Here is a 144,179-nt window from a genome sequence, read left to right as displayed (position 1 = left end):
CATTTGTTTAAGAACTTGCTATAAACTTGACAGCTGCCCTACGCACAGCCGACAACCTGGAAACAAGCTAAATGATCCCAGCTGAGCGGATGAAGTTATGGTGACACCTACACGATGGGACATTAGTCCGCAATAAAAGGGAATAAAAGACTCTATCAGCTCACTTATACATCCGCAAGAGAACAGTCAGTGGCCAGCACCAGCTGAGGGGCTGCTAAAATTAGAGGTACGCAGAGGGGGACTAAAGGGTCAAGGGTGACATGGTGGTTTTAAAGACAGACTGTTATGTATCCTGTTACAAATGTATAGATTTACACACCAAAAATGTCAACTTGACTATAGGATAAAAACAGAAACCAGACAGTAGCAGTCTGACATATTTACTATACAGTTCAGGGGACAAATACACATACACATCACCCATACATATTCACAAGCGCTCTGCTGCGAGGGATGAGCGGCTCACAGGGTAAGGCAAGACATCCCCACCACCAGGAAAATACTATAGTCACCTAAACCACCAGTGGCATCATAGCCACAGAAGCATGCCCCAGCCACTGCCTGACTTAGGCGCTTTATGCAAATCTAGTCCTTACTGCAACTCTACAAGCTACGAGGGAGCTTTTGCCCTTTTTACAGATGAAGAGAGGACACAGGAGAACCCAGCTCCATGGTGGAGATGGCACTCGATCATGCAGCAGAGCTCTGCGGACTGCACCATTTACCACCGCACTCCAGCTCGGACCACCCAAGAAGGGGATGGCGGAGCAAACCACGAAAAACTAAGACCCCACCTGCCCTCCCTGCTCCTCGCCTTCCCAGGGGCAGTGCCAGATTCCCAGTTCCAATTCAAAAGCTGAGTTAGGTTTGATTTCCAATTCTTGCAATATATAAGTTTCAACTTCTCTGGATTCTGACTGAAAATTTCTTACACTTTTCTCTACTTCACTGATCAGTGTATGGTAGTCTAATCCACATCATATCTTACCTCGACTACCTCACCATGGCCTTCCTACCCAACCCAGCACCTAAGGGCAACGCTGCCAGATTTATCTAGCCTTGCCATTTCCTAACTGCCCAGTGTGTGTGGATCAGTTTATAATCACCTTCCTTGCCCCACCTCTAATCTCTCTTCTTTTTCTTCCATCAGTTCTTAACATAAAGTGGGAGGAAACAAAATAGGACACAAAGAGCCCTCGCTAAATCACTACACGCCACCCGGTCCACACCCCTGCCCTGTCTGAGGTCATCCCTCTAGAAAAAGGTGGGAGTCAGAGGAATCCTGCTGCTTGCTGGCTTGAGCCATTTGTTATGAGGGACTAATGTCAAGGCCCGGCTTAACTAATGTGCCTTTTACGAAGCCTTCTCTGATTCTCCCAGGGATGTCCGATCTCTTCACCCTTTGAGACATAGCACATCTGACTTGTTCTTTTATTTGGGTTTAGGTTTACCTGAATAATCTTGAATAATGCACATTAACTTTTTTTTTCCCCTCGTTTTTCAAGACAGGGTTTCTCTGTGTAGCCCTGGCTGTCCCGGAATTCGCTCTGTAGACCAGGCTGGCCTTAAACTCACGGAGCCACCTGCCTCTGCCTCCAGAGTGCAGGGATTAAAGGTGTGCGCCACCACTGCCTGGTACATATTAACATTCTTAAAGACAATGTGGTATATTTTTTTCAGGGGTAGAGGTGAGGATTCAATCCAAGGTCTCATGCTTGCATATACTTACTATGCTATATACTAAGCCCCAAAAGATTATATTTTAACAACATTTATGCTGGGTCATGAATGATTAACTAACATTGACTTTTGTGGGCTGGGTTACCACATAAAATCTCGGCCAACTCTTAAACTCATAAAATGATTAGATCAGCAATTCTTCTTTCATTGGTACTTTTATCATAGATAAATGATAAATAGATAGAAAGGATGGTACAGTTGATGGACATAGATATACAGATGACAGATATAGGTGGATAATAAAGATATATAGATACAGATAGATATCAACTGCAGAGAGATAGATATAGATATTGCTTAGACTCTGAATATTAGGATAGCAGGATCACCACCCCATCTTTATGTTTAAATTCATGCACTGCCCCCTCTAGTCTTCTAAAAATTATTTTTAAATTTGAAGTTAGATTTGGGCCAGACCCAAGAGCTCAAACATGTCTATATAAGAGTGGAGAAGCATGCCAATCTGTAAACTGCTTGCCATACAAGAGGAGCAAGCTTAATCTCCATATAAAAAAAAAAATCAGCTCTGCCACCAGTCAACTCAAATCGGCAAGCTCCAGATTCAAGGTGAGACAGTTCCAGAAGAAAATAAGGTGGACCACAATTGAGGAAGACAACATTGACTTCTGGCTTCCACACACAGGGGCACATGTGTATACAACACCCACACCCACACAGCTGATTCTGATGGTGCAGATGTGTAGTCGCAGTGCTGGGAGCAAAGATGTGGATCCCTGGAGCTTACTGGCCAGCCAATCTGGCCTATGGGTGAGCATAGGCACCAGTGACCGACCCCATGTCAGATAGATGAGGAAGACTCCCATGGAAGGACTTTTGGCTTCCATGTACACATACACATGTAATTCACTCTCCCCATAAACATGGACACACGCATGTAATTCACTCTTCCCATAAACATGGACACACACATGTAATTCACTCTCCCCATAAACATGGACACACACATGTAATTCACTCTTCCCATAAACATGGACACACACATGTAATTCACTCTTCCCATAAACATGGACACATACACATGTAATTCACTCTCCCCTAAACATGTCTAACAGTCAATTAAGGCATCCAATCACCTCCCCACAACATTTTCATTTGTATGAAAACAAACTTCAGGAGGGGTTGCATACAGTAAGAACCTACAACACCAACACTGACTTTAACCATATTCAGTTGGGCTTTAACAATGCCCCATCTCTGTCCTGCTCTCTAGGAAAAAATGGGTCTCTTGGTTTGTCTCAGGAAGGCAAAGGTAGGAAAATAACATTCCCTTAAATACATTTGAATCTGCCTAAAGAATTCAATGCGATACAGAACTTATAAAGACTGTGTACTAAGGGCTGGGGAGATAGCCCAGTAGGAAAGTGCCTGACCATGAGGCCCTAAGCTGGATCCCCAACACCCACATAAAAGCTGGAAATGAGATAAAGCAGGAAGAAGTAAACCCTGAGGCTGGCTTCTGGATGGCCAACCTAGCTGAGTCCCTAGCTCCAGGGCTTAGTAAGAAATTCTGTCTTAAATAAACAAGGTGGGCATTTCCTGAGCATCAGCACCTGAGGTAGACCTGTCCTGAACAAGCACACATGTGTACATATACATGCGTCTGCACACACTGACACCTGTGCAACACACAGGATTGTGTGTTCATATTCAGTAACAATGCAATTAAACCCACGCTCCAAAACTTAGAGACAGCGGGACTTTTTTTCAACCACATCTAAGATTCTTGTCCCATAAGGAGTGAGATTAGAACAACTCCTGCTTCTCAGAGTACACTGAGCTGATTTAAAAGGAAAAAGCAGCAGCAGAAGCAGCAGCAGAAGCAGCAGCAGCAAGAAAAAGTTGGAATGACCCTGTGAGTGTATCCCAAGACACCCTGAAACACTAAGATAAGGAAAGATGACTGGAGCCTCCACTCCCCTATATGCCAATATCAACCAACAAAACATGCAGGCTGAACAAAAAGTACTCCCCAGAGGCCACAGGTTCCAACGACTTGATGTAGACTGTGTAACAAACTGATGGGGTTTGTTTTTTTAAATAATTTCTTATTTTTTGTGCATTTGTGTGAAGGCATAAAATCCCCTGTCACTGGAGTTACAGACAGCTCTGAGCTGTCTGTCCTGTGGGTGCTGGGAATTGAACTCAGGTCCCCTGGAAGAACAACCAGTGCTCTTAACCACTGAGCCATCTCTCCAGCCCCCCAAACTGATGTTTTTAACATGCAAATAAAATGTATAAAGAAGTATAGAAAACAAGACCAACAACAAGGCAGAGATCACAATGCTAGAACAATCTAGCTTGTTCTAATTCCCTTTACTGTCTCCTTCCAGCATGTGACATCACAAGCGGCACTTTGTGACATAGTGTGATGTACTAACTACTAAGGCATGTGACATCACATGTGTGCTTACATAGCGTGATATACTATCTTCTAAGGCACGTGACATTGCATGTGTGCTTACATAGTGTGACGCACTAACTACTAAGGCGTGTGACATCACATGCCGCACTTACATAGCATGATGTACTAACCGCTAATGCATGTGACACTGCACGTGTGCTTACATATGATGTATACTACTAATGTGCGTGACATCACATGCGACTCTTACATAACATGTTGTACTAACTACTAAAGCATGTGACATAGCGTGATGTATATTACTAAGGAGTGTGACATCACATGCATGCTTACATAGCATGATGTACTAACTACCATGGCATGCGACATCACATATGTGCTTACATAATATGATGTATATTACTAATGTGTATGACATCACATGTGGCTCTTACATAGCATGATGTACTAATCACTAAGGTGTGTGAAATCCCATGTAGCACTTACATAGTGTGATGACTAAGGTGTGTGACATCGCATGCGGCTCTTACATAGTGTGATGACTAACTACTAAGGCATGTGACAGTGTGATGTATACTTCTAAGACATGTGTCATTGCATGCGGCTCTCACATAGTGTGATGACTAACTACTAAGGCATGTGACAGTGTGTATACTTCTAAGACATGTGACATCGCATGTGGCTCTCACATACTGTGATGTACTAAGTACTAAGGCATGTACAATCCCTCCTCCTTTTCTTTCATAAGACTCTCGGAGCTCAGCGCGGTGCTTGTCTGTGGATCTCTGTCTCTGCTTCCATCAGTTACTGGATAGAGTATCTCTGATGGCAAGTAGGAAAGTCACCAATCTGCTTACAGTAGATGGCCACCCTCTCCACTATTGCTAGGAGTCTGAGTTGGGATTCCTGGGGGTTTCCCTGGCACCAGTTTTCTCCCTAAGCCCTAAAAGGGCTCCCCACCAAGACGTCTCTTTTGTTACTATCCCCCCCCCATCCTAGCTCCAACCTGCCTCCATCCCCGATTCCATTTTACCCCTTCCTAGGGAAACCCATGCATCCCTCTGTGGGCCCTCCTTGTTATCTAGCCTCTCTGGGGCTGCTGACTGCAGGTGGTGTAATCTTACTTCATTACATTCATCATAAAGTAGGTCATGTTATACACAGCTTTTTTGGCCACATTTACATATCCGCAGTAACTGGATGAGATGCTTCTCTAGGAGCTGTGGCAATCACCTGCCGTAACAACATAAGCAGAAAAGGGTTATGTATCCTGGCTCACAGTTCAGAGGCTGCAGCCTATGGTTTGTTGGCTCCATGAACTTCTACAGAACAGCACAGGATTAGGATATATATTGGATACTATTATCATCTTAATAATAATGATATTACTACAGTAATAAATGGTTATATGATAGTTCTATTCAGGGGACTAGTTTATTAAGAAGGCTTTCAAAGCATTTCATTGCTTGAACCGGATCACTGGAACATTGCAGTCCTGATGCTCTGAAAGTCTAGTACACAGAACCAACAGGACATGCATTTTACCTAAACATGTGCATTGCATGTGTGAACTATGTTTTTCAGAGGAAACCTACATTGCTCATTGCTTTTTTTTTTTTTTTCGAGACAGGGTTTCCCTATAGTTTCTAGAGCCTGTCCTGGATCTAGCTCTTGTAGACCAGGCTGGCCTCGAACTCAGAGATCCGCCTGCCTCTGCCTCCCGAGTGCTGGGATTAAAGGCGTGTGCCACCACCGCCCGGCTGCTCATTGCTTTTGAGAATGCCATAAAGTTGGGAGGATAGCAAATGATCATTATTTGAACACAAAGCCAAGCAAAAATAAATGTATCATCATTTGTGGCCAAGTATCAAAGAATAAGCTGATCATGTAAAAGAAAGAAAAAACAAAACAAAACCCCAAACTGCATTGGTTTAAAATCAATCCTCATGAACTGCCATTTAGAGTAAGCAGGCTTAAGCTAGTGACTGAAGCTTGGATCTTGAAGGCGTGTTCCTTCCCTCAGGAGGCACTGTTGGGAAGTGGTGGCAACTTTAAGGGGTGGGAATGAATAGGAAGTCTTAGAACAGTGGTTCTCAACCTTCCTAAAGCTGTGACCTTTTAATACAGTTCCTCATGTAGTGGTGATCCCACAACCATAAAATTATTTTTGTTGCTATTTCATAACTATAATTTTGCTATTGATATGAATTATAATATAAATATCTTGTTTTCCTATGGCTTTAGGGGACCCTTGTGAAAGGGTTATTCAACCCCAGAGGGATTGTGACCCACAGGTTGAGAACCTCTGTTTAAAGTACCAGAGACAATGCTCTCAGAGAGGCTGTGCCATGTTGGGCTTCCTCCAGGACACACACCCCCTGAAATGGTCTTTGGTCTTACCACAGGCCCAAAGCAATGAGTCATGAAATTAATCATGAACTAGAACCTCCAAAATTGTGAGCCTAAATTAGTCTTTTCTTTCTATAAACTGTAATTCTGTTACAGTGGTAGAAAGCTGAGTTACATGTGGCCAACAAAGAATCAGGATTTTCCTAGGAGTTTGAAAGTGTTCTAATTTTTACAGTGTGAACATACAAGCCAAATTTAGTGTGAACATACACACACACAAAACATATGGTGCTCGACAGTAGTCATACAGGTTTATAACCACACACTTCATGGCTGAAGTCGTCAAAGGCTCCGCTGAAGATTCTGAGGGGGCAAGAACGGATACAGAAGGCAGAGTCTGCAGCTGGTCAGACACAGTGATGAAGCTGAAAAAATGGAGCCTCAACAAATCCACAAAGCATAGCAACACTTGAAAGAGCAGTTTCCCTTTTCCTGAGTCATCGATTATAAACTTTATTCCCTTTTCATTTCATTTTCAGTCTTTTGTGAAAATACTGTCCCATAAACTAGTCTTTGACCACAAAAAGTTTGAGAAGTGGTGATCCGTGGTGTGCCAGAAAGGAAGACGCCCATGACAGACACTGTTCTGCTTTACCACTCAGACATGCCCAGAGCAGCATCTGCCAATCATCCAATCCCACAAGCAAATCACTCGATGACAAAGTTCACTTAGGAACGTCTGCGCCACTGAGTCTCTAGTCTAGACAGACTCAGAAGTTCCAATACACAGGAAAACAAATCTCTCTCTCTCTCTCTCTCTCTCTCTCTCTCTCTCTCTCTCTCTCTCTCTCTCTCTCTCTCACACACACACACACACACACACACCTGCTTCAGAAGAATCATACCCCAAAGTCAGGCATAGTAGCATGTATTCTATATTATATTCAGGCTTATATTCTAGCACTTGGGAGGCTACAATAGGAGAATCACCAGTTCAAGGTCAGCCTTTGCTATACAGAAAATTCCAGATTTGGGCTACACAGAGAGACCCTGACTCAACAAAGAAAGTCAGATTCTAATTGTGAGGAAAAATTTCAACTATCTTAACCATATTCAACTACCTTATCTCATATTTTCCTTTTAAAAAATGTATGCACAAGTCAGGCATGGTAGCACATGCCTTTAATCTCAACATTCAGGAATCAGAGGCAGGCGTATGTCTGTGAGTTCGAGGACACCTGGTCTACAAAGATAATTCCAGGACTACCAGAGCTGTTACACAGAGACGCCTTGCTTCAAAATCACCCCCCAAAATGTACAAAAAAGTAATCTTACTTAAAAACTAAAAAAAGCCCCCAAATGGTAATAACCCTGCTATTGCGAACCTTGATCATCCAGAGAGGGGCACAGGCAGACAGCAGCCAGAACTATGTGGTCACGGCAAAGACAGGGACATACAGGCTGGCACAAGAGCAGCAGCTGTAGCCTGGATAGCAAGTAAGGCTGCCGACTGTGCCCTCTCAGCCCACGGGTCCTCAGAGCTCCCATTCTACCCAGGCACAGCCAAGCTTTGACGTCCAACCTCCTACATTCTCCTCTGTTGGTCTCGCTGGCTAACGCCCATCAGATATCCCTAACAAAGGCTCCCCTCACACATCCACCCTCCTTACTACTATCACCTCCTACGCCGAATCCAACCGCACCAAGTCACTGCTTAAGAACCTGCAAGCAAACTATACACGCTCTACTTGTGGCTGCTTTATACATTTGTTCTTCTGGGCTCACGTAATGAACTGATTCCAAAAGCTGTTTACTACAGAGAACTCTGTAGGGGAACTTCAAACCGGGCCAAAGATCTTTAGGCATGGGTCACACAATCAATCTTCCCAAAGCACTTCAAATTAATTTTAAGGAAGAATGACCTAATATTATTATTCCAGCTGGGATTTTAAATGGCTTATGATACCCTGTTATATTTCCTTGTCATACCTTATCAATCCTGTGTAGAAGGTGATCACCTTCTAAGAAGCGTGATGGAACAGTAAACCCGACGGCGGTGAGACATTCCCCTGGGATGTTACGTCCTCTCATGGGTCATTCATTTACAAAGGGAACAGGACTGGTCTAGCTCGGGAGCCAGCAATCCTTAGGGTGTAACAGCTAGACAGGAAACTACCCTCCGTGGGCAATGCAGCCTCTGTGAAAACCATTCACCGTGGACAATCCAGACACGAGGGAGCACATGTGTCTAAGACATCCACGGTCACAGAAGCAGGCAGTGAGCGGGCTTTGGTCTACAGCCAACGGTTTGACCCTGGGTTGGTCAGTTTGCTTCGAGTTCTAAACTACTGCAGCATAACAGAAAGCTGCTGCCTTGTGTCCTTTGGAGAAATACGTCAGCCATGTCTAACACAGGCATATAAAGAAGTGGCTCCTAGCAGAGACTGGGGCGTCAGACAGTCTGGGATTCTCAGACTGTGGAGGACTGGGTGAATCACACAAATTACTCTGAACTTTGGCTTTCCCTTAAGGTGATTATGAAATTCAAATGAAGAAATATGATAGAAAGCACTTGGCTCTGAATCTAGTATACAGTAGGCATCTAATAAATGAATGTTTTTACCTTGATAAGGTATTGACCCAGAAGTTTTTGTCTAGGAACATAATTCCCCAATTAATGGTTTTTTACAGCAAAGAAGTGTGCTTTATAATGACTGACATTAGGTTGGAAATGCTGAGAATTCTCATTAGCAAAGACCTAGATCACCAGTGTCCTTTTCTTACACACACACATACACACACACAAACACACACACACACGTGTGTGTGTGCATGCACATACTTAAGATGACTTAAAAATTTTATATGTATTCGTCTCAATCCCACCCAAAGACGGACTGCTTTTAACTGTAATGGAGAGGGGCTCAGAGACGGTGAGAACCCACCCAACTTCATGCAGGTATAAAGCAGGGCACCGAGGAGTCAACACTGGTGAGCCCAAGCTTCACCATCAGTCCAAACACGGCCTTGGTCCTAGGGCTCTCTGTGTGTGGTGTCTGAGTGAGCACTAAAATAATCTTCTCTCCACACACGTTATTTTCCACCTTTTTAGAGTTCTAAAGTAGACTACCATAAAAATCACTGATTTTAGAAAGGCAGTATTCCCATCCATGTGTTGGTTTTTTAAAAAAATGATTATCGTTTGCTTTTTATTCAGTTAACACAAACTCTCACAGCTGAAGTAAATATGGAGCATTATCTAGAACACAAGACTCTCCCCACAAACACCAGCAGCATCCTCCCATGTGACTTTTGTGCTGGGATGACTGTTACACAAGCAACTGTGGACAGCCACAGTTCTGTTCCTTATTCCACAAATCCCCAAGTATTTAAGAGATTATAAACTTTTAACTTTGTAAAGACTCCGCATTTCAAACGAAATTTCTGCCCAGTATCAAAGGGAAAGGATGTTGCTCAGCGGAGGGTTTGTCTAGCACCGAGGATCCCCTCATCCACTCCCTCCACAATGCTGAGGCACTGTGGGCGCTGCCAGGAACGAGAAACAGGAGCTGGCATCACACTGGAAAGCCTTCTGAAGCCCAGCAGTCTGTCGCTGCACAGGGAAAATGGTGTGTTGACATGCAGGTGCTTCCAAATTCCATTATAAGAGTGAATTCAAACTTAGAAATAGACTCGATGTTGAACTCCTCAAGATTAATTTAAAACCATAAATTACTATCTAGTAATAGATCTACGTAAGACAGTTAAAATTTTCTGTAAAATATACCTAATACATTCCTTCTAAACAAACAATACTGACTGCCAAAATAATCACCAATTAGGATTTAACTTTAATTTTCTATATACAAAAATATATAATTACAAGTATAAATATCTACTTTGAAAGGTAAAATAATTTTTCTTATCATTTGGTATTCTACTGGGAATAAGAATGTCTAAATTTCAGAATAAGTCAGGTTATCACTTAGCATTTAAAATAATATTCAAACACGCTGGTCTGTAACAGGACTGGGTCACCAACTCTAACTCCCATCCAAGCTGCAGGCCAGGTGGGAACAGACAGTGTCTACTAGTGACAACAGTCAGCGGTGGCCTTGCCTCCAGAAGAAGGCAGGCAGTGCTAGAAACATCACCTCCACTTCTGGAGCAATAGTGAGGGCTCTGTCCTACCACCCTCTCCCATTTCAAAAAATCTGCAAGTTTTCTAGAAAACTTGGAGACAGTTGAAGCCAGTGGTTCTTGGAATCGTGTGTGTGTGTGTGTGTGTGTGTGTGTGTGTGTAGCTTGGCAGTAGAAGCCTTGCCTATGATTTGAAAACCCTCAAATTCAACATTCAATGTCCTCCCCCAGTCCCGTCTGAGGTGTGGTTGTGAATACCTGTAACACCAGGGACTTGGGAAATTGAGACAGGAGGATATGAAGTTCAGAGTCCCTCCAAGCTGCATGGCAAAATGTTGTCTTAAAAATAAAGAAAATAAACAAAGAAAAAAGAAAAGGAAAGAAAAGAATGGTTGAGTTCAGGAAAAGTGCCCTGAACCCCTTTGAGTATGTTAAATCTGGTCTACGGTCCAGAAAACACACACACACGGAATTCTTACCCTCCTGGAAGACTATCTGTAGCATGCCACAGAGTCTAAGAATCACAGAGACAGGAATAAAGTTTCCAAGATGTCTCCAATCCTTCGTAATTCTATCTCTGATTTACAGGAACCAACAAAACAAATCACAAATAACAAAACAGAGAAGCAATCGAATAATAACACTCGTATAAGCAACCCTTCAAAGACGAAACAAAGGTGACTGTTTCCAATGCTCTGGTCAGCAGAGAGCAAGCCGTGCTGGCAGCATTTTAAAACACAGCATGTGACTGGAACTATGAGTGAAGATTATGGAGTATAAAATGCCCTGCATATAAAACCCACTAATCCTTACGATTCCAGGAAGACTGCAAAGGCAGCCAGTATTTTTATCCCTCTTCCACAGCGAAGGAAACGGAGGTTCAGATAACAACTTGCCAAGATGAAACAGCCAATGGGGAGAGAGAGCAGGGATTTTAACCCAGAACTAATTGCAGAAGTGAGCTCAGCCCATGATTATATCCTCCTCAGAACAGAGAAAACAGACCGGCTGACCGCACGGAAAATGTCGGCGGGGAAGCAGTAAACAATAATTAGTGTATTTTAAATATTCAAGTGCTGAGTTTGATCTCCAGCACTGCAAAAAAATCAAAAAATTTAAATACCAATTTCCTCTTGCTTCATTACTTAAAACTTTTTTTTCAGAAAAAGAAATGGCTAACACCAAAGACCCTACAGCTGAAAACCATGGCATTTTGCTGTTTTATGAAACATCTGTTCTTGCTCTTGTCTTTAGTTCTTCATATACAAAAATAAACTCTTTGTTGAGGATTCAAATATAAGGAATGGAAAACTTATTTAATTTTGGTTTTTTTGTTTAGATTTTGTTGCTGTTGTTTTGAGACTGGGTCTCATGGCCCAGGCAGCAAACTCAGTGTAGCCGAGGATGACCTTGAACTGCTGGCTCTCCCAAGTGCTGTCATAGGTGGAGGCTCGCACCAGCAAGCCCAGTTTGTGCAGTCCATCAACTGAGTTATTGCCTCAACTCCTAACGCCATCTGACCCCTAAGGAAAGGACGAATTTTTGAGTGAAAGGGGAATGTCCCTGTAGGTTCTGATCCTGCATGGGATCTGACAGCAGGGAGGCTGAATTTCTGTAGGGACAGGAAAACGACACGCTCTGCTTAATTGTTCACCGTGATTTTAAGTTAGGATTTGGAATTATTACGGAAGACAGGACGTTACAAATCATTAACACTGACGACATTAAATGCTGAAATAGCAGCTTTAAGGGTAAAAATGCAGACTGGAACGTACTCAGTGGTAGCGAGCTTGCGAGCATACACAAGGTCCAGAGGGCGCACGGGGTGGGGGTGAGGGGGAGACCCTAGAAGAATAAATACGAAACCAAGTGCATACAGCTCAATACAGCATCTTGTGATTTCTTTTCTATATCTGTGTTTCCACTGGTTGGTATTTTAAAGGCAACATGGGCTAAAGTTTTAAGTAGGTCAGTCAGTTTGACTGACGAAGGTGCCAGGAGGAAGCCGACAGAAAAGCAACTGCGAATGGCAAAGCTACCTGCATGCATTTACAGGCTCGGGCACCATCAGCAGAAGGTGTCTGCTTAGCCAAGAGTATACCACCCGCCCCTTAGGCCGGCCAGGGCTCTCCGGACATGCAGAAACAGGAGTGAAAACAATTAACTTATGTAAGAGAAAAACCAGTATTTAAAAAAAAAAAAAAAACCTCTCACGTGCACCTAGGAGGTTAATTACTTGTGGCAACCCGGGCTCTAAGTGAGACCTTTTCCCCCAAGTATCCGCCCACGCTAACAATTGCTTAAGGAGCAGCAAAATAAATCAAGGTAGGCAATCGCAGCAGGTTAACAGGACTATTCAAAACTGCGAAGATTTCCACGAAAGAGCATGAGAGTCAACACTGCCAACAGGAAAAGGAATGTGACAAGCTTCCCACCGTGAACCTCATCGTCAGGACCGTGCAAACCCGAGAGCCGGCTAGGAACCCCAAAGTGAGTCCGCACATCGAGCGCCCTCCCTGGAACAAGCTGCGAGCTCAGCCCGGAGCGCTTGCCGGCTCGGCGGGTGCGGTGACAGCCGGAGCCCCGGGAGCCCCGCCGCGGGGACGCCCCGCAGGCCGCCCGCCTGCCCGCCCGGGACCCCGAGCACCTGGGACAGCGCGGCCCGCGAGGCCCGCCAGGGTCCTCTCGCTGCCGTGGGGGACGGCGCCGCGAGGCCGCCCTTCGCCGACGCGAGCGCGGGTGGGATGACGACGCGGGGATTACCTCGGTGTCCGCGCTCGCCGCGCAGGCCGAGCCGCCACACCCGCTCCGCGCCGGCGCCGCGCCAGCCCCGCTCGCTCGGACACCCAGCGGATGGGCGCGCTCGCCTGCTCGTGCCCGGCCCGCCGGAACGCGCCGGAGAGCCGCGAGGGCGGCGGGACGCGGCACTCTGGGAAATGTAGTTTTCGAGCTCCTCCTAGAGGAGCGCGCCCGCGGGCACGCGCTCCGGCCCTGCTCTGCTTCACTTGAGCAGTGCCCATCCATAAGCTGGATTGTCTATCTATTCTTAATCAGTTTCGCCGCATGCTCTGTCTGCAAAATGTGCACAAAACAGCTTGTGTCTGCAAACTAAAGAAGTAATTGACCAAGTACCGAGTGCCACATAAACATCAGTACTAGTAAAAAATGGTGAGATAAGTCAAATTCTCAATAAAGGCGTGGAAACGTAGAAAAAGAGAACAAGGGAACATTTTAGGATATTCCTCTGAGCTCTTTTTAATCCGGTGCATCCCAAAGTTCAGAATCTTCAAAACTTAGAAGAAATGGAGTCATAGACTGGGTGGCAGTCTTCTTGCAGAAAGGTAACCTCAGCTGTTAGCGTGGCGGAGCACGGAGGTACAAATTGGATCCAGCCCAGGTGAGCTGGAGAGACTCAGGCTGAACCTGAAAGGGAGACAGGTGTAGTCAAGGGCCCGCTCAACCATCACCCCCAGATGGGAACCACTGCCTTGGAGCCTCTTCCACAGGCCTCTGCCATGAGGAACTCAAGACCCCAGAAAGAAGAAAGTCCTACAACTCTGGGCATAGAGAGGAATTCCAGTTGGCATAGCAGGGTCAGGCAAATATATATGTAAAATATTTATACCAATTGTCAGTAAAGAGGGGAAGGCTTAGCCTGGAAGAGGCTGTCCCCTAAAAAAGTGATATATCCAAAACAATGACTTCACCTAATTATTTTAAACGTCTAGGTTTTATAAAACAAGATAAACTGAAATGAAATGAATTGTGTAGTTTTCTAAATCTAGAGTATTTTCTTAGCTTCTTTTCCACTCACTTCATTCACCTCCCTCCCTCCCTCCCTCCCTTCCTCTCTCCACTCCACAGTTGGTCCATGAAAAGGATCTCAGGCTCCCCTTCCTCAGCTCCATACACTAAAACTCGGAAGGATGGCATAATGCCTTCTGGGTCATTTCTGACTGTGCTTAGTGGGAATAAATGGTTTATCATCAGTTAAACCCCAGCCAGCATTCGCACATCATGTTTAAGTCTTTACCTCTGATCCTGGAATAAATGGCTTTTAACCCTCCACAGGCATTTCTGATGAAGTCTGCAAATGGATTTGAGAAGCTTAATCAGAAGGCAATTTTATCTTCATGTGCAATGGAGATAAAGCTTGTAGGCAGCAGGTGAGTTCTGACCACGAAGATCATCACCTCCCTACCGTGCCATGGCCATGGCTCATGTCCCTTTCTGCCACCCACCAACTCCTACCATCACCCTTCTCCGTGCCAGTCCTTAACCAGCATGCTTAAGCTTCCCTGAATAATTGCTTCCGTAACCAGGAGTTATGGAATCCCAGCATTCAGGAGGCAGAGCAAGAGTTCCAGACCAGCTTGGGCTACACAATGATAGCCTTAGGCTAACCTGGGCTACAGTAGGAAAGCTTGTCTCAAAAAGCCAAAACTGGAAACAAAGCAATTACTTCCTATGCTCTACATCCAAGAAATGCTGGTGACTCCCTTCCTGGCCATGGCTCAGTGGCTCGTTTTATACTAATAAGTTAATGGTAGGTTTTGTGTCCAGTACCCATGAAACAAATCTAATAAAGATATCTTTAAACCTCTGGGGATCAAACTGGAGAGATGGCTCAATGCTTAAGGGCACTGGGTGCTCTTCCCGAGGACCCAGGTTCTATTCCTAGCACCACCATGGTGGCTAACGAAGCTGTTTGGAACTCCAGTTCTGCAGGATCCAACACCCTCTTCTGGCCTCTGTATTCACACAGTGCCCAGAGGGAAATACAGATAAAACACCCATACGTGTAGAATAAAAATAAAATCCCTAAATCAATAAATCTCTGGTAATCTTTCACTTTATCTCTGAAATATTTGAAGTTCCCTCATTTCTGGTTGAGCTTTTATAATTTCTTCTTTGTTACAAGATATTTGATTATACTGTGTAGAGATATGTCACTGCAGTTGGTTTAATGAAAAGCTAAATGGCCAATAGCTAGGCAGGAGGTAAAGGCGGGTCTTCTGAACAGAGAGCCCAGAAAAGAAGAAAGGCAGAGACGCCAGCCAGAAGAGACAGGATGAGCAGCACAGAGTAACCGAGCCACAGCAAAGAATGTAGGTTTAAAAACAACGGTTAATGTAAGTTATAAAATCTAGTTAGGAACAAGTCTAATAAGCTAAGGCTGAGCTTTCATAATTAATAATATGTCTCCACATCATTATCTGTGAGCTGGTGGCCCAAAGAAAGAGCCTGCTAAACTTCCTCTTCTACCGCTTTGCTGCATAACTCTGACAACTATCCAACATCACTTAGAGTCTTAGATTTTTTTGTTTTTGTTTTTGTTTTTCGAGACAGGATTTCTCTGTAGCTTTGGGGCCTGTCTGGGAACTATAGACTGGGCTGGCCTCTAACTCACAGAGATCCGCCTTCCTCTGCCTCCCGAGTGCTGGGATTAAAGGCGCACACCACCACCATCCGGCTCACTTAGACTTTTTAATCAGGAAGACTTCTCCCACCCCACAGTCCCTCTACACACAGACTTATTTTTATCCTTACAGTAGCACTAACTACTAACATGCAAGTCTTTTAATTGGTTATCTGTCTTTTTCATTTGTTTGAAAATTTTCTAATACAGAAAAGCATATAGTACTTGATATAGAGTATGTTTTTAATAAATAATAAGGGATGAATGCCTACTTTATGTAGTAAATGGTTTTGTACATACGTATCCCCAGGCAAGGACCAGATAGTAACTCTAGTAAAGTTTTGTTCCTGTAAACTCTGTCACAGCTCCTCAACCCTGCTTTCTAAATGACCATGGGTAGCTCTCACCATGGCTCCAAATATCTGTGTAAGACAAAAGTTTGAATGAAAGGTGGAAGGGTGCAGCTCTGAATGAGGCGACTACATTCACCCCAGAGGCTCCCTGTTCTGACTTCCACTAAAGATGTATTTGGGGATGGGTTTGTTGATGGCGCTCCAACAGAAGGCATCCTGAGATGGCCACCGGGACTTGCATTGCCTTCCTTGTTATTCCCACTGTTGGGAAGGCTGTTGAGCTTGTTACTAATGTGCCGCTGCTTTCATCTTTGTCTTCTATTATTTTGTTTCAATTTTAGAGTTTCAGTTTTGCTACTCTGCCATGCCCAGGTCAACTGACCTTCCACTTGCCTTGACCCTGCCTAACATCTGACTTCTCAGGTTCCACGTACAGGGAAATCTTTTTGGAGCAATATCTGAAATGTGAGGGTAAGAGAAATTTGCCCCCATTCAAAACAGCAACATCAAAAATGAACAACTGGGACTTGAACAAGGGGTGTAATTCAGTGGTAGAACATTTTCTTAGTATGTGCAAAGCCCCAGGTTTGTTTACCAGCATACACACACACACACACACACACATACACACACACACACACACGAATACAGGAACACACAAAGAAAAACTTATTTTTGAAATGTCTGTAACATGCTTCAAAGCAAAATTTCGTTCATACTTTTTTTGAGACAAGGTCTCATTATTTAGCTTTGGCTGTCCTGGAACTCACTACATAGGCCAGGCTGGCCTTGAACTCAGAGATCCGCCTGCCTCTGCCTTCCAGGTACTAGCATTAGAGGCAGGCACCACCACACCCAGCTTATTCATACTTTTGGTTGAAACTGGCAATATGTTTTCATAGCAATATGTATCAAGTCCATGTGTTCCAAAGTATGAAAAGTACTTTTCTGAGATGGGGTTTTGCTCTGTAGCCCAGGCTGGCCTCAAACCCCCAGCAACCTTCCTATACCAGCCTCCTAAGTGCTGGGACTACAGGCATGACCACCATGCCTAGCTTGGAACACCCTCCTTTTTATTAAGATATAGTTCCATGTTACATTAGCTCTCAGACATCACATTTACATCTTCATAATACACTTTATCTTTGAAAAGTTTTTTACAATCGAAACAAATGGACGCTCTCCTTCGCTCCACCCCACGCCTCCATCCTTTGCCAGAGAGCGCCAGTGTCTTACAGGGTTGATTACAAAGGTGTATTACTTCCTTCTCACAGTGACCTTTCGGCTCCAACCTGGCTATGAGAAGACACAAGTCCGGGTGTTTCGTGAGACACAATACTTCTGTGCTATACTTCTGCAATGGAGAATCTGTTGGGTATTAGGTTATAATAACTTATGTAACTTCCTTCTCTCATGTGATATTAGCCTGACCTCCTGACCTACAGGGACTGCAATCACGTGGCCCTTGGCTTAGACATGTCTACTTAAGAAACCTAAATTAATAATGGATCTGGACTCCAGATCTCAGTGATGCTTCACGGTTTGAGACTGCACTGATGTGCCGGGAGAGAGAGAGAGTGTAGTCTTTCCATGAGGAAAGACTACAGAAGTTCCGTGTTTGGTCCTCCCCAGACCTCACCCTATATTGTCTCTTCATTGGACCTATATTCATTTATGCTCTTTATTTAAAAATATAACTATAAATATAGTGCAATCCTGATTAGTATGAGATTCTAATTACTGAACCCAAGGAGTCATGAGATTCTCTGAACTAGTTGCAGGCGTGTCAGAAGTGCAGGGGTCTGGGGCTCCCTGTCCCTGCGCACAGCATCTCCCTGGGGACCGTGTGGCCCTTAATCAATGAATTCTATACTTAAATGCTGTGTAGTTTGTACCCGATGGCACTTCAAGGTTGTATCTGAAGTGGCGACCTTCACTAAGACAGTTTCATTAAATAAAGGCTCTGGGGCCTTGTAAATGGGATAATATTTGCATGTGTACAATATGTCAGCTTCCAAATTACCATGTGGCCCCCTCTAAATTTTCACGTTTTCTTTTGTTTGTAATAAGCATATAAGATCACCCTTTGCTGTCAGGGAAGAAAGAAGTAGTCGAGAGTCCTGTGGAGGTTGGCAGAGAGAAACCACAGACAGAGATAACAGGACTGTGTGTGAATTTCCTTCACTAGACCTCAGTCGTTCTGCACATGAACACTCCAGGGTTGTCATGTTGTCATCTTCGTAGATAAGGCCATTGTTTCCCTTTAATCAAGTTGGGAGTGGTTTGAAGACACATCTAGAAGTCACACAGCCATAATCCTTGCACATAGGGATAGAGAGAAAGTACTTCACATCCTCTGAGGAATTCCCTTTGGGGACTTAGACACCAATATTGAAGAAAGAAAAAAGGCTGTAATTTTATATATTTTTTTTTCAAGGAAGCAGAGCCAGAAGGAAACATTTCAGCTCATTTCCTCAGAGGCAAAGGCAGCCTCGTAGAAAACAGCCTGTTGTCCAGCCTGTTTGGAAGGGTTCAGTTGCTCCCTTAGCCACCGGCAGAGGCTGGAGTTATACAAGCACAGAGGGTGATTGGATGTGTGCCCAGCTGGAGGAGCCCCACACAACTGTCAGACCAGGAAGGAATAAGGTCAGAGGGAGCTCAGGGGGAAGATATGTAATCACCCTTGCTGCAAATCTTCCGCAAGCAGCCATTTACACACCGAGGAAATTAGGACTGTGTAGTGTAGGTGTGTGTGTGTGTGTGTGTGTGTGTGTGTGTGTGTGTGTGTGTGGTGATGGTGGGGATAGAACGCAGGGTCCTATACTTGGTAGGTAAATGTTCTACCGAGCTATGATCCTCAGTCCACTCCAGTAATGACATTTGAAAACTTTACCCAGAACAGTTTCCTCTAATGTGAATGTACTATTTTTCTTCTTTCTTTTTTCTGTTTCTTTTAAAAACAGTCCAGGCTGGCCTCAAACCTCGAGCTCCTGATCCCAGGATTTCATGTAGCCCAGACTGGCCTCAAACCTCAGGCTCCTGATCCCAGGGTCTCACGTAGCCCAGGCTGGCCTCAAATCTCAAGCTCCTGGTCCTCCTACATCAACTACCTAAAGTCTGGGATTACAGGTTTACACCTCTATGCCCAGCTCAAAATGTTGTTTTTCATTAGGAAAAAAACCCTGGATTGTAAATAAGTGTCCATTTGACACACCCCTCCCCCAAACACACACATCCGCCCTCTTTTGCAACCTGATCCTTTCCCCAGGGAGCTGCAGCTACCTCGGATTGGGTTCTCTCACTGTCTGTGCTCACGCCACCTGGGAGTTGCTAGGAAGCTGATTGCACACTCAGGTGATATCAGACATATTTGTAAAGATGCAGGTGGAGCCTAGGGGAAGTTGGAAAAGAGAGAGCTGATGTGGCAAGAGCGCACCAGAACCCGAGGGTGAGAAAACACTGCGCAGAAAGCCTCCTGACTCCCGCGAGCACATCCTCAGGAGACACCCCGCCCTCAAGGAGCGCTCCCAGAACAGAGGAGGTGTGGGAAATCTTCCGACACTGAACAGGCTGGAGAAAGGTTTGCAACGGTCTGCCTGGAAGAATGTAGCTCGGCAGCTGTTTTACATTTTTCTCAAAGGTCGGATGATCATTTAGAGCACCTTCATTTCCAGCTGTCACATAATCCTCTGGGCTGGCCCAGGAGCCAGCCGATGACCTACTTTAAAACAAGGACCAGCGGCTCCTCCGTTAGCACTTCCGTTAGAGTCTTCTGTCTCACTTTCCCTGATGCTGTACCACATGGGCACCCAGCCTGGCTGCACAGGGTTTGTTCCTAAAAGATCTCGGATACCAATGCCCAAGACTCAGGGTGAAATGCTACAAATTTACATAAACCCAAGTATGCACTTGTCCACTCCCAATTGTTCCGACATTTCTCTAACATCTAATACAGTCTAGATGACGTGGGAACAGTAGTCTCGGTGTTGTTGCCTGGCTTCCGTGATAAAGATCAGGAGAGTCCTGTTCAGCGGCCCTGATAATGTGTGACAGGCTGGAAGCTACGGCCGATTGTATCTACACACCACTTCATTCTTCTGGTGGTTTCAGTGTGGTGTCTGGCCCAGTGAGCGTAGGTTTGGGTCTTCAGAACTTCTCGGAAGTTTTTCTGAGGGTATGCATGCAGGGGTGAGGAAGGGAGTTCTGGATGGAGGTCAGAAGTCAGAAATTGGCATTGGGTGGCCTCCCTTACTGCTTCTTCCACCTTCATCTTTGAGAATGATCGTGGAGCTCCCTGATTTGGGTCCGCAACAACAGGAGGGTTCTGGGGTTCCTGCCAGTGAACCCCAGGATCCTCCTGATGTTGCAGAATATTTGCTCAACTATGCAAAGATGTGTTCCATTTGTTTAATTACGTAAAATGTGCTGCTGTTTTACCTCGCCTGTCTAAGACACCTGATTGATCTATTGAGATGTTGATGGCCAATAGTGAGGGAGGAGGTATGGGTGGGCCTTCTGGCCAGGGAGATTAAGTAGGAGGAGGAATTCAGACTCAGAAAAGACAGAAAACGAGACAACAGGGAGATGCCAGGGGCCAGACAGAAGACGTGGAGGAGGTAGGACATGTGGAATGAAAGGAAGGTAAAAGCCCCAAGACAAAACGTAGAGGAATAGAAACAGGTTACGTTAAAAGAGCTATGAGACAAGCCTAAGATAAGCATTCATAATTAATAATAATAACACGCTCCGTGCCCAAAGAGCATTCCTACTACACCCTGTCCCGGCCTCCCAGCTCTGAGGTTACAGGCCTCGTCAACCGCACCCAGCTTTTTAACGTGGGTGTTGGGGTAGACCTGAGGCCCTCATGCTCGGGTGCCACACTCTTTACCGTCTAAACCATCTTTCCAGCCCATTTTTCTGAATTGTTTTGATTTGCAGTTGAATCTAGATGTGGGATCCTCAATTACACAGACTATGTCTTTACTGCTACTTAAATGTTTCTGTATACACACGTCATTAGGAATTCATCTCTTGCTGAGATGTCCTAACTGTCACCATGAAGGACCAGGAATGTGTGGAGCAGGTAATTAGCAGCAAGCTACAGGCTGGGGGCAGGGCGGGGAGAGAACACAACTAAGAATTGTTCTTTAATGTATGTTAACCCCTAATTAAAATCCTATCTGATCTTATACATGCCACCACACAGCTTGCAGCCCCAATCTAAAGGTGGCAACTGTCTCCTTGTGCCAGCTCTCCTCCCTCCAGAGGGGTGGCCAGCCCACAGTTGCTTTATAAAACATCTACTTTTGAGGTCTTAAGAGTTTTCCAGCTGACCCTCCTCTCACCACTGGGCTCTGGGCCCTGCTACGGGACCAGTCCTTTTCTTTCTGGTCACCGTCTCTAATGCCTCAATAAACCCATTTATTTAAGAGATCTCTTGTTCTCTAGAATTTCAGTTGGGCAAAGTAGTCCACTAATGTTTAATATCCAGGACCCACAATTTCAGAGTTGGGCATATTTTCTACCTCCACACACTAACTTGGGTCAAACATGTTAAACTCAACTGTCATCGTTTAGATTCCCACCCTGCCCTCTTTATCCCCACTCCCTACCTGTTCTGAATAGAGGTTTGGAATATTATGGGGAAATCATCTTCTGTCGGTACTGGAAAGAACAAGCAGGTGGGATAGGATTTGTCTGTAGCTCTACAGGTATGCCTGCAGCGTGGGGTGGGGCAGAACACTCCAGCAGAAACTAAACGCCCACCCAGCAGGCATGGCAACTCTACCCAAGGCTTTTCCCATCTGCAAACTGGCCTAACAGCAAGGGGGTGAGGAATGCTGGGACATCTCTGCTCTCCAGAAGACACTTTCAACCAGTGGGCAGAGGGCGCTGGTGACTTGAGTCACTGTGCCCTCACTTACTGGGCGGTGTGTGTGTGTGTGACACCAAAGTAGTTTCTAGACTCTTTTCCAGAGTTTGTCAGGGGGCTGAACACAGTCCTGAACAGACCTTGAATGACCAAGCAATCATTATTCACGCTTAGTTCCTTGCTTGGCTCCTTTCCTTCACCAGTGCTTCTTAACTGGAAAAAGAGAAAAGAAAATGAAATGTGTGTGTGTTTATATGCTTGTATTAATCAGGGTTCTATAAAGGACAGATAGAATATGAGAGATAGATGATAGATAGATAGATAGATAGATAGATAGATAGATAGATAGATAGATAGATGGAAGATAGATTGATTAGATAGTGGCAGATATATTAGAGAGATAGATGATAGATAATTGAGAGATAGATGATAGATTCATTAGATAGATGATAGAGAGATAAATGATAATTAGATTAGAGAGATAGATGATAGGTAGGTAGATAGATGATAGATTAGAGAGATAGATGATAGATAATAGATAGATAATAGGTAGATAGATATGGTAGATATGGGCTTTGATAGAGTGGCTTACAGGCTGTGGTCTGAGTAGTCTCAGATGTCTCAGCAGCCCTAATCCGGTGCTGAGGTCCTGCGGAAATCCTAGAGAGCTGCCTGTTTTCAATCCATATTGGAATCCTGAAGCGGTGGATTCCTACACCAGTGAAGGAATGCCCGAGAGGTAGAGTAGGTGGACTCGCAGCAAGTGAGGGCAAGCAGGCAAAGAGTAGGCTCCCTTCTGCCATGTCCCTTTATAAAGGCTGCCACCCGACCGTGTGGCCCAGATTCAGGGTGGGTCTTCCCATCTCATCTGATCCAGTTAAGAACATCTCTCACAGGTGTGCCTGGTTGTTGGGTTTTAGTTGATTTCAGATGACAACCAAGATTAGCCATCACATTATGCATGTTCTAAAATGTTGGGTCTGTTTATTTATTTATTATCTGTGATCATCTAGCTTCAACTAGAAGGAGAATTCTGGCATGTCTAATGTGGCTGTGTGACAGCAATCAGCGCCTCATGTCACATAATTATGCAATTCAGTCTTAAAGTTAGCACACAGTGATGGATTTCTTATGACATTTTCTTTTTTCTCTTTTTTGGTTCTTCAAGTAAGGGTTTCTCTTTGTAGCTTTGAAGCCTGTCCTGCAACTCACTCTGTAGACCAGGCTGGCCCTGAACTCACAGAGATCTGTCTGCCTCTGCCTCCCAAAGGCTGGGATTAAAGGCATGCACCGTTATACCTGGTTTGGATTCAGCTTTCTTAACCTGCCTTATTCTTCATAGCACGATGCCCACTTTTTTTCCCTACAAAGGCCGTGCAGAAGCAGGGAGGACGTTCTCATCCCAGGTCTCGCTTGATTTCCCCATGTCCTGCAGTTGGAGCACACAGTGTCTTCAGCAATATGGTTTCACCACACAGCTCTGGGGGGCAGCCACATTGGTGGTAGCCTGTTAAAAGTTATCTTGAACAATCCTGCTTTCTAATGGTGTTTTTTGAATGGGCAGTAATGGAACCGATCCATCTTTACTTAGTAGGCTGAGCTTTTTCTATCTTCTTTAAGAGGTTCTAAGTGGGTGTGGGGATGGGCGGGGTGGCAGAGACCTTTAATGCCAACACTTGGGAGGCAAAAGCAGCAGATCTCTGTGAGTTCAAGACCACTTTTGTTTACACAGTGCATGTTCCAGGCCAACCAGAGCTGCATAGTAAGACCCTGTCTCAAAAGGAAAGAAAAACAAAACAAAACAACCCTAACCTATCAGGTGGTATGTGCTTGTAATCAACTACTTGGTTGGCAAATCTGAACTCGGTAGGTTGAGGTCAACTTGGGCACCACAGTGAGATCTTTTGTCCCAATAAAAGGAGGAACAGAATCCTGTCTGTGGGACATGCAAATATTTTCTTTTAAAGTTTCTACTTTTACATATCTTATATTTAAGTGTATTTTTTCTAAAATAGACCTTAATATATAAAATTTTATTGTGTTATCATTTATGCCTTCGTCTTAGGAGAAAGTCAACATTTTTCAACTTCTTTTCTTCCTTTTGTGGTGCCAGGGGACCTGAACTAAGGCCTTGCACCTGCTCGGCAGGGAACTCCACTACTAAACCACATTCCCGTCCCTTTTTGTTTCAGTTATTACTTTTTAAGATTTATTTATATATGTGTTTCTAAGAGTTTGCATGCTTATCATATGCATACAGTACCCGAAGAGACCAGAAGAGGGCATTAGACCTGTGGAATTAGCTACGGGTGTTAGGAACTCAACCCAAGTTTCTGCAAGAGTAGCAAGGGCTTTTCCCTGCTGAACAAGCTCGCCAGCCCCAATTTATTACTGTTTTTAGTTTAAATTTTAAAATTGCATTTATCTGTGTGGCAAGAGGTAGGGTACACGCATGTGACCATCTGTGTGTGGTCGGAGGACAACTTGTGTGGTCTGTTCTCTTTCTGTCTCATGTGGGTTCCTGAGCTAGAACCAGCTCGTCAGTCTTGTTGGAAAGTGCCTTTACCCTCTGAGCTGTCTTGCTGACCATTGTTTATTTATTATTTTAAATGAACATTTTAAATATGATTTCATGATAATTGCTTCTTTTCAAGGGTCCCCATCATTTCTTTAGATGTCTCATAAGCTGCAAAACCCCAGGCAACCCAGCTACTCGCCACAGTCAGCACTCCATCTCTGTCTTGAGGGTCTGCACTATAGATATAGAAACACTGTGATGTATTTAGACTGCCAGATAAAGGTATAAAAATATCCTGGGCTATCATTTGCGATGAACTGGAAAAGCTACATTTGGGAGACTCATCATTATCAAAAGATTATCACCCAGTGTGGGCTCGATAGCAAACCAAGCGTGATAATCACCCTGAATGCCTGGGATATGGTGACGGGAGGGAGGGAGAAAGTGTGGGTGGAGAAGAAGGGGGAATGAGAGGCAATATTTCATAATGTATATTTAAATATGACCTACTTACACAAAGACAGACACTGGAAAGTGAACTCTGCTCAAGTTGCTCAGAGCCTCCCAGCTCCTAATGTATTCTTGGGGGAAACAGAACCACCTGAATAACCACCCCAAGAAGAACTGGGCCAAAACTTACCTTTGGAAGGAATTAGGTAGTGGACAAAAGATGAGGGGCCGCAGAAATAATTGTAAGACGCTTGGAGCGCCCTCTGCTGGAATATGTTGGTAAGGGAGCCATACCGAACGAAGCAAGTCTGACTCTGGCTCAGAGGGAAAGTTTAAAACAGCAGTAAGTAGGCTTTAAGGCCGTACATAATTTCTGTTATTTCCCCTCCAGCTTTACTGGAATATTTGACTCGTAGTAGGAAAAGACAATATTTTGATTTCTGAGCCGGCACATTAACAGGGGCAGCTTCGGTGAAGGCCATAACCTCACCTCAGAATGCTGACTGCTGAACAATGTATTTACATCCCGGAGTTTATTGTGTAGCTTTTACAGTGTTGTTTACCTTCTCTGTATGGTGCTTTGTTTTAAATAAAACCAACAACAACAATGTCAGGAAGATGGCTAAATCAAAGTGCTTGCCACACTGGCGTGAGAACCTGAGCTTGAGCCCCAGCCAGTCACGTGGTGCGCTCTTGCACCCCCCCCCCCAGACAGGCAGATGTGGGTGGCTCCCCTGACTAACTAGCAAGCCCCAGGTCTCAGTGAGATCCTGTCTCCAGAAATGTGGCAAGGACTGGAGAGATGGCTCAGGGATTAAGAGCATTTGTGTTCTTTTAGAGGACCCAGCTAAGTCCCCAGCAACCATTTGGCAATTCACAACCATCTATGACTCGAGTTCCAGGGATCAGTGTCCTCTAGCCTCTACTGACACCAGCTACTCACACCGTGCACAAACATATGTGGAGATAAAACACTCACACACATAAAAACAATCTTAAATGAACAAACAATCAAAGCCACAAGGTAGACAGTACCTGAGGAGTAGCATTCAAGGTTGATCTCTGGCCCACACACCCACCGCCACTTCCGCCACCACCATCACTGCCACCGCTGCCGCCACCACCAGCAGCAGCAGCAGCAGCAGCAGCAACAACAGCAATCTTAAGCTCTTTGGTAAGTAGGAACGTAAGTGAGAAGATATGACATGAAACAACTATCCTTCTTCCTAAACATCCCAGAATCCCATGTTCCCAGGTGAGCCCAGGTCTGAGTCACAGTCACCATGAGGCCCCAGTGACGGTGGTGTCAGTAGTAGGATGTTTGCTTAGGATGTGTGAGGCTTCTGTGTCTCCCCAGCACAAACATAAACAAGATGTAAGACGACTGAAATCACCCCCATTCTTGCCCTGCTGTGTGGGGGTGGGTGGGTAGGGGGATGGAGGGGTTGGTGTGGTGTGCTTGTGTGTGTGTGGTGTGCATGTGTGTGTGTGGTGTGTGTGTTAGTGTGTGTGGTGTGTGTGTCTGGATGTGTGTGTGGTGTGCATGTGTGTGTGTGTGCATGTGTGTGTGTGGTGTGTGTGTATGGTGTGTGTGTATGGTGTGTGCATGTGTGTATGGTGTGTGTGTTTGTGTGGTGTGTGTGTGTGGTGTGTGCGTGTGTGTGGTGTGTGTGTTTGTGTGGTGTGTGTGTGTGTGTGGTGTGTGTGATTTGCGCGTGTGTGTGGTGTGTGTTAGTGTGTGTGTCTGGATGTATGTGTGGTGTGCGTGCGTGTGTGTGGTGTGCATGCGTGTGTGTGTGTAAGTGTGTGTAGTGTGCGTGTGTCTGGGTGTGTGTAAGGCTCTTGTGCTTCCCTTTCATGCTTACTTTCCACTTTCAGAGATTTCTTATGAAGCAACTCTTTTTAATGTTTTATTCCAATCACAAAATGCCCTTTGTGGGAAGCGATGCTGGGGTATATCCCCATGTGCCCTACTACTGCACACCAACTACTGAACCCCAACCTCAAGAGCAGACCTAATCCATCCTGTGAGAAGTTCTTTAGCCACATACTATTTTTAAAAATTAAATTAAATTAATTTTGCGTGTATGAGTGTTTTGCCTGCATGCATGTCTGTGCACCACCTTCATCAATGCCACAGAGACCAGAAGAGAGCATCAGATCCCTGGGACTGGAGTGACAGGTGGTTGTGAGACCCATGTGGGTGCTGGGAATGGAACCCTGGTCCTCTGGAAGAGCAGCAAGTGCCCTTGACTGCTGAGCCACCTCTCCAGGCCAAACCCTCCCCCTCCCCCGCAAACATACCATTTGAAAGGTTGTTTCTGTTTCATTTTCTTTATTTACAGTGCTGTGATTGAACCCCAGAATTTGTATGTGCTGGGCAAGAGCTCTCCTGGTGAACTCCAGTCCCCAGCCCTTGATGTTCACTGTAATTCCATCTTCTATTTATACCAAGAATCCTATAATATTTAGGTATATTTGTCTTCTATGTCCCATGATGAAGCTAGAAGGATCTTTCTTACACACAGATTTGACTTTTCCCCTGTTTAAAATATTTAAGAATTTCCAGTCACTCATAGGATGTGATCCAAATTATTTGATTTGATTATGATTTGCCTTTTATCCATTCATCCTGTCGTCCACCCTTGTTCCATGAGTGCTGAGATTAGAACCCATGGACTTGTGCCTGTTAGGCAGATGCTACCACTGAGCAACACTGCCAGTTCTGTTTTGAAAATCAGGCTGACCTCAAATTGGTGAGTTCGAGCTGTCCTCCTGCCTCAGCTTCTTGGGCCACAGGGCCCCACACACCATGACACCCTAGTATCCCTGTGATTCCACTGGCATAGAGTGGAAACTGCCAGCCGTGACTGGGCCTGGCACATTGACCACTGGCCTTAACCTTGCGCTGCTCAGACAAGACTTCAGGGCACCATTTTTCAGGCTGAAGAGGATCCATCTCCGCAGTGGGAGCTCATGCTTGCTGCCAAGCGGCTCTCTGCCGGGTGAACAAATGGCCTTCCTTTCTTTCAGAAGTCCAGAGAGGGACATGAGCAAGCCTCTGGCAGACTGATCTCAGCACGGCAGAGGCCCCTGGTCTCAAGTGCCCCCCTCTGAGAGGAGACAAAGTCGACTCCGGCCTGGCTGGCAGGCAGTGCGAACTGAACCCCACTGTGTACAGCACAAGCCTCGCTGGGCTTGCTTGGGTTGGCAGCACGGAGAGGAAGTCGGCAGAGCCAAGTTCCCCATCCCGTGTTTCCAGCTTCCATTTCAAAATAAAGTGGAAATTTCTGATACTACCGAGCACTGAAAATAGGGACACAAAGATTTAATAAGACACACTTTTCCAAGGGAAATAGTATGGGAGATCTGAGGTTTCATAAATGAAAAAGCCAGCAAGGGACCTCCCTTAAACAGAGGTAGTTAGCAATAGTAAATTGTTTCTGTTCTGTTTAAGAAGATGGGCATTTTAGTACAATAACTTACGCTGTCCTGGATACTTCCAGAAAGGTTATTTTCTGTTTGCCTTTCTACTGGCCTTCATTGCAATCACAATAACAAGCAAAACACTATAGTGATTGACAGGCTTCCTCGTCAGACCCTTTGTGTTAGTGCCTACTCTTCCCTCTTCTTATTTCTGCAACTTTGAATTCATCTTCTAAACACTAGGGGTAGGATTATAGCTATGTCCTGGGCTTGTCCCAAAACCTAGATGACTGAAAATCTGACATTGCTTTTTGGCAGCAGACAAATGTGACTGAAGTTGCTACTTCATGGCAGCCAGGAGCACAGACAGAGAGGAGGAAGGGAACAAGACAGAACTCTCCAGGGCGTGCCCCAGGGCCCTCCTCCCTCCACTGAGCCCCGCCTTCACTCTCTACCTATAATGCCATCGTATTATGACTCCATCCAGGGATCATTTAACAGGTCAGAGCCCCTAGGACGAGGTCACTTCCAAAAGCTCCCTTTGGCAGCCAAGCCAACAGTGCATGAGTGTGGCAGTTAAAATCAAACCATAGCAGGGAATATTTACAGAGGCTGCGGCTATTCACCGCTATTTTAATCCACAACGGTGTCAGCACCGTTTAAACAGAAAAGCCATGCGCACATCGGTGGCCACTCCCAGCTGTTCTCTTTAGTCTTTGGCAAGAGTGCGTCTTCACACAGATTCTTTGGGTCTATCGGTTCTGGACATCACAGCAACTCAAATGGAATAATGGAAATTTGGGCACTTCGTTTCTGGCTTCTTCCGCTAAGACTAATGTGGTGGTTTGGATGTAATTGGCCCCCATAATCTCACAGGGAGTGGCACTACCAGGACACGCATGGCCCTGCTGGAGGAAGTAGATAACGTGTGGAGAAGCAGGTGGCAGTTTTTGCTAGAAGAGAAGCTACAGAGAGACCATCAGCTGTATAAAGGGGGTCGGGTCCCCCTGGGGACTCAGACCATCTTCAGGGGTTTGTGTTTGTTGTGCAATGGGAAGCCATGCTATAGTGTCCTCTCTATTACCCGACCTCCTTCTCCTTCACAGTATGTTCAAAACAGATCCTGGTGAAGCAAGAACACAAACAGGTGGGCAGGTGGAGTCGAGGTCACCGCTACCATCCCGGAACTTCCTTAAAATTTATGCCCTTCAGGTAAACTTCATAGGGTGCTTTTCCTGTCTTCGACACAAATCAGTAATGCATGAGCAGATGATAACGGAGGTGCATGGGAGTGCTTAACCCTCTAATGTGTGGACAGAAGCAAAAAGAAATAAAAAATAAGTAACTAGGGCATCTCACCTCATTAGCTTTTAGCCCAGCTGAGCCTTCTTTTCAAGTTAGTTATTTCTACAAGTCTCATGAATAGCTCCAAATAGTACAGTTCTAGAGTTTCTTAGGCCAGTCGTGGTTGAGATATGTTTCCTGTCCTTGGCTCTGAGCACTAGATCCAAGCCCTCAGTTGTATTTTGTGTTTTCAAGACATTCGTTTTCTTTGCCAATGTTGGTTGAAAACCTAGTAAAGTAGTGAAATCATGAGAATTAGCTGCAAGTCTGAAGGTAAAATAAACTGTCCACAGCTTTATAGGACAAAGACAATGAAGTCTCTAGGAGTAATGCAGAGTCAGAACATGCTAATGGTAGGTTATGACGATTAATTGACTCAGTAATAATATTTATTTCAGCTAACACAAGCAAATCATAGATTTAAACACTTGGAAGTTCACTGGATATACCCACGTATACATACCATACTCACAAAACACAAATAAAGGTAATAAGTAAATGTTTAAAAATAGAAAGATTGGAAAATACATAAATGGATTGCTTCAAACATGAAATTGTGGTTGTTTGAAGGGGAAAGTCCCCCACAGGTTGAGATGTTTGAATTCTTGGCCTCTGTTGGCGTCACTGCTTGAGGAGGATTAGGAGGCGTGGCCTTGTTGAAGAGCTATGCCAGTGGAGGAGATGGACTATGAGAGTTCAGAAGCCTCCTGCGATTCAGGCTCTCCCTCCCCCCTCTCTCCCTCCCTCCCTCCCTCCTTCCCTCTCTTTCCCCCCCCCCTCCCTCCCTCCCTCTCTCCCTCCTTCCTTCCCTCCCTCCCTCCCTCCCTCTCTCTCTCTCCATCTTTCCCTCCCCCCTCTCTCCCTCCTTCCTTCCCTCCCTCCCTCTCTCCCCCCCTCTCTCCCTCCCTCCCTCCTTCCCCCCCTCTCTCCTTGTTACTCTAGGTGCCATGGCCACCTGGTGCCACACTTCCAAGACAGTGAAGGACCCTTATCCCTCTGGAACCATAAGCCCAAATAAAGCCATTCTTTCTATAAGCTGTCTTGGTCATGGTGTTTTATTACAGCCATAGAAAGCAAACTGAGCCCGATTGTTTTTGGATCTCATCCCTATTCGCTGTTCAAGTGGAGAATCTTGGTTTTGTAAGTTTTCCCCCTAAATAAATAACGGTCTGTCCTCACTTCTGAGCCAGTGTGAGATTTCTTTTAAGCTCCGGATTTCTCCATCCATCAAGGAATCAAAGATGTACACCACACCTGGCCCTGCCTTCTAACACCTTAAAAAGCATAGCCTTTGAAGTCAGACTTCTAACATTCTAACCTTGTAGGCCCATATTTTTATATGGTATGGCAGCCAGGCTCTAAAGCCATAGGCCACACCTGAAGTGGTCATGTACCCTTCCAGAAAGGCTGTTGCTACCTAACAAAGGGTCAGGATGTTGTTTTGCTCCTTCTCTGTAATTTGGAGGATGCCTGAATAGAGATGCTAATTCAAGCCTACTTGACTAAGCTAGCATACTGACCAGGAAGATGTGACAGAGGAGATATAGGTAGATATGGATGTGACTAAAGCCATTCACCTGGTTACCTAGGAAACAGAATGCTGATGTATTTCCCCCCTCAATTTATGTTTTGATATATAAGGCTGTTTGGAGAATAAAGCAAGAAGAATTCTTCAGGATGTGAACTCAGGATTTCATGAGGGATCATGGAGAATCTATCTCCAGATAAAGCCATATGAGTTGTGTCTTTATTCCTGTGCCTCCACACTGGTCCAGAGAGGGAAAAATAATTCATGTTGGGGCTAGCACTGGACCCCGACATAATCTCTTCTTGGACAGATTCTCTGAGTTTTCTCTTTTGGAAAACTAGGAATTATAAAAGCTAATATTCAAAGGTGTCAGTAAGGGAAGCTTTGTTTATTAATGCCCTACAATATCAACCACACAGCATGCTTAATACATAGTGTATTTCACTGTTTATCTAGAAACATGATAAAATGTATGTTATATATGTACAATGGAATATTACTAAACTCTCATAAGGAGGAAAAATCTGTCATCTGCAGAAATGTGAATGAAATTGGAGGATGTTATGTCAAATAATATAAGCCAGGCCTAGAAAGGTTAAAAAAATTATTGCCCTTTGTGGAGCAAAAAAAAATTTAATTACACAGAAGTAATTAGTAAAGTAGGTCACTAGAATGGTTCACTAGAGGTGGCACAGAGAAAAGATCAAGATAGTTGGAGAAGGGAAATAGTTTTAATATTTAATATTTAAGTGCACAGCAGGCTGACAATAGTCTAAGAACAATCAATTAGACATTTCAAACAACTTGGGAAGGGATTGAAAGCTCTCAACACATAGAAAGGATGACTGATGAGCTAGAAATGCTACCTGCCCCAACCTGATAATTATGCATGTGTGCACAGATCCCATTATAACATCAGAGCCTCAAAAGGAGCACAGACAGAATGTGTCCATTAGAAATTAAAAAGAAACCCACAAAGCTTTACCTGCAAAGAAATAAGTTATGCATCTGGTGAATGATAATAAAAACCAATGATTCCTGTCCCCAGTCTTCCAGTGTTCGTTCTTTCTTTCTTTCTTTCTTTCTTTCTTTCTTTCTTTCTTTCTAACTTCTTATATCTCTGAATCTTTTCTGGTAGACTATAAAGCACACGGCAAACATTTTTAAAATGTTGTTTACTAGGACTTGAGAGACAGGTTAGTGGTCAGGAGTGCTTGCTCTCTTGCAGAGACCCCGAGTCCAGCTCCCAGCTCCCATATCAGGCATTTAACAACTGCTTGCAACTCCAGCTCCAGAGGATCTGATGCCCCCTTCTGGCCTCTGCTGGTACCTGCATTCACTTGCTGCCTCCTCCACATGAGAAAAGTCTTTTAAAAAATGTTGCTTATTAAACCTAAACCAGCAAAAGATATCTGACCTCAGGGTTTATTCATCAAGGTCTAATGCTGAAGGCCTGTGGATGGATTCATTTCGTGGAGTGCTTGCCCAAAGTCCTGGGCTCAGTCTTCAGCACTGTATAAACTGGTTATGGCTGGCGCACACTTGTAATCCTAGCACTCAGGAGGTAGAGGCAGGAAGATCAGAAGTTCAAGGTCATCCTTGATTCTGTAGAGAGTGGAGGGAGAGGCTTCGATACAGGAGACCTTGCCCCCACTCCTCCAACCTAACGTGGAGCTAGGTATGGTGGTATATATCAACCTGGGTGACTTAACACCAACATAAATAACTAACATGGGCTCTCTAACATTCACAACAGCAGTGACAGACCAATGAGTCTGTGGTGTTTTGTTTTGTGGAGCTGGGGCTCTAATCCAGTGTCTCATTCTTACAAGACAAGTCCCGTACCTCTGAACAGCATCCCAGCCTGTGGGTGGTAGCTTTTGACCAGTATCATTAAACAATATTTATCAAGTACCTAGTATGTGACAAACCCTGCCGTAGGCATTGAGAACAGTGATAGCTGGGACAGAGAGCATGCTAACGCTACGACATGCTGGCTCTGGTTTTCTCTGGTCTTTTTGTTGGTGTAAGCAGTGGCAAGCACCCTCGTTTGCTCCGGTTCTGTCATGCTTTATGCTGAGACTCATATACTTGATGTTGTATGTGCTTGGCATGAGAAACAGAACAAAGTTTCTGTTTTCCAAAGGGGCATCGTCAACTGTTGGTCTCTGTGCCAAAGCACTTTTGTTCCCTTCCTTTAGCCACCCAAGGAGACCATTGGTCACAGTCTCAGCAGATGCTGGCTTCAGGGAGTGGGCAGCAAGCCGTGGGCAGCCCGCGCCATTAATTTTCAGCAAGATCTCACTCTGTGCTTTTTATTATATGAATTAGCGTCTTGGCAAAGCGGCCCAGGACTTTTAAACAAGCAGGGGGTTCACTGTTTCCTCAATTTGCAGCTTGTGACTGCTCTTTTGTTTCTGTTTAATTTTTGTCACTCATGAAACACTTGAACCTGGCATGAGCTGGAGCCCTCAGTAACGCTGCGTGTTTAGAGGGTGACGCAGAAGACAGACGGTGGCTGTGCAGATGAGGGCAAACGTACTTTGGTTTTGTTTACTGCTGGCCTGTGGCGGGCTGCGACAATTGTTTTATGGAACAGACAAACATCCTGCTCTAGGAATGAGCTGAGAGGACAGGGCTGGCGATTCAAGCTGCCACGCAAGATGAAGGTTAGCATTGGTTGGAGGGTGTGTGAGCAACGTGACGGCGGTGTCTGAGGTGTGGCATGAGACTGCCTGCGGAGCACCGAGGAAGGTCCTACCCGAGCAATCAGCAAGATTTTCTCCTGTTCCTTGAATTAACTTTGAACTTCGCAACTCTACCAGGGACAAAGATGGCCCCTTTGATCTCTTGTCTAATCAGTAGTATCTCAGTTCATAAAATCCAGCCTGTTCCAACCTAATGCTTCTTCCCCAAGCTCATACTCGCTCTTTCTCCCTGTGTCTCTCTGGGCCCCTGTCTCTCTCTGTGTGTGTCTCTGTCTCCATCTCTCTGTGTCTCTCTTTCTCTCTCTTCTTACTGTGCTAGAGACAGAACATGGGCTTCCCAAATGCCAGCCCCTCACTCCACCACTGAACTATACCCCAGCACCCAGTATAAACCTCTCTGCTTTCTACTTCCAGGGCAGCAAGACCATGGTCTTGAAGAAATTTGTGTGAGCAGCTCCTTTATTTCTCAGCCCAATGCCTACAAAAGTAAAGGTATGCTCCGGAACTTTAAAAAACCTATTTCTTAGCATTAAAAAATAATCACAAGCACAGGGCCTGGAAAGGTGCTGAGGAAAAATAGAGAATTAAGGAGACTTGAGAAGAATGGATGATTAAAAGCTTTAGGGTTAGCGTCATGGTACGGTCAAACCACCCACTGGAAAACAGGTTCCTAGCATTTTCTTTAGCAAAGGGACCGGCAAGATAACTTAGTGGGAAAGGGCGGTGCTGCTTTGGTAGAGGACTCAAGTTTGGTTCCCAGCACTCGGGTCACGGGGTTCACAATTGCTGTGACTCTTGCTCTGGAAACCAACACGCTCTTGTCAGCGCCAGGGCGCCTGGCTCAGTCGCCCATACCACCCCCTGCCCAAGCACATGGACACATAACTAAAAATAAAAAGTAAGCTCTTAAAAATGTTTCGTTATGGCTTCAGAGATGGCTCAGTGGTTAAGAGCGTTCTACCCCTCCAGTGAACCCAAGTTCAATTCTCAGCACTGGCATGGCAGCTTACTGTCTGTAACTCTAGTCTCAGGGGATCTGATGGCCTCTTCTAACCTCTGTGGGTACCAGACACATATGCAGACCAAACACATATGCACGTAAAATAAATAAAAACATTTCAATGTGTTGACCTCTTTTTAAATCATTGCTGCCTTTTAAGCCATGGCTGTCCGAATCAGCAACCGCAGCTCCACCGTTATTAGATAGCAAGAGCTGCAGCCTGAGGGAATTCTGCTCAGGCACCGACTCTTTCAAAGCTACAAGGTAACTTATTTAAATCTCTGCCTCTCTAAAGAACTCAATATTCAAAGGTTGAGGTAGAATCCTGTTCCTCCGAGAGGCTGAAGAGCCAGTAGCTCACCCCCTCTCCACAAGTCTCTCAAAAAGCCCTCCTGCTTCTCCCACTCCTCCTTATGAACCCTTCTCCACCTGGCTCCTCCCTACAATTTCCTGTCAGCTAGTTGCTGACGCATCCTCCTGACCACAGGTGAAGTTTATTTAATCAAACACATCTTTGCATCACTAAACAAATGCTGAAGAGCATAAACAAAAGTAACCCACATTAAAATAATATTCTTCAACAAAATGTTATATACATTCTCAATAAAGAGGTAAAATAAGTGTGAAAAGATTATTACCAAGTAAGTTCTTCCAGAATAAGAATAGACCTAAAATTTTAAAAACATACTTGCCCATTTTGGTTCCATTTGAGATGGCTGAGATAAAACTTAACGGGCACTCATATTCCCTCGTAAAGCCAGGTCAGCTGGTTAGAACCACTGGGACCCAAAGGGTAAGAATGCTTTGATCCTTCTACTGAGAAGACAGGAGAACTGCAGGGTTGAGGTTAGCCTGGTCTACACAGGAAGATCTGTCTTCAAACAAAAGCAAAAATTTGAAATAAACAAACAACAAAGAAGGAAACCCAGCAACTAAAATCCCCAAGTGAGAGAACACAAGGGGTCATCGGCTAGATCCGGAAAACGCTCAAGCCCCATGACCCGGGTTTGACCCCAGGAACTCTCAGGAAAATGGGAGGAGACAATTAAAATATAAATACATAATTTCCTGCCCTCCGACCCCTCCCATGTCTGACCTTCAAATTCATGGCCTCTTTTTCTTTAATTGTTATTACTACATACCACACAAACACACAGACACAGATACATACAGACACAGACACACACACATACACACACAGACACATACATACAGACAGACACACAGAAACACAGACACATACACACAGACATAGACACACACACCACACACTGACACACACACACACACACCACACATACATACACACATAGACACATACACACAGACATAGACACACACACCACACTCTGACACACACACACCACACATACATACACACACAGACATACACATACACACAGACATAGACACACACACAACACACAGACACACACACCACACACATAGACACACACACAGATACAGACACACAGACACACACACCATACATACACACACAGACACATACCACACGCACACATATACATACACACACACACATGCCTGCTTTACCATTTAGTTTTGCTTCTATGCAAATGATTTCAGGTTGGCCTCTTGGCTTTGGGTAACTGTTCATGCAGCTAACTTACATCCTGTGCAAACATCTGCTTGCTCTATTCTGTTCTCTGCTGAAGTCTTTCTGTTTTTATCCTAGTACTTAACTTCTAAGCAGCTGTCTTTTTTGAGGACTTGTGAGAGAACTGTGATATGTGTACATTTTAATCTTTCAATTTAACAAGAATTGCTCACTGTACTTTAGGGAGCCATTTAAAGGACTTAGGACTGGATATCATCTTTACAAGGATTTATACATATCATGGAAAATACCCTTCAACTGCTACAAGTAGACAGAAGGCACAATTTCCATTCGATGATCAAATACACCTCAGAAAACTGTTGCAGCAGTGTGCCCACATCATGGGACCCCCAAAGAAGACCACCACAGAGCCAGTATCCAATGCAAACACACTGGGGTATATTGATTACGAGTTAGCTAACTTGGACCATAATCCAACACATCACCACAGCAGGTGAGGGAGAACGGCGCTGAATTCTCAGGGTAATGGGTTTCTACAGGGAAAAACTGCAAGCAGGGTGGCACAAGCCTTGTCATTTCAGGATTAGGCAAAAGTATACAACTTTGAATTCACTGGTTGGGTATAGGGGAATTTCAAAACAGTCAAAACAGCAGTTAATCAGTCTGAAGCAAGCAGATGTTTGGACATCCTGGAAGGTCACTCTGACCTGGGCTGGCACAGTTTCTTGGGAATGTTTATGACTTTGCTGGGCTGTATTCACCCCCCTAGTTAGGTCCTGACTAAAATAGAATTCTTTCTCAAAATGGAGTTTGTTCTGCTCCTTCAGCAGCAGACAAAACATTTGCTGCAAATGCTCTGGGTTCTCCTAAACAATACCAGAGACACTACATAGGATTTAGATAATTTAAAAACATTTGCAAAAATCTTCCAAGCAAGGTAAGGGCTTGTGTACTTGTGATGAGAAGAGAGGGGAGCAAATATTCATCTATAAATTCTAACACAAAACAGCCAAAAGCTTTGTTGGCAAAGTTTAGGTGACAGAATCTTTCACCCCCTCTGGGGGGGGCGCTGTCTGCAAGGAGGTCTATGAGTTGGCTTGTTGCACAAAGAGAAAGGTATATTCTCTAGGTCTGCTAGAAGCACAGATGCTCATATTTAGACAACCACAGTTTTCCTTGAATTATTTAAAGCAGCCACTGTCTAAGGTGTTGATTTTCCATTCAAACAATTTACTTTAACATAGTTATCTATGTTAAAGATAAGGTGTGCATAGATAATTTACACCTTAGAAGTAAGGTAGAAGTAAGAGGCGGTGGTGGCGCACGCCTTTAATCCCAGTACTCGGGAGGCAGAGGCAGGTGGATCTCTGTGAACTCGAGGCCAGCCTGGGCTACAAGAGCGAGTTCCAGGACAGGCTCCAAAAGCTACAGAGAAACCCTGTCTCGAAAACAAAAAAACAGAAACAAAACCAAAACAACAACAAAAAAGAAATGAGGTAGTATTAAAAACTACAGGAGGATCAGGGCCCCTGTACCACGTTCACCTCTCTTCTTGTGGTCTGGTTCTTACATAGACATTTTAAGCAAAAGGCATAGGCAGGAGGGGAGAGAGAGAGAGAGAGAGAGAGAGAGAGAGAGAGAGAGAGAGAGAGAGAGAGAGAGAGAGAGAGAGAGAGAGAGAGAGAGAACTTGGGGAGAGCATGACTCCTTTGGTGCCTTGGTTTTAGATATCATTGATTTCTGTATGAGTTCAGGGTCTTCATTAGGATTTCTATTGCTGGGATAAACACCATGACTAAAAAGCAAGTTGGGGAGGAAAGGGTTTGTTTGGCTTGAATTAAAGCAGGGCGGGCACCTGGAGGCAGGCACTGATGCAGAGGCCATGGAAGGGTGCTACTTACTGACTTGCTCACTCTGCCTTCTTATAGAATCCAGAACCACCAGTCCAGGAATGGCATTACCCACCAGGGGCCGGGCCCTCCCCGACTGGTCACTAATTAGAAAATGCCCCACAGCTGGCTCTCACAGAGACATCTGCTGTGTGGGAAGACATCTCAGTTGAGGGTTCCTCCTTTCAGGTGAGTCTAGCTTGTTTTGACGTAAGACTAGTCTGCACATGCATTTACTCCAAAAGACAGACAGAAAAGTGAGAAACGTGTTAAGGGAAATGTAACGATGCTCAGGTGCCAAGGCATGGGTTTGATGACCAGAGAACAGTTTGCCTGAGTTCCATCTCTCCTTCCATTATGTGGGTTCTGGAGGTTGCCCTTGGGTTGTCAGGCTCAGTAGCAAGTGTCTGCTCACTGAACAAACTCACAAGCCAGAGAAAACATTTTTTATCTGAAAGGATACAAATGTCTCATATGCTTTATGCTTAAAAATAAAAATATGTTTTTATATTTTCATTTTTTATTGTTTTTATTAAGCTATATATTTGTCTCCACTCCCCTTCCTTCCTCCTCCCTCCCCTTCTACACTCTCCCATGATCCCCACAACCCAATTTACTCAGGAGCTCTTGTCTTTTTCTACTTTCCATATAGATTAGATCCATATATGTCTCTCTTAGGGTTCTCTTTGTTGTCTAGGTTCTCAGGGGTTGTGAGTTGTAGGCTGGTTTTTCTTTGCTTTATGTCTAAAAGTCACTTATGAGTGAGTACATATGATATTTGTCTTTCTGCATCTGGGTTACCTCACTCAATATGATGTTTTCTAGATCCACCAATTTGCCTGCAAATTTCAAGATGTCATTATTTTTTCTTAAGTATTGTATACTTTGGGAAGAAGGAGATGAAGTGACTATGTTAAGATGAGAGAGGCGGTAACGTTTGTCCATTTTGTTCTACCTATTAACCCTTTCTCTGGAGATGGTATATGGGAGGCAGGAAGCAGTTAACATGAAAGAGAGCAGATATATAAACCCAGTATAATGGCACATATCTGTAACCCCAGCACTAAGAAAGTAGAGGCTGTATGATCAGAAGTTTAAGGTCATCCTTGGGTACAAGAGAGCTCAGGGCCAGTCTGGGCTACTTGAGATCTCATCACAAAAGAAAGAAACACACACACACACACACACACACACACACACCACATACACACACACTGAGACAGAGAGACAGACAGACAACAGAGACAGACAGAGACTAATTATTCTAGGAACACAATGGTTAAAGCCCAAAGAGTTCAAGACAAGACAATGGGAAGATAATGATTCTATGTTGTGCTATAAAATTCTCAATAATAATTTAATATGACCCCCAAATCAAATCCATCATTCATGATGCACTCTGGATAAGTGATTAATCTGTGCTTATCATCAAAGAAATAAAATTAGTAATAATCCTTGAGAGAGGGGAAACCCCCAAACACACAAAGAATAATGTATGATTCAATTTCCAAAGTACAGATGAAATCATTATTAAGTAAGGAACTGTAAACAGGAGATATTCAACACGAATCTCAAAGAACCACACTGCTGGAACACATTTCATGTGGCAAAAGGTAAGAGATTGGATCATGAAGGAACTAATGATGCAGGACCAAGCAGGAGGAGATGCTCCCTGGTTACCAAAAGGATGTTCATATGAACTGAGTGGACAATAATCAAATAGTCATACAAATCCTATATACTCCTCAATGAACCATGACAGGGACCTAAGAATTCTAAGACATATCTCTAAGTAAATGGTTTATGTGGATGGAGTCTAACGTGGGGATCTGTGCACCCTGGTGGTAGCCCAAGGAGCTGCAACGTTGGCAGGAGTGAGAATTATGAATGCAAAGGTTGTCATAGAAAAACATTTAGAATCATGATAGAACCTTCATCTAGTAACTGATGGAAGCAGATGCAGAGATCCACAGCTAAGCACTGGGCCAAGCCCCAGAGTCCAGTCGAAGAAAGGGTAGAGGGATTATATGAAGAAAGGGGTTAAGACCATGATGGGAAACCCACAGAATCAGCTGACCTGAGCTAGTGGAAGCTCACTGACTCCAGACTGACAGCTGGGAAACCTGCACAGAACCGAACTAGACCCTCTGAATGTGGGTGACAGTTGTGTGGCTTGGGCAGTTTGTGGGGGTCACTGGCAGTGGGACCAGTATGTCTCCCTAGTGCATGAACTGACTTTTTAGAGACCATTCCCTATGGAGGGAGACCTTTCTCAGCCTAGATACAGTGGGGAGGGGTTTGATCCTGCTTCAATGTGATGTGCTAGACTTTGTTGACTCCACATGGGAGACCTCACCCTCTCTGAGGAGTGGATAGGGGTACGGGGAGCAGAAGAAGGGGAGAGAGAGGGAACTGGGATTGGTATGCAAAATAAAAAGTTTTAAAAGATAAAATAAAAAAAATATATAGTATAAAAATATTTAGAACTGCACCTAGTACTTGTAAGGAAGATGTCTACACTGGAAATGTGTGGAAGTGGGAGATCCCATTAACCGTGGTCCCAGGCATCTGCTGAGCTTTAGTTCAAAAGGATTAAAACAAAATGTGGAAATAATGGTGGAAGTTCATGGCTAGGAAGTCAGAGCAGAGTGCTTAACCCGTGCAAGGATGTAGGTTCAGTCTCCTGCAGAAAAACACAAAAGATGAACCAACCAACCAATGAACCAACCAACCAACCAACCAACCAACCAACCAACCAACCAACGAATGAACGAACGAACGAACGAACGAACCAACCAACCAACCAACCAACCAATATATAAATATATATAAACAAACCAGGAAGGGTTTGTACTTCATAATGGGAGTTTTTTTGGAGGGGGGATTGTGCTGATGTTGATATGTATACGGTTGACTATTTTTTTTTAGTGGTTGCCTAATAGAGTTAAAAGAGAAACAAATGTGTTCAAGGTCTTTCTAAAGTAAAGAACAAGGTGTTGAGGCTTCACAGTTGCAAATCTAGATAAATATTTGCTTCACCAAGTTAGGCAAATAAAACTGCTTCACTGTTCATTCACGTGGAGTAAGGAAATCTGCACACTAAGAAGAGTTGTGAAACCAAGCAAAACAAGAACACTCCTTTCTAACTCATGCGGCAAGGAAACAAGGCAGCATTCTTCCTGTCACCAAGAGCAGATTGCAGAGCAGACACTACCAACCACCCATCAAAATGGAGATCACTACAGCTTGCCAGCATTTGTTCAAGACTTTATTATCTTACCCCTTCGTCTACATTTTGATATTTAGTTATCTATTATATAAAAAAAACCACACTGATTATCTTAATGTTCCTTTGTTGAACAAATATTATCTAGTCCCATTGCCATAACCAAATACTGTAAGTTGAGATATCTACAAGCAGACCAGAAGGGCAGCTAATCAGTCTTGTTCATTAGATGGCTAGTGCCAGGGCTACATTTCAAACATCAGCAGCACATTCGACACATGAAAGGAAGCTTTAACGCGTTGACTCTGAGCTTAGGTTCTTGTCATTGGTGTATACACGTCTTGGCATACATCACTTCATTTTGATTTTGTGGCCTACAACGGCTTCAAATTGAATATCCTGTATACGACGTATAGCTTTTAAGGCACGTTCAGGAAGAAACCTATATTAAGAAAAAAAGATAAGAAATTTCAATTTTAAGTTTTGATATTAGTGAGGTTTTTTTTGCTGTTTTATTTTATTTTTGCTGTGTATTACCTGAACCACATTTAGTTTTCCTCTATTCTCTGTTTCTTCCTTAGTCTCTCCCACCCTCCACCTCCATCTGCACTGATCTATAATATAGCATTACTCTTTCACAATAGTAAGATTGTATGAGATCTTATACCAACAATGATCTAAAACTGAAGCTCATGGCTGAGCTGGTGAATCTGGTGCCAAAGACTCAGAATCCATCGGACACACCCTTCCCCTCTTCTTATGTTCAGGATGCCTATTACTTTGTAAAAAGAAAAGCTAAGGAGCCTTTTTAAAAAGATAATCCCTTTGAGCATAGTGCTGTGCCAAGCGGCTAACATAGCCAGCTGGAAACCATCAGCTGTCTATAATAAAACATCCAGGATTCACACGGGCTGAATATTTAAGCTCGTCAGAGGGTTAGTCAACCTGAGCTGACAGCTGACGGAAGAGCGTGAGTGAACTGGAGGAGGCAGAAAGAGCACCCTCTACAAAGAAAGTCGTATTTCAAATCACACTGGGCTTGCTTGCTAAGATTTACTTCCCTGTCAGCCCCTAGGTAGAGGAGGGGAAGATAGGGAAGAAATGGGGGGTCTGTGAGAAGGACAGGGGTAAGAAGAGAGCTTCTGCAGGCCTTCCTGGCCCAGCTAGCCCACCCAACATCCAGTGATTGCCTCTGGTCACAAAATCGGCTCTCTCCAAAAGGAGTTAATGCAAAGAACAACAAAAACCCATTGCCAGAGCAACAAATCATTGTGGAGCAAAAACTCCACAATGAGGCAAAGGCTTTTGGATGCCTCCCTATGCAGGGTGGTCGCTCACACCCCAGGCAGAATAACCAATCATATTTATATCATGGCCATATACATATCTGGTCTGATTTGGGGATTTTCCCACTCTAATGAGATCTATTTGGGGCTGTGTTGAGAAATTTGCTTCATGGGATTTTGCAGTCTTTGGAGCTCATGGGCCTGAGAAGGAAAGAAGTGGCTCCATACTAAGGTTCTCGGATTGAAAATGAAGTGGTATACAATCCTGAGGAAGCGGGTTGTGAGACATTTAGAATGTACACTGTCACAAAGAACTGCAAAATCTGAACACCTGAGGGCCTGGGAAGACGATCATACAATCATGGGGGCCTGAGTTTAATCCCAGAAACCATATAAAAAGCTGGGCACGGTGGTGTGCATGTAAGCCCAGTGGCATCGACCCTAGCCTGATTGGTGAGTAAAGGTCTCAGTGAAAGACCCTGGGGAGGTGGGGAGGTAAGGATGGAGGGAGAGGGAGATGGAGAGAGAGTAAGAGAGAGGGAGGGAGGGAGAGAGAGAGAGAGAGAGAGAGAGACAGAGAGGGAGGAGAGAAATCCTGCTTCACCTGCACCCACATACACATCACACACAAACACATGAATATACACACAGAGCCTTTATAATAGATGTCCCCATAAACTGTCCTTCTTAAACTGCCTTTCCTCCAGTTTGAATAATCAGGAGCAACGTCTGGGCAGAGACAGTAGATGTATTAGACAAAGGGAATCGGAATCCAGGACTTATTTTCCTCCCTCTGGAATGAGTAAGGCAGTAATACAGGAAACTAAATTTTCACTCTGGACACGGGAAGTTTCCATAGCAACCTTCCCATCTGAACATCTGTCTATAACATTTCTGTTTGTGATTTAGTATTTCAGGGTTCTATGCTATACTTACTTTTCCAGGACTAGAGAAATGCCGATATAGGATGGGACGAAGATCATCTTCTTGTTGGTCAGTATTCCATCCATCAGACTTCTTGCGACTTCACTGGTCTCTAATACAGGCCACAACCTGGTGGAAAGTGGGGCAAAGTGTTGATGTCTATGTATACTGTATTTCTTCATTTGGGTGCTGGGATTGGACCCAGAACTTCACACACACTAAGACTGCACTCTACCGCTGAGAGAGAAACTCAGTCCCTCCATTTTTATTGTTTTTAGTTAGTGAATGAAGCAAATGAACCCATCTCCTCACCAAATTTAGAATTAGGATTTTAAAATGTCTCAGGATTCCCTGCATGAATGTCACCTCCCCCACATCCCATTCTGGTATCTTGTATCACATTCTTAGACTTTCGAGTCCAGCGTGTATGTGTGTTAGAGCACCAGATCAAAATAAGTAAATCATGACAAGGTACAAGATGGGAAGCAACAGGGGCGGGGGGAAGGGGGACAGAAGGGTGTGCATAGGGTGAGTCACATGGTGTTTCCAGGCCTGCTGAATGTAAAGAGAATATTCTACAGCTGAGTCCACTCCCCGCTGTGTATGGCTATTTCGTAGAGCTGTAATGTTTCAAGGCATCTAGTGCTTAAGATTTGCTTCTCCTGCAGTTTTATGGGAACTGAAGATTTGTATATGTCACAGCTTTTTTGTGTATATGGTGCCACATATAAGTATATGTATGTGCCACACCTGGTGGCATGGCCTTCCTTGATCCAAAGGTTGTGCACATGTATCATTGAAAAGTGCTCATAACCTGTGCCATTAATGAAGATGATGAGAGAAAAATCAAAGCATGAAAATGGGTTTAATATGTCACACCAAGGTTAGCATGCGTAGGGGTGGCTGAGTGAAGAAACAAGACGAGAAGGCCTTACTGAGAAAAGGTACCAAGCCACATGGCTAAACACAGACAAGAATTATGGGTTAATTTGAATTGTAAGAGCTACTTATTAATAAGCCTGAGCTAATAGGTCAAACAGTTTATAATTAATATAAGCTTCTGTGTGTTTCTTTGGGACTGAATGGCTGCAGGACTGGACAGGACAGAAACTTCCATCTACAATGAATGTTAGAACTTAATTCCTTGAGACAGTTCGTGGTTTCTGAAGGCTCGTGTGTGACTGGGATTCTGGTTGCAGACTAGCAAACCATCATATGGCAATGGAAATCAATACTTTTTAGATTATTGGTGCTCTGTCTCTTGCCTAATTTTGCAATAGAGTCTTCAACCCAGACTCAGAGCCATGTTTGACACAAGCACCTTAATGTAGCCTCAGTTGGAAAAAATCAGGATTTAGCCTGAATGAGAACATTCCCGAGTCCTGGGCATTGCTGTGTCTGCAGTTATGGCTGCTCCAGGACTACAACCAATCTAACAGAGTTCTTATTTCTCTTCCCTATTGCATCCTCCCCTAGAGCGGCAGGGAACTCTCGGCAAAGCACATCAGACTCTAAGATCAGCACTTGCCAGGATTTTTAGGGGCCCCACTCTACCACGTTAGTTAGCCACTAGGGTTGAGGTGGTGTCACAGGATTTGTTAAATCAAGGTCACAGACTTGTTAAGTACCTATGACCTACTCAAGATGCCATTGTCTGGGAGGGCTCCAGCTTGAAGGTCAGCACGGCCGAGTACCACCTCACCTTGTACTTGGGTTTTTGGTGAAGCCAGTATTCACAAACACAGGGCACAGGCATGAGGTTCTGATACCAGTTTTCCCCAAGGTTTCCAGTTCTGCGGTCAGTGCTCTGTGGAAGCCAACAGCAGCAAACTTGCTGGAGCTATAAGAGAAAATCAGCCATTAGCAAAGTTGGGGGACAGTCTCAGCCACTTATGCAAAGACAGATTTATTTGTTTAGGCCAAAAAGACCCCTAGCCTGCTACCTAGAGCTCTTCTGAGAGGGTAAATGACCTTTCTTTTTTATTATCTTGTGTGATTAAGCAGAGATCTGAACATACCCAGTACCTTTTCTCTTTTGGGGTGCTAAGGATTGAACCCAGGGGTCTGTCCACACTAAGCATCTATTCAACCATTGCTACACCCCAGGGCCATGTTCCTAACTAGCAAGGATAACAAAATATCTCATTTACAGACAGGCTTAAGGCTTTCTATTCTACATGTGATCTTTTCTATGGTCCAGTCTGGTATAGGAGGTTCTTCTGTTTATGTGTTGCTTTCATTGGTTGAATAAAGAAACTGCCTTGGTCTTTTGATAGGGCAGAATTTAGGTGGAGTAGACCGAATAGAATGCTGGGAAGAAGGGCAGTGTGGCAGACACCATGGTTCTCCTGCCAGAGACGGATGCTGGTTAGACTCATGCTGGTAAGCCACAGTCAAGTGGCAATACACATTAATGGAGATGGATTAAACTAATATGTGAGAGTTAGCCAATAAGAGGCTAGAGATAATGGGCCAGGCAGTGTTTAAATGAATACAGTTTCTGTGTGGTTATTTTGGGTGTAAGCTAGCTGGACCTGCAGGACAAAAAGCAGGCTCTCTCCTTTAACACAGTCAACCTCACAGATGTTTCTTAATCTGGTTTTATTTCTGTTTTTATCTTTAAAAATATGAGTTGGGAAAAGACATTGAAAACACTCTGAAACCAATATTGACAAACTTTTGTGGGACTGTGAACACTTCTCCTTTCTTGATTAATGGGCTGATTGCTTCTCTCTTGACACTGGTGGTCTTATGGGCTTCTTAATTTCACTGAGTATTTGGAGTTGAAGGACTCCAGATTGTGTGGGTGGTTTGTATTTGCAATCTTTAACACCAGATTCTATGTTCTTTTGTTTCTCTGATTATAAAATGTTGATAAGGAAATATAAGACTGTTTTGGGGATTCAATAAAGTAGGATAGGAATAGTAACTTATTAAGTACAGGATCTGTACAAGTGGCAATTTCTGTTTTGATCCAGGTGATGAAAAATCAGTATTAATGTGCACATAAAGCGATAACAAATTGAATGACATTTGCATCCACTGCATTCAATTATCTTGATAAAATCATTTCTGGGATTATTATGCAGTGGAGTTCACAGGGGACACGCTACAGGCGGTGTGTCCCTAGGACTTGGTGTGCAGTGTCTGCATCTCCTGGTGAGGTAGAGCTGTCCCATATTCTTTCTCCCACACACCTAGGTCACAGTAGCTTCTGATGCTCTGTTTCCTAGTCTGTTATGATTCTTGTCTCAACATCCACTCATTCCATGACACAATGGAAGCACAGTCTACAGGGGAGCTTTCAGAAGTCCGAAAATTTTTTTTTTTTTTTTGGTTTTTTTCAAGACAGGGTTTCCCTGTAGTTTCTAGAGCCTGTCCTGGAACTAGCTCTTGTAGACCAGGCTGGCCTCGAACTCAGAGATCCGCCTGCCTCTGCCTCCTGAGTGCTGGGATTAAAGGCGTGTGCCACCACCGCCCGGCTAAAAATTTTTAAATAAAATTAGAGCCAGTTTCCTTATTTTATAAGTCATTTAAAAGATATCCCAACCTTCCATGTAAATTCCCTATATACAAATTCCCAAGCTGTGGGCCTGAAGACTAATAATCCCTCAGAAGTCCAAAAATGCCTCTCACTGATGCCATTGCTCAATACTTACCAATAGGGGATGAGATACGGGATCACTCCGTGGCCACACACTGAAGCCACTGTGACAATGTGGCCCGAGTTTCTTCTTAGCATCGACGGGAGAAGAGCTTTGATGATCTTAAGGTCCGCGTAGAAAGAAAAGAAATAATACCAAAGGCATTAGGCAAATCCCAAATCAGGACATTTCATTTCTGCCAAGGTGGAGGCATTAGAAATAAAATACATGCAAGGCTCTGTGGTCCCTTCTATTCAAATGACAGCTAGAGTATGAACAACATGATGGTTTGGGGCAGCGCCAAGAGCTGTGTCCTTTAGCTCATACGCTGTGCACCTGTATTAACGTGTCCCTTTTCCCTTCAGAAGGAGTGAAGCAGCTCCTTCCCGGACATGCCATCTAAGCAACATGACTATCATTTCTTCATAGGGCTGGGGATTAACCAGAGGACTCTGTGCGTGCTAGACAGCCAGGGTACTGCTGAGCTCTGAGCAATATTGTCAAGGGATAAATCCTCAGATGTCAGACCTGAAGGGTAATTTGGCTTTTTACAAGTTCTTGGTTTCAATTAGAAGGTTGGGAATCTACTTATACAAAGGCAATTGAAGAACATACGCTGAGTTCTCTCCTGGTCCAGAGCCACCACCATAGTGTGAGCCGACCCACATCTCTTTCCAGTAACAGTATATATTATACACCGTGTTATGGGAAACAAAGATTTTTTTTTTGTTTCCAAAAGAGTCCTCACTGTATAGTGAGAAATATCAATAACATTTTATGAGATTTTATAGACCCAGCCTTCAATCAAATTCTATGTAAATTCCCAGAGCCCCGGCCGCCAAACCAAACCCCAGCCAGCTCCTGCCTAGAGATCTGTGAGGGGGTAATGAACACTCATGGTTGCTGGAAGCCCCTGTCTTTAGTGAAGTAGCTATGGTTTGCTATTTGTAGGTAATTAGTATGCAAGGTCTCTGTGTAGTGTGAGTGGCATGCTGGCTGAATCATGGTAGCAAGACTGAGGGGCTGAGCATGGATCATCTCATCTTTGGATCCACATTAACTCCAAGGGCTACACCAATATGGAGGCCCCAAGCTCTCTCCAAAGGGTCAAGAGTCATACTTCAGCTTCTTGCAAACAACCGGCAGTAAGAAACCTCCTGACCTGTCTTTCTACATGCCAGCATTCCATGGATCTAACAGGCTGTTCGACCCGGAGCCCATAGGCTGCATATGGCTTAGATCAGCTCTGATCTAATGCAGACCAGCGCAAAGCTGTGAACTTATTGGACCATTTTCAGATTTTTTTTTTCTTCTTGGTAACTCGACTGTGAACTTCTCAGCCATGAACTTTATAGATGAAAATGTTATGTTCAAATGTCAACTTATCTCAGAACTTCACCCAAAGTGTCCCCAACTCCTGCCCATCTGTTTAGTGACTTCTATGTCCTTTCAGCTCTAAACGTCTATGAAAAGTGGCTACAAACAGATGTACGTGGTATGCATTTCCTCTAAAATGCTGGAAAGACGCACAGAGACGGCTGTCAGCTAACCTCCACAGACAGCTCTTGTGGACCCAGAACGTGCCGGGCTCTATGTTATATTCCGCTTGACAAAACAAACCAGACAGCTTTCATTTGGGGGAGCTGTGTCCACTTGAGCTCTGAATCCTGTGGCCAGAGACAACGTGGCTTTTCTACTCAAACACAGCACACGATTCCCAAGTTAAATAAAACTTCTCATTTCCCACCCCCAAATCTTGTGAACCCAACGAGTTTCCAGCACCAAGGAGATACCAGACATACACCAGGCAGAAATATTTCTGACCCACTCACCCAAAAATGTCCTAGAATGTTGACCTCAAAGGTTTTGGTGATCTCCTCGTCCTTGGTGCTAAGAAGGTCAGCTGGATATATCGCCCCTGCATTATTTATCACAATTTCTACGTCACCCACTTCTTTCTTCACCTTAAAGACAAGAAAATGAACACAAGACGGGTTACTCTTGTGAGGTCGCAGGGTTGATGTTGATAGGGGTCGGATGGGCAGAGGTATTTTCATGTTCTATATCATAAGGACATACACACCACTTTGTGAAAAGGAACCAGAACAGACATATTATCCGCAATGTGGCAGTTACACACTGTTAATGGGCTCTGTGTTCTGCGCTAACCGCTCCACTCCCTACCCCTAGCCCAGAAGCCTCCGAAGGAGTACCAGGTTGATACCAGCAGAAACTAAGTCGATTCGACACTTTAAGAAACACCTGAGCCCAAATAACACACTACAGGGATGATAATGAAAGACACACAGACACCCCAAGTCACAAAACCGTGGTTGACTATCGAGAGGCAAGACTGAGTGTCAGAGACACTGCCGTTGTCCACACCCACAGCCTGGATAATCCGCCAGCTGGGGATGACAGGGAAGACTGATAGGTCTGATAGCAACCTGCCATCTTCTCAGGTGGCCGGTTCTGTGAGGAAAAAGCAGATTTAGATGCAGTTTCCTTCTGTGCTCACTGGCTTTGGGATAGCTAGCTGGGTCACAATGCCATCGGGGGATTTTTTTTTTTTTTTAATTCCACTGCTAAGGTCTCTCAGAGTTCAGACATGAAAGAACTGGCGGCACTGGCTGTACAGAAGGAATCTGTCTGTCACTAGGGAGGCTCACTGTTGGTGAGACCCTTTAATTTTGTGCTCAGTGTGGCACGGGTCGTGTGAAGGCTTATGAATTTAAGAATTTAAATAAACAAGAATTAATCTTTGTACTGGTAAACTAATACTTCAGTTCTGACGAAATATATCTGGAGTGTTAAGTAATTAATCTTGGTTCCACTACCCACTGGCCTCATGGCCTTTGGGCCAGACCTCCCGAGCATTTGTTTACTCATCTACAGAGAGGGTGACGTTTTAAAATTGACTTGGGAAGGTGGCAGCTCATCAGATGGCTTGGTTCATTGCAAGCACTTGATGTGTGCTTTTTCTAAAATCTGGCTGGAGAGGGATGGCGAGATGGCTTAGCAGGTAAAGACATTTTTTTTCCAGACTGAACAAGCCCAGGACCCACACTGTGGAAGGAGAGAACCTGCTCCCAAAAGTTGTCCTCTGAATTCAAATACACCCCCACAGGCACACGCATGTGTGTGCATGAGTGTGCACACAACATACAGTCAGGCACACAGTGCACACATACATACACACTAAGTAAATAAAATGCTTAATTGTCATTAACTCTACGTTTTCCATAAAAGGCCACATTGTACACGAACCAATAAATCTCAGAGAAGAAATAAGTAAAGAACTAGTAGAACAAATGTAACTCAAAAAAATTAGGAAAATATTCTGTAGAAAATTTTCCATCATAGCTGGGCGGTGGTGGCATACACCTTCAATCCCAGCACTGGCGGGGACAGAGGCAGGTGGATCTCTGAGAGTTCGAGGCCAGCCTGGTCTACTGAGAGAGCTCCAGACCAGCCAGGACTGTTAAACAGAGAAAGCCTGTCTCGAAAAATCAATGAAACAAACAAAACAGAGAGAGAGAGAGAGAGAGAGAGAGAGAGAGAGAGAGAGAGAGAGAGAGATCTGTCATTTATTTCCTCTGGGCCATTGCTCAAACTTCTGAACAGAGCAAATTTGATTGATAATATAAAACATTGGCAGAGGCCAGAGCTGAGGATTTTATTACCAACAAAGTTCTGTTTATGCTTTCCTTTGGTCACACAGCATCTTCACTGAGTGGCCAGTGTCTGGGCAGCCCCAGAGAACCTTTCCCCTTCCCAGCTCACATCCCGGTTCTCACCTGATCCACAGAGTTGTAAATCTCCATCCGGTTGCTGCAGTCCACCACAAACACGTGCACAGTGGCCTCCAGTTTCCGGCATTCGGCTGCAGTTTCTTCAACACCGCGCTGTATGTTGGGGCAGGGGGCGGGAGGCAAATTCAAGGAAAAATAAGCAACAGAGAAGAAAGACTCTAAAATCCTTGTCCGAAAAGTTTCTCCTTAAGTGTAAGGGAATTCCGTGAACTAATTACACTGACTTTACCCGCAAACCAGCACCAGCAAGGAAAGAAACAGCCGTTGCATTTAGGGCTTTTGCAACTTTTCATCCTGGTCTGAGGCTTGCACATAGAGAGATGCCGTCATAGCGCAAAGGGCATTCTTGATGTGCTAGAAGGTACCTTAAGCTCCTCTCAATGTCAGGGAAGATGTCTGAGCACGGAGGGCAGAAGGGTGGCTGCTCCATTTGCTCAGCTCACCCTTGGGGAGCATCAGCCGAAGCTGGCTGGAAAGTGCCCAGCGACGTCTAAGTAGCAGTGATTCTGGATTAGGTACATTTCTATTGACTGGCCTCTACAACTCAGACTCATTTCCCCCATGTGAGAGGAGATTCTTATCTGAGGGAAGCTTTTGTGCAAAAACGGTTACTACACCAGATGATCTACCGGGCATTTATTCTTCTGGTGCTTTGAGTGGATAAAAGCCAAGAGCCAATGGTTGAAATTGCCCACGAGTCCTGGATGTGGAGACAGCTTATTTTTAGCCTAAATTCAGAGGCCTCTCTCTTATTTGAGATGAATTGTCCTATCGCCGTGAGTGTGTGTGTATGTGTGTGTGTACGTGTATGTATGTGCATGTGTGTACGTGTGTGTTGTGTGCGTGTGTGTGTGTGCATGTGTGTGTGTTTTCTCTCCTGTTGTTTTAGATCAGTTGTCACTCTCTACCCTTTGTTTGCTATGTGTACCCCAAGAGGGCCTCCAACTCCGGCCAGTGTTTCTGCCTCATCCTGTTGAGTATTGCTATTACAGGTGTGAGTCAACACCCTGAGAGGCTTTAATTTTAATTTTAATTTTTGACCTCCATTTCGAGGAAATATGAATTCTTTCCAAGTTTTGGCATCTGTTGATTTCATAGGGAATATTATGAGGTTTAGAATAATTGTTTTAATTTGTTTTTCGAGACAGGGTCTCTCTGTGTAACAGCTCTGGCTGTCCTGGAACTCACTTTGTAGACCAGGCTGGTCTCGAACTCTCCCTCTCCTGGCTGTCCCCACTTCTCTGTGATGGAGAGCGGGGATGCCTGGGAAACCCTTTTCTGTGCACACTGGGATGGAAGTAGTGTCACCATCTCGTGAGGCATCCCTGAGTGGATGGGTGATTTGGCATAGGCTGACTGCCTCCCTTGGGATGGAAGTAGTGTCACCATCATCTCGTGAGGCATCCCTGAGTGGATGGGTGGTTTGGCATAGGCTGACTGCCTCCCTTGGGATGGAAGTAGTGTCACCATCTCATGAGGCATCCCTGAGTGGATGGGTGGTTTGGCATAGGCTGACTGCCTCCCTTGGGTCCTCTTTGCACTTTCCTATCTTGGGCTAAACTACAGAGCAGCAATTGAAGTCTCAAAAACAAAACAAACAAAAACAAAGAAAAAACTCTTGTACTTTAACAAGGATTAGAATGTCACTACAAAACCACCTGTCCCTTCAGATAGCCTTGGGGTGGGCGGCAGCATAGAGCAGCAGTCTGGGTAGGAGAATTTTCCACTGACTTTGGCTTCTGCTGGAAGCCTGCTTACTTCCCGAAGGCCCAGATGCCTCCAACCCCGTACACACTCCATTTCGTCTAGATCTGAGGTCTGGAGAGAGTAGCAGCGACCAGAGCTTCAAGCAGGGCTTTGACTGAAGAAGGATTCACCACTGTCGCCTGCTTTAGCAGCACAGCTGCTGGCAAGCTGTCCCTGCTCCTGCAATGAAGGCTCATCCGCGTAGCTCGTGGAAGCGGTCCTAATTAAACTCGAGAGCTCGCACACATACAGAAGACATGGAAGTGGGGAGCAGTTAGAATGGGGGTCAGCAAGTGTGAGGGGGGCAAGAGATAAAAATGGGGGTGAGGACCGAATATGATCAAAATAATAAACATTTTTTTATGATGAAACCCATGATTGCGTATGACAAGATTTGCTAATAAGAGCTTACAAAAGCCCTCCAGTCTTAGCATTGATTTGGAACCTGGCAGAATGTAACCCTTTGTCACTTTTGCTCATGAAGACCCTGCTGTAGGGTCAACTCCTCTGTGCCCTGCAGTTTTGCTGACCTGCAGTGTTCTTTCTTTAGTAGTGTACAAAATAGTATGTTTCGGGATAGCATTTCCACACATAGTGTTTAGCAGCCCCCAGGATTGCTGTTCTCCCCTAGTCTCCGACAGCCTCCCTCTTTGGCTTTGGTTATCATTCTATCTGTAGCCAAGACTGGCTTCCAGCTCGCAGCAATCCTCTTGCTTGGCTCCTCCAGTGCTGGGGACACAGCAGAGCGACCATGCCCGGCAGATCCTTTTCTCTGTTAGCCTGGCTTGTTTCACCTGACATTTATCACTTCCAGTTTCGCCCTTTGAAGTTTTATCCCAATTGTAGCGATTTTAAAAAAGGAAGTTGAGGTAAGTGATGTGGCTTGCTTAGTTCCAGCAGCTTGGGAGCTTCCTGGCTCCTCCTGCAGCTTTGGTATCACATTGTGTACTGTGGTAGAAACAAGCAAACATACAAACAAACACCCCACGGCTTAGTCCTCCAGCTTCCTCTTCCCAGCCAGTCAACCTGTCACAGAGCACACGCAAGGCTCCGGAGGATTTATTAAAACTTTGTAAAAGGAAAACAAAAAGAAGCGCTAAATCAAATAACCAGAGAAATACATTATTATTGTGTATTTCTTCTTATTGCATTTTGCCTTATTATTTTGTGACTCTGAAGACTGACAGAAACATGCGTTACCTTATTAATGTCCCACAGGACCAATCTGCTTTTCCGCTTTGCAAATTCATGAGCCGTCAGCCTGCCTATTCCGTGTCCGGCCCCAGTGACGAGAACGATCTGTCCAGCCACAGACTTTCTTCTCCGGGGAATAAAAAACTTTACCAGCGACTCCAGGTAGGAGTAGAGGATGACGGCCACCAGCAGGAGAAGCTCTAGGATGATATGCATGGCTCTGCACCACCCTCTCCCTTCTCGGCTGTGTTCTGGAAACAGACTCCTCGGCACAGAACTCCACAGAGAGCCCTGTTGGGTATGACAGGCTGCAGGAGGTGAGGCAGGCTTTGCCTTGACAAATCAGATACACCTTTGGTTTTTGAAAAGAGGCCAGCTTCTAACAGAAGCTCAAACCGGTCAGGGAAGCTAGCAGTATGTGCCCTTTGGACCCGCTTATCGGAGAAGCAGTCGTGTTTCAACACGAAACTTCATCTCTCAAAAGTTATTCTGGAAATATTGCATCACCTAATGGTCTGGTATCACGGAGAGAACGGACTGTTTCCTAAGATTCTCCTCACCCTCAGGGTCCCATGCAAGCTTCATCACCTGGGCCCGAGCCCAGAATCCATAGTGGAAGCAGAGAACCAACTCTACATCCCAGACCCTCAGCCCTTATCATAAAGCCCTTATCTCCCAGCCACCCATACACATGCACACCTGAGCTGTATGAAGCTGGGTGTGAAAAATTGATTGCCCCAACGTTACAAGTGAGACTTTGGGTGATTATCCAGGTAGCCGGTTGTCTGTCATTTCTTACACCTTTTGGAAGTTGCTTGACTGAATTTCCTGTTTACTCAAGTAATATTAATTTCCCTTCTCATTTCTTTAATATAGTTCAAGACTAGATAGTCATAGTTACTTTCCTCTCATGATTTAGCGAAGCCATTTTTAATATGACTTATACTTCTTAGGATAGGATAACTATTGAAACATTTAGCATATATTTCTTGTTTGATATTGTTCATGCTGGTTGTAATTCTAATTTTTATGTATGCTTTTGCCTCTCTTTTTCCATGGGCAGTAATTTATATTTGTTCTTATTGCATATAGTTTTGCATTATATTGTATATAGTTTTGTATTAGGCTTAGGACACACCTTTATCCTAGATGGAGGCAGGAGGAAGTCCAAGGTCACACTCAGCTATGTTGTGAGTTGCAGCCAGGATACCCGAGACCCTGTTTTATAAAAGACACTTGAAGGAGAAGCGCCTGACATAGTAGCCCCTGCCTCCTTTAGTAATCGCTTTATTCATTTGGCTAACTCACACATGTGCCGTAGGCTTGCCAACCTTAGCTGCCATGTATGTATGCATGTATGGTGTGTGTCTCTAGTCTCAGCACTACAGATGTATGTATGTACATATGGTATGTGTCTCTAGACCCAGAACTAGGGATGTATGTATGTATGTATGTATGTATGTATGCATGTATGCATGTATGCATGTATGGTGTGTGTCTCTAGTCCCGGCACTAGGGATGCAGAGAGAAACATGCAAGGGACAGGACAATCTGGTCTACCTACTGAGTGTCAGGTCACCTAGAGTGACACAATGAGACTCCATTTCAAAAAAAAAAAAAAGGAGCAAACAAAACCTTCTGTAGTTAATATAAGCTTCTGTGTGTTTATTTGGGACTGGCGCAGTTGGGACAAAAGAAAGGCTCTGCCTCCAATTACACAGTACTGATGGGCAGGGCTGTTGTTGCCATGGTAGTTAGGGCCTGGAGTACACATGGGGTCTTGGGTGCCCCTTACCTCCCCTATCCTCCACCTGAGGTCCTAGGCTATAGGTCAGTGCTGCTATATCGGGGCAGACATTCCTTTCTTAGTTACTGTCTGGGGAGATGACCTCACTGGCACACCCAGCAGTGAGCATTGCTAATTCCCTTCCTTAATCTAAAACTGACAGTCGAGATTAGCCATCCCATCCACAGTGGCCCTGTGCAGAAGCGTGATCCCGACAGCTGGCAAGCAATCTCTCAAGCTTTGGATTTTGCGAGATCCTCAGAGGCCGCCCTATGGATGAGCCAGGTGGATTTTCTCATCATACTGGAGGAGAGAGAGATTTCAAGTGAGGATTAGCTTCAAACATGTAATAAGCCTCAGACTCTGAGTCAAAGGAGTCACTGCCTGATGTTGGTGAATTAGAGCAAGCTTTTAAAAAACACAGAGGGGAAAAAAACCCCTCAGAAGCCCTTCCCCATTCTGCATACATTTACCATCCCTGAAGAGTGTGGCTCTGACTCAGGGCTGCTCTTCTGAGTTCCTGGGGCTACTGCTCTGTCCACAGCCAGTCCGACTCCTAATAGTCCCGTGGCACAGGGCTCCTGTGAGATCTCGTGTTGTTTGACTTTCTTTTGGGACCACAGTTCACAAATAACAACATGGAGACTTATTATGAAAGCTCGGCCTTGCCTTAGGCTCATCTTCAATTAGTTCTGAGGACTTAATTAACTCATATTTTTAATCTACGTTCTGTCACGTGACTAAGTTACCTCTCCTCTGTACAGCGTGCCTGACTTGCTCCAAGTCTGCTGGCAAAATCCCTGCATCTAGATTCCCCCTCCCCCTTTCCTCTCTCTGCCTATCCTCTCCGACCTAGCTACTGGTCATTCCATCAGAAGGCGCCTCGGCGAAGATATAACTTCACAATGTACACAAATATTCTGCAACAATCACATGGCAATCTGCCTGGTGTGTGTCTTAACATTCAAGAAACGAGTCTCCATTTTGCCAGTATCATATGCAAAGAAGCAGGGCTCATAATGGTCACTGTCAAAATCCGTTATTTGCATTAATTTCTGATGAAAGCTTTGGAAGCTACAATGTATTTAGCGGGAAAAGGGAAATGCTATCTCAGTATGCTGATGTTCACAGTGAGTTCTCTTACTGAAGTTTCTGGAGGCTTCCACCAGGCCTACTCCACTGGGAGCTAAGGTCGACAAGCCTACGACACATGTACAAGTTAGCCAAATGAATAAATACAGTGATTACTAAAGGAGGCAGGGGCCACCATGTCGGGTGCTTCTCCTCCAAGTGTGCCAACAGGCCGGATGTGGTGCAGAGTGGCGGAGATGGAGCCCAGTCGTCTGTGCCTGTTAGCTTTGTGCTTTGCCAGAGGAGCTACATGCCCCACCCAACCTGAACCTGACCATACAGCCCCATCTCACTAACTTCACCTTCAAGAAACTTCTGGAGACAAATCAAAACAAAACAACAACAATAACAACAACACCAACAACAAAAACAACAACAAAGAAAAAGACAGACTTTATTGCATCACTGAATTTCCTTTAATTTAAAGGTCAAGTCATGTTCTATGTGTAGCAGAGACACTGAGGATTGGAATGTGGTCCGTTCATTATTACCATTTGTAAACATATTGTCCTGTACTTCAGCCTGAAAGCCTGCAGATGCTGTTATCCTTGCAAGAGCATCTACCCCAGCTTCTTTGAACTGGAATTTCAGGAAACAGTGCTGATACGTGGGTTGTTGAAAAGACACTAGACAAAGTCCTTCATTCCATCTGGAGAGGCTGAAGTTTCTGATATATATGGAACCGAAGAGGAAATGTGAGTTCCATAAGCTAAAATGCAATGTCAAGTATCATAAGTAAAAATGGACAGCTCAAGTTCTGAACACTTGGGGATGAGCTGCAAAGTCTGAAAAAAATATTATTGTGAAATCGACCATCTTCCCCTCCCCTTTCCATAAGGGTGACTCTTAAGGCCACTTGGTTCTATGATGGGAAACTGGCTTTCGTGAGTATGATCACACTTTAAAAAGAGACGGTGAAGAAACAAGATTGAAAACATTAAAATTTTGATTAATATGGAAGGAATCAACTTGAGAGCAGAAAGTCAGCTTTTCGTGAAGCCAGAGCCATCATTTGTCTTTGTATCCAATAACCGCATCGAACTTAATGTTGAGCCTGTGCTTCAGAACCGCCAGGAACCGTTCCGGAAGGATCCTAGGAGAGACGCGCAAGTATATTAGGAAAAACATATTCACTTAAAATTAATTTTTGTATTTCAATTTATTTCTTTGTTGTTGTTATTATTGTTTTTCGAGACAGGGTTTCTCTGTAGCTTTGGAGCCTGTCCTGGAACTCACTCCATAGACCAGACTGCACTCAAACTCACAGAGATCTGCCCGCCTCTGCCTCCCGAGGGCTGGGGCTAAAAGCCTGCACCACCACCGCCCAACCTTTCACTTCCTTCTTAAATAAGTCAGTCAACTTTCACTAGGGTAGAAGTGTCCCGAATATCTTTTGAAATTTACACATATATGTATTTATATATATATATATATATATATGTATATGTATATTTTTACTTTTAAAATAAATATGTTCTGGGGCTGGAGAGATGGCTCAGCGGTTAAGAGCATTGCCTGCTCTTCCAAAGGTCCTGAGTTCGATTCCCAGCAACCACATGGTGGCTCACAACCATCTGTAATGAGGTCTGGTGCCTTCTTCTGGCCTGCAGGCATACACACAGACAGAATATTGTATACATAATATATAAATAAATATTTAAAAAATAAATAAATATGTTCTTTCCTTTTTCCAGAAGACCTCAAGAGGAGGTATACCAAGCCGAACAGTTGAGATGCTAAAGGGTTAAAAGACGCTGCAGCTGGAGAGGAAGCAGGCTTGGGGGCTAAGATGATGCTGTAATTCAGACATCACTGAAATGCTGCCCTGAAGCCCAGGAAAGGCACTGACAATGCAGGCAGTGCCCTGGTTGTGAGCATAACGGTGAACAAATTAACCTCTGATTTGAATTCTCACGCGTGTATGGAAAAAATTATGCCCAATGCTCTTGTGAACAATCTCTATGTTGATATTAAAGGTGATGAGCAGCGACAGACACGCAGCTCATCTCATTCCCTTTCTCCCTGGAGCGTGCACTACAGACTGTTCAGAAGGTGTCACAGTCCAGTGTTTTCTCCCTGTATACAGACTGTTCAGAAGGTTGTCACAGTCCAGTGTTTTCTCCCTGGAGTGCGTACTACAGACTGTTTAGAAGGTTGTCACAGTCCAGTGGGTCTGAGAGAAAGTAAACAGGATGTACAGGTCAAAGTAATGGCGTACAGTGACCTGCCAGACAGCATTCAGTGTTTGGAATCTACACACTGCATACCGTAATGGCGATTCCAACAGTGAGAGAGGTAATCGCGATATATGGCCCCAAGGGAGTGTTCATGGTACACTTTAGATTGTTTTAATAAAAAGATTTCTTTCATATTTTACACGGATGAGTATTTTGTCTGTAAGACTGTAAGTGCATGGTGTGTGTGCCTGGTGTCCTCTGAGGCTGAAATCGGGCACTGGATCCCTTGGAACTGCAGCTGTGGATGGATGTGAGTCACCGTGCTGGGAACTGAACCCAGGTGCTGGTAGCAGTCATCTGTTAGAACACAGGTCTCTGAGTCCGGATTGAAATACTCTGTATTAAAATGTCTAGAAGAGGGTAGAATCTACTTGTCAAGAACCCCCAGGAAGCTGCAGAAGCCCCTGTCTAGGCACAAGGGCAAGGGAATCTGTTTCCCCCAGTGCTCCTGAGGGTACTATTTGAACAGCCTCAAAGGCCACACAGATTCTCTGGCAGTTTCTTCGGAGGGCGTATGTTTTATGGGCGTTCTTAGCACCCGCCTTCTAATTTCTGCCAAGTCTGGGAGTCACCTGAAGAACTAGAGAGCAAGTCTCAAACATCAGCGCTCTCTGAGCTTCTCCAGGGAGCTCCTGTCTGCACCAGAGAATGCAGCAGCCAAAGAACACACATCTTCTGGGGAGGTGGAGGAAATGAAAATTCTCTTCAAGGGAGCAGGAGATTTTGCGCTCCTAACGAACTCTGAGTCACATGGATGTTCACAATGCAGGGACCATACTGCAAGCAAGGCCCAGATCTCTAAAATTATAGATCATTTAGTGACTCCTATGCTTTAAGATGACCTTCTATATAGGGAAAACTCCCATGAGACCTGTGACCGCGTACCTAAAATATAACTTTATTACCAACCAAAGACTGTAACATATATGTGAACTGCTTCATTCAAAGCTTTTCAAGGTACTTTGCTAGTATCTCTTCCTGCGTTACAGATGTTGATTTTTATTTTATTTTAATTTGGTCTCTTCTAAACTATCTTTTGTCTAGGGTTCCATACATCACTAAAGGTGAGCGTTGTGGAGAGAGGATGGCCATCCATCTAGATGACGGAAGTTACAGCAAACAGCAGACGTATTTCCTGAGCAAGATTCTGCAGTGAGCCGTTCTGGACTCAAGAGATGGATCCCCATGGGAAGCTTCTCCATTCTGTACGTCTCCATTTAGAATCCAGAAACCATGAGAGCTGTTGCTCCCATGACAACTGCCTTCTCCTACTACCATCTTAACGCTGTCAGTTGCAGAATTTGAGACCAAACCCAGTCTTCATTGGTAATGCGAGACCATGTCTTTCTTAGGTTTCTTTGAAATTACCTACTGGGTTAGAACCCAGTATTGATAATAAACATTTTGCTTTACAAATGACAAAAAGATAAAAATAAAAAAAAAATCTAACCTTGGTCCCCTTTTGTCCTACTGTTCAATGAGTCTACGGCTAGAAATGCTTTAAAAGAATCATGTTCATCGATGAGACATAAATTTCTTAAAAAAAAACACAACTAAGAAGCCTTAAAAACACATGAAAGTGCTTTGGTGACTATTACAGTCTTCCCTCCATGATTAGCACCCTCAGCTTTAAAAACTCAGAACCTCGTGGCCTCTTCTCATTTTGTCAGTTCACTCCCACATAAATGCATTAAATCCACTGATTTTAAATTGAGCAGGAACACGGTGACTTCTAACGTCAACAAACACAAGTGTCACTTACTTTTCAAATGCCATCAATAACTTGATAGAACTTGGAACAAATATCATTTTCTTCTCGGTGAGGATCCCGTACATGAGATTTTCTACCACCTCTTCAGGCTCCAGGGTGGGTCCTAAACTAAAAGAGAGGCAGGGTTCAGAGACAAGGTAGCTCACTGAAGAGAAGTGTGGTGTTGAACAAGTGGATTCAGCATTCGGAGGAAAGGCTGCTCTGGAACCAAGAGTTCATAAACACCTGTGTGAATGGCATAGGACACTGGGGACTACACTGTGGCCTGGTACCCACCACCGGGAAGTCTACACTATGGCCTGGTGCCCACCACCAGGAAGTCTACACCGTGACCTGGTACCCACCATCAGAAAGTCTACACTGTGGCCTGGTACCCATCATCAGGAAGTCTACACCATGGCCTGGTACCCACCATCAGGAAGTCTACACTGTGGCCTGGTGCCCACCATCAGGAAGTCTACACTGTGGCCCGGTGCCCACCATCAGGAAGTCTACACTGTGGCCTGGTGCCCACCATCAGGAAGTCTACACTGTGGCCTGGTGCCCACCATCAGGAAGTCTACACTGTGGCCTGGTGCCCATCATCAGGAAGTGCTGTAGCAACTGAATGTTGCTTGATGTACCTGCACTGCCTAAGTCAGACAACTTCTGAATGAAGTGTAATAACTCTAGAGTATTGTGGATTAAAAGCCTAAAAGATAGGACTTTCAGAAAAATCTCAATTTCTTCTAACATCCCTGTGTTGAGAGGAAATGCAATTATGTTAAATAAATGCTCACAATGGCTTTTGTAGAAATTATACATCAAGCTGGGTGGTGGTGGCACACATCTTTAATCCCAGCACTAAGGAGGCAGAGACAGATGGATCTCTGAGTTTGCGGCCAGCCTGGTCTACAGAGTGAGTCCCGGACAGCCAAGGCTACATAGAGAAAGCCTGTTTCGGAAACTGAAACCAAACCAAACCAAAATCAAACCAAACAAACAAACAAAACAAAACACTACACCAGTATTATGGGCCAATCTGTTGGGTCAGGAAGGAGGGTATGTTGGATAAGAAGGAAGACCAAGGAAAATTTCCAGACAGAATTGGGTTTGATTGATTTCTCATTTAAGTGGCTGAGTAATTGGGGGGAAGACAAATACAATTGCTTACAACAAAAACTCAGGTTTTAATGTTTGTTGTTTCTTAGTCTAAAAATGGGCTCAAGCGACGGCAGCACGGTGGCCAGTTTTAACAAGTGGCTCTCCAGAAGACAGGTTTCCCAGTTTTGCAGGACTTGCTGATTTCCATGCTATTAAAGCTCCCCCCATGGCAGGTTTCAGCTACCACGGGGCGTCTCTGGGTGAGCATAAGCCAGCAGCTGCAGTGATATTTCACTTGTATTTTAATAAGTGAAGCTGGCCTGAAGATCAGAGAGTCAAAAACAGCTGCACTGGTCAGCCTTACAGACCAGGCAGTGGTCACACACACCTTTAATCCCAGTAACCACACTAGTTTGCCATAGAAACTGGGCGGTGCGTGTCTTTAATCCTAGTGGTGCAGAGGATTATAAAATGGGAGGAGACAGCTCTCAGACACAGCTCACTCTGAGACGCCTGGAGGCAGGATCACCATTTTGGACTGAGGTAGAGGTAAGAGACAGTGACTGACTGTTTTGCTTTTCTGACCTTCAGGTTGAACCCCAATTTCTGTCTCTGGGTTTTTATTAATCATGCTACAAGCAGCCACACTGTCTGGGGTGTGATGAGGAACTAGACGTGTGCTGTTAGCATGCTACGGAGTACCACCTTGCTATGTAACATCTTCTATTTATGAACAAGCTGAAATAAAGTAATTTTTGGTCATATATACACACATACAACTTGAAAATATTTACAGAAAAAAAACAGAGCCATATACAAAAAGAGTAAATGTTTTAAAAGTTGGCTATGAAAAAAAGGGATTATCAATTACCCTTGGTCTAATACCGTAGATTATCAATTACCCTTGGTCTAATACTGTAGATTATCAATTACCCTTGGTCTAATACTGTAGATTATCAATTACCCTTGGTCTGATACTGTAGATTATCAATTACACTTGGTCTGATACTGTAGATTATCAATTATCCTTGGTCTGATACTGTAGATTATCAATTACACTTGGTCTGATACTATAGATTATCAATTACACTTGGTCTAATACTGTAGATTATCAATTACACTTGGTCTAATACTGTAGTTAATGCTGCATTGTTCATAACGCTAATTGAACAGAAAGAGAAAAATTATTTCAGGAAGACTTTTAATTAAAAACAGTTTGTTCTTGAAACAATAGGGTCTCTGTCGGGGTCCAAGAGCACTCTACTGGTAATGGAAATCTGGTCAACTACCCAGGGCTAGTGAGGTCGTGGACTTTTGAGGAGACTCTATAACCATCACTACTAAACCACTGCAATCCCTAACTACACTCTAGATACTAATCCTTATAAAGTTCTTACCCTTCATGAGGGAAACTTCTCTTTGTAACAGATGGAGACCATTACAGAAACCACAACCCATCAAAAGGCAGAGTTGTAGATCCAAGTTCAGCAGATACATCTACAACACAACCCCTGAACCTAAGGGTTGGGATAGAAGGAGAGGGGGCAGAACGATCGTCAGAGCCAGCGGAACAGATCGTGTCTCCCAGAAGTGTCAGAAGCTGCAGGCATAAAAATCTCACTCACGGGCTGCTTAACCATGAGCTGAACAAGGGCAACAACAGACACAGTAAGGGAAGGGAGAAGGCTCATGGCGCCTCAACCGTCAGCAAGGATCTACAGGTGATGGAGGAATGCCCGAGCAGGAGAAATGGCCTCCCTCAGGGAAGAGCACACCAGGTCAATCCTGAAGTCATATACATACAAGTAACATCATATGGACTGAGCAGGCTGTACATATATGTTAAGTAACACACACACAACAACAACAATTAAAGAAAAAGAGGTCACAAATTTGACATTCTATGGGAGCGCTTGAAGGGAGGAAAAGATGTAATTATATCAAAAAATAAGAAAAACATTTAAAAAGCTATAAGTCAAAATTAAACCAAATACAAAGCAAGTCAAACTGAGAAATAGTAAAGATCTAATTAATTATAGATCTATGGAATAGAAGCCATAAACATAGCAGAGAATCCATGAAATCAAACTAATTCATTGAAAAGAACCACAAAATTAACAATGTCTTAAGTTAGAATAACTAAGGAAAATAGAAGACACAGCATATAAATTCAAGAATGAAAGCAGGGCCATTTCCAGGAACTCGTGGAAATAAAGATCCCGAGAGCACCACAAACAGCCAGCCATGTTCCAGTAAGAGCCCACGTGACATGCACAGACCCAAGGGTGCAACCATGAAGACTGACTCAAGAAGAAAGTGAAAAATGGAACAGGACTTTGAAAGAAATTCAATCAGTACCCAAGACTGCTTACTTAAGACAGGGTCTGACTATTAGCTCAGGCTAGCCTAGGGTTCCCTACATAGACTGAGCCATCAATGAACTGGAGATCCTAGCTACCACACCCAGGTTCTATCTATCTATCTATCTATCTATCTATCTATCTATCTATCTATCTATCTATCTATCATCTATCTATCATCTATCTGTCTGTCTATCTATCTATCTATCTATCTATCTATCTATCTATCTATCTATCTATCTATCTATCTATTTGATACAGGGTTTCTCTGTATAGACCTGGCTGTCCTGGCACTCACTCTGTAGACCAGGCTGGCCTCGAACTCACAGAGATCCTGTCTCACAAAGGCAGCCTGCCTCTGCCTCCTGAGGGCTGGGATTAAAGGTGCGTGCCACAACCACTTAGCAAAAACTTGCATTTTTTAATATTTAAGGAAGAACTGACAGAAATCCTTTTCAAATTCTTCTAAGAACAGACGACAAGGAAACTTCTTGTTTTGTATGGGGTCTTGGTATTTAAGACCAAGCTGACCGCTAGCCCGAGATACTCAGTTTAGAACACTCTAAGATTAGAGGCTTCTGGGGCCATACCTGGTTTATAGGCTGCTGCCTTGCTTCATGCCCCAAAGTCTAAAGCTAATCAACCCCAGACAGGAATCTCCAAAACTGTCCCAAAGCAACAGTGTTCCCTCTTCAGCTGATTATCTCAGGTATTTTGTTGGAGTGACAGCTAGCTGACCCATCTCACGGAGTTGTCATAGACTTAGAGCAAGACAAACTGGGTGGAGCGGGGCCTGTAATCCCAGTGACTGGAAGGCAGAGGCAGGTGGGTCAGACACTAATGGCAACCTCACTGCATACTAAGTTTGAGTCCAGCTTTGGCTGTAAGAAATGAGACAGGCATTGAGAATGTGGATATATCAAACCTGACCATCCAGGATTAGAGCAGAGTACAGAAGCAAACATACAGTATATAATACAGTTTCTGGCATTTAGCAGGTAAATGTTTTGAAATAAGGCTGTTGCTAGCTGTCTTAGGGTTTCTATTGCTGGGACAAAACACCACGACCAAAAGCAAACTGGGGAGCAAAGGGTTTGCTTGACTTAGGCTTCCATATCATTACCAAAGGAAGCCAGGACAGGAACTCAAACAGGGCTGGAATCTGGAGGCAGGAGCTGACGCAGAGGCCATGGAGGGGTGTTGCTTACTGACTTGCTTCCTCTGGCTTGCTCAGCCTGCTTTATATAACCCAGGACCATCAGCCCAGGGTTGACACCACCCTCCATAGACTGGGCCCTGTGCATTGATCATTAACTGAAAATGCCTTACATCTGGATCTCATGGAGGCATTTCCTCAGCTGAGGCTCCATCCTGATGACTGGTATCAAGCTGACACACAACAAGCCAGTACATTATCCTATCTTATTTAATAAAAATAACTTTTAGTTCTCAAGGACTTAATTGGAATGCATAATATTTATTTTCCATAAATTTTGACAACAGTGAATTTTAGACTCTATTGAAGGTCTGTTTCTTACACTGTGTTACAAGAAGCAATAAACGACACTTGAGTGCCCTTTTAGAGTGGATTTAAATGCCAATATTAACATGAGACATCATTTCAAATTCAGCCACTTGGAAGCTGTTCAGTCTCTTCCGTGAGTAACCTGACTTTGGGTAATCATGTCTGTTCTGTTGCTCATGGGTGAGTTGTTAGACCATCTGTAAGCCTCGGTCAGTTCACCTACCAGATAACTAGACAGCATCTGCCCCAGCGCTTGAGGTGTAAGAAAAAGACCTTGTGTGGGATTCCTGCCGCCAGTCACATTTCTACAAAGCTCTGTTTCTTGTATGGATATAGTTTTGCCAGAAGAGGGCGCTCATGCATTGTCCAACCATGTTTTAGGGCGCGATGAAAAGAGTAACAGCTTTAAAATGTGGCACCTGACTTTAATAACTGACAGATGCCCGGAGTTTCAAGAACACAGGTGCCAATATGTTACTTTAACATCTAAATCCCGAGATAAGAGGAAAGCGGCAAGTGTTATTTTGGCACGCCTGCTCTTGGATTTAATGAACAAGATTTCCCTTCTTAGTTGGTGTCCTTTTCTTCCTTCAAGGCCAAATTAGGGTTTTACAGCTAATTCACATGGAATTAAGAATTGGATTTCTGAACGAGAAAGTCTGTTTTGGGGCTTTTTATTTGTTTCTGTTTTGTTGTTTTTCTTTTTTGTTTCTGTTTTATTTCATTTAGTTTTGAGACAGGGCTTACCTTCTTGCCTAGGCTGATAGAAATTTAACCTCCAGAGTGTTGGAGCTACAGGTTCCTGCTAGAAGACCTACTTTTGTCTCCTGACAAAATTGTGTCTTAACATAGATGTTCTTGGGGTGATACTGAGAAGTTTCTGCACAGAAAAGATAAGAACACAAAGTGAAGACAGACGGATTACAGACCGGGACAGAATCTTAGCTTGCTGTACATCTGACGGAAGATTAATGTCTAGATTGTACAAAGAACTGAAAACCTGAATATCAAGGCAATAAATTAAAGAAAAAGATCATTCTCAAAAGAACTACAAATAGCCAATAAAGACGGGAAAAATGCTCAGCTTCAGCAGCCACCAAAGAAATACAAACACTGATTTCCGCCTCCCCCAGTCAGGGTGGCAGTGCTTTCAATGCCAAGTCGGAGCTCAGGTGAGCTCGCAGCTCAGGTGAGCACACGCCAGCCGCTAAGTACAAGCCCCAGCTCTGCTTTTCCTCACCACGCTGCTGGTGAGAAAGAAACCAGGGGGAGAGCAGGACGGAGAGCTACCCTCAGATCCTAGGAAGACATGAGCGACTGCAAACCCGCCTGCCGCAGAGACCTTGCACCAGTGTTTGCTCCAGCTCTAGTCATGGCAGCTAAGAGATGGCGGCAACGTAGGTGTCCAAGAGCAGGGGAACGGGTAAAGAAAAGGCGGTAAACACACGACGAAATGCTCTTGGCTATAAAGATGAAGATACGTTGTTCTCAGGAAAATGGATGAAGCTGGCAACGATCATACTAAGTGAATTAAGTCTCAGACAGACAAACATACTCTCTATCATTTGTGATTCTAGGATGTATAGACACGTGAAATTGTGTATGTCCGTGTGACGTGAGAGCGTAAGCTGTGGGGGTGGGGCTGGAGAGATGGCTCAGTCAGTAGGGTGCTCACTCTGCTAGCACAACAATGTGAGCTCCACGCCCAGCACCCAGGGAAAGAAAAAAAGACACTCAGTGTGGCAGCATTTGTCTGGAGCAGAGAGAGAGAGAGAGAGAGAGAGAGAGAGAGAGAGAGAGAGAGAGAGAGAGAGAGAGAGAGAGAGAGGGAGAGGGAGAGGGAGAGGGAGAGGGAGAGGGAGGGGGAGGGAGAGGGAGGGGGAGAGGGAAGGACAGGGAGGGAGGGAGAGGGAGAGACAGGGAGGGAGGGAGAGGGAGAGAGAGGGAGGGGAAATGTAAAGTGTTTATTACAAATTTAAGTTGTAACAATTTTTCTTATACATTTTTGAAGTGAGCAGCCTGTAAAAATGTGTCCATGGATTACCAACATTATAAATTCACTAAATGTGAATCAATTAGAAAACCTAGTCGATCTGACTAAATGGCATTTTTTAATCATCCATTTCCCTGCAGAATCTATAGTTCAAGATTCTTAGCATCACACATAGGTCCCATAAGATAAGACAGGAGGGCTCTTTGACTATCAATCAGTACAAAGTTTCATCCCTAACTTCCAAACACAGTGTAACTCACCAGGATGAATTTTGTACTTCTAACCTTACACCAACCCTAACTGCTGCTGAATTATCTGGCAATCCGTTACTAGTATAAATTATATCACTATATAAATCTTTAAAAATTGTTATTAGCTTGGATATTGCAACTTGCATATTGCTTTGTATAAAAGATCTACTTAGTAGTTTCAATATAATTAAATAAACAAAACAGAAGTTCCTGGGTTAAAAAGAAAAGAAAGAAAAATGTCCTTATTTAATATAATACCAGGTACAATGACTATGTACCCATGGAGAAACTAAAGAGAAAATAAATTTTACACTATAGATGGACGTAGGGTGGCTCATGGCTCAATCACAGTCTTTAAGCTTTAGATGGCTGTGTGCTCTGAACACACTGTATTTCAAATATTAATTTTAGCATCTGTCTGGCTGGGCAGCAGGAAGCTGCAGCTTCCAGTGAGTGAGGTCAGACACTCCCTCATTGTGCTGCTGTGGCCTTAGGGAGGGTGGATAAGTTAAGTTACCTGCACTTTGCTAACCAGGCTCATAGTTTGTGATGTCACTGGGAGGCGAGCCTACTGTAATCAGGAGCACTGGGTCCTTGTCCGGCCCTAGGGATCCTGGTGTTTTTAAAGAGCTCCTTATTTGGGTCCAATATCGGCTTTGCACTCAGCCTGTATTTAAACCAGAATGAGCCCTCTTCCCAAGTGAGTCACCCACATATTCCTCACTAATTTCAAAGACACTTCACAAAGAATGGCCAAATTAGAGGAGAACGGAACAAAATCTGAGGGGGCAGGATAAGCTAAAATAATTTATAATATCAATATAACCAAATAGAGAATCCAAATGCATAGTTAAGTAGGTACATGAATTTATGATATAAATTTAGGTCCATGAAGGAAATAATGAGTCATTAAACAATAGAACAAAATAACTTATTAGCTCTTTGGGAAAAAGCAATGAGACTGTGTTGTAACCTCAGTTCTTTCTTAAGCCAAAATAGAGGTTCAGATTTAACTGTAAAAAGTACAGCCATAAACGTCATGAAAGGACTGGCATGTATGTGGCTTTCCCTGACAGAGTACCTGCCTTGCATGTGTGCAAAGCACTGGGTCCAACTACTGCCCCATCTCCTCCCACTCAAGCGACCAGAAAGTGATACGGGTGTGTCAAGAGAGGGGCCTTTCAAAACACCTCATGGAACCTAAAGGCCATGGGGACAGCCCTGGGAGAACATATGCAACCAATGTGACATGCAAAGGATCTGAGAAACAGGAAGGACTGTCTGCTGGAACCTCTGGAGCTCCTAGAAGAGCAAGCTCATACCATGAAACAGACAGCCATGAAAGCGGTTGCAGTGAGCTAGTTTATTAATATAAAGATTCTTCATGAGTGGAGTTTTGGCCATGATTTAAAAAGAGCAGAAAGGAGGTTGATGAAGTAAGAGGCCCGCCTTCACTGTGGGCAACTGGTACACTAGTGCCTTGCTTGCTGGAGGGGCAGCTGTAGGAATAATGACAATTCTCTAGACCATTCGATTTGATATACTAAATGGCCCTTCACGGATCTATCCACAGGAAATCATTTAATCATAAGAACTGCGTTATGCAATGAGGACTCTAAGAGAGACATACATGGGTCTAATCTACATGGGAAGTACGAAAACGACAAGATCTCCTGAGTAAATTGGGAGCATGGGGACCATGGGAGAGGGCTGAAGGGGAGGGGAGAAGAGGGAAGGGAGTGGAGAAAAAAAATACAGCTCAATAAAAACAAAAACAAAAGATCCAACAGGAAAAAAAAAAAAGACCTGCATTATGATTACTGAGAAATTAAAGCTGATGCCCCAGGGACGAAAGATGAAAATTATCCCCAGGGCTGATTCTTTATTGATTTTTTTAAACCAAAGAAATAATTTGGTTTGGAACTCCTTTTGGAAGACAACCTCTAAATCCACCAAGGGAAGAACTTTCACGCTGTAGCACCAGAACAACCTGTGTGGTTTTTGACCAGGGTCCCAGGCGCCCTCCCCACCACTGCCCTACCTGGGACCCAGGCGCCCTCCCCACCACTGCCCTGCCTGGGGCCCAGGCACCCTCCTCACCACTGCCCTACCTGGGACCCAGGCACCCTCCCCACCACTGCCCTACCTGGGACCCAGGCGCCCTCCCCACCACTGCCCTACCTGGGACCCAGGCGCCCTCCCCACCACTGCCCTACCTCAACCAAACAACATAAGTCCCCTCTGGGGTGGGAGAGTCCAGCATGTGTCCCAAGCACTCCAGGACACACGAATGTACAGAATGAGTCTGAAACCTTCCCTGATCCAGGGTTGAAGAAACAGGAAAGATTAACCAATTCTCCTGTGCCATGCAGATTTGTGGTCTATAGCCATGCTCTGAGCACTTTCTCTCCTTGGTTCCCCACAACTACAGAATCTGAAAAGCAAAGACAGCTAACAGCATCAGATATCAGGTATTTCAGGACTAATCTGCTCAGGATTAATCCCCACAGAATGAGCTCCCATAGCAACCACCCTCCTGCGGTCCTCTTCTGGTTCCTGCTTATTGGTACTCGGGTTCTTGATGAAACCCGTTGTTATGAAGTTAGGGCAAGAGACAGGACGTTTGGACTCCGGTTTTTTCCCAGGGCAGCCAGTTCATCCGTCAAGGCTCTGTGGAAGCCAACTGCAGCAAACTTGCTGGAACTGAAAGAAAGAGGTTACAAGTAAATTCAGGAACACTGGTCCTGTAGTTGGGTGAGCTCTTCTGGTCAGCAGCGGGGGGCACCCCTCCTCTCAGGTCTGGTGTAGACTGAGAGGGTCAGAACAACACAGAGGTAAATTCCTCGGCACACGAGAGTCTCAGGCACAGAGCATAGGATAGTTCCTACACATTGAATCCCTAACCGGCTGGACTTAGTGAATTAAATGAGCTGGCAGGAGACTCATTTTTGTGTTTGCTTTCATTATTGTTCTTTCCATAAAATCCACGGTCACCGTGAATCTGCTTATTATTTAGCCTAAAACAGTTGTTATTCAGTGGACAGTTCCTGAGTAGACACCTGTTCTTCCTTTGAGTCACACCTTAACTTCCTCCGAGTCCTTCCTGCCCCTCCCCCATCCCCATTATATAACACTTAAGTTTTCTAGGATAGAATGTTTCAGATTTGTAATGAAACATTGACTGTGCTTTTTTGCATATATACTTTTTAAAGAATTATCGACCCTGAAACGGTGTGTATGCATGTGTGTGCACGCATGCACTGTGTATATATTTGTGTAAAGGAAGATTTTGACATTGATGATTCTCATTAATGCCCTTTGCCTTATTTTTCGAGACAGGGTCTCTCACTGACCCTGAAGCTTGTGCACTGACTACACCGGCTGGCAGACAAGCCCCAGAGATCCTCTTCTCCCTCTCTGCCTGGATGGTGCTCCGGTCGAGGTGTGGGCTGCTGCTGGGCTTGTGGAGGAAACGGGGGTCTGAACTCAGTCCCTGGTTTGGGTAGCCAGCCCCGCACTTTACTGACTGAGCCATCCCCCCAAGATCTTTTCTGTTACACTTTTACTGTAAGTTTCTTTCCGTGACGATATTGGTCACAAATGAGGCTCCAGGGCCTGGCCTAGGACTGGCCTCTTAACAGTACCCAGTAAATAGCTGTCAAATGGATCAGAGTGCAAAGCAATTCTGACAAAAACATCTTCATTTGGAAATATTGTGAAACTACTCTAAATAGACTTTATTTTTCCAGGTAGCTTTAAAAAGAGGTTTATAGGGATAGTAAGTATATATTTAAAGTATATTACTTTAAATTTTATATGAAAGCATATAATACATTATATTTCATATATAAAGATATAATTCAATCATTTGTGGGTATCTTACATTACTAATTTTAAAAACTGTCATAAGATACATGTAACATAAAACCTGTTATCTCAAGCATATAGTTCAGCGATATTAATTGCCAGATAGTTTTATGTTTTTAAATCTCTATGAACAAGAAATTAGATAAGGTTTCTACATATTCTTGTCAATTAAGCTGTCCTCTGAAAAACAGAAAGCTGTAGAAAATTTTCTTTTTTTAGCCTAGAAATATACTGAACCGTAAACAAAATACATTGATTTCAATAACGAGGTACAAAGCTTCACTACACTGAAGAACATAACACATAGCAGCAATGACACCTATAATTAATCTGTATAGGACAGGAGCTGCTCCTAGTGAATTTTCACCCTCACAACAATCCATGATACAGGTGTTTTTATGAGTGTGGTTTACCGAAGCAGAAATCAAAGCTCAAGATGCAAACTGAGGAGGAAGAAGGAAGCTTGAAGTGGTAGAAAGCGTGGCTTAGAGGCAGCTGGCAGTTAAGAGCCCTTGCCGTTCTTGCAGAGGACTGGGGTTCCATTCTCAGCACCCACATGGCTGCTCACAGTTGTCTGTAACTCCAGCTGCACGGAAATCAACACCCTCTCTGGCCTCCACAGGCACCGGGCTCACATGTGGTACACATACAAGCAGGCAGGCAAAATACCCATACACAAAATAAAAATAAAAAATCTTTAAAAAAGTAAACAATAAATCAGACCCAAATAGTCTACAACTAAAGGTGACAGGCTTCTGACAAAATCAGCCAGTAAAGGACAACCCTCTGAACATCCACAACACACAGCAAACGTGTTAAACTACAGCAGTGTGGGTGAGAGGCATCGCTTAGGGCGGAGTGCTGGCCTGGCACGTGGAAGGTACCGAGTCTGATCCTCAGCACTTCAGAGCAAAACAAAACTAGCTGGAAAAAAAGAATCCTCTAAGCGCTAATAAAAGGTTTGTTCTATTAAAAAAAAAAAGACTAAAGGAAACTGGAAGAAAAATCATGAAATAAATTATCAACAAAGACAGATGTATAAACACGCTCATTTGGGTCATAACTCATAGAGTACACACATTAGCATTCTTCTCTAATGAATAATGGTCAAATAATGTAAAAACTCATATTTTCTGTTTGTCTTTCAACAGACTGGTGGACTTCTTTTTTTTTTTTTTTTTTTGGTTTTTCGAGACAGGGTTTCCCTGTACTTTCTAGAGCCTGTCCTGGAACTAGCTCTTGTAGACCAGGCTAGCCTGGAACTCAGAGATCCGCCTGCCTCTGCATCCCGAGTGCTGGGATTAAAGATGTGCGCCACCACCGCCCGGCTTGGTGGACTTCTTTATAATTAATTGAGCCTAGCAACTTTTAAAATTCTGGATCTTTTTTTTTTTTTTTTTTTTAAGTTGAGATTAAAAAAAAAATAAGTACCACGGCTTTCTGTTTTCCAAAGCACAGGTTAAACTAGCCCTTTCTGAAAGGTAGTTTGACAAAGACATAAAAGTAATTAAAGTTGAATCAAATTCACGGTTTCCTCCTCTTTGATTCGGCATCGTGTCTAAGAGTCTACACAGAGAAACATCAGTGGTGTTGTCTAAAGGTTAATGTGGGGTGAAGCTAATGGAAGTGCATAGTTGAGAACAATTAAGACTGTCTGTGATGGGCAGCATTTGGATCCCGTGATCCGGTCACACCACAGTTATCAAGCAGCCAAATCTCTAGAACTGGATCCAGAATGGTCTAGACCCTGGCGCCTAGAGCTCCCTTGTTTGAAGGCACTGTGGGGAAGTGATGGTCTTCCTGAGCTTGAGGTTTAAAGGGGTCCGTTGACCTGCTGGTGGCTGATCCTCAAGAGGGAAGAGCCTGCCAGAGATTGACTCTGGCTACTCCCGGCTCTGGAGTTTTGTTATTTCTAGTAACTGAGAGAATCCTGAGACAGTCTTAACAATAATGAATGACTGAGTCGTGATGCACAAAGAATCACATGACAGGAACTGAAATGATGCCGGTGTGCTGGGCGTGGTGGTGCACACCTTAATCCTAGCATTCTGTAGGCAGAGGCAGGTGGATCTCTGTGAGTTTGAGGCCAACCTGGTCTAAAAAGCCAATTCCACAACAGCCAGGGCTGTTACACAGAGAAATCCTGCCAAAAAAAAATCATAACCAAAACCAAACAAAAAAGAAAACGGTGCTGGCACACAATATGTATAATTTAATAATTTTCAATTAGGAATACAAGACTACATGGCAGTTGTTTTTTGTAGTCTGTCTGTCTGTTTTGAGACAAAGTCTCCCATGCCCCACAGGTTGGCTCTGGGTCACGGGCAGGGAAAAGTGAGCTAAGATCATAGGTGTGCACTGGCCTAGGCTGTACACATGGATTACGAGGGAAACCCAAGGCAAGTGAGGCTGACTGTTACAGTGTTCTTTCGTAGGCAGGTTAAACAGCTTTCGCACATAGTAGGGGAGCAGACTTAACTGGCTTTAAGGCAGGTTGTTAACTCTGGCTGTGAGGTCCTGTAAGAGTTCCAGTCTCTGAGGATGTAAGAGAGGTTTTCAGAATGGTATGTCAGCAGAGAGTAGGTATGAACTTTAGGGTGAACCTCAATACGAACGTAGGAAGCCTAGAAGGGAGTGGGCTGCCCCCACCCCTTGCAATATCACCTCCAGTCTCCACTACAGTTGGGATCATGACTTCCGACTTCCAATCATGCTTTAAGCAGCATTTCATCGTAAGCCAATGTTCACATGCAGTTTTGCTGAGTGTTCCTACACTGGCTATTTGCGTTGACAAAATATATTTTCAAGCTCATTGCTATCTTTTAAAAAATCAACTTTGAAGTTGGGAGCAGGAAAGGAGTGTTGGGTTTTAAACATGGGCCAAACAGCTGAGGGGCCTATTTAATATATCAGGATGGATGCTGGCCACCAGGTTCTCCCAGCATCCCTCAGTCCCTACCTGTTACAGGTATGGGTGACACATCCCACCCCCTACCCTAAACATTTCCAGCCCAGGCACTGGGCTGCCCTTCCCCCAACTGCCCTTCTCTATATATCCCACCATTTTGGCTATGCCAGTCTCTCGGCCCAGGCTGCCTCTCTTGGTCAGCAGCCCCTCTCCCTTTACCTTCCCCTCCCATGACTCAGGGCCATGTCTACTTTGGGCTCTCCCTGATGTCTCTACCTTTGGCTATGCTCTCCCACGTGTCTATAATGAATGTCCTCCTCTGTACCTAGGAACAGTCATGTCCTTTCCTGTTGATTTCACTTCTTTTTCATCCAAGAAGGGAGGTTGATCAGGGGGAAGTGAGAGGGGGCCGTGGGGGGCCATGAATACGATCAAAATACAAGGCATGAAATTCTCAAAGACTTAATAAAATGCTGTATTAAAAATCAAGATGCCATTAAAAAACCCACTTGGCAAACACCAAACATCATCTCAGGAAAGGCTCAGGCCAGCTTTATCTTCCTCGCTATGATGTCAGTGCTGTCGCTGTGGGCTTTCACGGTAATCGCTGAAACTGTTCCGATACCGCTCCTTCAGCGTGATTCCCTTTCTCCTGAGAGAGACGGTCAGAGAGTCCTCGTGCTGTGACAACCACTACAGTGACAGGCGAGGGCTCGGCTATAGAGAAAAGAGCCAGCAATTCTGTTTTCCCTTCGTTTCACCCCACAAAGGGCAGCTGGAGAACACAGAACCGGTTTCTGGGGCCGTATTCTGGGAGCCGACAGGTGGGGCCCTATTGTTTTTGGTGATTACAGGGAAGTAGAACTGAAATTCCAGCAGGTGCCCTCCAGTTACTAAGCAGCCCCCCGATCTCAGAATCGGTGCTAAGTTCTCTGTGTTCTAGGATTTACATCAGATACGGTTATCAAACTGCTTCATGGATAAGGAAAATCCAGCACAGGAAAGGTGAGCAACTTTGCCTACATCATTATCCCATAAGAATCCCTTCTTAGCAACACCCCAGATGTTCATGATGGTAGAACAGGCAGACAGGTTGCTTTAGAGTCACATGATATAAAACTACATATGATTAAACAATAGCCACAAATGACATTATGGGCACTTCTCACAAACAAGGTGAGATTCCATGCACATAAAGATCAAAAGTGGGCAAATGTAACCTGTGTCATTACGATGGTAACTAGGGGAGCACTAAGAGGCTTCAGGTGTGATGGCTTTTTTATGACCACTTTTTAAATAGATGATCTACTTTGAAGCAATTATTTTTCATTATTATAAATGTGTATTAGTGATGTGGGATTTCCCTCTGTACCATTGATTAATAAAGAAACTGCTTTGGACCTATAGCAAGGCAGAACTTAGGTAGGCAGGAAAAGCTAGGCTGAATGCTGGGAGAAAGAAGGACAGAATCAGAGAGACGCCATGTAGCCCAGCTGGAGACAGACACCGGAACATTAACTGGTAAACCACAGCCACATGGCGATAGACAGATTAATAGAAATGGGTTAAATTAATATGTAAGAGTTAGCCAATAGGAAGCTAGAGCTAATGAGACAACCAATGTTTTAAATAATACAGTTTCTGTGTGATTATTTCGGGTCTACGCTAGCCAGGTGACCAGGAACCAACAAGAGGCCTCCTTACTACAGACTGGCGCATAATGTGGGAATCGAACCCACGACCCTGAGATTGTCTCATGCTCTACCAACTGAGTGTTGTAAGCCTTCAAAATTTTAAAATTGTGGCTCAGTGTAGAGTGCTCACCTGGAGTGCACAGGGCCCTGGTGTGATCCAGCACTGCACAGACAGAGTGCTGACCTGACACACACAGGGCTCTGGGTGTGATCCAATATTGCACAGATAGAGTGTTCACTTGGCATGTACAAGGCCTTGGGTGTGACTCAGCACTGCACAGAGTGTTCACCTGGCATGTACAAGGCCCTGGGTGTGATCCAGCACCGAAGAGACTAGGCACACTGGTACACACCTATAAGCCCAGGACTCAAGAGGTAAAAACAAGAACAGGACTTCAAGATCATCCCTGGCTTGGCTGAATGAGACCCTGTCTCAAAACAAAACAACCCCCCCCCCCAACTCACACACAAAGAGGGAGGAAGGGAAGGAGCGAAGGAGAGAAAGAGAGGAAAAAGCACAAAGGAAGAAGAAAAAAGAAAGTAGGTGTTCACTTAGAACACAGGCTCAGTCGACCCCTTGTTAGCAACATCTGATGACGTGGTTTTCCGCTGGTAGAGGCCTTCAGTATCTGTGAAAACCAGCCCTGAGCAGATGCTCAGCAGAACTGAACCAGCGCTGCGAATATTCCTTTATGCTCTGTGAAGATGAGTCACTGTGATTGGTTTAATAGAGAGCTGAATGGCCAATAACCAGGCAGGAAGAGGTTAGGTGGGATTTGTGAAGACAGAGAGGACTCAGAGAGGAAGAGAGATTAGGTCGCCAGTCGGACACAGAGGAAGCAGGACATGCAGGAGGAGAGGTAAGCTCCGTGAGCCACGTGAGGAGGTACAGGGAAAGACTGACTACAACCAGTGAAGGCTGTGATTGGCTCACAGACGAAGATGACAGCTGAGACTCCGGTGGGGGTTCTGCGAGGCTCAGGAACCAGAGCGTCAGCTCAGATAGAGGATACCCACTGTTCTGTGGTCACACCTATCGCAGACAGACGACACCCTCGTCAATTTTAAACGGTCATTCCTCTTTGTAAGTTATTTTACAGCCATCTTCACGGCGCAAAATCATTATTCTTTTGTTTCCCATTGCTAGAAGGCATGGAAAATGTTTTCAGTGACTGTCTTAGAATTGCATCAATTACTCCAGAGACCTCTAGAACAGTTGTTGAGGTGAACTGAAAAGGGGCTTAACAGTTGATGATACTGTTAATCTCAAGGCTTTGCGTAGCTCTTCCTCTTTGGGAAACTTCAAGTCTGTTATCATGATGAAGACAGTCCTCATTAAATAGGGAAAGATAAATTAAGTGCCTACACTCTAAAATTACATTGAATGTGTCTGTACACGTAGCTATCGATGTGTGTAAATATGCATACATAAGTATACATAGGTAGGTGGGTAACTTATTTTTATATAAGATATGTGTAAATCTTATATAAAAGTTTCCAAGGATATAACCAAAATAATAAGACAAAAGCATACAAGTTAAGCATAGGAGTCAGTAGAAGAAAAGTAGTCACTTACCAGTAAGCCAGCAAGAAGGGAACCACTGTGTGCCCGGCTGCTGATGCCACGGTGACAATATGGCCATGATTATTCTTCATCATGTCGGGAAGAAATGCCTTTGTGGTCTAGAAACAATTTTTATTACAAAACCATGTATTATTTATGATTCACAGGTTCATGGAGAATACCTTGAAACAATGATAAGCTCTCCACCAGACTGCCAAGTACAACATCGGCCTGGACAAACAGTCAGGGTGTCACAGCAGAATAATTACAACGGACGCTGAAAGCTCTGAGAACCCATCTTGTTTAAACTGTTCACTGCTCATTCCCTAGCCTCTTCTATCATCTCATACACAGAATAGGAACGATACACCGGAGTACAAGAAGGTTAACGTTTCACATTAAATTGCTAGACAATAATTTGATCATGATCTCAAAAACCACAGAGTGGTTACTAAATGTTTATTGAGTACCCACTGTATGCCTGATGGGGATACAGAAACAAATAAGATATCACCCTGTATTTTATCAAATGTAAACACAGGAAGACAGGCATCTATGGCTTGGGAAAAGCAGGGTAACCAGTACACTGCAGTTTCTTGAACTTTTATCACCCCAAGTTCACATCCAAGAGAATACCAAGGGTTCCTTTATGAACTAGCTGTCTGGGAGCTATTTGAAGTCTTCAGAAGCACACACTAGAGTTCCACTATAAAGTTTGCAGCTTTCGAGGCCAGGAATAATAAGGAGGCTGAGTCTCACGAGAGTTTGAAAGCACACTACACTCACCCTTGTTACAGAATCATAGACAATGACTTGGGTGAACCCTGTGTCCTTTCCATATGTTTATACTACTACAGAGATGTGTGCAAATATAGTTTAGAATCAAAACCGACGAACAAGGCATGATAATGTATGCCTGCAAACTCAATACTCTGAAGGTAGAGGCAGCAGGATCAGGAGTTCAAAGCTAGCCTCAGCTCTATAATAAGTTTATGGCCAGCCTGTGCTACCTGAGACCTCGATACCAAAAAGCCAGAAGAATCAAAACATACACAACACCAGAAACTTAGAAGGACATACTTCATTACTAACTTTGGAAGGTGCAACTGTTGGTAAAAAATGCAGTCATGTCATTAAAAATGAACTCTTAATCTTTAGGTCTTCAAAAGGAAGTATTTTATAAAAGAAATCGCACTCACCCAAAAGTGTGCAAGCACATTGACTTCGAAAGTCTTTTCGATTTGAGCGTCTTGTGTAGCAAACAGATCTGAAGTGTAGACAACGCCAGCGTTATTTACCAGGATGCTAACACTCCCAACTTCTTCCTTTACCTTAAATATCAAAAGATAAACTATATTAACTAAGTGGTTTGACTGTAGGTTTGCATATATATACTGACTATTAAAAGAACATACATTTTTTATCTACTAGGCATGGGGAAAAAGTAGTTATTTTGTTACCTGTATACCAATATGGGGCAAAAGGTCCTTTTTATTTTACCTACTTATGTGCAGAACAACTCTGCTTTAGAATTCTTTTACAATTTAGTCTACTGACTTTGCTCTTATTGATTATGGCTAAAAGATATTTGGATAAATAGCACTGTTTTTAAAACACTTCTTCTAAAGGTAAGCAGAAATTAGTTAAATTTATTAGCAGATTCTAGGACAGGTTATAGGAAATTGTGTAAACCTGGCTCCACTATTGAGATAGTCACATCTATTTCCTTATTGTCATGATGACTTTGCTCTGTTTCTCACCAACCATTCTCTACTGGGTGGCAAAGGCAGAGGAGTACAAAGTAGGGGGTCTTTGGTTAGTCTTGAGTCTAGTTTTGTCTCTGCCACTCTCTGGACTTTAAATAAATGATTCAAATTTTCCATTGCTGCTCTTAGAATAGAGTTAAAAATATAGCGTGTTGTAAGTTACTGTGGGAATAACGGAACAACATGTAAATGAGCTATCTAGTACAACTTATAACATGCTATTACTATTATTATATCATCAATATACATCTATTTATACCTATACCCAAGGGATATGTTTATAGGCTCTTTTCTTGATCTTATAAGGTATCTGAGAAGGTCTTGATATGGAAATATATATGAGGTAAATAATATAAATATTATAAATAGTTGGGCATAGTAGTATACATCTTTAATTCCAGAACTCTGAAGGCAGAAAAAGGCAGATCTCTGTGGGTTGGAGTATAATACGATATACATAGAGAGTTCTAAGCCATCCAGGGCTGCATAGTGAGATCCTGTCTCTAAACAAACAAAAACAAGAGCACAAATAAAAAGTTACAAGCATGGTTGCTAACATGTAAGTGTTTCCCCTGGATAACTAGCTCCTCTCTTTGGTATTAGTTAAGAAGGAAGAACATCTGAGAAACTAAAGTGATTATATGGAGGGGCTTCCATAAGCCACGAGAGCCGAATTTCAAAGGTTATTGCAGCTATGGATAAAATGATTTCTGTTGAGGAAGTACGAGCATGATCACAGGGCTGGCTGCCCAGGGCTGCACGAGGCATCGTTTGAGTGGTGAAAGCTGCTCTATTCAGGAAGTAGGAACTTGTGGTGATTTTCCCAAGTGACCGCTGCGTTTCCAGGGTTCTACTGTAATCAGTAACAGCAGCCCTAAATAAAAGCGCACAAACATTGATGTCTAAACTCCTTTTCATAACAGGTGTGCCAGAGCTCCCAGGTAAGGAAGAGCAAGGACACCATACCAGAACTTCTGTTTTGGTGTGCGTAGTTAGCTCACTGACTGCGTGGACCCCAGAGTCAGACCCTGATACTCACTGGGTTCCACATAACAGCTGGCTTCTCCTCACAAAGTTGCCATTAGTTGTGGCAGCGCCGTGGCAAGGCTGGGGCACTGAAAAGCGGCCAAACTGCCTATTGGAAGCCCTTTGCTTTGCTGTGCATTTAGGATGGGTTCACTCTTCTTCATAGTTAGTGTTCACGATAATGTTCAAGGCAATGACTGTTGTTTGTCCATTTTTTTAAAGATAAGAAGCAGGAACCAATAGAATGGTTTAGGCCATTAAAGGGTGGAAGCCAAACTCATCCAGATCTCCACAAAAACCTCACACAGAAAGGCTGCCAGGGAGCAAAGGTCCGCAAGTGCCCGGGGAAGCTTCTGTGGACAGGCTGAAGTCTCATGGTGACGACTGAATCATATCAGGGTGTGGTTAAGGTAGCAAGGGCCAAGCGACAGTATTTGGTCTTTCATATGCAATATCAATACTCCCATCTCTAGAGCACAGCATGAAAATTACTAGCAATGCCCTCAAATTACTGTTTCCCAGACACTATCAACTTTTTCTTCTTAAAAATATTTATTTATTTAGAACACATGTGCTTAGTGTATTTATTTAGTAAAACACCACAGTTGTGTCTATACAAATAGTTTTTTACTTCTGTTTAATAACCTTGATTATTTAGGGACAGTGTGGGTTGGAATCCATAATTGTACATCTTAGGTTCAGCAGCTTGAGTCATTTCGGCCTGCATGTACACCTGCAGGCAGAAGACAGCACCAGATCTCACTATAGATGGTGCTGAACTGCCTGTGGGTGCTGGGGACTGAACTCAGGACCTATGGAAGAGCAGCCAGTGCTCTCAACCTCTGAGCCAGATTAGTTGCTTTTTTCTTTTCTTTTTCTCTTCTTTTCTCTTTTCCTTTCTTTCTTTCTTTCTTTCTTTCTTTCTTTCTTTCTTTCTTTCTTTCTTTCTCTCTTTCTTTCTCTCCCCCCCTCTCTCTTTCTTTCTTTCTTTTTTCTTTTTTTTTGGTTTTTCGAGACAGGGTTTCTCTGTAGCATTTTTTAGAGCCTGTCCTGGAACTAGCTCTTGTAGACCAGGCTGGCCTCGAACTCACAGAGATCCGCCTGCCTCTGCCTCCCGAGTGCTGGGATTAAAGGTGTGCGCCACCACCGCCCGGCTTTCTTTCTTTTTTTGAGACAGAGTTTCTCTATTTAACAGCCCTAGCTGTCCTGGAACTCACTCTGTAGACCAGGCTGGGTTTGAAAGTTTATCCTATTATCTGACAAAACAGACTTTAAACTAAAACTAATCAGAAGAGAGAAAGAGGGACACATCATTTTAATCAAAGGGACAGTTAACCAAGTAGATGTTACTGTCCTAAGCATGTATGTACCAAACTCTGAGGCACCTGGTTTCATTAAAAGCAAAACAAACAAACAAGCCAGCAAACCACTACTACTGGATTTAAAGACACAGATTAATATAAACCCAGTAGTAGTAGGGGATTTCAATACCACACTTCCTCCAATAGACAGGTCATCTGTACAGAGATGAAAGATGACATCATACATCCAATGACCTAACAGATCCCTACAGAGCAGTCCAACCAAACACCAAGGGTGTACCTTCTACTCTGCAGCACATGGAAACTTGTCTAAATTGGACCACACCCTGGGACACAAAACAAATCTTTAAAAATTCAAAAAGATTGAAATCACTCCTTGTATCCCATCTGACCACAAAACAGCAAAACTGAAAAATTATAGCAAACAAATCTTTAGCAAACACGCAACTTATGTGCTCTGGGATTCCCCTATGTACGTTGTACTATGTTTACTACCATTGGTTAATAAAGAAGTTGCTTTGGCCTATGGTTGGGCAGAATAGAGCTAGGTGCGAAAACTAGACTGAATGCAGGGAGAAAGAAGGCAGAGTCAGGCAGTCATCACGTAGCCGCCCAAGAAACAAGATGTGAAATAACAAACCACGAGGCTCATGGTAAAATATAAAAAAAAAAATCAAAATGGGTTAATTTAAGATGTAAGAGCTAGCTAGGAATATGCTGGAGCCATTGGGCAAACAGTATTGTAATTAATATAGTTTTTGTGTGATTATTTGGATCTGGGTGCCTGGGAAGCAGCAGTGCAGTCTCCAGTTACCCTAATGGAGATTAAACAGCACATTATGAGTGGTGAATGGACCTAAGGAAAAATAATCAGAAAGAAATAAAAAATTTCCTAGAACTAAATAAAATAAAAACACAACAAAACCTCAGGTACAAGTTGAAAGGAGTCTTCTGAGGGGGAGTGTAGAGCTCTAAGTGACTATATTAAAAACTCAGAAAGAGCCTAAATAAATGATTTAATGGTACAACTAAAAAATTTTAAAAAAACAAGAACAAACCAAACCTAAACCCAATCAATGGGAATCAACAAAATAGAAACAACAAATAATACATAGAATCAATAAATCTAAGAGCTGTTTTTTTGGAGACAATAAACAAGATTGATAGCTCATTGGCCCAGCTAACTAAAAGAAAGAAAGAGAATACCCAAATTAAGAAATCAGAGATATACATGGAAATTTTACAACAGATACCAAAGAACATAGTAATATTATAAGGAGATATTTTTAGAAACCTGTATACCATTAAGCTATTTTTGAAAACCTGAAAAAAGGTATGAATTTCTAGATTCAGCCAAATTCAACCAAGAAGTCAATAACCTAAACAGATCTATAACAAATGAGGAGATTGAAACAATAATAAAAAGCCTTTCAGCTAAAAATCAAAGTACAAACGCAAAACAAAACAAAACAAAAAAACACCAGGACCAGACGGATTCACAGCAGAATTCTACCAGACTTTCAAAGAAGATCAACAGCCAACACTTCTTAAACTATTCAAAGAATAAAAACGTTAAGGAACACACCCAAGCTCTTTCTATGAAATCAATATCACCTGAATACCCAAACCAGGAAAATACACAGAAAAAAAAAAAAAGAAGAAAAAGGAAAGAAAACTACAGGCCAACATCCCTGATAAACTAGACTCAAAAAATGCTTAATAAAACACATAGAATAGATCAAAAAATAGAATATAATGGAATACATCAAAAAGAATACCTACCATTATCTACCATCAAACAGAATACATCAAAAAGATTATCTACAATGACTAAGTTGACTATATCCCTGCAACATGAATACTCAATAAATATAGTATACCACATAAATTGACATCAACAAAAACCATATGATCATCTCAATATATGTAGAAACAAGCCTTTGACAAGAGACAACATGCCATCATGATGAAAGCCCTGGAGAATGTAGGGTGAAAGGGATCATACTTCAGCATAGTAAAAGCTATCCAGGAGAAACCCAAGTCAATGTCATAAAAAGTGGGGAAAAGCTTAAAGCAATCCTAGTGAAGTCAGGAATAAGAGAGGGATGTCTCCTATTCTTATTCCTTCTCAATATTGTGCTTGAAGTGCTAGCTGGAGCAATAAGGCAAGAGAAGGAAATTAAATGGATACAAATAGGGAAAGAAGCCAAACTATCCCTATCTGTAGATGACATGATTCTATGCATTACAGATCCCAAAAATTCTTCCATAAAACTTCTAGATATGAAAAATTTAGCAATGTGCCAGGACACTGAATCAACTTGAACAAATCAATAGCCTTTCTATACCCTAACAACAAACAAAAAGAAGAGCTCATGGACACATTCCCATTCATAATGCCTGCAAAGAAAATAAAATATCTATGATTAAACTTAACCAAGGAAGTGCAAAGAAAATAAAATATCTTTGATTAAACTTAACCAAGGAAGTGAAGAATCTCTCCAGTGAAAACTTTACACCACTGACGAAAGAGATAGAAAAGACACTAGATCATGGAAAGACATCACATGATCGTGGATTGGTAGAATTAATAATAAAAAAATGACCTTTCAGGCTGGAGAGATGGCTCAGAGGTTAAGAGCACTGGCTGCTCTTCCAAAGGACCCAAGTTTAACTCCCAGTACCCACATGGCAGCTCATAACTGCCTGTAACTCCAGTTTCAGGGGATCTGACACCTTCATACAGACATATATACAGGCAAAACCCCAATGTACACTAGATGAGTAAATAAAAAAAGAAAGAAAGTGACCCTTCTAGCAAAAGCTATTTATAGATTCAATACAATCCCAATCAAAATCCCCACCCCAATCTTCATAGGGATAAACAACCTATCCTAAAATTCATATGGAACCACAAAAGGCCCCCGATAGCCAAAATCATCCAGAACAAAAAGAACAATTCTGGAAGGATTACCAGTCCAAATCTCAGGATCTATTACAGGGCTATAGTAATAAAAACAATTCATCACTGGCACAGAAGCAGACGTCAGACTAATCAAATAAAATCTAAGGCCCAAGCATGAGCACACACACTTTCAGCCACATAATAGTCGGCAAAGATGCCAAAAACAAAAGCTGGGTAAAAGAAATCATCTTCAGCAGATGGTGCTGGGAAAACTAGATTCCACATGTGGAAGAATGAAATTAGACCTGTATCTATCACCCTGCACAAAAACTAACTCCACATGGACCAAAGACCTAAATCTGGAACACTGAAACTGCCAACAAACAAACAAACATGATTTTCTGAATAGAACTCCATTTGCCCAAGAACAAGCTGCACTTCATAAAACTAAAAAGCTTTTGCATAGCTAAAGAAACAATCAACTAAGTAAGACGAAGTCCACAGATTGAGAGAGAACCTTTGCCGGTTACACATCTGACAGAGGATTAATATGCAAATTATATAAAGAACTAAAAAAAATCAAAAACAAAACAAAGAATCAAGAAGAAAAATTGCCTTAGCCACAGTTCTATTGTTGTGAAGAGACACCATGACCAAGGCAACTCTTATGAAAGAAAGCATTTAATTGGGGTCTTTCTTACAATTTCATAGGTTTGGTCCATTATCATCATGGTGGGAGCATGGCAGTATGTTGGTGCTGGGCCAGTAGCTGAGAAATACATCTTAATCCACAGGCGGGGAGGGGGGGATTCACAAAAAGTAAAAAATAAATCTGTCAAATGACCCAGGGTTCTGTAATATTTTGATCGCATTCTGACAACAAAGTTTGCTTTGAGTTAGAGGACAGAGCTAGCCACTAACTGACCAAAATTAACCATAGAGGTCTTGGAGGACTGAGGACAGATAGGAGACAGGAAGTACTAAAGTGGGGCTGGACAGGATCTTAGTCCTTTTAGACTGAGGTACGGAAGAGAAAAAAGGTGGCTGGTGGCTTCTTTGCTTCTCCGATTGTTCAAGTTTGATTTTTTTATTGATAAGGAATAATTAGATAAATGCTTCAACCCAGCTATACCACTTCTTGGCACATGCCCAAAGGACTTGACATCCTCCTCCACAGGTGCTTGTTCAGCCATGTTTATTGGTGTTCTATTCACGGTAGCTAGGAAATAGAACTAACTGGCCACTGTATAATGAAAGTGTCATAAATATACACCCTGAACTACTATTCCGCTGTGAAAAAAATGAAATCAAGAGATTTGCAGGCAAATGGATGGAACTAGAAAAGATCATATTGAGTGAGGTAACCCAGACCCAGAAAGAAAAATGTTGGTTGTTTTTTCTCATTTGGCTCCCAGCTCCAAATCTGCAGATTGAGTACATATCCTGTAGTAACTGCAGAAACCAGAAAAGTAAAATGGGCAATTGCCAGGGTAGGGGTGTTGGGAATCAATCAAGAAGGGAGGAACAGGGTATAATTGATCTGATCAGAGAAATGGGAAGGGGAGGCTCAAATTAGGAAAGGTAGATAAATACCTAGGAAAGAGGGTAAAGTAACAGTAAAGATGTCAGAAAACATCACAAGGAATCACATTATGAACTATTCACTTCAAACAAAAAAGTCAGAATCTGTGGCTCACACCTTTAATTCCAGCACTCAGGAGGCAGAGGCAGGTGGATTCTTGTGAGTTCAAGGCCAGCCTGGTCTACAAAGTAGCAATAGTGACCCTAACTAAGATGGTAACCAACACCTCTCTAATTGAACTAAACGCCTGCTCAGCAAGAGGGAAGTCATGCCTTGTACTGGAAATAGTCAATGACCCAGGGGTAATGAAACCACGGATCTTAGAGGAGAAGCTACAACCACCACTTTACTAAACCAGCACAATTCCTTTACTACCTTCAAAATATTTGTCCTTACAGCCACAGTTAAGTGTTGTTCTCATCCCTCATCAAGGAAACTTCTGCTACAGAAACCTATAACTGGTCAAAATGCAGAATGGGAGAGCCTAGTCATAAGAGACACATCTACAAAACCATCCTACAGCTAAGACTCAGGGAACCCCAGCCGGGCGGTGGTGGCGCACGCCTTTAATCCCAGCACTCGGGAGGCAGAGGCAGGCGGATCTCTGTGAGTTCGAGGCCAGCCTGGTCTACAAGAACTAGTTCCAGGACAGGCTCTAAAAAAGCTGCAGAGAAACCCTGTCTCGAAAAACAAAAAAACAAAAAAAAAACAAAAAAAAAAAAAAAAAAAGACTCAGGGAACCCTGTGGGAGAGGGGGCAGAAAGATTGCAAGAGGATCTGTGAGTTGCTGTGGGGTTGTGTCTCCTCAGAAGCTACACACATAGAATCTCACCAACGTGACTGCCCAAACATGAGCTGAACAAGGGCACTAGCCATACACATGCCAAGGTGGGTGGGGAAAAGACCACAAGACCTCAGCCCTGCAGAAAGGACACTATAGACAGCTTAGGAATGCTGAGAATGAGAGACGTGGTCTTCCTCAGGGAAGAGCATACCAACTGGTTATCCAATAGCAAATGAGCAGCCCTGAAAACATACATACGAGAAACACCATTCTGGCTGAATAGGTTATTTTTAGGAAGGTATATGTATACACATACATGCATATACATACATACATACATACATACATACAAACATACATACATACAACAATTAGTGAAAAAGAAGGCCATGAATTTGGAAGAGACCAAGGTGGGGTATATGAAAGGGTTTGGAGGGAAGAACGAGAAAGAAGAAATGAGGTAATTATAATGTCAAAATTTTTAAATAAAAATCCAAACAAACTATTTGAAAATAGAAGGAAAAATTTAAACATATCTAAATCTAAACAAAGAGGCCCTCATCCTGTTTGAGTCAGGATCTTTGTGTCTGCCAATCAGAAATAGCTTAAGGAGAGGTCTAGAAATGCAGATTTTAAAGAATTTGTCTTTTATTCTCATGACCTGCCTTCACTGCTACAAATGAGAACACATTTCACACAAAAGAACATTTCAGTTGTAGAGAGGAGTGCAGCAATGCCTTGTAGGGATAGATAAACCTGTGATTCAAACCCAACACAGAGTAAGTTTCACACCCATGTCTTTGGCTGGACTTCGGAAGATGCTGTCAGTGTTGGCAAGTGTCAGTCAAGGACATTCAACGACATTAGACCGTGGGGGAGATAAGGGTGTACTCAGTGTTAGATTCCTGGAGTCTGCTCTACACCATTTGAAAAAAAACCCAATGGAAGCAAGGCTAACAATGCTTATGTATGCATGCTTATCTCTACACACACACACACACACACACACACACACACCTACACACACCTTGATTTTTCTTTTCTGGAGACTGATGCCAAGGCCATATACTCGCTAGGTAAGTACTTTGCCACACAGTAGCCCCCCAGCTCCCTCAAATATATATATGCACACACACACACACAGACACACACACACATATTTCTCTCTGTGTGTACAGTGTGTGTGATGTGTGTATATATGTAAGTACGTGTGCCTATGTACACACGAGAGGCCAGAGGAGGACATTATCATTTTCTGCTTTAATTCCTGACCCCTGAGCCAGGCTGGCAGCCAGGAAGCCTTAGGTATGTGTGGCTGTGTGCTAGGCTTGTGCAGCATGCGTGCCTAAGTCATCTCTCTTATCTCCTGAGCCATCTTTCCTTCACCAAGTGTACGTATTTCCAGTAAGTTCCCTAGAAGGCTGTAGAGCACACGGATGTCACACGTTACAGTTACAGGTCTGTCACTAGCAGACATACAGTCCTGGGAAATTCAAACCACAGGGTTTTTCAACTACTTTGTGTAAGGAGTCAATGTGACCATCTCCATCGCACTTCCAAGTCCCCCGCCCCCACCCAGTGACGTATTTCCAACTCCAGGTAGAATTTTACCTTTTTTGCTGCACTGTAGATCTCGTCCCGCTTGCTGCAGTCCACCACAAAGGGATGGGCCTGGGCGCCCAGTTTCCTGCACTTTAAGGCTGTTTCCTCAATGCCGCTCTAAAAAAAGCCCCAAAGAGAGTGAGAGAACTGCGTAAATAATGGGAATGCATCGCACAAAAGCTCAGGATCAGGTAGGCAGATGGAATGCTAAAATACAAGGTGGTTATTTGAATAACTAACCTATCATGCGCACTAGTCTTCAATGGTTTGCACAAACGGCTGTTACCACACTTGGTGATTGAAACGTCCACACTCACCTGAGTGTTCACAGCCAGCGGGGTCCCAACTGCTGGCCTCCTTCATGGCCTCCTTCCAGGCCCCTTCTCCAGTCTCTGTGACCCAAAGATCAGAGGCTCCCTGAGGAAAGTTACCTCCTAACTCTCCACTGCCTCCAAGGGTCAAAACCAAAGTACGCACAATATCTCCCAAGACACCACCAACAGGGGCTTCAGGCCTTAGGTCTCCAAAAATGTAATGAGTCACAGTTCTCTTTTTGATTTTTTTAGTAGCATTTTACAAAAATAAAATTTAAACTAGCAGAATTATTTTTGGTTAGTGAAACAATTTGTTTTTCCAATGCATCCAATTAGAGTTTTCCCCTAAATATTTGTACTAAAATATTTCATAGTGAAATGTCAAAACAGGACAGCATTCTGACAAGTTCAGTAAAAGTATCAGATCAACTAAATCATAGGGATACAGACAGTAAAAAAAAAAAAAATCAAAACATCATTTCTGAATCAATTGCACCTCACACTTTGGCCAACTTAACACAGACAAGCTCCTCTGTGTGTGTGCGTGTATGTGTGCACATGCATTGCACACATGTGTATGCATCCAAGTGTATGGTATATGTATGTGTACATATTCACGTGTACACACTTGTGTGAGCACTCATCACTCATTTCTTTTAATCATTTTCTGTCTTAGTTTTTGGAAACAGGGTTTCTTGTTGAGCCTGGAGTTCAAATCTGCTAGAGATCTTCCAGGCTCCCCACAGTGACAGTCCTTATAGGCCTGGCCTTTGCACTTGGATTTTTAAGTGGGCACTGGGGTCTCAAACTTGGGTCCTCATGCACTTATCAGCCATGCTGTCTGCCCAGGGTTCGTCTATCTTGGTGCTTGCACTTGTCTGTGTATCTGTTTCCACAGGATTCCATGTTTTAGTTGTATACGTCATAGACGTGTGTATTGTTACAATTAACCTAAGCGTGTTGGAAAGCACGGAGAGGCTGAATTAAACATCACGTGCAGCCCACGGGTCAGAGCGAATAACAGAGCAGATAAAACAGACAGTGAAGCATGGGCACAACCGTTGTTCACATTGCTCAACAACCATCAGCAGTCTGAAGTTTCTCCAACTCTGTGCATGACTCACAGAGAGACGTTATTGGCCCCACCCAGGTTACCCACCAAACTATTACCATCGAAACAGCACCAATGAAATAGTCTAGATTCCTCTTTGCACACTAGATGTTTGGAATCAAGTGGGTTTATCCACCCTGCACTTTCCGAGTCAGACCAGGAATAGTTTAAAGGCGGAACAGCTATGATGGATGTGCATCTTCTCCCTATATTGCCAGCTCAGACTTTGATCCAGACCTTAGACTTTTCTTCCCTTCACTGTTCCAGGCTTCACATTTGCTGAGCCCTGTCAAGGCAACCGTCTCCGTGTGCTTGTGTGTCTTGGTGCTGGGGACAGAAGCAGGGCCTTGTGCATGCTAGGAAAGTGCCGTATCATCAGGCTACAACCTCTGTCTCTTGTCTCCATCTACTGAGGCCTTGCTTCCATGGCCACCTAGATGGGCCTGGCAATCTGTTCTTCCCACCCCACAGTCCCAAGCAGCGTTCTCCTCACTGCTGTACCCGCTGTTCTACATCAGACTGCTGCCCAGCAGACAGTGTGTGTCCGTAGACATTCACTGAACAATCACACTTCTGAGGAAATGTTGTGCTCACCAGAGCCAGAGACTGGAAGTCATCAGCCCAAGTTACTCTTTGTTCAAGCATAAAATTTCGCATGAGTTTGCTTGCTGTCAGCTAGACACTCAGCCGAATTATCTCATGCACTGGCTTATTATCTCCCTAGCCTTCTGATGTTGATTTTATAGATTTGCACAGAAACTAAAGGTTTAGGAAGCCAAGTTTCTCAGCTAAGAAGCAAAGAGCCCTTTATGTGTCCAATCATATGACCATGTGGGCCTTGGCCAGCTGACCTATGCTGGCCCGGTTCGTCTATCTTATCTTGTGTAAATACCTAGTATGTGTTTAATCCGCCAGACTGAGGCACTCCATCTCCTGTTTGCCACCTGGTCTTAACATCTAGGCAGTAGACAGCCATGGAGAATTAGCTACCCGCTGTCCCAATCACTCTTGTGTTAGTTATTATCTGACCTCATGAACCTTGGCTTCTTGTTTTCAGAACTGGATGTACACACACAGTGTAATGAATGGCACATTAGGCCGACAGGCGCTGACCCTGTGTTCATCTACCAAAAGCCAAATTACAGCTTTCCTGCAGTGTCCCTAAGTTCCCTCGCACACCAGTTATTTTTTCCTACAAGGCGACTTAAATCAGTAACTATGGCAGTGCTAATGGTGATTTCTGTAGGGTGTCATTTTTAAATTCATCTCAGTAATTGCAGAAGAGACGTAACAGCTACTCAGTTCTGACTCTTTCAGAATCCAGTCTAAAACTGCTGCATTTTCTAAAAGCTTAGGAGGGTCAGCAGGGGGAGATTACAGGCGATTCCAAGATTATTATCGCCCATCATCATCGGTGCTCTTAAAATTATCAACTCATGCCTCTCCCCAAATCTGAAAAATATCAATAGTAACTAAAAGCTCTACCTTCTTTACAGAGAGCCTTAAAGGGTGGTTGTTTGCAAAGTGTGGACCCGTCCCCAGAGCGAAGGTCCACAAACCAAGGCAGGGAGGAAGCACTGTTACCTTATTGATATCCCAGAGAACTAATTTGGTTTTAAGTTTGGCAAATTCGTAGGCAGTCAGTCTTCCAATTCCATGACCAGCTCCAGTGATCAGGACAATCTCGCCGGCGACTGATTTTTTCTTCTTAGGAATAAAAAGCTTGACGAAAGATTCTATACAGAAGACGATGAGCAAGGGGAGTATCAGGATAAAGTCGAGCACGTAGTGCATCCTTTCGGTTGCCCAGCGTTCTCGTCGCTTGCCCTAAACTGCTTCTGGAGATTGTCTAGGCACGCACAGAGTAAAACCAGAGCCTTGCAGTGTTCTTCTATCAAACAGAAACAAACAACTCTGAAACCGTTCCTTCCTTCCGCGGGGCCGGGCTTCAGGAGGGTTTTTGCCATTGGCTCGGACTGCGGTCAGAGCAAATGCTCGCTGGTTGGGATATCTGGGAGGGACGAAGTCCAGACGCAAGCCCTAGGGCGGTGCGACCCTGACAGATTTCACCTACTTCCTCCTGGGAGGGGTAGGTACCGAACGCTTTCCTCAATTGTAAAAGTCCTCTCCTGACTGCAGTAGACCTTGGAGAGGTAGTTACCCTGTGCAGTAAAGGATGCGGGGCAGAGCCAGCCATTTGCAGGCTACTGCGGACAAACTGAATCTGCATAAGGGTTACAAAAAAAAAAAAAAAAAAAAAAAAAAAAATGGAACCATTTCTCAAAGGACCAGGAAGCAAGGAAAAGGACTTTTGGGGGAAGGGAAAAGGAGTGGGGGATGGGTGGGAGGAGGGCTGTGGGGGAGGGGCGAATAAGAACAAATAATGAGATGTATGTGTATAAAAATGTCACAAAAATCCCTTTCTTTGCACGCTAACCAAAAATTAATAGCAAAACAAACAAAAAGCCCTCCAAACAAAGCACAAAGGGAGCAGCCAGTTGCCCTGCTCCTGATTTAGAAAGACCCTACATCGCATTTTAAGCTGAATTGAGCACAATTTCTGGAGGCTGTACCCTCTCAAGGCGGCATCAAGCTTTCGGGAAGGCCTGGAGTAAACTCATTTCCTCAGGGAAGAGCAGTGTCACCGAGCAACCAGCTCCCACTTGGACTCAGGGAATATGGAAACAAAAAAAGTAGATATTCAAGGATGGCGATCTTTTCTTTAAATTTATTGTTACTTTTTGTATGTGTGCGGGCGGTTTGCCTACAGGCACGCACACCACTTTTGTGGAGGCCAGATGAGGGTGCTGGGTCCCCTAGAACTGGAGTGGGAGCTGTGAGCCTGCATGTAGGCACTGGGAATTGAACCCTAGTCCTCTGGGAGAAAGCCAACGCTCTTAATCATGGAGTCATACCCATCTCTCCAGCACCCCCCCCCCCCATACACACTTTTCCAGACAGGGCAGGGCATCTCTATGTAGCTCTGGTTGGCTTAGAACTCTTTCTTCCTCACGTTGTTTTGGGTCAATGTTTCCTCAGCAGCAGAAGCAAGCTAACAGCCTGTCTTGTCGAGCGGCTGACTCCCTTAATGAAGGTTCCCCACAGTGAGCTCTTGACTTACGATTCTTAAAGGACAGCAGCTGACTTTTCTTCTGTGGCAGCTGAGGATGTGGCTTGCTTGCTTTTCATCTCACTCTCTCCTATCATCCCAAGAAAATTATCTCTCCCTTTGTTACTTCTGTTAGGTTTTATTTGCAACTGTAGGGAACAAACTTCTTTTTCTTTCTTGTTCCAGCCACAGCTGTTGTGGAGAAACAGGCTACAGCCATTGGGGAGAAAGGAAAGGCCGGGTTCTTCCCCTGGAGTCCATGTCTCTCTCTTTTTTTTTTTTTTTTGGTTTTTCGAGACAGAGTATCTCTGTGGCTTTGGAGCCTGTCCTGGAACTAGCTCTTGTAGCCCAGGCTGGCCTCGAACTCACAGAGATCCGCCTGCCTCTGCCTCCCGAGTGCTGGGATTAAAGGTGCGCGCCACCACCGCCCAGCCCCATGTCTCATGCCCGGTCTCTGTCTTCTGGCTTTAGTTTCCCATGGTCAGGACTGGATGTCCAATGCCTGTCCCTGTCTTCTGGCTTTAGTTTCCCATGGTCAGGACTGGATGTCTAATGCCTGTCCCTTTCTTCTGGCTTTAGTTTCCCATGGTCAGGACTGGATGTCTAATGCCTGTCCCTTTCTTCTGGCTTTAGTTTCCCATGGTCAGGACTGGATGTTCAATGCCTGTCCCTTTCTTCTGGCTTTAGTTTCCCATGGTCAGGCCTGGATGTCTAATGCCTGTCCCTGTCTTCTGGCTTTAGTTTCCCATGGTCAGCACTGATCTACTGACTTTCTTTCTTGTAGCCATTACATCTGTTTCCTTATCTGTTGATTCTGAAAAGTGAAAGTCGACGAGTGATGTTTCCATCCTTGTAAATCAGAAGGGTTTCCTCACTGAGGGTCTACTGAGTGGGAGGACTGCCTGGGACAGAGCACAGCGGACAAAAAACAGCGCCACCTGGAAATGATGAGCCCACTAGGTCATCCCTGCGAGCTTCGCTTAGCTCTGAAGCAGTCTGATGTTGGAGCCAGTCTTCTGAGGGGAGGATGGAAGTTTGGTTTTCACAGGACATAGTGGCACTTGCATGGGATCCCAGCATCTGGAGGCGGAGGCAGGGGGATCCAAAGTTTCATGCCAGCCAGAGCTGTGCAAAAAAGATATGGTTAGTTGGGCATGGTGTTGCATGTCTTTAAGTCCAGCACTTGAGAGGCAGAGGCAGGGGGATTTCTGTGAGTTTAGGGCCAGTCTGTTCTACAGAGTGAGTTCTAGAGCAGCCAGGCCTATCCAGAGAGACCCTGTCTCAAAACAAGCAAACAACAAAAACAAAACACCCAAATAAGTAAATAAAAATAAAGGACACTGTTTTTGTTAATTTCTAGTTGGATGAATTTGAATTTACAAAAGCATTTGTGTCTCTTTACCCTTAAAATAGGGATATAAATAGCTACCTCCTAGGGTTGTCAGGAAGATTAAAGGGGGTTTGAAAAATGTTTAGAATAACGACTGATATTTTAAATGCTTTGTAAATTTTGGGGAAAAAAAAGAATCCTGGCAGGGGGATGAGGAAAAATTAGAAATATTCTTATTTAGAATACTCTTCTGTCTGCTGTCTTCATCACAGGGACAGTCATTGACTATTGTGGTAAGAGGTCCGATTATCTTAGGACATGAAGAGACGGCTCCTCAGCCTCACTCCTAGCCATGTAGAGCTCACCTTTAGCCCCAAGTTTAGGAAACCCAGGATCAAACCAAGGGGCTTGTGCAAGCTTGGCAAGGGCTGCTACTGAGCCACGCCCAGAGCCCAGATGTCAATCTCAGGGTCTCTTAAAGAGTTGGATAAATGGTAAAAACCAGGGAAGATTGTCTCGACTTCCCGTTCCTCCTAAGCCAGGGCAGTTCCACTGACTGTTGACGGCTTCTGATGGAAAACAGGCAGGTGGAAGCCATTCAGCCCTTGCGGTTTCCACACTCACTGTGTGTTTTAGGTCAAAAGGCTTTCTTGTGGTTGCTTCAGCTTTGGAGAACTGCCCTGCCTAAAGCAAAGAGAAAAGTGACCTCCCGATCCAGGGCAAAGGACAGAGGGGAGAGCACAAGTGCAGGGGAGGGACTCCTTATCACACCCTAGGTCTAGGAATGGCTAGGAAGCTGCACTTAGGGAAACCCAAGACAGCAATGTCCACTGAGGGTTCTCAGGGTTGCATCACCGACCTCTGCTTTTCTTGGGACTTTTCCAGCTGTTAGCTGTGGATTTTAGGCACTCAGATGCAAATATTACCATTCCCTCTGGAATTGAATAAAAGACTCAAATTCCCCAAAATGTGATTTTTTTCCCCCCAGACATCTGTTTCCCATTAGGGTCTGGATTTCCAGACTCTTAATAGGTGGTGCTCAGCTCTGTATTACAAAGCTCACTGCACATCAAGATGCAAACACTTCTACGGGAAAGAGTATTCTAGAAAGTCACACATGATTTCATTGGCTTATTCAAATTCAGAATTTACTTACTGAAAAGTATAACTTTATGGAATTTTCTTGTTTAATTTTAATTTTTTACTGAAACCCCAAAATTAAAAATTTGGCCATTGAAAATGAAAGGAACCTCCCCGGAAACAAAAGAATCAAAGAAAATGCCTTTATTGTAGTGCCGATACCTGGGAGGACGCTTCCTCTTCCTTACTCTGAAAACAAGCAGATATGTTTAGTGTCTTTATCCTTCTTACACACCCCCAAAGAATTCAATAAGGGCTCATATATTCTTCATGTAAGGCAGCTGGAGAAGAACAAAGTAGAGAAGGGGGGGGGGGAGCTATTTAGAAGACCATGGTCTAAGAAGCTAGACACTCTTCTGGAGAAAAGGAAGCTAGAGTATTTGCATAGAAATTAAAGCCATTCAGAAGAGGGAGAGAGATGTGGAAAGTGGAGGCAGGCAGGAAGGGAAGGGGAGAGAGAAAGAGAGGGAGAGAGAATTGTGTTAGTTCAAGTGAGGAGAGGTTCTGTTTAAAATAGTCTTATTTTGTTCAAGATCCTTACACACTCCAATGTACTCAGTATCATTAAAATTGCTTGTTTCAGAGAGAACTCTCAACAGAGGAATAGCTGAAAGACACTTAAGGAAATGCGCAACATTTTTAGTCATCAGAGAAATGCAAATCAAAACAGCTCTGAGATTCCATCATACACCTGTAAGAATGGCCAAGATTAAAAACACTGATGACAACTTATGCTGGAGAGGTTGTGGGGTAAAGGGAACACTCCTGCATCGCTGGTGGGAGCTGGTACAGCCCCTTTGGATATCAGTGTGGTGATTTCTGTGGCTTTTTGCTTTAAAAGTAGCCTGTACCAGCCATTTGGGGTCTTTCTGGCTTCTCAAATGCTAAAAGACTCTGTGGCAGCAGAATTAATAAAATCCTCATGCTTTTACATCAATTGTGGTGTGAGACATGGTCTCTTGGGGTGACTCCTCCTAGTAGTTGAACTTCAGGGTCCAACAAACCTAAATTCCTCTTGACTGAAGAATGGATAAGGAAAATGTGGTACATTTACACAATGGAGTACTACACAACAGAAAAAAATGACATCTTGAATTTTTCAGGCAAATGGGTGGAGCTAGAAAACATCATTTTGAGTGAGGTAACCCAGACTCAGAAAGACAGTTATCATATGTACTCACTCATAAGGGTTTTTAAATGTAAAGCAAAGAAAACTAGCCTACAAATCACAATCCCCAAGGACAACAATGAGGACACTAAGAGAGACATACATGGATTTAGTATACATGGGAAGTGGAAAAAGACAAGATATCCTGAGTAAATTGGGAGCATGGGGACCATTGGAGAGGGCTGAAGGGGAGGGAAGAGGAAGGGAGGGACATAGATAATATATAGCTCAATAAAAAAAAAAGATTGCTTATTTCAGGGCTGGAGAGATGGATGGGTTGTTGAAAGCACTAGTTCTTGCTGATGACAAGGATTCAATCCCAGTACTCACAGGGTGACTCACAACTATCTGTAACTACAGTTCCAGGGGTCTGACATCTTCTGGCCTCTGCAGACACTGCACACACATTGTGTACAGACATGCACACATGCAAAACACCCATACTGACTTCTTTTAAAAAATTACTAGTTTTAGATACACCAATGTAACTAAAGGTACTCTAGCCAACTGAGAATGAGTGTGTACCAATATTCCAATGTAGCATTTTAAAAATTGTACACCAACATTTATTAAGTTAGAGAATCCATTTTACTGAAAATCAATTTAGAAGATTATACCAGTATTTTAAAAATCAAATATGTTTATAGGAAACTTATAGCAAATATTTCAGGGTGTTGATTGGTAAGTTCTGCTGTTACTTTTATCTCCGTTTGTTTTTTATAAGGAGTGGAGTATAAGAGCATTTCTGTGTATACCCATTAAGGCATTCACTTTGGAAACAAGAGCACTGTTAAAAATAAATTCTGGGATTCAGTCTTAGCTCAATTACCTACTATCTGGGACACAAGGGAAGTTTTGTTACTATTTGATTTCTGCTTCCTCATAAATGAACGGAAGATATAATATTAACTTTATTGCGATGAATAAATGACCAGACTAGGGCTTGTCACATGACAAGCTGTGTTAATGTGACCAAGAGTCTCAAGCAAAGAATTCTGGGAGTCATTCTTCTAGCTGGGTCTGAGTAAACCCCAGTATTTCAGAATTTGAGAAGAGCCACTTGGTTGTGCAATAAACATTTAGGTTGAAGACAGTCTACGATATAGACCTGACTGTTCAGTTCCCCCTTTAAGGAGGATACAAGGAGTGGATATTGAACAAATGGGGAAAAATGCTCCTGAGAGATATAGCACAAATTCTAGTTGGTCTTAATAATAAAAATACAGAGTCAGAAATTAGGGTGTGAAAGCTGAAAGAACAGAGAAGCAGACCAGTCAGCCACTAGATCTCACCTCTATGAAATCCTCAAACAGAATGGGGTATCTGTCTCTACAAGTCCTCAGATGAATCCTGAGCTCCTGTCCCCTCCCACCTTATATTCCTCTGTCTGCCCAGCCATATTACTTCCTATCTCTATCTCCCTCATGCTGGGATTAAAGGTGTGAGCCACCACTGCTTGACTCTGTTTCTCTTTTAGACTGATCCAATCTCATGTAGTGCAGGGTGGCTTTGAACTCACAGAGATCCATTTGCCAAAGTCTCCCTGGTATTGGAATTAAAGGTGCATGCCACCACTGCCTGGTCTCTATGGCTAACTAGTGTGGCTAACTCTGTGCTCTGTTCTTCAGGCAAGTTTTATTTGTTAAAGCACAAACAGAATATCACATTTCCCCTTTATATCTAAAATAAAAAAGGTTATAACTAATATAAGAAAAACTATATACAATAAGTACAATAGCAAGATATATAATCTACACAGGCAATAAATACATCAACAGTGTCTAGTCCATTTAAATTAGGCAAATTCAGAGAAAATACTCCATTATTTATCCTATATTGGGGAGTTCAAAGAATTGTACCTAATTCACTTTTATTCCCACTTGCATTACCAATGCAAAATTATCTTTTTTATATCTTTCAACCTTATACACTTTATATTTCAATAGTGAGTTTCTTTTCTGAGTATGGTAAACAAGGAAAACTATAGCTATAACTATCTAGTCTTCAATTCCCTCAGAAACCTGGGAATGAAATGATATTAACTAAATAAAGCCGGAAGTGCAAGCAAGTGACTTCCAAAAAATGTGAGAAATGGCAGAAACATATGGCTGCCCGGACAGTCACCCAAGGTTCCTCTGCAATGCTGAGGCATCCATCTTTGGCCTACAGGCCTAGCATATCTTACAGACTTTTCTATGAAGCAAGATATTCTGAAGGGCTGTCCTACCTTGTCTTGGCAAAATTTGGTAGTCGCTTTCTTTTGTGTCCTGTTTGTTCAATCTGGACAGCTAACTAGTATGGTTAGCTCCACACTCTGATCTTCAGGCAAGCTTTACTTGCTAAAGCACAAACAAAATATCACCACAGAGAGAAGTTAAATAAAACTTAATTCCCAAAGAAACAGTTCTGGGAGAGTAAATGACTTGCCTAGAAAGATGCTGCTTCTCAGGAGCAGGGCTAGGGTTTAATGCACAGCATTTTAAAAAGCAGCTTCGTTAAGTAACAGTACACATGGTACACATACCATACCATTTAGCTTTAAAGTATATAGCTCAGTGGATTTTAGAATGCCTTTGGAGTTGCATGGTCACCATGACAAATCAGATTAAATTCTAGCCCTCTCACAAAGAAACCGTGGGTTCATTCACAGTCAGGCCCCATTCTCTCATGTCACCCTCCCTAGTGTAACATGACACCTTGTCTCTCTCTCACAGTATATTTCATACAACAATCACACTGTCAATATAAAAATTACTCATAATGAAATAAGAAAAAAATTATTTTGACCTGGGAGCATAGAATCAAGTTATGCTGATAACATGCTTCAACTAAATAAATTTTGATAACAGAACAGAACAAGGTCATAATTCGATATATTTACCAATTACATTGATGGAGCCATCAGGTCAGGTGAGCTATGGGAGGACAAATAAGTCTCCTCTCTATTTTCCTCATGTTATTACATTCTTGACTTTAGTGCTGATGCATATTAAAAATACTTAAAGCTTAGTGATATGATTCAGAAGTTTTATCTTGAAGTCAGTAGGCTTAGGCCAGACACAGAGGTTGGTTGTGTAACAATGGCAATTGTTCTGAAATATTCCATTTCTCCATAACTGCTGTTCTTGTCAGCCAAGGGTTGGTAGACTGCTCTCAATCAAATGTGGCTTCTGTATAGAATTTTGGTTCACAACAAAACAAGTTGTCTTTTGTGAATGGCTTCTTTCACTTACTAGCTATGGACTTCAAGGTTCTTTCAGATTCTCTCCCTTTCTCCTTCTCTCCTCCACTCTTCTCCCTTCCCTGAATCTATTCCATGGAATAACCATAGCACATTTTGTTTGTCTGCTCACTGAGGAATATTTAGTACTCTTATCATGTTTGACTATCATTAAGAGTTGTTTTTGTGGGGCAGCAAGATGGCTCAGGAGATAAGGTGTGTGCACACAAGCCCAGGTGTCTGAGTTCTGTCCCCAAAACTCACACAAGTAAAAGGAGGAACTGACTCTGCAAAGTTATCCTTTGTCCTCTAAACATGGTAATAATTCTAAAACAATTTTAAGGGATTGCTTGAAAATGCTGTTATGAACACTTATGAACAAGTTTTTGTGAGTCTTCAATTTCCTAAGAGACACATCCCCCCCACATACAAACAAACAACAGGAATAGGGATGTAGGCAATATGATAATATGATATCTCTCTGTTTAACTCTTTGACTATTTTATATCGTCACCAGCAATATATGAAGGCTTCAATTTCTCCACATCCTGACTTACATTTGTTTTTTTTTTTCTGTTTTAAAAATTACTTTCATATTTATGCTGTGACTATGATATCCCACTGTGGTTCTGATTTTTGTTCCTTTAATAAAAAATGATATTGAATGTAGCAAGCTTTTTTTCTTTAGGCCACCAGTCAGCTCCCAAATCATGACACAGACACATATAATTAGTTTTGGATGTTCAACCTTAGCTTAGATCTTATTTTAATCTGTTTCTCTTTATCTGTGTTTTGCCCTGGGTCTTTTTACATTGCTTTCTTTATATCTTACTTTCTTGCTGTCTCCATGGCTGGCTGGTGGTTGCCTGGCTTCTGGCCCTGGGTGTGTCCCTCTCTTTCTTCCTCATTCTTTTCTTCTTCCTTCTTGAGCATAGATTTCTTCTCCTACTTATTTTCTCTGCCTGGCAGGCCCACCTATTCCTCTCCTGCCTTGGTATTGGCTATTCAGCTTTTTATTAGACCAATCAGGTGTCTTAGGCAGGCAAGATGAAAGAAACGCAACAATCTTTACATAGTTAAACAAATGCAGCACAAACAAATGTAACACATCTTTACATCATTAACAAAGGCAGCAGAAACAAATGTAACACACCCTCACAGAGTTAAATTCCGCAACATAAACAAGTGTAACACATCTTTGCTTAGTTAAAACTGTGTAGTGTTTTGTTTATGCTATAACAAATAAAGCTTGCCTGAATATATGTGTGCAGAACTAAGCCACTAGTTAGTCATAGAGGCCAGGCAGTGGTGGCACACACTTTTAATCCCAGCACTGGAGAGACAGAGGCAAACAGATCTCTGTGAGTTCAAGGCTACCCTGGGCTACATGAGATTGAATCTGTCTAAAAAAAAGAAACTGAGCTCACACAAAGGTAATCACAGCACTTGGGATCATAAGCCTTTGATCCTAGCACTAGGGAGGAGGAGACGGGAGCGATATGACTGGGTGGAGAGAGGAATATAAGATAGGAGGACACAGGAGCTAAAGGCAATCTGAGGAGCATGCAGTCTGAAGACAGGATCGGCCCTTTGGTCTAAGCATTGATGGAAGTAAGAGTGGCTGGCCACTCTGCTTCCCTGATCCTTCAGCTTTCATCCACTAATAGTTGGCTCTAACTTTTTATTTTTGGGTTTTTGTTTTGTTTTGTTTTTCGAGACAGGGTTTCCCTGTAGTTTCTAGAGCCTGTCCTGGAACCAGCTCTTGTAGACCAGGCTGGCCTTGAACTCAGAGATCCACCTGCCTCTGCCTCCCGAGTGCTGGGATTAAAGGCGTGCACCACCACCTGGCTCTAACTTTTTATTACTAAGACTAATTAGAATTTGTGCTACATCGGATGCCCAACATGATATTTTGCTCATATTCACCCCTACTCCTACCCTCAGATCCTCTCAGATCCAAGCCTCCCTCCAAACTCCTCTCAGCTTTGGGTCCTCTTCCAAACATGTTTTTAGTGGCCATTTGTATTTCTTCTCTGGTAAGTGTTGACTCAAGTCCTTTGTTTATTTTAAAAACCTGGGTAGTCTTTCAGTTGCCGAGTTTCCAACACTGTTTATATATTCTGGACTCCCACATCTGATACTTGCTTTGTGAATATTTTCTTTCATTCCACAGGTTGATTTTTTTTTTCAATAGAGCCCTTGGAAGCACTAAAAGTTTTTTAATTTTGGTAAAGTCTAATTTATCAGGTTTGTTTTGTCCTGTACTTGGGTACCATGGGGCATAGTAAGGAAGTCCTCTCGACTTTAGCCTTTACTAGGAGAGTGACTTGGAAATGATGAATCTTTTTGTTATGTTTTTGCTTTGCTCAGCCATTCTACATACCTTCTTTTCATCCTGGGGAAGGAAGCCAGGAAATCATTATACTGCTTATCCATGCCTCTGTGATGCAACCACAGATCAGTCAGTATTTTCGCCTATTAAATCAACCACTTTTGCTTAACTTACCAGAACACATTCATAAAACAAGATGTCTCTCAAGTCTAGAATTGCACATAAAAATCAATCTTTGAATTCGCTGCTATTTTGCCTTTGACACTCTCTTCACTTTGCAGATGAGGAAGTCAACTCTAGAGAAGTGAAGTGGTTCGTCTGTACCCCTGGCTCAGTGTGGGGTCCAGGACTCAGACACTCTTAGATGTTTTGGTCTTCTCTATGATCACGAAGATGTTATCGGGTTTTGAGAAACTGTTGTAGAGCCTCTTTTCTTGGGGAGACACAAAGAAACAGCTACATCCGTTGGGCACCAATGGCAAACTTCAGTAAGAATTCACCAAAGTCCTCCTTGGGCAACCAGTCAGAGTCCTGGCATTACTGACAGAGCAGGGTGAGGGGTCATTTCCAGCAGCAAAATCACTGAAACTTCTCACCTATACGGAGTCTTAGCTGTGTAGACAGCTAAGTGGCCCTTTCAGCCTACCTTCCACACATATACATCGTAGAAACTTACAAGAACATAGAATTAATTCAGCGGGTTGGGAGGTGCAGGAGGAGGGACTGGGAGCTCCAGTGAGGGTCCTGGAATCTCTGCGTGTACTGCATCCTTCTATGAAGGAGCATTGTCAACCAAGAAGCCTGATGTGGACGATTTTTTACAAGTAGTCACAGCGGCTCTGATGAGAACAATGAAATGACTGTTAGTTACGCTGGAGGATGGATTCTGTAACTCGCTGGAGAAAACAGGCCACTTTAAACAGAGAAGTGGGCCTCCTAGGTCTGTGTAGGCGTGCATATAGAATAACCTTAGAATATGAAGAAAGCATCAACAACAAAACACCCCTTTCCCTACTAACTACAGAAGAGCTACAGAGACAACCAGCAGACAAACATCTGACAAGCCCTGGGGTAACAGCCTCAAGGCTAACAGGCGAAAGACCCAGCTTTCATAAGTTCAGCTTCAGTGTCAACAGCCTTCCTTGAGTGGTTCCCAGGTAGGTGTCAAGGGAGGCATCCACAGTGCGGTGCCTTCAGACCTGTGCTTTTCATCTAAGAAATGATGAGAGAACTCTTCTTGAAACACCGGTATGGATATAATAATTGTTTTTGGTTAATTGAATTTATTTAATGCATGGTTTTTGAGAATTTCATTCATGAGTACTGTACACACACACACACACACACACACACACACACATTTTAAAGCTAGGTTTCTCTAGAGCCTCTCAAACATTCCTAGTGTTATTTACCCCTTCTGCCTTTCTCTCTCTGCAGATGGAGCGGTGGGACTACGTCCTGCCACGGGGCTAGCTTTACACTCGAAATAATTACACGGAAACTGTATTCATTTAAACACTGCTTGGCCCATTAGTTTCAGCCTCTTATTGGCTAATTCTCACATCTTGACTAACCCATATTTAGTAATCTGTGTAGCACCACAAGGTGGTGGCTTACCAGGAGAGATCTTAACCTGTGTCTAACTCAGAGAGGAGAGGCATGGCGACTGCCAGAGGCATCTGCCTCACTCCCAGCATCCTGTTCTGTCTACTCCACCCACCTATGTTCTGACATATCAGGCCAAGCAGTTTATTAATTAACCAATGAAATCATCAAATAGATAGACGACACACCTACATCATCTCTTTATTGCCCCCTTCTCTTAGTTAACTACCCCCACCTCCCACTGCATGTCACCTGTCCTGTCATTCCCTCCATCTCCTTCTTCACACTTCCACAACAATCCCTTTCTATTTTCCTTGCTTCTAAGGTTACCCCAAGTTGCACACTCAAAGCTAATGTTTGGTAGCTGGAAGTCACAACTGGGAGCAGGTAGACATAGGGCACTTGTCTTTCTGAGCCTGAGCTACCTCTTTCAGTACGACAATTTCCAGTTTAAGATATAACTTCAAATGTTTTAAAACTACTTTTATTTTATTACTATTTGTGTTTTTGAAACCACAGTGGTGCACACATTCTGCATTGGGCACATGGAGGTCAGTTCTCTCTTTTCCTTGTGGGTGCTGGGGAATGAACTCAGGTAATTAAGCCTACATGGCAAACTCTTATCTGCTTAGCCATCTTGCCAGCCCAGTATGACTTTTCCAAATTTCATGACATATAGTCACTTGATAACATCCTAGAAAATTAGTAACATATGATCCCATTAAAAAAAAATTAAGACTGATCCAGGCCTGGTGGTTCAAGGCCAGTCAAGGCTACAGCGTGAGCCTAGGCAACTTAATGTGACACTATCTCAAAATAAAAAATAAAAATAGGGGGGTACTGGTAGAGTGCTTGTCCAACATGCATCAGACCCTAGACTCAATTTCCATAAACAAAACAAAAAGTAAATAGATAAAGAGATAAAAGCAATGATGGAGGTTTTATCTTAGTGATCCTAAGCTGTAGTGTGCTCGGATCTCTAGCGGTGCGAGGGATCAGACCACAGTTCACATTCTCACACACCTCTGCCATCCACAATTACACCACTACCATCCTGTGCGCGAATGACACCTGTGCTAGCTCGGGACTCTTTTGTGGTCATAGAACACCATGACTAAAAGCAGCTTGGGGAGGAAAGGTTTATTTCCACTCACAGTTCACGTCAGAGTCCATCACTAGGACAGAAACTCAAACAGTGCAGGAGCTGATGCAGAGGCCATGGAGGGATGCTGCTTACCGGCTTGCTCCTCGTGACTTGCTCAGCCTGCTTTCTCATAGAACCCAGGACCACCTGCCCAGGGATGACATCATCCACAGTGAGATGGGCCTGCCTACATCAATAGTCAATCAGAAAATGCCCAACAGGTTTCCCCACAGGCCAGTCTGGTGGGGACATTTTCTCAATTGAGGATCCTGCTTTCTAAATTAATCTAGCTTGTATTAAGTTGACATAAAACTAGCCAACACAGTATCTCAGCACTGAGAGGGTTGAGGCAGCAGGATTACCAGTTGAAGGTTAGTCTGATCCTGTCTCAAAAAAACCAAGAATTGGGCATATAGCTAAGTTCCAGAAGGTTCATGTAGCATCCTAATATGTACCACATCTTATACAATCTGATTTACCATACTGCTCTATATTTTAATTAAAATCCTAAACAATAAGATTTATAGTATGTTATTACATTGTCTATTTTGACCATTTGTATTGAGAATTGTCATTTAAAATATTAAAATGAGTCAGCTTGAGTGACAGGAGGTCTAATATTAAAACCCAGCATGAACCAAAACACCAATATTTGACATGTGGGAAGAAAACAGAACAAGGCAGAAAATAGAATTTTATTTATTCCCAATGGTGTAATGAAAATGTACTGCTATTTAGTTTTTGTTTTCCTTACTCCTGGGCAAAAATATTTCTGTTTGTGGATCAAAACTGTGAACAACAAGTGATCTGAGTTAGAATAAGAAAATGTCATCAAGGCTTGGTTTTCTCCATATTTTTGTATAAAGCTATACAAACTGTGATATACCAAATAAGTCAACATGACAACATATAAACCATGAAATAAAATAAAAAGACAAGGCAGGCTAGTCAACAAAATGCTAATTTATGAAAAGGTTAGTTTCACTGGGTAATTACAGCTGTTTATGTTTCTAGGAGACTGTAGGTGGAACAGAGAAAGAACAGACGAGTGGGGGTAACTGTTGTAGTGTAGTGTCTTTGGGGTATTTTATATCTGGATGTACACAGAGAAAAACACTTTCACTTTGAACCTCCTGCGTAGTGGATGCCTGTGTTGTGCCTCTGCCCCTTTCCTTGTGTAAAACACAGACAGGAAGTAAAGTCAGTCTGACCTAAGGTCAGGCCTCAGACCACAAACCCAAGACTTACTTATAGGCTTTTTGTTTTAAACTTGTGGCCCCTTTGGTTAAAAGTTCTTTGTTTAGACTTTATGCTTTCGTTTGGTATTATTTGGAATGAGTGAACAAAATTAATAGTTCCTTCCCCCAAAGTGTGGTGTTTAGACAAGTCCGTGTTCCTTCACAGAGTTAAGAAGAGAGTTCCTACCTGCTAGGAGGAGTCTTTTTCCTCATCACTGGCAAGAGGGACAAATGGCTCTTCCTTCAGCCTGTGCCCGTGGTGCCTATTGGTCAAGGTCTACTATAGCCTCTAGGCTCCCTCACTCCCTACTCACCAGTACCCGCTACAGAGTAATTCTGACTGGCATAGCCCACCCCACCCTAAACATCTCCAGCCCCTGAGTTTCCCTTCCCTTCCCCCAGCTTCTCTGATTCCTATAGAACCCAGCCATTTTGGCTACACACTCGTGGCTTCTCTCTTGTTCTTCTCGACTCTGATCCTGGACCTCTCTTCATTGTCTGTTTGTCCTCTCTCCTCTTCCTTCTCTCTTTTCTTCCTGTCTTGTTTTCCCCTCCTCTCTCCTCATGACCTGGTTCAGTCCAGACCCTTCCAGATGCCTCTGCCTTGACACTCCCTACGTCTACCACAACCTTCTCAACCACACCTAGGAGCGGTCATATCTCATTTCCATTCACTAGCTGGTGTTTAACATGCTTAGGGGACTAGCATCCATGCTAATTAGCTCCATGCACATTTAATATGCCTTCAGCGTAAGGTTATTAATTACCCAGCAGTCACGATTATTTCTTTGGGAGGGGGGGGAGTCTCCATTCTGCCAGCTGGTGTTGAGAATATACACCTGGGCGTCACAGGCTCTCAGCTGTGTATGGTAAATAGACAGGGCATCTCCTCTGGAAAAACTCTTTGAGAACCCTATTCTCTGTCTGGCCAGTCTGATGAAAACTCCTCCCGTTTGTCCTCACACCCTGTAATGCCTTAGCTTCAGGTATGGTGACAACGTAGGGAAGGTCCCCACAGGCCACACCTTTCCCTCCACCTTTAGCTATTTCACTATAATTTATAGCACACATTATTAAGGAGTTATATTTAATTTGTCTGGTATGTGACCATGTGTGTATGTTCATCGGTACGCTGGTGCTTGCATGCGTGCAAGTACACAAACATGCACACTTGTGTGAAGGCCCAGAGGCCAATCAACCTTAGATGTTGTTCCTCAGAACAGCAGTCCATCTAGGTTTTGAGACAGGGTCTCTTCTCCGGGACATGGGACTCTCCCATTAGGTTGGGGTTGTGATGCAGGCCTTTAATCCCAGCACTCAGGAGGCAGAAGCAGATGAATCTCAGTGAGTTTGAGGCCAGGCTGGTCTACAAAGCAAGTTCCAGGACAGCCAGGACTGTTACTCAGAGAAACCCTGTTTCAAAAAACAAAACAAACGAACAAACAAAAACAGAGAGAGAGAGAGAGAGAGAGAGAGAGAGAGAGAGAGAGAGAGAGAGAGAGAGAGAGAGAGAGAGAGAGAGAGAGAGAGAGAGAGAGGGGGGGGGGTAAATTGAATTCCTGGCTGATTACTAAAGCATTGTGGTCAGAACTGGACTAGATGCATGAAGATCAAGTGTGATGTGAATTTAAATCTGAACGTCTTATCTAAGAGCTCCTCTACCCCAGCTGCCCAAACTAGACCTTTTCATTCTTGTTTGCTGTTTTGCAGTCCTGGGGTGAGCACGCCAGCACTGAGCTTGAGCCCCTACCTGGTGAGCTCTCTGCACCAGCACACAGGGCTCTGGTTGTGTAGTTTATCCAGTTTCTGTGACTGCTGACCCCAGGGCAGCTCTGCATGAGGAGCAAGAGGTTCCAACCTCCTCTGTGGTCTCCACTTGTTATCCGGGTCTTCCCTTCAAGATGACCATGGACGTGCGTTCTAATTTACTTTGTACGAAAGCATCCCCACTTAGGGAGCCAGGAGAGTGAAGGAGAGGCCAAGGACTCAGTGCCCAGCCAACTTGTTGCCTGCATCATTAGGTAATGGTCTTAATACAATTCCTCTTTCCTGCTCAGGCTGTTACCTGCTGCACTGAAATCACCTGACACTGGGGAGTCCTTTCCTTTTTAAACATCACCTTTGTTCTTTGTAGCCTTTCAAGCCCCTGAAGACTTATCTGCTTGATTTCCCTGAGGGCTTTAGAGAACTACCAGACCTCATTATCTCCACCAGTTACACTAGGTGACCTGCTGGTGTTAGCTGTCTGTACACAGGAGCATGTGAGGAAGGTGACGCTCTGTCACCAAGCTCTGTCTGTTGCACAATGATGAAATCACTGCACAGTATGCAGTAGAGGCCAGTCTATGTGGAGGAGGGAGTATAAATGAGGCAAAAAATAATAGTGGACCCCCTTTTTCATTTGGTTTTCTTTATCGCCCATGCTTCTATCCATGACCTTGAGCTTTCCAACTGCTGTTCCGCTTGCTGTCCAGTTTCAGCTCCGAGTCGCCTTGCTGAGCACACCAAGTCCTCTAGCTCACCCATCTGAATGAGCCCACTCAAATCTGTTTCCCAGCTCCTGACTCCTTCCCTGTTCTACCGAGTGGACCCAGGATAGTCATCCTAAGTGTCTCGAGGCTCCCTGCCATTCTCCCCTATGCTCTGCCTACAGTAAGCTGAACACTCCCCAATGCCCCTCCCAATCGCTACTGAGGGATGAGATCTTGAGGATCCTGGAGGAGCTGTCACTGTCCAAACTCCATGTATCCCATTTCCCACTCTCCTTTCCATCTGATGACATCATGGACTCTGATCACAAGAAGTGTCCTCATCCTATCACCAAATCCACCTGAGTCCCTGCACCTGATCCCAGACACATAGATACACACACACATAGACACAGACAGACGACACAGACACACACACAAAACACACATACAGACACACACACATGCATGCACACAGACACACACATACACACATGCGTGCATGCAGATCAGGCATCTCTCCTTCCTTCCAGCCTTCTAAAGGTGTTCCTTCCTTTTCCTGGTGGAGTTGGTTCTTAAACAAATGGTTTTCTGCTCTGGAAAGAATTCTTCAGAGCCTGAGGGCTGGGCTGTCAGAAAGAAGCACTTTACTCTGGTGTCAAGTTGGAGGCCTGTGAAGTGAACTGATAAAAGATTATTGGAAGAAAAGCATTTGGAATCAGAAAAATGTGATTAGGAAGGCAGAATTAAGGGTGCATAGGCACTGTGAGGGGGCAGGGAGGGACCTGGTTTCCTTTCCTGCTGCTGTGATGAGAGTGACCAAAAGCAACTCCGGGGAGAAAAGATTTACTGTTGTACAGAATTTGGAAGAACACTGGTAGTTTCAGTTGGGTATTAAATGTCACTTAGTAACATGATGGGCACTGTCACTTGAGTTCCCCTGGTGGGGGACTGGTAGTCTTCTAGGGCTATGTAACAGGCCTACAGTTAATTTCCAAAGAGCAAACATTTCTGTGCCATAAAATTCCTATTCTGCTCCAGAGCCCCAGGGCCTCCTCTCTTGACTCCCCCTTGGAAGATGCCATGCAGCTAACTCCTGGGCCGAAAACACGTCCTTCAGCACAGGCTGGCCTGACCGAGAACACTGTGTTCCTCTGAGTTTTACTCAAACGTGGATGTGTTTTGAGTTAAACAATAAATATATCAAAGCCATTTCCCCCGTGGTTATCTATATTTATGATATTCGAGTCCAAAGAGGCCTCGATGTCACCTCCAGTAGAACAGGATAGAAAGAGCAGCATTGTGCGTCTTATCTCCAAGGGGCCTCTATAGACTTCACAGATGTGACAGGTGTTCAGATTCCAGTGGAGTTTAACCTCTGTTCTCTGATACTTGTCTCATTAGCGCATCCAGATCACAAGCTGCTTGCTGACCACAGAGTCGACGAGAACCGATGTTAGTTAGCAACATGAGCCAGAACCGTACTCTGTAGAATGTCATTTCATGTGAGGCCCTGATGAGTTCTATTTGTGGAAGACAGCTGAAAGGCTCACCAAGCCGAGAATGTGTGTCTGCCCTTACTGAAAGGAAACCACTTCCTACTTCTTAAAATAACCAGGATTGGAAAGAAACTGTGCACCAGGTCATCAGTGACATTAGGACACCGAGTGCCGCAGATGGAGAAAGACTGGTACCAAGTAGCGGAAGAGCTCCCGGGGCTGGAGCTGCTGTCTGATTAACTCTCTGAGAGCCTGTCTAACAGCATTCACCACATGCCTCTGACTGGCAGGTGGGACTGAGGAAAGTGAGATTCCAATGAAAATGATCATCCCTCTTTATAGAATCTCTTGATAGCTTATCTTTGCTATACCCAATGAGATTGCCTCTGACTTACTTGGCCCTTCCTTTCCGAATGCCCCTTCCAAAGATCAGGTATGGAAGTATTCCTATCTCAATTTCTATTGGTGATCAAGGAAGTAACTATAGGGCAGGGCTCAGAGATCCAAAAGATCTGTTATGCCCTGAATGTAGGTCAGGATTTCATTTATCACTTAGTATGGCGACTGCCTGAAGCTTCTCCCCAACTCTGTTTTCTTTCTCCCACAATTTTGTTCTGTCTACTCCGCCTACCTAATTTTCTGTCTCTTAAAGGGCCAAGGCAGTTTCTTTATTAATAAATGAAAGTAACACACAGACACTCCTCCATCAACTTAGTGTTGGTGAATTTCTAGCAGAGGGGCCACAATAGTATTCCAGCATGCTTGATGAGCATCAGAGCAAATATTACAAAGTCTGGGCATTGCCTTTTGCCTAGTATACAATTACTCTTGTAGAATGCCATAAAATTGTTTGTAAAAGGACTGGAGGAATATGTTCTCTGTACTTCTGTGGTGTCACTATACCACTCCCATTTGTTTAGTGACTCTGGGGTCCAAAGAACAGGTTCATGTTGACAAACTGGGTGAGAGGTCATGATGATCTATTATGGCTTGTCTCCCCAGCTTCATTTGGGAGCTGGGGACCTGAACTCCTGTCCTCTGCTTGTGCAGAAAGTCACCCACCCACCCCCATTTCTGGACTCCTTTCATTGCTTTTTGCTGGTCCCTGACTTCCTGCTTTTCACCCTTCTCTACCTGTTTCATGGAAACATCCAGTTCCTCTAGATCTTTCTTTTCTGCTAGCTGAAACAAGTTAAGCCTCAGTAGGAGAGATCATGACTAAGCTATGAGAAGGAAAAAAGTGAATTCCATGTTCTGAATTCTTTTCCCTGTAGGTTCCTGTAGTCCATCCACTTCTACTGTACCTGTTTCTTGCAGGGCACAGCAGCCATCAACCAGAAGCTAGCAACACTCAGTGTTAACCCTGGGGAAGAAACTAACCCCGCCCCCAACAGATCCTTCTGGCAACCTAGAATAGTATACTCCCCATGGGGGTAACCTCCAGACGTATCTGTAAGTGGGCAAGGAGGAGGCTGTTGTAAAGTTCCAAAGTTAGGCAGAAGCCAAACTATGCAAGATCTTGCAAGCTATGGTAATTTGCATTTCATTTAAATTATTAATAATAATAATCGTTATTGCGTGCACGCAGCACGGTACATATGTGGAGAACAACTCTGTGCAGTGGATTCTCTCCTTCTACCTTTACACAGGTTCTGGGGATTGAACTCAGGTTATCAGGCTCGTGTGGAAAGTCCTCTACTCACCCAGCCATCTCAAGGGCCCCTATTGAAGTTTCAGTGCATCTAAAAATCATTGACAGGAGGGCTGGAAAGATGGTTTAGCTGGCTCTCAGAACCCTAATGGTGGCTTACAAAAACTCTATTTCCAGGGGATTTGCTGTCCTCTTCTGGCCTCCATGGGCACTGCATGCATATGGTGCACCTACATACAGGCATAAAAGTTGAAACACCTAGCATACACATAAAAGTTGAAAAAGTGGGCGGAGGGACAGAACCACTGAACAGGTTCTAAATAATAGAGTCATGTGATCCTACTTCATCTGTGGCCCCCCTCCCGTGGTCAGTGTGGAACTGGTTTCTGGAAGAGAAGGGATGGGAGAGAAACAGGAGTAATCGGAGGAGTGCAAGGAAAAGCTGACGGTGGAGGGTTCAACAGGGTGGTTGAGGTAGATAGGCTGGGAACAAATCAGAGTGGTAAGGACTTCCAATGGCTTATATGTGGACACTAGAAAGTAGGGGCACTAAAGGTTAATCTTGGGGGTCATTCCCATAGGTTATATACTATTCATGGCTTAAGGCTCCATTTAACTGTATATTCTCAAAATAAATGAAGTGATCCCAGTTTTTTTTCTTTTTCTTTTGAGACAGGTCTTTCTGTACAAAACTGGCTGCCCTCCCTCAAGACCATAATCCTCCTGCTTCAGACTTCTGGCTGGATTTAGAGGCGCATGCTCCATGGTCACCCTGCTTCAGACTCCCAAGTGCTGGACTTACAGGCGCACCCCTGCTTCAGACTCCCGAGTGCTAGGCTTAGAGGCACATGCCCATGGTCCCCCTGCTTCAGACTCCCGAGTGCTGGGCTTAGAGGCACATGCCCCATGCTTGGTTTCATGAGGTAGTTTTTATGTGATGTGGAAACTTCATTCCTTAGTTATAAATACTAATGTAATGATGGGAGTTTACATACAGGACACAATAGAGGCAACAGATTTATCAAAATTCACACATTTGTTTTCAACTAGCTGCTTAAATAAGTTCATTTCTTTCATGTAATAAATGTTGATTAAAACCCTGAAAAATACTTTCAACTACAAAAGTACATTTTCTGAAATCTCTCTTGTAACACCTAGCAGCACATTTGTAAAAACTGTCCTTGAATGAGTTTGTATTGCCTGACAACTAATCTGAGATAGAACCAACACTTGTGTTTTTCAATGACAGAGAGTTTGCCAGGCTCTTTGAACATCCTAGAATGCCAAGTAACTGAGAAAATTCTTGTCTCCTGGCACAATAGACCGAGTTTCCTCTTCATTTTCTGTCTAGATTGAGCGCCATATAGTAAAGATTCATTAAAATCTACTCAGTTATGACCTCTGGAGATGATGCTGTATATCTCCTGTTGCAGTGCAAGTTGAAAGACTCTTCAGGGAAGAGCCACATTGTGTTGCCAGTGTATTGATAAAATAACTCTGTAGCTGTCCCAGTAGATTCTATTTTATTGATTTATATGTGTGAGTGTTTTGCCATGTGCGTACCATGTGCCTGCTTGGTGTCCTAGGAGGCCAGAAGAGGGTTTTGGATTCCTTGGGGCTGGAGTTACAGGTAGCTGTTTCCTACCATGGGGGTGCCAGGGAATTGAACCCAGGTCCCCTGAAGAGGAGCCAGTTCTCTTAACCCCTGAGCCATCTCCCCAACCCTGCCATAGCAGATTCCTTAAGGAACAGAGGGAAAGAGGGAAGTCTATTTTCTGAGCACTTAGTATGTTACATCTTCTTCAGTAGAGGTGTTTTAAGGTTTTGCTTACCTCTGTGTCCAGTGACCCCTTACTCCTTAAGATCTCATATCAAGGCTGGACTTTCCCAGCCTTGACCATGTATTCAATCATTCCTCTACAGAGCAACCCGACTCTCCAGTAAGAACATAAGTCATGCCTGCAGCTTGATATTTATTCGTGTGATTATTTTCTTTTTAAACCACCATCTACCCCCTCAGCTAACCCACTGGTTTGCCAGGGCAGCCTGGTAAGTAATGGTGGTTGTTCACCCACTTCACACCCACGGTATCTGCCACAGCACTGCAACAATTCAGGCATTTAATGGTGAGCACGTACATGTTTGGTTAGGAATTGGAGTCATAGTCATTCTTGTCTAAATTTGAATCATGGTAAAGTAAGCTGAAACATTATCCCCAAATGTCCTAGGCTCAAAGCCCTGGAACCTGTAAATAGTAACTAATATGGAAATAAGGCTTCCATAGATGTGACTAAGGATTTGAAATGAGGTTCTCATCCTGGATCGTTGGGCCTGACACTGAACTAAATCACATGTATCCTATAAAGGTGAGGCCAAGACAGACAAGGTGGAAGGCAATGTGCCGACAACAGCAGAGACTGGAGTGAGATGACACAAGCCTAGGGAAGCCAGCAGTCACAAGCACTTAGAAGGCAGAGCCCTCTGATGGTGTGGTCCTGCTGCCATCTCGACTTCGGAACTGGTGAAACTGATTTCTGACTTGTAGAACCGTGAGCCAATAAATTTCTAATTCCAACTATTGATTTATTATGGCAATGAAAGGGCTGTCAAAACTATTAGATGTGTTGTGTGAGTCTGGACAAGTTACCTAATTTGCAACTTGGTGCTGAGTCTGTATCACCTCCCAGTCCAGGAAAACCCACAGCAGATGCCCTAGAAGATGTGGTAACATGTATGATACATGACAATTTGTAGAGATTATGTTGTAGTGCTTGAAAATGTACTTATTATGACATTTATTAGGCATTTTATAAACTATTATGCTTAGTTCTCATAGCTCTGTGAAGCTGAATGTCACATCTCCTCACTTTACAGGCAAGGAAACAGAGAAGTTAAACAGTTTGCTCAAATTGCATTATCAAAATGAAAAATACCATGGGAATAATTTTTTGAAATATTTTAGACGTGTTTTTAAAATATTCTCATATCTTATTGCCAGATGAACTCTATCCATTGAAATAATAGTTCCAGTGTTTTAGAGGGGAGAACAGATATGCTTAGAACAAAGGCGTGACTGTCAAGGGGACTTTTAGTCTCTAGCACAGGATTAATCTTGAAAGCCAAGCTTTGTTAAGTGAGAGCTTTACAGATTCTTTCATTGCTCCTTAACTCATGAAAAAGCAGAACCTGTGGGGGTGAAGGTAAAGAACACAGGAGGCACGAAGACAGTCCTATTACGGGAAAGGAGAGGGAAGCTCTGCTGGGCCCCGCAGACCATGAGAGTGAGGGAAATGAGAGAAAGGGACACATGCAGAAGCAGCCGCCCAACTTTTCACTTAGTTCTCCTGGAGGCCCACGTGTTCAAGCCTGGTTTCCAGGCAGCAGCGCTACAAGGAGATGGTAGAAGCTCTGGGACTTGAGGCCTATTGGGATAAAGCTGGGCCACTGGTCACTTACCCTTTCGGGAGAACTGGAACTGCGTCCACAGTCCCTTCTTCTCTCACATTCTGCCAATGAGGTGAACAGCCTGATTGTGCTCTGTACACAATGTGCTGCCTGGGCTGAAGACCAAAGGCAACAGGGCCAATCCATCCTGGGAAACCACGAGCCAAACCAAACCTTCTCCCAAGTTCACGTAGTGCATTGAGTAATGGAAAGTTGACACTCTGTTCTCATGCCACCGTAACTCATGACAACTTCTGCTTGTCTGCTTCCAACTTGGGTAATTTCTTCAATTTCTTCCTCCTCCTCTTCCGACTGCACCTCGTTAAGTTGCCCTCACTTGGCCTAGACTTTGCTGTGTAAACTCAGCTGGCCTTGAGCTCAGGTCTGCCTGCCTCTGCTGGAATTAACAGCAGCACTACTGTTCCCTGTTTCTCTACTTTGTGAAGACTAAATCTGTTGAGTTTGAAGGGCTTCTTACATCATGGGATCTAGAAAAACTTCAACAAATGTTTCACTCTTATGCCAGATTTTTTTTAAAAAATAAAATGAACCCAATCATGGTTTAACCAAGTAGAAATTTGTTTTCCTCCATGTTGAAGCAGCTTGCCCAGGCTTGATGCAAATATCCAAGGCCCCATTTAAGTTTCAATTTCCCTCTTGTACCCTACTGGGTAAGGCCTCTGACAGTGTAGTCAGTCAGTTGTCCATGTATAGGAGAGTTAGCCCTCCTTCCCAGCACGGATACAGTGTGGAGGTGGAATGTGCATGTGAAGCAAATCAGACCCTTTCGCCAGGGAGACAGCATGTTCTCACAAGACCCACACAGCAAACTTACACCTTCATCTCACTGACACAGAGGCCCCCCTGGTGCCTTAGCGGCAGGGAGTGTAGAGAAGGTTACATCTTTTTTCTATTATTATTATTATTATTATGACAGGGTTTCTCTGTAGTTTTGGAGCCTGTCCTGGAATTCTCTCTTGTAGACTAGGCTGGTCTGGAACTCACAGAGACCTGCTTGCCTCTGCCTCTTGAGTGTTAGGATCAAAGGTGTGTGCAACCACTGCCTAGAGAAAAGGTAGCATCTTAGAGTTGGAGTTTTCCTCAGGAACTGCAGAGGAAAGAAAGATGAGCCTCACTGTAGATTATGAATCCCTGCTTCAGTGTGTGGGCTTCTGTTGTTAGTAGGAAAGCTCTTCCCTATCCCAGAGTATATACAGTATACGTTCCTTTTAGATGAACTGTTCTTCTTGCCCAGTGCCCAGCAGTTTCATATCCTCCATCTCTGCTTGACGGTGACCAGCTCAGGAGAGCTTTATTACAATGGAAAGTGACTCTCACCCACAGGAGATTGTCTATTCTTTCACAGGGCCTCCCCACCCCATCCCTTTTCGCCTCTTCCTGCCCTTCCCTTCTTTTCCCTTTTCCTTTCTTAAGGCAGCATAGCCTTTGAACCTTGCCATGTGGCTAAGGATGGTCTTGATCTCCTGACTCCTGTCAGCACCATCACAAATCCTCAGGGCACTCTAAGAACTGAGCTACCTCCCCAGTCATTGAGCACTGCCCTGGTCTGACGTCACCAGCTTTTTATCACTCACTTCCCTCTACAAGAAAGCAGCCCTTTGGGAGACAGGGTCTTTCTATACAGCTCTAGCTGTCCTGGAACTCCCTATGTAGACCAGGCTGGCCTCAAACTTGCAGAGATCCATCTACCTCCACCTTGCGAGTGCTGGAATTAAAGGTATGCACCATTATGCCCTGTTTCATATTTATTTTTTAAATACACATTTTTTGAGACAAGATTTTACGATGTAGGCTGGCTTTGGACTTCTGATCCTTCTGCCCCAGTTTCCCCGAGAGCTGGAATTTACATTCACAAGCCACTAGGAGCTGCTTTCAAATGTGCACTAAACTGTGTTCCTAGGGAAAAAGCCACCGCCGCATTAATATCCTACAAGGCTGGTTAACTGATTTGGTCTCAACGACTGTCAAGAGTTGGAATGTTGCAGCTCCAGAGACAAATTATTCTGGGTTATCTATCTAAATTGCTATTTGTTGCCCTCACCAAGACTATTACACAAATCCTGTTTTAATGCATAAACAGATCCCATCTCAAAGAGGATGAAATAACACCTGAGGCCCATATCAGAAATTTCATTGATGTGCTGTAACCGGGGTCTTTTGGATGTTTCCACTAATGTTTGGAATGTTCTTTGTTCTATTGCTAGAGAAACTAAAATGAAATTGTTACCACCTAGGAACATGATATTTGGAGTAATCTAAATCTCTTCCTGGGGCCACAGGCATTTACATATTGCTCCCTAAGAAACTCTTAGACCCTTTGAACGGAGAGTTATATTTTTATGCCAACAATATTTGAAGAAAAAATGGTATCTGAAAGAGCTGTCAAAGATAATGACTGAGCTACAGAGATGGCTCAGTGGTTAAGAGCAGTGGCTGTGCTTCCAGAGGACCTGGGTTGAATTCCTACCGCCTATATGGTAGCTTACAACCACCTGTGATTCCAGTCCTGAGGGATCCAAAGCCCTCTCCTGGCCTATGTGGACACTACATACTTGGGATGCACAGCCCTTCAGGCAAGACCTCTACACATAAAAGTAAATAGATCTTTAAAAGATAAGTCTATATGAGGATACCAGTTAAAGACCCAAGGCAAGAGTTCATTGACTACTGATGCCATAAGAAGGACTGAATTAGGAACAGAATTCTATTTTCATGAAAAAAAAAAAGGGTGGAGCTTTTTAAAGGCAGGGGAATGGTGTGGAAAGATCTAAAGTGTTGGCAGCTGTGGTAGGCTACTTGTCCAGCAGGGAAATAAACTTCTCTCATGGCAGGAGGCGGGGGAACAAGTGAAAATAAGACAACTGTCTTTCATGGGAACTGAAGCCCAAGGTGAATTATTTTCCTGAATGCTTGCACCTCAGAGGGATGGCGATGACAGCCCCAGGAAAACATTAAGTGATAGGCTTGTTGTAATGATCTCTCCTGTTCCTTTAAGAGAAAGCCTCACCCACTCCGGCATCTGCCAAGGCAAGTGGATGTTCCTTTCGATTCCAGCCTGAGCTCCTTCCTTAGAGGTGCTTCTGCCTCTCCCCTCTCTGTTTCTCTTTCTCTCTCTGCTCTTCCCCCTTCTCCCCTTCCCCCTCCATAACCCACTAAATAAATACCCACTTTCTCTGCACGGTGTGCCTATCGGGCTCTGTCTCTCACCTGCATGGCTCCCTGCCTGGGACCCACTGTCCTTTGTGGCTGGTGGGCTACTTGGGAACCTGCAGCATTTTATCTAAACCATAACACTTACACTCCAAAGTGCAGAGGAATATATAATTATAATCCCTGCTTCGCCTCAGGACCTAAGTATATGGAACCAGGTTTGGGCTGTGGGAATAAAAAATATGATTTCTCATACTTTTGAGTTTATCCAAGTGTGGAATTTAAGGGTGTCAAGTTTGTTATTGCTGTTCCATCCCGAGAGTCCTGTAGTTTCCAGGATATGGCTAAAGTATGATTGGTCTGGCTTTAAGAAACTGCCAATACCTTAGAGTATGTTCCTAAAGTGCAGAGGGCGAAGCTGATTATATACTTAAAACTTACAAATTTGTCTAAGAAAAATACGAAAGCCAGAATGCTGACCGCATGGCACACTTGGTTTTTACCACTTTCAACTTGTCTAACTTTTGCTCTTCGTGCATTACTTGGCTTATTATCCAAACTGTGCCAGTTTCACGGTTTGGGGTTCAAGTGGGACACTGAGGCGGGCTCTCCTTTCGGACAAGAGGCTCAAGGTAGACGCTAACACCACGGACAGCAGCAAGACGGGGACCCTAGGGAGCTCAGACTCCCTTCAGGCTTGGGATCCCTTCCTTAGGGCCCAGAGGGGAGCAGGTCACATGACGGGGCGGGTCACGTGACGAGCGGGACGCTCACGCTTCCTGCTCACAGGCGGTCGCCGAGCCTGCTCTGTGCGCCAGTTTCGCGAGGCGAGCGACTTTCCTTCTGGAAACCACACCGCCGTCCTCCCGCGTTCCCGCACGACCGCGTACGCTCACGTGACTCCGCACGGCCGCGGGCCGGGCCCTTCACGTCGCCGGGTGCCTTCCGCGTCGGCCTCAGCGCGCCTGCGCAGACAGCGAAGCCCGGCCGGCAGGTTGGTTGGCGGCCCCGTCGTAAAGCGTCGTGGTGCGCCGCGCCGGATGCGCCGTGGGGTCCCAGTGCCCGGCGTCTTCCGGGAGCGGGGTTCGCTCGCTGCGGGGCTCGAGGCCGGGCCCGGCGGCCACAGACCCCAAGCCGGCCGCGCGCCAGGCGCCGATGGCCGGCCGCTCCCTGGGGCAGGCGGTAGCCACCGTGTCGCTCTCCGTGGCCCTCGCGTCCGTGGCTGTCCGGTCGTCAGGCTGCCGCGGCGTCCCCGCGTCCAGGTACCCCGTTTCTAGGGCGGGCTGCGGCTCCCCGAGACCTGCCTTTCTCGGGGGCTGTGCCGGCGCATGGGGTTTAGCAAGGACCTTTCTCCAGCTCCGGTGTTTCAGTTTGCCCGCGTAGCTATGCCGCCGGCGTTGATTCGCAGGTCACCGGAGTTTACCGGGCATTTGACTGTGCGTTGCCCCGTGTGAGGGTTAATACTGATGCCTGTCACGGAGACACACGCACTGTCGGGGACAGTGGCCGCGACTTCCCTAGTGACTGGGAAAGTTGCAAGCCTGGTTCTCTTGAGTCTGTAGCAGTGGTCCTCGCCCTCCCCTCCCTAGAGCACAAACGCCCATACCTCAAACTTGACCTTTCCCAGGAGGCAGACTGTCAGCAAGCTCCAGTTTCGCAGAGGAAAGAGAATTCCGTGGTTCTTAGCCGACTCATTAGGTCAAGTTTGAAATTTCTCAGGACTCCGGTTGCAGACGTGACATCTTCCTAAGTCTTTTTGAAAATAGAATGACTTCTACTGTCTGTGGTTTGTAGGCCCAGTGACTTTATCTCTTTTCTGTCTTCCTGACAATGTTTATAAAACCCCTCAATCAGAGCGTCCCTCTCTGCTGGTGTGAATGAACTTCCCTTTATACATCTAGTCTTCTTCAGTGGGGTTTACCGAGGGAGAAACTCAGCTCTCGGGCAATCACTGAAGCTGTTTTTGTTGATTGTTACCAGAACAATACAAAGCTGCTCGGTGTTTCGTCTTTATTGTAGTAAGATGGGAAGGGAACTTTGGTAGTGGGGTATCCAGAACCGAAACTGCACATTCAGAAGAAAAGCCCAAAGCTGAGTCAGCAAGAATGTGTCGAGTGCAAGCTAAACTAATATTGTAAACCATCTGGGGAGCGACAAGAGCGATATCGCTTCAAGAGTTTTGTGGCTATCATTTTCTTCAGGGGCGTGGCCCAGCTTAGAGCCTGGCTGTGCATTCTTGACTGCTGTGTCAGTTAGCCTACTAGGCTCCCAAGGCTTTGTTAGACTTATTTCAAAAACAGAGGTTTGTGAGGGTCAGATGAGTGGGCAGAATTCCATCGCTTAGCACAGGGCCTTGCAAGTGTGTGCTTAGCTCTTAGAAACTCTTAACACTGAGATTTTCCTCAGTTCAAAACAATATGCCACTTTTGAATTTCTTTTATTGCCAGTCTTAGGAACTGGTCTCTGCTTTGTAAGGTGCTTTTTGTTAGTTTTATAATTCCCATTTGTTAGGGCAAACATTTCCTACACAGATCTGTTATTCAATAAAAGCATTTATGCTCTGTATATGTTTATAATAAGTGTTCTTGTTCCAATAGCCATCACTATCTCACACTGGAGAGCGGATCTAAATGGGATTATCAGATGCATAGTCTGATTTTATTTTGCTTTTTACTTTAAAAATATTTATGGATGTTTCTCTCTTTCTTTCTGATCATGTGTGCAGTTGTGTGTGCTTGTCCACCTGTGTTGAGTCCAGAAGATGATATTGAGGGTCTTATCTCTCATGGTTTGCCTATTCCTTTGAGGAAGATTCTCTCCCTGAATCTGGGGCTTGTGGTTTTTTTTGTTTTTTGTTTTTTGTTTTTGTTTTGGTTTTTTTTTGGGGGGGGGGCTGGGCAGGATCCTCCTGCCTCTGCCGCCTCACCTTCTGCCAACTGGGATCACAGGTGTGTGTGGATGCCTGGCTTATTAGATGAGTGCTGGGACCTGAACTCCAGTCCTCAGTGACTGGGTGGTTGCTGTTCTTAGCAGAAGTGTTGTCTCCCCAACTCCACTATTTTCCTTACATTAAATTTATTAGGAAAGTAAGCATCAGGCATGTCAATCTCATGAGACTGGAGAGCACATTGGCACATTCTGCTTGCTTAGTCTTCCCTAAGTCAGAGAACAGAGAACTTCAGATTACTTAAATATTTTTGGTACTTGGTTGGGATAGAATAGAAGTGTAAGTATGTTTTTCTTGTCCTATTTCCATCCATGAAACTTAGCTCTCATTTCAAAAATAGAGAACAGGACTTTGTTAACTGTTGCTTTTTAAAAACATATTCTTGGAATCTAGTTAGATAAATACACATGTTTCACACTTATGTATTTTTGAGTATGAGCTTTGAATGATATCATTTTTCAGAGAACTCATAACTTGGGTTTCCAGATCTCTGGTGGCTGAAGGAAGCATGCCGACAGATAGGAAAACAATGAAAACCTGCAAGTTTTCTTGGTGTGTGAGGCAGTTTGCTGAGTGGCCAGGCTGGCTTTGATCAGGTGGTCTTCCTGCTCGGGAATTGTACTTGTACTTTGGATACAGTCAGTCAGGTTATATATTCTCCTACTCTTCACTCAAGCCTGCCTTCCTGCGGTGTGAGCCTCCTCATCAGGTGGGCATCCCTGCAGTTTGGGAGTTTGACAGTACCGCATGGGTGCAGAGTGCATGCAAATGAAGGGGCAGCGTTGTGACAGTCACTGAATGTGATGAAGGAAGACAGACTAAAGTCAGGCAGAGCAAACAGTTTGTCGTTGTCTTACAAAAACAATCACTCTGTGTTGAAATGACTTAGTACTCACCACGGGTAACTCATGGCCATGCAATAACTTGCACATAACCACCACCACCTCCTCCTCCTCCTCCTCCTCCCTCCTCCTCCTCTTCCTCCTCCTCTTCCTCCTCCCCTCTCCTCCTCCTCCTCTTCTTCTCTTTTTAGTAAATTTATTTATAAACTACTGTTTGTATTTTTACCCATGGCTGAGTTTTCATAGCACACCCCCTCCGTTTTCCTAAAAGAACATAAAACTAACATTCTGCCCCATTTGCTCAGCTAAAATAATTGTAGCCAATAGGCAACAGTTATAAGATTAACTACTTTGTGTGTGCATTGTGGTGTGTGCCAGTGTGTGTGTGTGTGTGTGTGTGTGTGTGTGTGTGTGTGTGTGTGTATACATATGGAAGCCAGAGGGTGATACCAGATGTCTTCTTTGGCCCCTGAGACGGGGTCCCTCACTGACCCCGGAGCTCATCCATCTCACCTGGTGGCTGGCTGTTGAGCTTTTCCCACCTACTCTACTCCAGTGTTGGGGTGACAGACAGTGCTTAGTGCTCACCTTTTGTGTCGGTGCTGGGTCTCTAACTTAGGTCTCCGTTCTTGTGTAGCAAGCATTTTACCGAATTACCGCTTCAGTCCAGATTTAGCCAGTTTTCAAAATCTTCATGTTGGAAAACCCTTCATGGATATTACATTTTCTTAACTTGAATTTTTTGATTTAAAGTGTTTATTTTGCTTTTTAATACTAGTGTGTACATGTACACATGCCTGTGAGTGTCGGTGCCCTCTGAGGTCAGCGGCCTTGTCTACCCTGGAGCTGGAGTTGCGGTGGTTGTGCGCTGTCTGACGTAGGTTTTGGGAACCAGCTCGGCTCCTCTGGAGGAGCAGTATACACCTCTGCGTCATGAATCTCTTCAGCCCCAATTTCCTAATATTTAGAAGTTTTTGAAATTGAAAATGTTTTGGGAGTCTTTGAACTAGGTTTTTTAGTTCATATGCTTTGGAATGTTTCTAAGATGTTTCTCTTTTTCTCCTCAGAAACTCATTTCCGTCCTGTGGATTTCACCTTGACGCTGTCATCATGTCAGGGTCTAACGGTGCCAATGAGAACTCCCACAACAAGGCTCGGACATCTCCGTACCCCGGCTCTAAGGTGGAGCGGAGTCAGGTTCCTAACGAGAAGGTGGGCTGGCTTGTGGAGTGGCAGGACTATAACCCGGTGGAGTACACTGCAGTCTCCGTCCTGGCGGGGCCCAGGTGGGCGGACCCTCAGATCAGGTGAGCCATAGCCGGTCGTGTCTACGGGTCACGTGTTTTAAATTATCATTTGTCCCTTGGGAAATCATTTTTATCCATGCTGGGTGTTATCACAAGTCAGTTTGCACGTTCCCTTGAATTTTTCCAAAGCAAACTGTCTTCACTGTTTTGCGAGGCTCTCCTAACAGGCAAATCTATTTCGGTTTGGAATAGCTGCTGTAGTGTCTGTTTTTGCAGTTGTACCTCTCTGTTGTTTCGGCACAGTGAGGCTGGTGCTTGAGGTTTGTGATCATATTTGTGAGACGTGTTTCCAGATGAGCAAAACCAGACAGTGAGTGTGAAAAAGTAGGGAGTGCGTGAGAAAAGTGGGGAAGGGAGGGAGAGCAGAGTGCTCTGTGTCCCTGGAAGTGCTCGGGTGGTTCACATTTTATGATTATGTTCTCTTCTATTCTCTTTCTAGCTTTGGCAAGCTATAATTGACAAAAATTGTATGTATTTAAGATGCACAGCTCAGTGTTGGGATTCACACCTACATTGACGTGATCAGCACTGTAGTGCCAGTTATCGTAGCCATTGCCGTCTTGGGCCCTTTTCATGGTGAGAAAGAACATCGAGATGTGTCTTCAGTAGGTTTCAGGTGCACGGCACAGTGCAGCTGTGGTCGCGGGCAGCGGGTCTCTAGAGCTAATGCTCACACAGTGCGGACAGCGGGTCTCTAGAGCTAATGCTCACACAGTGCTGACAGCGGGTCTCTAGAGCTAATGCTCACACAGTGCTGACAGCGGGTCTCTAGAGCTAATGCTCACACAGTGCGGACAGTGGGTCTCTAGAGCTAATGCTCACAGTGTAGCTGTGGTTGTGGACAGCGGGTCTCTAGAGCTAATGCTCAAGCAGTGCGGACAGCGGGTCTCTAGAGCTAATGCTCACACAGTGCGGACAGCGGGTCTCTAGAGCTAATCCTCACACATAGTCAAGCCTGTGTCCTTTCAGCGTCATCTTCCCAGCTTGCTGCTATTTATGTTTCTCTTAATGATAAATATAATACAGTAGTGAAATTATTTTCTTTTTAAAAAGATTTCAGGAGCTAGAGAGAGTGAGAACTAATTAGTTAAGAACACTTATTGCTCTTACAGAGGACCCAGGTTTGGTTTCCAACATTTACATGGTAGTGCACAACCAATCATAACTCCAGTTTCAGGGGCACTGATACCTTCTTATCTCCATGGGCACCATGGACCCACGTGATGGATGTAATAAATGCAGGCAAAGCACTCACATACACGCGCGTGCGCGCACGCACACACACACACACACACACACACACATATATAGTAATATCATATGATATATATAAAATAAAGTCAATTTAAAATTATTTTTTAATGTTACTCATTCATTGGATTCATTTTAATTATTTTGCTTTAATATTTAATTATTGTTGCTGCTCAGTGTAGACCATGAGACCATGTAACCCAATATGGGCAAATTCAACAGAACTGCCATATATGGGCTGCCCATGCATGCTTCAGCATTGCCAGGACATAAATTTCAAATTTTCTGATTTCATTGATAACTATCAAAAGGCACATCACAGCCTACTCTTATATTTTAACTCATCTATGAAAGCATAAGCCTGCATATGTTGATGTTTTGATGAATGTATATACTTGAATCAGCTTTAATATAGCCATTTCCTCAAACATCCTTTCTTTAAGTTGAAAACATTCTAAATCATTTCTTCTAGCCTTTTGAAATAGTCTGTAACCACTCTGAAGTTACCAGAACCCTGTAGAAGGAGCAGCGGGGCTGCGTCCCGCCACCCGGCTAGCTTTATACCCGAAATAATTACACGGAAACTGTATTCTTTTAAACACTGCCTGGCCCATTAGTTTCAGCCTCTTATTGGTTAATTCTCATATCTTCCTTTAACCCATATTTAGTAATGTGTATAGCACCACGAGGTGGTCGCTTACCAGGAGAGATCTTAACCTGCGTCCGTCTTGGAGAGGGAAAACATGGCGACTCACTATGGCGACTGTCCGTGGCGACTGCCCGACTCTTTAATTTCTCCCACAATTCTGTTCTGTCTACTCCGCCTACCTAGTTTTCTCTCTCTTAAAGGGCCAAGGCAGTTTCTTTATTAACCAATAAAAGTAACACATAGACACTCCTCCATCAGAACCCTTAATCCTATCTAAATAGACGTCAGTGCCCATGGAGTAGGCTGTCCCCAACCCCTTTGTAGTAGTGACTTCTTGTTGGGACACAGCTCACAAATAACAATATGGGGACTTATTATTAATTATGAAAGCTCGACCATTAGCTGAGGCCTGTCTCAGCTAGCTCTTATAATGTAAATTAACCCATTTATAGTAACTGTGTTCTCTTCCATCATGTACCTTCTGTTTCCTCTCCATTCTGAGTGGTGACTCTGCCCTTCTTCTTGCCACAGTTCTCTCTCTGCCCAGAAGTCCCGCCTACACCTCCTGCCCAGACAGTGTCCCTTAGCTCTTTATTATACCAGTCACAGCAGTGCACGTCACACAGCGCACAAGTGTCCCACAGTGTCCCCCCTGTCTAAATCTTTATTATACCAGTCACAGCAGTGCACGTCACACAGCGCACAAGTGTCCCACAGTGTCCCTCCTGTCTAAATAAAAAGGAAGTTGTTATTTTTATTTAATAATACAGTAAATACTAGTATTACTAATACAGTAAAACTATATGCAATAAGAACAATTATCAAATAAAAATTATATTCACAATGTCCAGTCCATTTGTATTTGGCAAATTGGATAATTGCAGCTGTATGTTGTTCTGACATTTATGTCTTAAGCTGAACAAAGTGATTTCAGGCTGGGAGATTGGTCAGTGGGTAAAGTGCTGACTGTGGAAGCGTCTGGGCCTGAGTTTGGTCCCCAGAACCAATGTAAAAAGCTGGGGGTAGGGATGAAGGGGCAACATGTGCTTGTAACCCCAGTGCTGCAGAGGCTGGAATCGTGGGATCCCTGGAGCATGCTGGCCAGCAGCCCAGCATATTTGTTCAGTTCTAGACCAGTAAGAGGCTCTGCCTAAGAGAAATGAGTGTTTGGCTCCTGAGAATTGATCCCTGAGGTTGACCTCAGTCTCTGCACACACAAATGTGCACATGTGCACCCGCACCCCAGCACTTCTAGCAACAGAAGTCCAGCAAACAAGTTGATTGAAGTGGATATCAGGAGAGCTAGTTACAGGCTAGGAAGTGTAAGTGGGTGATTGGGTAGCCAGCAGCTACCCACATAGAGTTCCTTAGGAAGTAAGTTCTGCCATCTTATGGCACAGCGGGGGTTACTGTTCACAGTATTTTGTTATATATTTTATGAAGAGTTAGACAAGAGAGTCTCAAAAGTTCCCCATGTAAAGAAGTAGCAAACGTGAAAGATGATGTAAATGCTAATGACTCAAATTTGATCATCACAGTTATACATGTCAGATAATCATTCTGTACCCCATAATATGTATAGTGATTATGTACCAGTTAAAAAGACAAAAAAAGGAAAGCACCAATGTTTGCTCTGCTGATGGCTGTGGCGTATAACGTGTTGGCTCCTGAGTTTATTCTCTCACACCCTTTGCTAAACTGCCATCACATAACCTCAGAAGGAGAAGAGCCCCAGGCCTCTCTCATACCAAATCCAGCAAGTAACACATGCATGTATGTGAATAGATGTACATGTGGGCGCAGTGTAACATGAAGAGAACATATGCATCTGTGATCAAATGTACACGTGGGTGCAGTGTAATATGAAGAGACCATATGCATCTGTGTGAACAAATGTACACGTGGGCGCAGTGTAACATGAGGAGAACATGCATCTGTGTGAACAAATGTACACGTGGGCGCAGTGTAACATGAAGAGAACATGTATCTTTGTGAATAACTGTACATGTGGGTGCAGTGTAACATGAAGAGAGCAAGGCTGAGTATAAGGGGTGAGTAAGGACCGAGTTCAGGCGGGGGTCATGACTTATGAAGAGGACATGCGCTAACTGCTTTTCTAGTTCTAACACTGATGGAGTTTGTTGGTTCAGAAGAAGCTTTTGTTTGGGATCCTGGGAGCCAGCAGCACCCAAAGACAGTTCCGTGTTATTAGTGTGATGTGGACATTTTGCTCATGTAGGAGGGACTCCCTTCTGTCTAAAGGGTTAACAGGCCTCATAATACAACATCCTTTTTTGCTTTGGATAAAAAGGATCCTTGCCCACCCCTAGAGCCTGCTTTGATTGAATAAGATGATTTGTAAATCAGAACATACTCTTAAATTTTTCAGGTATCTTTTTTTCTGTTTGTTTTGAATAGCAGTGAGTTACATTGTTAAGCCGTAGGTGGTATCTAATCATTATTTTATTTTGCATTGCAGTGAAAGCAACTTTTCTCCCAAATTTAATGAAAAGGATGGGCATGTGGAGAGGAAGAGCCAGAATGGCCTGTACGAGATTGAAAATGGAAGACCCAGGTGGGTGCTGGCATGAAGCACATAAGTTCTGGAGGGCGATGAGGTGTTGGCATTCACAGTGTAAGTGAAGTTATTAAATTTCCACAGAGCACTGTGTACACACATATACTTTTAGTTCTGTTTAACAGATTCAGAAAGAATGTTAGCAATTTGCACACAGCTAGTAAGTGACAGAATTTGAATGTATTGTTTCAGAATTTTTTATCTTGAAGGTTGAAATAATTGAATAAATTATAAAAAGGGATTACAATTTATGTTTTCAGTGGATATTTACTAAGTGAGGTAATGGCTTCTAGTAAGAATTTATGCAAACATGTAAGACATGAAAGCTAGAACTCTTTGCTGGGTGAGATTGTTCTGTGTGTGACGTCTCCACTGCAATCCTGACTACCTGCTCTGGGAACTCTTAGTGGAGGGATTGACTTCTGTAGCTTCTTCTCTAACCTGTACACATACTAAATAAAGTGCAATTTAAAAGACAAGTAAAGCCCAATAATTTTAACATCAAGGCTCATTTTGCCCATCTCCCTTACGTGTCCATGAGTTTGAAGAAAAAATTATTGTCTGTTAGCCAGATGACTTTAAAAAATATGTTTGTGAATTTAGTACAAAATAATATAAAAAGCCACTCAGTTTCTACAGCAGTAATGAACGTAGGCCTAAGTGCAGATGCACAGAGCCGCCATTGTTTTCTGGGTTGTGGATTAGATCAAACAGTTAGTTGGGCTGGGCGGTGGTGGCACATGCCTTTAATCCTAGCACTTGGGAGGCAAAGGCAGGCAGATCTTTTCTGCAAGTTCAAAGCCAGCCTGGTCTGCAGAGCAAGTTCCAGGACTGCCAGAGCTGTTACACAGAGAGAAACCCTGTTCAAACAAAACAAAACAAAACAAAACAAAAAAAAACCAAACAAAAAAGTTAGGGGACTGGGACTCTGTGGATAAAGCTCTTGCTGTATAGGCATAAAGACAGGAGTGTGGCCCTCCAGAGCCCACAGAAAAGCCAAGCAGGCATGGTGGGTTCCTGTAACCTTACGGTTCAAGAAAGGGACGGAGATGGTATCCCAGAGGTAAACTGACTTGCTAGGCTACCTCAGACTAGCTGATTTCCTCTTCCTTGATGAAGTGGAGAGCTGTTGATGATGACACCTCATGCCTTCACACATGTACGTGTACACCTGCCCACACACAAGCAAGCATGTATACATACATGCATGCAGTATCAAGCCAAACTTTAAAAAATGAATGCATTCAATTGATTGTATGTTGTTGTGGTCTCTGTCCTTTTCCTTCCTAGAAACCCTGCAGGGAGGACAGGACTGGTTGGCCGGGGCCTTTTGGGGAGATGGGGCCCAAATCATGCTGCAGATCCCATCATAACCAGGTAAGATCCAAGTGGGGTTCAGTAGCAGAGAGTGAAGTGATTGGAGAATACAGATGTCAGCTCTCTCTCTCTCTCTCTCTCTCTCTCTCTCTCTCTCTCTCTCTCTCTCTCTCTCTCTCTGTGTGTGTGTGTGTGTGTGCGCACGCGACTTTATGGGATATTATAGTGTATGTGGAAGAACAAAGCAGTAGTTTTAGCTAGGAATTGTGACTTATGTCATGATCCCCATTTGTGGGAGATTGAAGCAGGAGGGTTGCCATGGATTTGGGGCCTGTCTCAAAGCCTCAAAATCAGTCAGTCAGTTAATTAAGCTGTGGTTTTATGATGTAGGTGGACATCAGGTGTTTTCTACCAGGCTTGTCCAGCTTCCTGCCCATGGGCTGCGTTCTGTACCCAGAGATGGCTGTGAATATGACCTAGTGCAACACAGATGATTTTAACTTGAGAGCTCATTTCTTGAGCATGAGCTTTGTAAATGACAAAATCATGTTGCAGTGTCAAAAGTTTGGACACATCTGGCAGTTATATATTAAACATTTTTTTTTTTTTGTTTTCCCCAGCTTTGAGTAGGTACTTTAGAGGGCATAAAAAAGTGTAAGAATTAAAGTTTTGGCCATTTGAAGAGCTATAGCTTCATTTGCAAGGTGGAAAATTTAAAATAAAATGCATGAAACATGACCCAGTACAGTCATGGATTGCTCAGCATTGGAGACATGTTCTGAGAAATGCATTAGTCAATTTTCTCATTGTGCGCCTGTCACATCGTTCACTTACACGGCCTAGAGGATGCAGGCCAGTCATTCACTCTGGCCTCTTGATGCAAGAGACTTACTGAGTGTGAGACATAGGAGATAGCTGGAGTAACATGTTGTAATGTCTTATAGTAAGCTTGCCTGTTTGTAAAAACACTGAGGAAGGCATGATTGTTAACTTGACGCCATTACAAAGAATCCAGGAGCTTTCATTAGAATGCCACCAGAGAGACCTTGAGGGCATCTCAGGAGTGGGCAAGTTACTCCTACCCCTGACCTCAAACGTCTGAACGGGTACACTTATTCACAGTCTTACCTTAGAAGGGAGCTGTGGGGCGCCATGTTTGCACAGGGATGCTGCCCTTTGCAGAGAATGGTCTGTGAAAGCTGTCCATACCTTCAGTTTCCAATGAGTGAGTGTATTAAGTATGGTGCAGGTAAAGTAGCAGATGGTAACAGCATTTTAGCTGGGCTCTGAGTCATTCTATTTCCCTTGAGTCACCCCCATGCCTCTGTGGAAATAAGGGAGCTCTCTAAAATGCTAGCAGGCTATGGCATTCTCTGCTGAACAAAATTCTTGGCTCTCTTCAGAATACAGATTGAGAATACGATTGAGAATCGTGCTGTGTAGCCATTCGCTGGCTTCTTCAGCTTCATGCTCCACCCCTTTCTCACTTGCTCATAGTGCCAGACCGAGTAGATGCTCAGTTTCTTGGATCAATATCTTATCGCTTTGTATCTTTCTTATGTTATTTTTGGGTCTACACTAATTATTCTTTTAATTTATGTTTCCTGTGCTCCTCAGTCTGAAACCTTTCTTATAATGCAGCACTTTGGGTTTGGCTCTGTTCCTTCGAGAGGACTTGTGGGTTAGATAAAGAAACGTGGAGACCCATCCAAACTAGTGTGCTTTCACGTTTCTTCTAGAGTAAGAATCGCAGCATAGACTTTCCTTTTTCTTTTGTTATTGGAAGTACAAAGTTCTTATCTTTGTCTCGAAGACCAGTTTTACAAAAAACCTTGAAGTTGGGGGTGTAGGTTAGGAAGGGGAGGGGAGGCTTGTCTTTGGAGAAGAGGATGTGGTTAGAAAAAGCGTGTTCTGGACTGGCCATTCCCTAACTATGTAATTTAATTCAAGACATAATAGGATGGAGGGCGCCCCCCCCCCCATAGTCTAAAGATGGCATAAAGACTGAAAAGTACTACTTTACAGTCAGCTGAAACTACTGGTAGCCTGCTTTTCTGACATCCCAGGGTGAAGTGATCAATAGAAGTATTGCCAGCTCTTTTTTTTTTTTTTTTTTTATCATTTCATGCAACACATTTGAAAACCTTTTTTCAAATTATATTCTGCTTTTAAATGTTTTGTTAACAGACTTTAAGTAGTAAGAATTATATATAATCTAAATTTTTCTTAAAAAGAGTACAGCATCCTTGTGTGAAGTAAACTTCTTCCTGGTTTATAATAGAACTAAATATAGCATTTTTCTAATAAAGACAGTCTCTTAAACTGGTGGTTTTGGGTAAATAAGTACTTTGTTATATAGAGAACATCTTTATGGTGTTGGCACAGGTGTGAGCTGGAACCTTGTCTTCTGTCCCTGTTCACAGGTGGAAAAGAGATGACAGCGGCAATAAAATCACACATCCTGTTTCCGGGAAATGCATCTTACAGTTTGTTGCAATAAAGAGGAAAGACTGTGGAGAGTGGGCAATCCCAGGGGTAAGCATGGCCCCGCCATCTGCTGATGCTGTAGCTGTTGATTGCTGAGCTTGCTCACTGTGAAGCTCCTGTGTGAGCTTCACGCCCTCCACAGACATCACCGTAGAGTTTCACTGCTGCCAAGTTTAGCATGCTGTAAGCTTTTCGGATTCAAGTACAGTGGTAGTGTCTTTGGAAAGAACACGAACTTTTGGCTAGATAGAGGCTCATGTTCTGCCCTGTGCACTGGCTGCTGGGTGATGGAGTCCAGGCTTTTATCGTTACAGTGAAGGTAATTACCGTGGAGAGATAGCCAGTGAGTATTTGATGTATGGGTATGTGCCGGCTGCCAGCGGTCGGAGGGGTTAGGAAATAACCACGATAGTCCTTTTATAATTAATTAGCTTTAATACAAGGGGAGAATAAGGGAACTTACAGATCCAAGGGTCCAGTGGAGCAGAGGGTACACAGGGAAGAATCAAAACGGGGCTCCTTCCGGCGCCGCGATCCTATTTAAGGGGAATGCTACCCCGCTGGAGCAGCCACACCCCTGAACGCAGGGATTGGGCCAGCTGCCCCAACATCTCCCCCTTTTGTCTAAATAAGACAGATTCAGAAACCAAATACAACTATATACAATGGGAACAGATCATATAAAATTACAAAAAGTAAACAATATCAGGCGAGAAGTATATAACGAAAAATTTTTCTAATCACTCTACTTTGGGAAGTCTAAATAATCTAGAAGGTAGCTACCATTATCTAATCTTCAACCCCATCAAAGATCTGAGAAGGAGAGTAAAATTACCAAAGCAACCAGGAAGCACAAACGAGAAACTTCCAAAATGTGCAACACAAGACAGAGACAATTGACTACCTGGGCAACCACACGAAGTCTTGATAGCAATGTTGAGGCAACCAACTTTGGCTGAGGCCTGAAAAAACCTGACATACCATTATACAATGGCAAGGAACCTTTAGTAGAACAATCCTATCCTGTCTTGGCAAGATAAGACAATTCTGTTTTATCCACTTATGGATATTTCGTAGTTTAGTCAGTAATGGAGGTATGGGCTTTTCTTTGCCCCAAGGCCAGTTCTGCCAAGTAGAAGACAAACTCCCAGTGGAGTGTCTTTGATGCTCAACGTTCTCTCGGGAGTAGAGCATTGTTGCCAGGAGTGATTGTGTCTCATAAATACAAAACTCTAGGTTAGATTAAAGGCCATGTTCTACAGCTCTTCAAAGAGGTTGAAGATTATGCTATCTATACTAAATACAACCTCTATGTGTCTAAAAAACCTGATTGTCCTAAATATAAATATGACCAACATATAATTCTCAACACTTACGTAACTGTATGACAAATAGAATAGACAACTGTGCAATAAATGAAGACAATGATTTCCAAATGTAAACAGGGTCCTTACATAAATAATATCTGAGGTAGAAATGTACAGTGCAATATGGTAAACAATGTCATTACATAAATAGTATCAGAGGTAGAGATGTACATTGCAATATAGTAAGCAATGTCAATATAACAATTGTTTCAAACAGAGGTAGTATCATACTCTCATACAATGTTCAATATATCAGTATACAAGAATCAACACTCATATAGTTTTTTTTAAAAAACAATAACTCACAAAAATCAATTATTCCTTCAGATCACCAGTTAATCCCTCCCTCCCCCCTTTATATATATATATATATATATATATATACATATAGATATACACATAATTTATACCCCTGAGTCCATATAAAGCCTTCCACAACCCGACCACCCTATACCAGCCACCAATTAGTGTCCCTAAATCTGAGGGTAAACTTTGTTGGGAGGGGGGGCGTCGTCATCCAAGATTGCTTCCAGCTGACATAGGGGCGACTTTTCTTCCCAGGGGTTCCTGTGAAAGCAAATGATGGTAGAATACCCAGGGTAACATTTCATCTAGGAAAAATGTGTCCAGCCTCTGAATTTTTTTAGAAAATGAGGCCAGAATGTTGTCAAAAATGTGCACCATTCAAAAGTGTTCTGTGCAATTGGTACCAAAAAACAGGCCAAATATTAGCGCTACAAGAGCCCGGCTAGCTCAGTCGGTAGAGCATGAGACTCTTAATCTCAGGGTCGTGGGTTCGTGCCCCACGTTGGGCGCCAGATGTGCCGGCTGCCAGCGGTCGGAGGGGTTAGGAAATAACCACGATAGTCCTTTTATAATTAATTAGCTTTAATATAAGGGGAGAATAAGGGAACTTACAGATCCAAGGGTCCAGTGGAGCAGAGGGTACGCAGGGAAGAATCAAAACGGGGCTCCTTCCGGCGCCCCGATCCTATTTAAGGGGAATGCTATCCCGCTGGAGCAGCCACGCCCAACTTGGGATTGGGCCAGCTGCCCCAACATGGGTAGCACTTGTAACTTAAGGTCTATCTCAGTCCCCTACTTGAAACTCAATTATATATTGTTGGAGGGAGATGGCTTGTTCTTTCTGACTGCCTGGATAGCTTAGACCTGAAAAAATCACACAGAAACTGTATTCATTAAAACACTGCTTGGCCCATTAGCTCTAGCTTCTTATTGGCTAAGTCTTATATTAATTTAACCCATTTCTATTAATCTGTATATCACCACGTGGCTGTTGCTTGCCAGGTAAAGAACCAAGTGTCTATCTCCAGAGGGCTCCATGGCTTCTCTCTGACTCCACCCTTCTTTCTCCCAGCATTCATCCTAGCTTTCCCCGCCTACCTAAGTTCTGCCTTGCTATAGCTCCAAAGCAGTTTCTTTGTTCATTATAATCACAGCACAGAGAGGGACTCCCGCATCACTTCCCCTTCTCTATTACATAGTAAAATTACATACAACAAAACAGGTATCAAACAAGAATTACAGTTACAATATTTATATCTATTCTATCTTTTGTCATAACTAAGGAAAACTATAACTATAATATTACCTAAGTAAACAGGAAGTACATTGTAAGCAATTTCCAAAATTCTAGAATTGACAGAGACATCTCGCTGCCTGGACAGTCACCCAAAGTTCTTCTGTACTGTTGGGGCATCCATCTTCAGCCTATAGGCCAGTAGTATCCAGCAGACTTTTCCGAGAAGCAGGAGATCTCAAAGGCAGTTCTCCTGTATTGGCAGTTTCAGTCACTGTCTGCTGTGTCCTGAAGAATGTCTTGCAGACTCTTTCATGAAGCAGGAACCCCGAAGGATTGTCTCACCTTTAAGCAAGTTCAGCCATCATTTCTCTGTGGGTCATGAATGTCCAGTTCATTAAGCAGTCCGGGCAAGAGCAGTTTCTTGCCCAAATGGCTAACCAACTCCATAAGGAGGCTCTTTGATGCCCATCTTTCTCTTGAAGTAATTGGTGCTGCCAAGAGCAGATGTGTCTCACTGTCAAAAGTCCTAAGTTATTAAAACATTTTAAATGCCACATTTTGTAGTCTTTGAAAGATTTGAAGAATGCCTATCTAACTGAAATATATATCTATACATCTAGAAAATCTAACATGACTACAAGCTTGACTATTATAGATGAGTATCTATTAACTTATATTTCTTCATTATACATTACATTTTTAAATGAACTACACAAATACAATACCTTAATCAAGATCAAAAATACATATACATATAACAAAATTGATCTTAAATTTGTACCAGTAAACCAAGATCCATACCAGTGCAAATTATTCATATCTATATCATATCCCCCTTTAAATATAAACAAACATTTGTAGACAATACTTGGGAATATGGGCATAGTTTTCTCCATACTGCTTCCTGCTGATTGTTTGGCATAGTAATTTTTGGGGGGTGTTCACAGCAACCTTCAGGGGGTCTTGTTTCATCAAACCACAGTCTGGAAGCAACCCACAGGTTCTCATCCTTTGTGGAAACAAGAGAAGAACCTCTTTTCCAAGGCATCATATCCTTAGACCCAAATTTGGAAGTGGCTTACTGGGTAAAGATCCCAGCGTCTGTCTCCAGTGGCTTCTTGGCTTCTCTCTGACTCTGACCTTTCTTCTCCCAGCATTCAACCTAGCTTTCTCTGCCTACCTAAGCTCTGCCTTGCTATAGGTCCAAAGCAGTTTCTTTATTCATTATTGGTAATCACAGCACACATAGGGGACTCCTACATCAATATACATTTAGTATTTCTTACTGAATTCATATAATTTTTAAACATAATAAAAAGATAACCACTTGTTAGAAACTTTTCCTTAAAGTTCCATATTACCATCAGGAAGAGTGTACTTATAGCCCATATTGACTTTGTGCCGTATTTGAAGATACATATATCATATGCATGGTAGAGGCTTTATAGTTCGTCTTATCATGAGATGAGGTAACCTGAGGGAATATGAGTTTTTATGAATAAACTGTGGTCGGTAAGAATATGTCTTTCTTTGTAGTGTAAAAGGAATGGAATTACAGAGCGTAGCTGCTGGCCCGAGCTTAGGCTGGTCCCCGTGCACCGGAGCACTCAGGCTGAATGCAGGGACACAAAGACGAGCTCATCATGGGCACTGCATTCCTATCGTCATGTGAAATTTGGTCCAGGAAGCCACTGTTGTTGATGCATTTCCTTAATCGCTCTCTGCCTTTGTCAGCTAATATTGTAGACATTGGGATATAGCAGAGCAGTTTGAGCAGATAGCCCTGTCGTTACATTCCCGTGGGAAAGGCAGCCAATGTAGTGAGATGAAAAATTAAATGTATTTTGTGTCAGTAGATGATACAAGAAAAACTCAGGCAGGAAGGACAGGAAGTCAAAAGGGATTGAGAGATTGCAATTTTAGCTACAGCTAGAAGGCCTTTTGGGAAGGTGACATTTAAAGGGTGTTATGAAGGAAGCAAATCGCAGTTTCTGTGGAGAAGCAAACATTTGGGTTTGCAGCAGCTCTCAGATGCAGTGTTGCTGGTGTCTTCTGAGGAAGCCATCATGGCTGGACAGACCAGACAGTGCGGGCAGAGCCATTGTGCTATTTTCTTGCCTCCAGGCCTTGTAGTTTGGGTTTAGAAAGTAACAAGAAATGAATTTGCCTGGCAGAGTTTGCTGTAACCTCACCCTGGACCATTGCTGTGGCCTCTTGGCTGCTTCTGCTGGGAACAAATGGTATAAGAAACTCTTGTCACAGAGGAGTGGGGATAACGATTGTGGGCAAAGACAGTAATACTTGTTTATTGTACCAGTCAGTGAATTCGGTCGAATGAACCAAAGCTTTCTACTTAAAACTGTGCCCATAGGGTATGGTAGACCCTGGAGAGAAGATCAGTGCCACACTGAAAAGGGAGTTCGGTGAGGAGGCCCTCAACTCTTTGCAGAAGTCCAGTGCTGAGAAGAGAGAGATCGAGGAGAAGCTGCACACGCTCTTCAGCCAGGAGCATCTCGTGGTAAGGGGCTCCAGGGAGGGAGGCTCTGCCAAGGGCTGTAGCCTGACGGCAGGGGACTTGGGGTCTGCTCACAAAGCAGATTTTCCTTAACATTTCTGTCCTGGCTTTAGCCCATTTGATCATTTACTGCCCTTTTTCCCTCTAATTTTTCTTCAACTGAGGACTGAACTTGTGTGACAAAAAAGCTCTTCTCTAACACACTGGGAAGTCAGTAAACAGATCTCTTTGTTTACAGGAATTCAGCTTGTTGTGAAAGGCCATTTACATCTTAGACTTGTTTTTTACAAGGTTTTTTTTTGGGGGGGGTGGATGGGGGTGGAGGTTGCTGTTTAAGTTTTATGCCTGTATTTATTATCTATATACTCTGTTATTCAAAGAAAATATTCACAGAAAGCATTTGGGCATCAATAATTGGGGTCTCTTTTTTCTTTTCTTTTTGTTAGGGTTGTAACATGTAGCTCTGGTTGGTTCAGTATTTGCTACGTAACCGGGGCTATCCTCGCATTTGTGTGTGTGTGTGTGTGTTTGTGTGTGTGTGTGTGTGTGTGTGTGTGTGTAAGGTTGGGGGAGAGAAGACTTATTTAGGTCTGGTTCTTCAGGTGCCATTTGCTTTGCATTGGTTTAGGTCCATCTCACTGGTTAGGTCCAGCTGACAGGTCAGAAGCCCCAGGCCCCAGGGATCCACGGGTCTCCTGTGTTTACCAGCATTCACCTTACTGACTGAGCCCTCTCCAGCCCTGGGCTGGGCCTCTTAATTTTCTTCCTTGGCCTCGCAAGGGGAATTTCTGTTTGTTATGTATGCTGTCTGTTATGTATGTATGTATTTTTGTTATATATGCCCTCTGTTATGTATGTATGTATTTCTGGTTGTTATGTATGTATGAATTTCTGTTATGTATGCTGTCTGTTATGTATGTATGTATGTATTTCGGTTTGTTATGTGTGCTGTCTGGGTCATTTACCCACATTTGTGTTGATAGCTAGAAGTAAATTTTTCCTTTTATCAGTAAGCTTTAAATTTCAATTTTCAGATTTCTCTGTGTATCCTAGGTTTATCATATCCTTCAACATATGAAATTATAATCACAGAAATTGTTAAAACAGAAAATACTTACACTATGGACATGGCCCAAGTTGACTGTCTCAGTTTTCCCCTTGGTGCTGTTGATTTCGGTGCTCCAGCACACTAAGCGTATTCTACCACTAAGCTGCATCCCAGCCCCGCTCAGATTCTGTGATACTGAGGAGAATTTCAAAGCTGCCACAAAAGAGAATATTGTCCCCTTAGGAATATAAAAATGTCTATGAAGCTATGATAAAGGTTCTATGCTATTTACATTTCTTTTAATCATTTTGGGGATAAAATGTATATCATTGTGTACAATCTTATCTGCTTTAAAGCGTCCCGTTCAGCAGTGTTAAGTGTGTCAATTAACTGCTCTTCCACTCCCTCTCATCTCAGCCTAGACCGTTGTCTCTCTGTCCTCTCACATAGATATATAAGGGGTATGTTGACGATCCTCGGAACACTGATAATGCGTGGATGGAGACAGAAGCTGTGAACTACCATGACGAGACAGGTGATTCTAATCTTAAATGTGTCCATTGACGAGAGTTGGGCGCCAGCTGAAGTCAGGATGTCTCTAGAACGTCATCACAACTAGTAGCTCAGCTTTTGAAACTGTTAACTGTTGAGTTTAGGGTTGTGCGTATCTGCAAGTGAAGCTGTTAGTATTAAAAGAGCTCTGAGAAAAAAGCCTGCGAAGTTTGTCCGCAGTGACTAAAAATCCTTAATCTGTCGATGGCAGTGGGGTTGATTTACAGGCTAAAATAATGCGATTTAAAGCCAGCAATTGTTTAGTACAATTATTAAGCTTTAATTAAATTTGTCTAAACAAAAGCAAAAGCAAGTGAGAATTTGGGTGGGACAGTTTGGCGAAGAGGTAAGAAATGGCATTTACATTTACCCTGTGTGAAGTGCCGTCCTGGTGCTGCAGCCTCGGGTGCTGAGCAAGTGCGTGTCCTCATCTGTAGGTCTTGGGACTCAGAGGCAGTTTGTAACTATGGAAGCGAAGGGAACCTGCTGTTTCAGAGTGACTTACGGTCTTTATGCATCGGCTGGCTCCTCGGAACATCCTTCCCTGCTAAGCTGAGTGGTGTTTTAAGCATTTGGCCTTCATTTAAGGAGTAATTAAATGAGGCCGTGTTCAGAGAACTCCATGTTCTGGCTCTTTGCTGAGCTGCCTGATCTTATGTTAATCACTTGTCCCTGGACCAGTGACTTAGATGTGGGAGGTCTCCTTTCACTCAGCCTGTTCTTGGCCCTGGGGAAACTCCAGCACCAAATCCTTTCTCTACGCAGCAATTCTGCCTAGAATTTAGAAGCCACATGGGAATGGAGTTTAGATGGGGTTTCTACAGTTTAACTGCACACAACTCATTATTTATTGCAAGGGTAAAAACAAATGACCTTTGCTCCAAAGATTGAAGGTGGATTTTATACCTGATGGGTGATTCATCTTTCTCTGTAAAAAGAAAACTCTTTGCCCATAAATTCCAAGTCTTTGGCTCTCGCTTTTGCCTATTTAGGTTGGCTGTGATTTATCTAACAAAAGGAATTAAGGCAAGTAGACCTGTGGGCACTAGGCCTCTGTCTCTAGTCTTCCCCACACCTTTGGGCCTCTTAGAGACTTCGTGGTAAGGTGGTCTAAGCTGTGCTGGTCTCCTGGTTTTGAATCCCTTACTGCTAAAATAATTGTGCATGGGGGCAGTAAATGGTATGTATGCCCCAGGCTGACCGCTGTTCCCCTTCCCTGCCATGACGGGATTTTCTACCCACGGGGCTGGCGGTGTGGATATGAGAGCTGTTTGTTTTCAGGTCAGCTTTCTTCTCGCGAGAGGTGGCTGCTGACGTCTGTATGCCTTTAAATATAAATCAGGTGACCAGAGGAGTGAAAGAAAGTCTAGATGTTGTTAGTTCAGATAAAACACAGCGTGCCAGAGGACTGTTCTGAGCTAATAGGACACTTGAAATCTGTGATTCCCAACCTTCCCAATGCTACGGCCCTTTAATACACTTCCTTGTGTCGTGGTGATCCCCAACCATAAAATTATTTTTGTTGCTATGTCATAACTATAATTTTGTTTTTCTTATGAGTTGTAACATAATCTGTGTTTTCTGATGGTCTTAGGCAACCCCTGTGAAAGGGGTCGCAACCCTCAGGTTGAGGATCTCTACTTCCACTTCATGGCAGCTGTGTCTCAGTCTGTGGAGGTGTTGGCAGCTGGAGTGTGGGTCAATGTAGAGCTGGGGTGCTGGTGCCTGCTCTTAGAGCTGTGGCCAGAACAACAGTCTTCTTTAAGAAGGACTTCTGTTGTCTAAAGTAACGGTGATTTACATAGGTAAAATAATTGAAACTTAGAGAATAGATGATGTAAAGAAGAAAATATAAACCACCTTCAATTACCAGTTTGCCGTAGCTTCCTCCAAACTTTGTGCACCTTCACAAACAAACAGACCAGAGGCTTCCGCTGCTTGCTGTTTCACGTAAAAGCACACTGTGGCCGCTTGAGGGCAACAAATGTGGGCTGGCCTCACATAGCCCAGGCTGCCCTGAGCTCAGTATACAGCTTAGTCTGGCCATGAACTCGTGGGCAGTCTTCCTGCCTATGACTCCCAAATGCTGGGACTCCAGTCATGGACTACCTGCCGCGTCACATTTAGTGGCCGTGGCCGTCCATTGTTTATCTCTGTCATTTTTTCACCTGTATCACAGAGGTGGAAAGTTTGTTCCGGTCCATTTTTAAGAATGAGATATGGTGCAGGGTACAGCAGTTAAGAGCACTGACCGCTCTTCCCGAGGACGTGGGTTCAACTCGCAGTACCCTCATTGTGACTCATGTGTCTGTAACTACAGGTCCAGGGATGCCGGCGCCCTCTTGTGGCCTCTTCCAGCACCTGGCACACATATGGTGCACAGACAGTCATGCAGACAAAACACTCATGTACAAGAAACAAAAATTAAAGAACATAGTATATAATACCAAATGTCTATATACATAATAAAACAGGCACATATGTTGCCTTAAATAGTTTACTCTCAGTGTCCTCTGGATCATTGTTTTTGAGACAGAGTCTCATTACATAACCCAGGCTGACTGAGCTGACGGCAGACTCCTGCCTCAGCTCTCTGCGGTGCTCAGGTACTGCAGTAGGCCATCACACCTGTGTAACGCAACAGTCTGGTCCATTAGCTGTTCTGAAAGTTACAACCAAAGTCATCTCTCCAGGGAGAGTTTGTCTTTAACACCCTGGGTAAACATTGACAGCTTATCCTGTAGGAAGAGCCTTTGCATCTCTAACAGTGATGGCATTTTTATATGTGTAAATACAATTATAGATACATTGTATTTTAGTTTCCAATTTGGTGTCTAATTATATAACTTAAAATAATAAAATGAGTTATAAATTTGCTTTTTAGGTTTTTTATATTTAACTCTATAATCCTTTTGGAATCTGTTTTTGAAAAGACTTTCATATAGTGTGGCATCTCTCTTCCTCTCAAAGGAATAGTCTTTAAAGAGAAAAATTTTCATCTAATATTTAATCAGTTAAAATTTAGAAATTTTGGAATATTCTGGCTTTTAATCCCTTGGCTACCTAGTAACAAAGATTTAATCTTATTTTTAGGAAGACAATTTGAGGATACAGAATTACATTTTTTTTAAGAAAAAGCGGAATAAACAAATTTCCTTTTTTTTTGGTGTTGCTTCTTTGGAACCCAGGGGACACCATGGACAAGCTCACCCTGGAGGCTGGAGATGATGCGGGGAAGGTGAAGTGGGTGGACATCAGCGACCAGCTCAAGCTCTACGCCAGCCACTCTCAGTTCATCAAACTCGTGGCTGAGAAACGAGATGCGCACTGGAGCGAGGACCCTGCTGCTGACGGCCACGGACTGTAGCTTTCTCCAGAGGCCACCTGGGAGCACTGCAGACAGCAGGGTCGCAGAACTCACATGCCACAAAGGACACTCGGAAATGTTTGCAACTCGGTAAAGTGAGTGAACCCAGGGAAGTAGAACTCTGAATTTTCAACTTTCTTCTCAGAGGATTAGAGGTCAACAGATTTTGTATGTATGAACAAAAGCATGTCTGAACAAAACTTAAATAACAAATGTTCTCTGAAGAATTGTAATTAAAATAAAAATAAAACCCAGCTGCTGGTGACTTGTGTTTCTAGTTCTTATTTTTAGCTTTCCCCTCTGCCCTTTGAGCTGAGTGATGTCCTTCTGAGCTAGACTTCTTTTGGAGGGTGCCACTTCACACATGCCGTTAATGCCTGATTTGTTCGCTTTGTTTTTGTTTTGTTTCTTGTGCATGCCATGCCCAAGGTGGACAGAAGAGGGCGTTGGATCCCCAGAACCTAGATTTACATGTGGTTCTGAGCCTCCATGCGTGTGCTGGGAATGAAACCCCTGTCCTGGAAGAGCAACCAATGCTCTTAACTGCTCAGCCATCTCTCCAGCCTGAGTTGCCAGTTTTACAATGGTATTGCAGTTATTGCATTCTCTCTCTCTGTCTCTGTCTCTCTGTCTCTCTGTCTCTCTGTCTCTCTCTCTCTCTTTCTCTCTCTCTCTTGAGGCAAAGTCTTACTGTGTCTCAATTATTCTTGTGGTCAAAGATCAAAGTCAGTGAATAGACATTCCTATTCTCCTTTTTAGAATATTTAAATTTTAAAAA

The 144,179-nt window shown here is 43.7% G+C and overlaps 4 protein-coding genes and 1 non-coding gene across 7 annotated transcripts in view; 2 read left to right on the top strand and 3 right to left on the bottom strand.

Annotated features, from left to right (window-relative positions):
• The window catches only part of Klhl8 (kelch like family member 8), a 48,473-nt gene extending 34,981 nt beyond the window's left edge, over positions 1-13,492 (bottom strand). The window contains exon 1 of one of the 2 annotated variants that reach the window (XM_038310854.1): positions 13,376-13,492. The gene's annotated coding sequence lies outside the window, so the exon portion shown is untranslated. Of the gene's footprint in view, positions 1-13,259 lie in introns of both variants that reach the window. The other variant, XM_038310860.1, reaches the window with a different exon arrangement.
• A 28,452-nt stretch (positions 13,493-41,944) lies between these two features.
• Positions 41,945-54,874, bottom strand: Hsd17b13 (hydroxysteroid 17-beta dehydrogenase 13). Its single transcript, XM_038338509.1, has 7 exons — positions 54,537-54,874; positions 51,576-51,683; positions 49,611-49,742; positions 47,794-47,900; positions 45,837-45,974; positions 44,147-44,263; positions 41,945-42,366 (listed from the first exon to the last, which is right to left on the bottom strand). Exons 1-7 carry the CDS (start codon positions 54,744-54,746, stop codon positions 42,276-42,278), a joined length of 903 nt encoding a protein of 300 aa, XP_038194437.1. The 5' UTR covers positions 54,747-54,874; the 3' UTR covers positions 41,945-42,275.
• A 3,501-nt stretch (positions 54,875-58,375) lies between these two features.
• Positions 58,376-93,073, bottom strand: Hsd17b11 (hydroxysteroid 17-beta dehydrogenase 11). Its single transcript, XM_038325438.2, is given in 9 exon segments — positions 58,376-58,540; positions 61,447-61,563; positions 71,231-71,277; positions 71,279-71,308; positions 71,310-71,370; positions 78,713-78,819; positions 79,900-80,031; positions 89,697-89,804; positions 92,697-93,073. Coding segments are annotated over 9 exon segments (897 nt in total). The 5' UTR covers positions 92,907-93,073; the 3' UTR covers positions 58,376-58,455.
• Positions 93,074-120,405: 27,332 nt separating this feature from the next.
• Positions 120,406-143,666, top strand: Nudt9 (nudix hydrolase 9). Of its 2 annotated transcripts, none has more exons than XM_038309594.1 (8): positions 120,406-120,625; positions 124,488-124,727; positions 129,107-129,202; positions 130,496-130,582; positions 132,946-133,057; positions 138,291-138,437; positions 139,933-140,017; positions 143,223-143,666. In XM_038309594.1, exons 2-8 carry the CDS (start codon positions 124,531-124,533, stop codon positions 143,399-143,401), a joined length of 903 nt encoding a protein of 300 aa, XP_038165522.1. In that variant the 5' UTR covers positions 120,406-120,625; positions 124,488-124,530; the 3' UTR covers positions 143,402-143,666. The 2 variants fall into 2 exon arrangements, with proteins under 2 accessions (XP_038165522.1, XP_038165513.1); XM_038309585.1 differs by lacking the exon at positions 120,406-120,625 and adding an exon at positions 120,663-120,893.
• Trnak-cuu lies at positions 135,119-135,191 on the top strand. The gene has a single exon. It is a non-coding gene; the product is annotated as a tRNA-Lys (tRNA).
• Positions 143,667-144,179: the final 513 nt, after the last annotated feature.

Source organism: Arvicola amphibius, chromosome 1 (genome assembly GCF_903992535.2).
Source record: "Arvicola amphibius chromosome 1, mArvAmp1.2, whole genome shotgun sequence".
Lineage (NCBI taxonomy): Eukaryota > Metazoa > Chordata > Mammalia > Rodentia > Cricetidae > Arvicola > Arvicola amphibius.
The sequence above is the reverse complement of the archived record's forward strand: the minus strand, read 5'-3'. Positions and strand labels throughout refer to the sequence as shown.

Excerpts from the sequence above, each read along its gene's own strand:
- Hsd17b13 (XM_038338509.1), bottom strand. The coding sequence starts at position 54,746 with ATGCATATCATCCTAGAGCTTCTCCTGCTGGTGGCCGTCATCCTCTAC. Across the intron at positions 49,743-51,575 it reads TTTACAACTCTGTGGATCAG|GTGAAGAAAGAAGTGGGTGA; the intron begins GTGAGAACCGGG and ends CTTGTCTTTAAG. Across the intron at positions 45,975-47,793 it reads CCGTATCTCATCCCCTATTG|CTCCAGCAAGTTTGCTGCTG; the intron begins GTAAGTATTGAG and ends TTTCTCTTATAG.
- Nudt9 (XM_038309585.1), top strand. The coding sequence starts at position 120,787 with ATGGCCGGCCGCTCCCTGGGGCAGGCGGTAGCCACCGTGTCGCTCTCC. Across the intron at positions 124,728-129,106 it reads TGGGCGGACCCTCAGATCAG|TGAAAGCAACTTTTCTCCCA; the intron begins GTGAGCCATAGC and ends TTTGCATTGCAG. Across the intron at positions 129,203-130,495 it reads ATTGAAAATGGAAGACCCAG|AAACCCTGCAGGGAGGACAG; the intron begins GTGGGTGCTGGC and ends TTTCCTTCCTAG.